The following is a 144,179-nucleotide window of genomic DNA, read 5'->3' as shown; positions in this document are numbered from 1 at the left end:
CCTTTCCTTCATTTTCATCTGTAAATACCGAACAAAAATATTAATTGAGGCAGTCAGCTAGACCATTATCCTCTTCTACATATCTTCCTTCTTTTGTTTTTAATCTAACTAATCCTTGTTTTACTTTTCTTTTCTCATTTATGTATCTAAGAAAGGTTTTGTTCCCCTTTTTTACTGACTGTGCTAATTTCTCTTGTGTGTGTGATTTGGAACCTCTTATAACTTGCTTAGCCTCTTTTTGCCTAATCTTATAGATCATTCTGTCTTCCTCACTTATCAATAAATTGCAATCATAAGTTTGGATTCCAATATTGTTGAATGGGTAAGGCAAAAAACAAACAATGTTTATGTTTGCAAAATATAGTTGCTATTATTTCAAAGATGAGGGGTACAATTTATGGAAATGAGCATGATCTAGGACAGTGATGGCGAACCTTTTTGAGCCCGAGTGCCCAAACTGCAATACATGCCAACTTTTTTTCCCTCAAAGTGCCAACACGACAATTAAACCTGAATACTGAGGTTTACGTTTAGAAAAAACTACTCGTACAGTTAACAACTTTTGTTTTAAAAGAAGAACACAACGTAGAGTTAAATTATACAAATTTTAAATAATGATATAAATGAAGCTTATATTAGTATCTCCAACAAATGCAATACATACACACAGACTGCTGAACACATTCACACACCGAGACATAGACAGACTGCTAAATACACACACAGTCCGCTAAATACACGCAGACTGCTGAGTACGCAGTCTGCTGAATACACGCACGCAGTCTGCTGAATACACACACACACACTGCTGAATACATAAAGACTGCTGAACACACACATATACTGCATTGAGGGGTGCAGTGTATGTGTCTGTGTGTAATGTGTGTGGGGTGCTGTGTGTGGGGGGTTGGGGTGCTGTGTGTGGGGGGGGGAAAGGGTGCTGTGTGTGTGGGGGGGGAAGGGTGCTGTGTGTGGGGGGGAAAGGGTGCTGTGTGTGTGGGGGGGAAAGGGTGCTGTGTGTGTGGGGGGGAAAGGGTGCTGTGTGTGTGGGGGGGAAAGGGTGCTGTGTGTGTGGGGGGGAAAGGGTGCTGTGTGTGGGGGGGGAAAGGGTGCTGTGTGTGGGGGGGGGAAAGGGTGCTGTGTGTGGGGGGGGAAGCGTGCTGTGTGTGGGGGGGAAAGGGTGCTGTCTGTGGGGGGGAAAGGGTGCTGTGTGTGGGGGGGAAAGGGTGCTTGTGTGTGTGGGGGGGAAAGGGTGCTGTGTGTGTGGGGGGGGGAAAGGGTGCTGTGTGGGGGAGGTGAAAGGGTGCTGTGTGGGGCAGGGGAAAGGGTGCTGTGTGTGGGAGGGGAAAGGGTGCTGTGTGTGGGAGGGGAAAGGGTGCTGTGTGTGGGAGGGGAAAGGGTGCTGTGTGTGGGGGGGAAAGGGTGCTGTGTGTGGGGGGAAAGGGTGCTGTGTGTGGGGGGGAAAGGGTGCTGTGTGTGGGGGGGAAAGGGTGCTGTGTGTGGGGGGGAAAGGGTGCTGTGTGTGGGGGGGCGGAAAGGGTGCTGTGTGTGGGGGGGCGGAAAGGGTGCTGTGTGGGGGGGGCGGAAAGGGTGCTGTGTGTGGGGGGGCGGAAAGGGTGCTGTGTGTGGGGGGGCGGAAAGGGTGCTGTGTGTGGGGGGGCGGAAAGGGTGCTGTGTGTGGGGGGGGAAGGGTGCTGTGTGTGGGGGGGAAGGGTGCTGTGTGTGTGGGGGGGAAGGGTGCTGTGTGTGTGGGGGGAAGGGTGCGCTGTGTGTGGGGGGGAAGGGTGCGCTGTGTGTGGGGGGAGGAAAGGGTGCTGTGTGTGGGGGGAGGAAAGGGTGCTGTGTGTGGGGGGAGGAAAGGGTGCTGTGTGTGGGGGGAGGAAAGGGTGCTGTGTGTGGGGGGAGGAAAGGGTGCTGTGTGTGGGGGGAGGAAAGGGTGCTGTGTTTGTGGGGCGGTAGGGGTGCTGTGTGTGGGACTGCTGTGGGTAGGGGTGCTGTGTGTGGGGCTGCTGTGGGTAGGGGTGCTGTGTGTAGGGGGTGGGGGTGCTGTGGATAGGGGTGCTGTGGGTGCGGGGGTGGGGGTGCTGTGGATAGGGGTGCTGTGGGTGCGGGGGTAGGGGTGCTGTGGGTAGGGGTGCTGGGGTAGGGGGGGGTAGGGGTGCTGGGGTAGGGGTGCTGGGGTAGGGGTGCTGGGGGTAGGGGTGCTGGGGGTAAGTGGGGTAGGGGTGCTGGGGGTAAGTGGGAGTAGGGGTGCTGGGGGTAGTGGTGCTGTGGGTAAGGGGGTAGGGGTGCTGGGGGTAGTGGTGCTGTGGGTAAGGGGGGTAGGGGTGCTGTGGGTAAGGGGGTAGGGGTGCTGGGGGTAGGGGTGCTGTGTGTAGGGGGAGTAGGGGTGCTGGGGGTAGGGATGCTGTGGGTAAGGGGGGTATGGGTGCTGTGGGTAGTGGGAGTAGGGGTGCTGGGGGTAGGGGTGCTGGGGGTAGTGGGAGTAGGGGTGCTGGGGGTAGGGGTGCTGAGTAGGGGTGCTGTGGGTAGTGGAAGTAGGGGTGCTGGGGGTAGGGATGCTGTGGGTAAGGGGGTATGGGTGCTGTGGGTAGTGGAAGTAGGGGTGCTGTGAGTAGTGGAAGTAAGGGTGCTGTGGGTAGTGGAAGTAGGGGTGCTGGGGATAAGGGGGTAGGGGTGCTGGGGGTAAGGGGGTAGGGGTGCTGGGGGTAAGGGGGTAGGGGTGCTGGGGGTAAGGGAGGTAGGGGTGCTGTGGGTAGTGGGAGTAGGGGTGCTGGGGGTAGGGATGCTGTGGGTAAGGGGGGTATGGTGCTGTGGGTAGTGGGAGTAGGGGTGCTGGGGTAGGGGTGCTGTGGGTAGTGGGAGTAGGGGTGCTGGGGGTAGGGATGCTGTGGGTAAGGGGGGTATGGGTGCTGTGGGTAGTGGGAGTAGGGGTGCTGGGGTAGGGGTGCTGTGGGTAGTGGGAGTAGGGGTGCTGGGAGTAGGGGTGCTGGGAGTAAGGGTGCTGTGGGTAAGGGTGCTGTGGGTAAGGGTGCTGTGGGTAAGGGTGCTGTGGGTAGTGGGAGTAGGGGTGCTGGGGGTAGGGATGCTGTGGGTAAGGGGGGTATGGGTGCTGTGGGTAGTGGAAGTAGGGGTGCTGGGGGTAGGGGTGCTGTGGGTAGTGGGAGTAGGGGTGCTTGGGGTAGGGGTGCTGGGAGTAGTGGGAGTAGGGGTGCTGGGGGTAGGGGTGCTATGGTAGGGGTCTGTTGGTAAGGGGAGTAGGGGGTGCTGTAGGTAAGGGGGGTAGGTAATTAAATCAGTATCCCCCCTTCCCTTCTTGTTACCTTTGGTGAAGGGGAGGGGGGGAACACAGCCATCCCTGGTGGTCCGGTGGTGTTATGCAGGGCAGGACAGGACAGGTCCTGCAGCTCTCCTGTCCTCCCGCGCGATGCTGTGTGGAGCGTTGCCATGGTAACGCGCGGCAACGCTCCACACAGCTCGAGGGAGGACAGGAGAGCTGCTTCCTCGATCCCTCCCCCCCTGCTTCCGGTCCTGCCGACATGGAAGCAGAGTAGGCGCCTGCCGTTTCGGGTAGGCAGGCGCCTACTCTGCAGTGATGGCAAACCTATGGCCGCGTGCCCACAGAGAGGGCCCGGCGTGCCACCTGTGGCACGCGTGCCATAGGTTCGCCATCACTGATCTAGGAGGATCAGCCCATTTACTCATAGACTGGAAGGTACTGGAGCATCTGTGGCATCACTCACTACAGCCTTCCTAACTGCCACTGGAAGCACCATCGGCACAAGACATAGGGTTACCATGGTAGAGCAGCTGTATACAAGACTCACATTGACATGCACAATGCCAAGCATCTCTACAGCAGTCTGGAGCAGTGAAATCATGGTCTCAGGTGTGAATCAATCAGCAGGCTGATGGAATAGGGGATGCCAGGAAAACGTGTAAATATATATCAAATTCCTTTTATTATGAAGCTTGGAGTCTCTGATTGATGCTGATGGAATTATGGTGGGGTTTTTGTGTATAGTGTATGTGCACCTTGTGTCACCTATGATTAAAGGACCACTATAGGCACCCAGACCACTTCAGCTTAATGAAGTGGTCTGGGTGCCAGGTCCATCTAGGATTAACCTTTTTTCTGTAACCAGGGAGTCCGGCGCTGGAAAAAAGGTAAGTGATTAACCCCTTCCGTGCCACAGGAGTGGGACCCCGAGGGCACTATAGTGGTCCTTTAACATTTTTTCATATATATATATATATATATATATATACATATACACACACACTTCAACTGTATACAAAGTTACAGTTGTAGCAGGTTAGCTTAAAAATAAAAAACACTAAAAAAACAGCCCTAAATAAGGTGCCAACCACCACTTTTGTCTTCCCTAAAATGCAGAGGCTACAATAATAAAAATACACAAAGCCCTAGCAGGCTATAGCTTCAAATATGGTATTTAACACACCCACTGCAGAAAGCACCAGTCTTATTAGCGAAGTGACTAATGGAGAACGGTGGAGCCCTTCAAGACTAGATGGGATGTGGTTTCCCGTGAAAGAATTCCACCTCCAGCCTCATCATCCCTTTATAGCCATTTTCTACTCTTTCCCAGGGCTCTAGCTTCCACTAGGAGACACTGCATCACTCACAGGAAGGGCCAGACACAGGCTAGACTTTCCTAGGAGAAACCCACTGAGCTCGAATGGCTGTCAGCTGTCACTCAGGACCACCCTTCACCTCTAGGGCCCAGTGACGAGGCAAAATAATGGCAGTTATAAGACAAAAATGAAAGACGCACACAGCAGCACCGGGGCACAGCGTTTACTTCCCTAAAGTGCTACTGGCAAAAGATGAATTTATTATGTCCATAAAAAGTTAAAAAGGAACATACGCAGCAAGAAGATAAGTATAAAAATAATTTCATATTAACATATTCCTAATAACAACATCCACTCTACTTGCACTGAGTGGGAGGTACTTGGCAGTGATGTCACCTCCCTCCTTTTAATCCACCACTGGATTGGCGCACCTCAGGGTAGACAGAGTGAGAGGAATGGCAGCTCTCTCCCGCCTTTGCTTGTACAGAGTCCCTAATGTCTCACAACCCAAAGGAACTCCGGCTCCATAGATCAAGGTGCATCTCTGCTCTTAGTTCTGATAAACAGGAATCCAAAAATAGACACATTTCTTCATCAATAACCCAAAATGTCCATATTCACAAAAAGGCACAAGGCCAAGTTCGAAGATCAGAGGTTGATTGGGACGTCAAAGAGGTCACAAACTCCTTCACTGTCATCCAAGTTGTATACGTAATCATGATCCCCAGGTGGAGGGGACAGTCTGAGTAGAGGAGCAAACACTAAGTAAAGGGAGAGAAATGGTTAAAAGAGGAGCAGGGTAATAGAAAGAAACCAACAGAGGAGGAAAAATAAACTCACCTTCTGAAGACATAAGCTCTTCCAACAGGTCAGATGTTATGCATTCTATGAAGAAAGACAGCAATTAGTGCAGCTATTGCCTATACAGGCCAGGAAGGACAGATATTAAATTCCAATAGTACAAGAAAGTAGGATGTTAGAACACTGACACAAACACCCCCCCCCCCCCCCCCTCACAGATCACAGATCACCAAACTTCTACCACTTATAAAAAGGGGTGATGGGGGACACCACATATACCATCCCGCTTGGCAACATTTAAAACCCAGCTGTAAGCATCATATATGCTATTATTTCTTGCTTTTTAGATGGATAACTCAATAACAGAGGCGTTAATTCATTGAACGAGCCAGTGTATAGAATTGAAAAGTGAGAATATTACCATAGACACACTGTGTCCTGTGCAATTAACTTAATAACCCCAATGCTTAGCTGTCAAACAATAGGACTAGCCACAGGAACAGCACTGGGTGAAACATACCTTTAGACGGATCAAAGAATTCAGACAGTTCTGTGGGAAATTCCAATACTAAAAAAAAAAAAAAAAAAAAAACATTACATTAATCCTCAACATTGCTTCAAGTAACCAGAAGTAGCTAGCACAGTATTACTGCTCACCATCTGCCGGGTCAGATTTTATTGGCTGGAATGAGGTAGAAGAATTTGGCAGGTCAGCACTGTTATCCAGTGAGGCAGAGGACTGCAGAGGGCAGGTATCGACATTTACAAGACGACTTGGTGGAGCATTGTCCAGGCTGTTTTGGTTTGCAGGGCAGTCTCTGGATTCTGGTATAAAGACACAAACAGATCTTCTAAACCAGAGCTCTCAAACTAACACCCAGACGTTCTTAAATAAAAAAAAAATGACCAGAGAATGAAGGGAGTTGTAGTTTAGCAGGACAGCTAAACATACTGTGAGCGAACACACCTGTGATGGCCTCAGTAGATACATCATGCTGCTGTGTCAGCGCTGGTCTTACTGCAGAAGGTGGCTGGATTAAATCTTCTGGGGGTGGAACAGGGACAACTACAGGTGGAGAGCTGGAAGTATCTTTATTAACAAGAAGCACCTCAATTGGTCCAGTGGAACTTTTCAGATGTATCTGAAATTTCTTCTGCCCATTCACACCCTGAAACAGATAATATATGCTCTGAGACACCAATACTAAAAAAAATAAATCAAAAAGAAAATGTAAAAGTGGGAAGCACAAACCTCAGGAATTGGGACCTCCAGGCATGTCCCCGATGGGGCCCGTATGGCAAGTAAGGTGTCGCCTGGAGGAAAAGAGGGGTAAAAGCCAAGTTAACCACAGAAAAGCATAAACATAAATAAAAAAATGGAGCAATGCAAAGTCAAGACATGATCTTATCCGAACCATTACACGGACACTATAAGCATCCAAACCACTTTGTCTCATTGAAGGGGTCAGAATGCACAGTCCCTGTTCCCCCTGGTTTTAGAGAAAACCCAAGGCAATGCTTTTCTGTGGGGAAGGCCTAATATCCGTGCAGTGGATGAATATGCATGAGATGAATCCACAGCATGGTGGTGGCCAGGGGTGCCACCGTCTTCCTTTATTTAAGTTCTGTGATTGCAGGCTTCATGATCAATACAGGGGCTCTATGATTGTAGGATCCTTGGGCAAAGCGTTACTATATAAACAATGCATGGCAAGGTAGCTGGGTCAGTGTGCCATGTTACTACATGCCTTGTCTAACGTTTACCTTTTAATTGAAATTCTGTAATAAGATAAGGCAAATTCACTCCATCAAAAACTGAAAATGGACAATTCTGCTGTATTAAACATTGCTTTTTTTACTCACTGTAAATTATTTTTTCTTAATATGGTGGCAGTATACAAATGGGTTGTACTTCCATATGTTGGGGACAAGCATGTAAAATATTAAAATGATTTAACTTTGCTCCTCCCACTCTCCCCCTTATTTCCCACGGTACACTACTAACCAGTTAATATAAAGATAAATATGGACTCCATATAATGTAAATTAGAATATATATATATATATATATATATATATTATATATATATATATATAAAAAAAAAAAGGAAAAAAAAAAGCAGGGGGGATATTGTACTGCCACCATATTGAGGGGAAACAATTACAGTAAGTAGAAATTCTGTTTTTCCTAGCATATGGTGGCAGTACACAGATTGGATATAGCAAGATCCCAAAACAAAAATATATGGGTGGAAAATCAGGATACAACGGCTTGGCGCACCTTACGCCCAAAAGCACCTGCGAGGAAGAGAAGAGGTCTATCCTATGGTGCTATATAAATGTGTGAAAAGTAGATCTGGAGAGGTGATGGCACCTCCTGCCCATAAAGTGACCATAGCTTTAATAGATGTAGGAGATTGAAGACCACTATGTATATATGATCACCTGATGGTCTCCATAAGCAACCTAGCAATGGTGGTTCTAGTGACCACTTTGCCCGTAGATTTTCCCTGAAGTCCAAAATATATCAGAGACACACCTTCTCATAGAACAAACATAGATAGGTGGTGCCAGTGAGGAAGGGCATCCTCCCACAAGGCCTTTGACAACTTACAATTTCATAAGGTGAGGTTTGCCACGAGCTCCTAGAGGAGCCTGCTTGTCAGCCTCCTGCCCACCGACTATGGGCCAGGTCAGCGACTGTAAAGACCCATATTTTATTCCCCCTAGTTCAGCACTTTCCATTAGTGCGCTTAGAACAGAACGCTAGCTCCATGGCTGGCGTTTGCATGGACCAAAACCGCGAATAGACTTCAGGGGGGCTTAGCCGTGAAAACAATGTAACCATTTCCATCATGAAGACTTTGTGGTTCCCGGGCAGTCCCAAGCGGCACTTAGCGATTCTATGGAACTATTTTCGGCTAGGGAACTATGCGTGCGGTCGGTCAAATTATGACTTACATGACATTCCTGAACCCATGAACCAATCTGGGTGATTTTGGGATATGTTGGTCACCCAGATCAGAGGTATCATGGGATGTAACTCGTAGGGGGTTTTATGTATTTTTAAGGTATTTTTGGGGAGTTTTGGAAATGTGTTTTTTGTGCTTGGAGATAATTAAGTTTAATACAGTGCTTGACTCAATTATCTCCCAGGAACAGGGAGGGATTATCTTGTTTTGTATGGAGTGTCCTGGAACTGAGAACCAATGTAATCGTGTGTATGTTTTTACTGTAGTCTACTCTCAGGTCCAGGGAGAGGGCCCCTTGCATGGGGACCTGCATACAAGGCCAGTTGTGGCTGCCATTAAACTCATTCCAGCTTGTACTCCCAGAACTACTTGTCTGGTTATTGGGAGGGGAAAGGGCTATTCTTTAATCACTGTTCCAGTATGGAGGATTCAACAGGAAGAGTCCTTGTAAGGACTAGAGTTCCCAGGACTGAGTGTCGTCCAGTGCCTGGGGGTTGCTAGAGCGAGTACCCCATTCGGCTCCAGGAGGGAGCGGTTCCAGGGTCGCAGTCAAGTCATGGCAACTGAGGGCAAAAGTGCTGAGGTTTGTCCCTTGTGCCAGCTAGGAAGCGGTCCTTTGGCGGAGGTACCCAGGGAGCTCCATTACAGGAAGCTTGATCCCCCCCCCCAAAACACAAGTTGACTTCCGACCTCGGGAAGAAAGAACAATTTCCAAATCTAGATAGTCTTCCCTTTTTGACCACTTCAGAAGATCTTAAACCCAACCGTTATGTTCAAAGAAATTGATAGTAGTCCGGACGTAAAATTTAGTTCTTTTGACTTTGCCTTTAGAAACCAATCATCCAGATAGGGTATGATGGCAATACCCATTTTCCTTGAGGCTGCAGTAATGGGAATTGAAAATGGTTAAATTTTCGTCCTACTTTTATGACTAATCTTAAAGGAGCACTATAGGGTCAAGAACACAAACATGTATTCCTGACCCAATTGTGTTAAACCACTATCTAGCCCCCTTGGCCTCCATAAAGATAGTAAAATCTTACTTGTACTCAAGTCTGAAGCTGCTGCCTCTGCCTGTTAACTACCTCTGACATCAGAAGTGGTAGCCTGACGCAATCACAATGATTCCCCATAGGATTGGCCGAGACTGACAAGGAGGCAGATCAGGGGCAGAGCAAACACAATTCAAACAGCCACGGCCAAATCAGCATCTCCTCATAGAGATGAATTGAATCAATGAATCTCTATGAGGAAAGTTCAGTGTCTGCATGCAGAGGGAGGAGATACTGAATGTTTGTATGCATTTTAGGCAGCCATGACCCAGGAAGGATCTCTAACAGCCATCTGAGGAGTGGCCAGTGAAGTTATCACTGGGCTGTAATGTAAACACTGCATTTTCTCTGAAAAGACAGTGTTTACAGCAAAAAGCCTGAAGGTAATGATTCTACTCACCAGAACAAATTCAATAAGCTGTAGTAGGTGACTATAGTGTCCCTTTAAGAATCTTCTTGATGCTTTGGAACTAGGAAAAGACGAGAATGCAATGAAATTCTTGGTTTTTGGTACTCTATCACCCCTTAGAGGCTCTTTTTTGGCAGAAGCGGTATCTCTTCTGTGTTTTCTTCTTTTGATTGGTAGAAAGAAATTACCAGACTGTGCCTTGGCTTTTCTGTGAAACTGATTTTGTAGCCCTCTGCAATGATGCTCTGTACCGAAGAATTATTTGGTCTGCTCCCATGCCTGATAAAAAATATTGCAGCCTGCTGCCCACTCTCCTGCCGTCAAAACCTCTCTTCTCTACCGGATTTATCCTCAAATCTGGGATCCTTCTGGGATCTCTGAAACGTCCTAATTGGTCTCGATATCCAGAATTCGTGCAAAACTGTAAATTCTTTTAACAAGGCTTCCAAGAGAATTTTTTATCCTGTGAAAGTTTTTTAGTTTTTAGTCTTTTAGTTTTCACATGTGCTTGATTATCTCTTCCAGAGGTGACCCATAAAGTTTTTATTTTTCTAAAGGCAATTCACAAAGGGCTGATTTAGAGGCCACATCGGCAGACCAATACTATAGCCATAAAGCTCTTCTGGCTACAGAGGAAAGTCCCATGATGCAAGCTGCCAATTTCAGGAAATAATGTCTGGAAATAAAAGCTCTCCTTTCTGGATTTTTCCCATTCTCTGTACATGAAGCTACCGTATATACTCTAGCATAAGCCAACCCGAATATAAGCAGAGGCCCCTAATTTTACCACAAACAAAAAAACTGAAAATGTATTGACTCGAGTATAAGCCTAGGGGGTGGGGAATGCAGCAGCTACTGGTAAATTTCTAAATAAAATTAGATCCCAATAAAATTACATTAATTGAATGTTTATAGTGTGTGAAGTGTGATATAGACTTCTTCTAGAGACTCAAAAAGCGGATCCATAAGATACTACAAAACAAGGGGAGTATTCCAAGTTCATTCAATGAGGTTTCATTCTCATGGCATCTTTGGAAAAAATGTAATACATCAGTGTGACAGGCCCACTTATGATCTGACAGGCCTGTACATTATGAGAACTGCTTGCCAGCCTATAAAAACTGAAGCATTTCTCAGCTTGAGATGGGCAAGTATAAAATAAAGTACGGGATCTTGAAAAGAAGGTCTGCTTTCATTGGTATTTCCCTTTGAGGTTTCCACTGCCATTGGGTGGGAGGATGGCATTTTTTTATTAGATTTTATTTTTGTCCCCCCTCCCTGCTTGTTACCTGGCCAGGGAGGGGAGCTCTCTTAATCCCTGGTGGTCCAGTGGCATTGGCTGTGCAGTAGGGGAGCCGGCAGCAAGCTGTTACTTACCTTTGTAGCAGCTCCCCTGTTCAGCTCCCAGTGTAAGTCTTGCGGTCTGCGTGCCGCGTGGAGCGTTGCCAAGGCTCTGACGGCCGCGGGACTCACACTGTTTGCTGAACAGGGGAGCTGCACGGAGGTAAGTAACAGCTTTCTGCCGGCCCCCAACAGGACCGCCGGGCTTGTAATGAGCCCGGCGGTCCTGGTCTGTATTATGGCAATGTAAGTTGCCATAATACAGACACTGACTAGAGTATAATCCGAGGGGGGATTTTTCAGCACAAGAAATGTGCCGAAAAACTCTGCTTATACTCGAGTATACACGGTAATCAGTTTTTTCTGAACAGGAAAAACTTTTCCCCTTATATTTTAAAGGTAAATCTTCACTCAAAATCAATTACACTTCTTTCTTAAACTTTCTTAGTTCGTCTGGTGGGAAACCCATCTCCACACTAGACGTACCAGACGTTTCTAAGAAAACTGATGCTGAGCATTCTCCCGAGGAGAATTCCTAAATAGATGAAGATCTTCTCCTTTAAGGTTTCTTACTAGCTGCTAAGTGCCTAGATGCTGGAATATTTGATCTGGCCGCTTCCTTAAAAGACTGAAAAGTTTGAGCCAAATTATCTTGGAACCAAGATAGAAAAATAAAACTGCATGTCTTTCTCCTTGTATTTTTCCAGACGCTCAGCCGAACATGAATTACAGACTTTCCTCTTAGATCCATCCGGAAGAGGAGTAGAACATTCACTGCATGCTTTGCCTTAGCAGTCGCTTTCTTGGGTGCAGGAGTTCTGTCTTTTTCCCATTTTATCAGGAGAAACAGGAACAGACATTCTAAAATTGAAAATTCTCACTTTAAAGGACCACTATAGCACCCAGACCACTCAATGAAGTGGTCTGGGTGCCAGCCCATCTAGGGTTAACCCTGCAGCTGTAAACATAGCAGTTTCAGAGAAACTGCTATGTTTACATTAGGGTTAATCCAGCCTCTAGTGGCTGTCTCATTGACAGCCGCTAGAGGCGCTTCTCACTGATTTTCACAGTGAGAAGACACCAACGTCCATAGGAAAGCATTGAGAAATGCTTTCCTATGGACTGACTGAATGCGCGCGGCTCTTGCTGTGCATGTGCATGTGCATTCGGCCGATGCCGTCGGAAGGGCGCCCTCCCTCCCTCTAGAGCCCGGCGGGAGTGGGACCCAGAGGGTGAAGGGAACCCAAAGATCCTATAGAGCCAGGAAAACAAGTTTATTTTCCCTGGCACTATAGCGGTCCTTTAAAATCCAAAATTGAAATAAGGATTTTTAAAGACACAAAATATCTCACCTCAAAAACCTAAATAGTGCTAGAAATTTAAATTTAGCGGCAGAACGTAAAGTACCGACGCGCGCATGCGTAGTAGAATGGCAGTAACTTCGGTGGAACACAACTCCTGCCGTGCGAGCGTGCAATGTGATAGGCGCACCACTTTGACCGCCAAAACAGGATTGCCAGGACCATCCTCGGCATAAAGGAGACGGGTCTCTCAGCATACCACCCGGGCAGCTATTGAACCATTCCCTCCTGACCACATGCAGTGTGACTCAACATTCCTTGACAGACTACATGTCCGTCCCGTGCTGGGACAAGAACAACTGGTTAGTAGTGTACCGTGGGGAATATAAGGGGATAGTGGGAGTAGAAAAGTGAAATCATTTTAATAATTTACAGGCTACTTGTCCCAGCATATGGAAGTATAACCCATCTGTATACTGCCATCATATACTAGGAAAAAAATAAGTGAACATTCCCTTTAAGATTGCTGCAATATCCGCAGCCTACAAACTTTTCAAGAACTTGTACTTTCAATCCACTTTTGCAATTAAAAACTACACATCGCACACAAGCTAGGAAACGGTCAATAACCTGGACACCACTTCAATATTAAATCCTTCCCAGCCTATCCTGAGAGTGATCTATAAATTAATACAAACAATACTCAAATTTGAGGGCGGAGCCTGGCTGCTGAACGGTCTAGACGTGTGTTGCATGGGCTCCCACATCTAGCACCTTACAAATCGACGATATTTTAAGCCAAAAACTTACCTGGACGCAGAGTTCGACTAAGTCTGTTCCTGAAACGCCGGTGGTGCAGGGGACACCTCTCGCGGGCCTCTCTCCGCCACTGAAAACCCTAACTCGAGGCTTTGCGTCCTACCAGCGACCGATGGGCAGAGCATCCCAGAAAGCATTTGAGAAACCTGCCTCAGACACAGCAGGACAGAGGGCTGCTCCAACTACAAACGCACAGAAAAGACAGACGGCGGAAACTCAGCACCCGTGTCAAGCGGCGGACCACTTGAAGCCTCCACAGTCTCCTGGCGGGGAGGGACTTGATAGCTCACAGAATCAGGGACCATGGATCCCAGAAGCAAACCGCTCTCAAGCCTGGAGAAGCCAAGCCGATACAATGGCATACCTCCCTCATACAGCAAAGCTTAGAGGCTCACTCACTATACCGAGCCGAGGCATTGGCTGACATGGACATGCCACTCCAAACATCACCCACATGCCTCAAGGACACAGTTCTCTATGTCACAACTGGCACCAGGGTGCTATACTAGGCCCTTCCACACGCATGCACAAATTTCATTTTCTAAGTTATCTTTGATTCTTTAGTCGCCTACCTACTGCTGTGTACACTTTATACTACATTGAGGCACTCCAGGGGTTAACCTCATTAGCAACAATTATACAGATATATATGCCTGTACCGAGCCTGACTTAAATAATATTATTCTGCACCACAAGCATACTCCACATACTTACTAGTCTTCACTGCAGAGACCCATCAGCTATGTTTTGCTTGTTTATATATGTGCAAAAACTCATGACAATATCGAGCCTGTATACATACACACACATATACACACACTGTGGTGGCGTTTCGACAAAGCTATGTACCTACCTGCACAACAAAACAAAAAAAATTCAAAAAGAAATAGATCAACCCCCCCCAATCTCTATTAGTAGTCCTAATACTGGCAAGAGGATGAGACTAATCTCAAAAGTCCCAACTCTGTACAGAAAGAAAACATACAAAAAGGTGCACATTTATATATTATTAGATATATATTTTTCACACCACATTTATAAACAGAGTCAATCTACTCCAGATCATAGCACACAGTCTCCATGGGCCACTAGGATTCCCAGGTGAGGGCCAGTTGGGCAACAGCGACTAGACCTGCGCAAAATATATTTAGGGCAGCTCATCCAAATCATTATTGTAAGAGAAAAGCAAGTTTAACATCACACATCAATGTCACCAAAGACTACAAGATACATTTCTCAAATATAAAGGTTCCAAAATGGCAAGATGAGAAACATGTTGGGGGTGGGAGGACTGGACTACAAGGGAGCAGTCTTGAGTGTACCACTGTGATGAAACCACTACATTATAGGTAAATGACCTTAAACCAAGATGCAGAGGTAATCCCACCATGGGCTCCATACTTTATAAAAGGAGGGAAAAACGTATTACACAATGGTGGTCAATTAATGCATTGACTGTTTTTTGGCAGTTTAGGCACTGACCTCCAGAGAGAAGAGGACACGTCATGATGCCCCCATTGTCTTCCAAGCATCCAGAGCTATTTTGTTAAGTAGTTTCTGGGTCTTGTAGATAAACCTTCCAAGGGCTGAGGCAGAAGGACTCCCTCAATGCAGCATGGTGGGCAAAGTCGTGTAACTGCACATAATCTAAAAAAGATCTTTGCTGAGTAAATTGTAACTTCTCTGTAGGTCATTCAATTTTATTATGGAGGCATCTTTCCATAAGGGTAAATAGCGCTGAACGCCTGACTCTTCCAGGTTTTTAAAATCCCTTGGGCGTATACCCTGAGGAAAATCTATTTCTGAGGACCGTAAAAGGGGAGAAAGGATAGAGGCCAACCAAAACCTTCACCCAACATGATCCCATTTGGACAAGGAGGTAAAGATAGCAGGGCATGTGGTGCAAAGGAGAGCCCTCTTAAGTTTATCCAGCCACATGGAAAACGGCAATTAGATGGGATTCTCTTCCCTGACAGGCATTCCAAATCACTTATCAGTACGGAGCATATTAATTCATCAGAAAGCTAGGTAGTTACAAACCATCCTGTTTTAAGTCCATAAAGCGTATGAATAGCAAACCAGTCGCTTATTACACATAAATAGCCCCAAACAAATCAATCTGTCCATGACTTACCTCATTTACGTTCCTTTATTATATCCCAATTTACTATTATCTCCAGTTCTGTTAATTGCTTGTAACAGCCAAATGTGTGTCTTGCCTGTGAAATGGAGGGTATATAGTTCTACATATGGAATAGTACCGTATATACTCGAGTATAAGACGAGTTTTTCAGCACATTTTTTGTGCTGAAAAATTCCCACTCGTCTTATACTCGAGTGAGTGTCTGTATTATGGGCAATTTTCATTGCCATAATACAGACTGGGGGGAGAGGGGGGCTGGCAGGAAGCTGTAACTTACCTTCACCGCAGCTCCTGTCAGCTCCCTTCTCTCTCCTCCGTCCGTGCAGCTCCCAGGTCAGCTTCCCTGTCTCTCGCGAGAGCCGCGGGGTCAGAGCGTTGCCACGGGTTACCGTGGCAACGCTCCGCGCGGCCGCGAGAGTTGCAGAGGAAGCTGACCTGGGAGCTGCACGGACGGAGGAGAGAGAAGGGAGCTGACAGGAGCTGCGGTGAAGGTAAGTTACAGCTTCCTGCCAGCCCCCCTCCTACAGCCCATCCACTGGACCACCAGGGAGTGAGAGCCCCCCTCCCTGGCCAGCTAACAAGCAGGGAGGGGGGACGGAAAAAGAAAAATATTAATAAAACAAATAATAATAAAAAAAAATATTAAAATAATAATAACAAAAAAAATAATACAATCAATAATAAAATAAAAAAATAATTACCTAAAAAAAAACTAAAAAAAAATATTAAGATAATAATTAAATAATAATTAATAAAATGCCCAACCCCCACCAATGCTCTGCACACATACACACACACACACACACACTGCACTCACACATACACACACTGCACTGCATTCATACACACTGCACTCACACATACACACACTGCACTGCATTCATTATATACACACTGCATTCATACACACGCACTGCATTCATTATACACACACTGCATACACACTGCACTCATACACACACACTGCACTCATCATTCATTATATACACACTGCACTCATATACACACTGCACTCATATACACACACTGCACTCATATACACACACTGCACTCATACACACACTGCACTCATATACACACACTGCACTCATACACACACTGCACTCATACACACACTGCACTCATACACACTGCACTCATACACACTGCACTCATACACACTGCACTCATACACACTGCGCTCATACACACTGCGCTCATACACACACTGCGCTCATACACACTGCGCTCATACACACACTGCGCTCATACACACACTGCGCTCATACACACTGCGCTCATACACACTGCGCTCATACACACTGCGCTCATACACACTGCGCTCATACACACTGCGCTCATACACACTGCGCTCATACACACTGCGCTCATACACACTGCGCTCATACACACTGCGCTCATACACACTGCGCTCATACACACTGCGCTCATACACACTGCGCTCATACACACTGCGCTCATACACACACACTGCATTCATACACACACACACACACACACTGCATTCATACACACACACTGCATTCATACACACACACACACACTGCATTCATACACACACACTGCATTCATACACACACACTGCATTCATATACACACACTGCACTCATACACACACACTGCACTCATACATACACACTGCACTCATACATACACACTGCACTCATACACACACTGCACTCATACACACACTGCACTGCATTCATTATACACACACTGCACTCATATACACACACTGCACTCCATTCATTATATACACACTGCACTCATACACACTGCATTCATTATATACACACGCTGTAAATAAATATTCAGTTAATATAATTTTTTTAGGATCTAATTTTATTTAGAAATTTACCAGTAGCTGCTTCATTTCCCACCCTAGTCTCATACTCGAGTCAATACGTTTTCCCAATTTTTGGGGGTAAAATTAGGGGCCTCGGCTTATATTCGGGTCGGCTTATACTCGAGTATATACGGTAATTCCTGAACTGGTTTGAGTAAAGACCTAAAACAACTTTAGCATCATGTATGGTTTTGGTGTAAAGATCATGCCTCTAATTCAAGGCTTTTTAGTTATGCAGCCCTAACCACACCACCAGGCTTGTGATTCACAGTCTTCCTACACACTTCCTGTAAAGAAGGATCTCGTTTTTAAACTTCCTTTATTGCAGTGTGTTTTAACCAGTTTTTTTTTTTTATATACATATCTCCTGCTTTGTTTATTAAACTTTAATCACATACAGGAGGCTGTTGCAGACTTAAATGGCAATTAACAGAACTGGGGAAAGGAAATTCTAATTTGACATTATTTTTATGTGATTATTGAATAGTCACTGATATAGCAGGAACACCACAATCATCTTTGTAATATTTGTACTAAAAACAAAAGATAAAACACTAAGTTAGGGGATAAAAAGGAAGCTAGAATCTTTACACTTCTCAGGAAGTGTGTAGATAAGCTGTATGAGTCACATGCAGGAGAGGTGGGGCAAGGGCTGCATAAACAAAGTAATTAAACTCTTGAATGGCAGAGAGGAAAGGTGTTTTGTGCTTAGAGTGTTCCTTTCGAAAACCTTCAAAACCAGTAGCATGAAACATCTGGTCTTTTCAAACTCTGCTGAGAAAGTAGAGGGGTGTAAGAAGCGGTCTCAGATTTACACTAGGATGTATGTCCTTACACCCAGACCAATAGAGCATGATTGTTGGCATGTGAAAATGTGACGCGCGCTAGCATCCCAATGCTCCCTGATATAGGGCAGCATTAGGCTAGCGGAGACCATCAAGATCCAGCCAAGGAGGCAAGACCGGCAGCGGGGAGAGCAGCATTTGCATTCATAAAGCTACAGCGTTCTTTTTAATACATGGGAAATTGGTATTTCACAAACCTCTGAAACAGCAGCAGATATCCTCGTGCGTAAGATAAGCTAGCGTTAGAAGGTTAAGGCAAAACACACATTTGTTTATCGAGGCACATCCTACAATTCCATTATTAAAAAAAAAAAAGTCTTAAAACATTACAGCCGGTTTCATTCTAGATTCACTTGTACATTTTCCCCCATTGTACACGTTTACCATGCTGACGTCAACATCTACCAGTGTCCAATGCCCCCTCCTTCCCTCTACTACTCAGAGAAAAATATTTTACGCCTGAATTTAATATTTTTGGATAATCTTTTAAAGTTATATTTTTCAAAATACAAAAAACAAAAACTGTATAGAAAAATTTCAATATATCAAGATATGACAGCATTTAAAGTTTATCCAAAATTATTAAATTCAAGGCATTACTCACCAGGCACAAAAGTCTGGCCACAAGCAAATATTCACCCCAAAACGCTTTGCACAGGCCGGCACTCTACCTCTTCCCATCCCCCAAACAGGTTACCCACACAACTTCATTTCCCCTCTGGGCTGGTAGAAAAAGGATATCCAGTATTCTGTACATCGTCCGTCACATTTCGAATGCTCTGCTGGACCCACACTCGCTGCTGGTCCAATTCTTGTTCTCGTTGTTCCAGGTCTGCAAGCTCAGCTTTCAGATCAATCAGTTTATCTGCAATTTCCCTCGTGTTGCACCCTGGCCCAACCCCTCTGCAGACACAGAATGACAAATAAGGCAATGAGGGTTCCGAAATTTCAAATACTGCATTAAAAAAAGGCTCTCTCATGGAGTACATGCTAAAGAAAGGCCTTTCTTCTCCCCCTCCTATACAAGAAGCAATTTTAGTGTCAAACTTCAATGTGGCCAAGTAAAACACGTAGAGGGAGTGCAGAATTATTAGGCAAATGAGTATTTTGACCACATCATCCTCTTTATGCATGTTGTCTTACTCCAAGCTGTATAGGCTCGAAAGCCTACTACCAATTAAGCATATTAGGTGATGTGCATCTCTGTAATGAGAAGGGGTGTGGTCTAATGACATCAACACCCTATATCAGGTGTGCATAATTATTAGGCAACTTCCTTTCCTTTGGCAAAATGGGTCAAAAGAAGGACTTGACAGGCTCAGAAAAGTCAAAAATAGTGAGATATCTTGCAGAGGGATGCAGCACTCTAAAAATTGCAAAGCTTCTGAAGCGTGATCATCGAACAATCAAGCGTTTCATTCAAAATAGTCAACAGGGTCGCAAGAAGCGCGTGGAGAAACCAAGGCGCAAAATAACTGCCCATGAACTGAGAAAAGTCAAGCGTGCAGCTGCCAAGATGCCACTTGCCACCAGTTTGGCCATATTTCAGAGCTGCAACATCACTGGAGTGCCCAAAAGCACAAGGTGTGCAATACTCAGAGACATGGCCAAGGTAAGAAAGGCTGAAAGACGACCACCACTGAACAAGACACACAAGCTGAAACGTCAAGACTGGGCCAAGAAATATCTCAAGACTGATTTTTCTAAGGTTTTATGGACTGATGAAATGAGAGTGAGTCTTGATGGGCCAGATGGATGGATTGGTAAAGAGCAGAGAGCTCCAGTCCGACTCAGATGCCAGCAAGGTGGAGGTGGAGTACTGGTTTGGGCTGGTATCATCAAAGATGAGCTTGTGGGGCCTTTTCGGGTTGAGGATGGAGTCAAGCTCAACTCCCATTCCTAATGCCAGTTTCTGGAAGACACCTTCTTCAAGCAGTGGTACAGGAAGAAGTCTGCATCCTTCAAGAAAAACATGATTTTCATGCAGGACAATGCTCCATCACACGCGTCCAAGTACTCCACAGCGTGGCTGGCAAGAAAGGGTATAAAAGAAGAAAATCTAATGACATGGCCTCCTTGTTCACCTGATCTGAACCCCATTGAGAACCTGTGGTCCATCATCAAATGTGAGATTTACAAGGAGGGAAAACAGTACACCTCTCTGAACAGTGTCTGGGAGGCTGTGGTTGCTTCTGCACGCAATGTTGATGGTGAACAGATCAAAACACTGACAGAATCCATGGATGGCAGGCTTTTGAGTGTCCTTGCAAAGAAAGGTGGCTATATTGGTCACTGATTTGTTTTTGAATGTCAGAAATGTATATTTGAGAATGTTGAGATGTTATATTGGTTTCACTGGTAAAAATAAATAATTGAAATGGGTATATATTTGTTTTTTGTTAAGTTGCCTAATAATTATGCACAGTAATAGTCACCTGCACACACAGATATCCCCCTAAAATAGCTAAAACTAAAAACTACTTCCAAAAATATTCAGCTTTGATATTAATGAGTTTTTGGGTTCATTGAGAACATGGTTGTTGTTCAATAATAAAATTAATCCTCAAAAATACAACTTGCCTAATAATTCTGCACTCCCTGTATTTATAAGCACTTCAGAAAGATAAAATCTCAATGAAATGCTCATAGTGACCAAGTTGTGATATGGTAAATTCTTAATGTGACAAAAGGTGGAACATCCAACATAAAGTATGTTCTAAGGAGGCTCACGCAGGATCCTGCACAGACACCGTGTTTAAGAGTATAGCACTAACATCGCTTATGGTGAATGAAAAAAGGAAGGGGGGTTGGAGAAATGGCATAACTACAGTAGACTGCTTCAGGTAGGTAGAAATGTCTTCTGCTGCTCCACTGGACTATTACAACTCAAGCAGGATGTCACCATCAACAGTCTACAAAATCTATAAAGACCCCTGAAGGTGGCAATGACACTTTAATAAATAAGGGATTTAAACAGCAGTGCATTACACCAGCTCAAGAATTAGCAGGCAGGATTTTGGTTATTCTGCTTATTTACACCAAGTGTCAGTATATATATGCTGTGAAGACATACTTCCATTGAATACTGTTCTTGGATTTCTTCTCAATGAGTCCAATCCCTTCTAGGACATTGGTGATGTCATAAATGCGTCGTTTCTGTCGTACAGCGAGTGTGTCAGCAGCCTATGGAAACACAAACAAATGAGGGGGTTCTTCCTTACCGCCTTGAGGTCGAGCACCCCGGTTATAGCGGTATATTGAGGGGGTAGCGGTATAGTGGGGGGGGGGGGTAGCGGTATATTGGGGGGGGGCTGGGTTGGGGGGTGTCTTACCGCCTTGAGGTCGAGCACCCGGTTATAGCGGTATGGGGGGGGGTAGCGGTATATTGGGGGGGGTAGCGGTATATTGGGGGGGGGTAGCGATATATTGGGGGGGGGGTAGCGATATATTGGGGGGGGGTAGCGGTATATTGGGGGGGTAGCGGTATATTGGGGGGGGTAGCGGTATATTGGGGGGGGGGTAGCGATATATTGGGGGGGGGGTAGCGGTATATTGGGGGGGGGTAGCGGTATATTGAGGGGGAGGAGGGGGGGTAGCGGTATAGTGGGGGGGAGAGGGGTAGCGGTATATTGGGGGGGGGGGGTAGCGGTATATTGGGGGGGGGGGGGGGTAGCGGTATAGTGGGGGGGAGGAGGGGGGGGTAGCGGTATATTGGGGGTGTCTTACCGCCTTGAGGTCGAGCACCCCGTCCTCCGCCTCCTGCAGGAGGGACACGAACTTGCTGGTGAGGAGCCCCAGACTCTTCTCGTGCCGGCTCGGGGTGACCGGGAGCTGCGCGGGATCCGCCATGTTAGCACCGCGAGGGGGGCGGGGCCTCATGGCCGTTACTGCCGCACGGCATGCCGGGATAACCCCGCCCCCCGGAAACATGGCCGGCGCCTGCGTAGCAAGGCCTCACGGCAAGGGCTAACCCCGCCCCCCCCACTCAGGGTTAACCCCGCCCCATCCTCGGGGTTAACCCCGCCCACTCACATGACATCTCTTCACGAGCCCACACTTTCTGTTCAGTACTTTTATTTCTATATATTAAATCTATAAATTATTATATAACTGTATTTTAATAAATATATAATTACAGCATACAATAATCCCGGTAAAATAAATACAGCATACAATAATCCCGGTAAATAAATACAGCATACAATAATCCCGGTAAAATAAATACAGCATACAATAATCCCGGTAAATAAATACAGCATACAATAATCCCGGTAAAATAATTACAGCATACAATAATCCCGGTAAAATAAATACAGCATACAATAATCCCGGTAAAATAAATACAGCATACAATAATCCCGGTAAATAAATACAGCATACAATAATCCCGGTAAAATAATTACAGCATACAATAATCCCGGTAAAATAAATACAGCATACAATAATCCCGGTAAATAAATACAGCATACAATAATCCCGGTAAAATAAATACAGCATACAATAATCCCGGTAAAATAAAAACAGCATACAATAATCCCGGTAAATAAATACAGCATACAATAATCCCGGTAAAATAAATACAGCATACAATAATCCCGGTAAAATAATTACAGCATACAATAATCCCGGTAAATAAATACAGCATACAATAATCCCGGTAAAATAATTACAGCATACAATAATCCCGGTAAAATAATTACAGCATACAATAATCCCGGTAAATAAATACAGCATACAATAATCCCGGTAAATAAATACAGCATACAATAATCCCAGTAAAATAATTACAGCATACAATAATCCCGGTAAATAAATACAGCATACAATAATCCCAGTAAAATAATTACAGCATACAATAATCCCGGTAAAATAATTACAGCATACAATAATCCCGGTAAAATAAATACAGCATACAATAATCCCGGTAAAATAATTACAGCATACAATAATCCCAGTAAAATAAATACAGCATACAATAATCCCGGTAAAATAAATACAGCATACAATAATCCCGGTAAATAAATACAGCATACAATAATCCCGGTAAAATAAATACAGCATACAATAATCCCGGTAAAATAATTACAGCATACAATAATCCCGGTAAATAAATACAGCATACAATAATCCCAGTAAAATAATTACAGCATACAATAATCCCGGTAAAATAATTACAGCATACAATAATCCCGGTAAATAAATACAGCATACAATAATCCCGGTAAATAAATACAGCATACAATAATCCCAGTAAAATAATTACAGCATACAATAATCCCGGTAAATAAATACAGCATACAATAATCCCAGTAAAATAATTACAGCATACAATAATCCCGGTAAAATAATTACAGCATACAATAATCCCGGTAAAATAAATACAGCATACAATAATCCCGGTAAAATAATTACAGCATACAATAATCCCAGTAAAATAAATACAGCATACAATAATCCCGGTAAAATAAATACAGCATACAATAATCCCGGTAAATAAATACAGCATACAATAATCCCGGTAAAATAAATACAGCATACAATAATCCCAGTAAAATAAATACAGCATACAATAATCCAGGTAAATAAATACAGCATACAATAATCCCGGTAAAATAAATACAGCATACAATAATCCCGGTAAAATAATTACAGCATACAATAATCCCGGTAAAATAAATACAGCATACAATAATCCCAGTAAAATAAATACAGCATACAATAATCCAGGTAAATAAATACAGCATACAATAATCCCGGTAAAATAAATACAGCATACAATAATCCCGGTAAAATAAATACAGCATACAATAATCCTGGTAAAATAATTACAGCATACAATAATCCCGGTAAAATAATTACAGCATACAATAATCCCGGTAAAATATTTACAGCATACAATAATCCCAGTAAAATAAATACAGCATACAATAATCCCGGTAAAATAATTACAGCATACAATAATCCCGGTAAAATAAATACAGCATACAATAATCCCGGTAAAATAAATACAGCATACAATAATCCCGGTAGCGTTGTAAGAATCCTTCCTTCCCAAGAACTAGACGACACATAGGCTGGGAGTTTTTAATCACAGGTCACCGTATTTATGGGATTCCCCATGCAAGGGGTTTCCCTACTGACATTACAGGGGTTGTACAGTAGGTGACTACATGGGGAACTGAACAAGCTGGACATTTCTCCCATCATGCACTGCTGTACGAGAGGGATACTCCCTAGAATATCCAGTTAAGTGGATTATCCCTCTGTGCAGCAGAACTGACTTTATACATAAAAATCTATAACTTTAACATTATTCGTGCTATTATACCGAATGACCGTTCGCAGATAGCTGGGGTCTGAGCGCATACTTCGTGAAAGTACCGTTCAGATCCCAGCAAATCACCCGAGCGCTGCACGAAATACACTTGAACTCACATTCTTCCCAACGTCCCGAAAACACATACAGGGATAAAATGCCGAAAGACCGGGGCTCCCGAACGGCCTGAAAGTCCAGCGGTATATGTGCCGTCCAGGCACTCGACGACAAAATACCGCTGGGCTAACAAAGGATCCAAGATGGCCACCACCGCGTCGTCGGTATCCGAACGGCGGCTACCCTAAACACCTATTTGTCACGAACGCACCCTACTCCAAGAGTGTGCGTGACGTAGTTGTGGTGGTGAAAGGGTTAAAGTACACTATTTGTCTTCACTAGACCGGAAATAATGACAAAATCCCCCTTTTTAACACCACCCACACTTAAACATAATAATATAACTATTACTATTTTAACGCTGCCACCACCAAGACAATTTATAAATGGGGTGTCTTGGTCCCCCAGGTAAATCAACAATAAAACCCACCAAATATTACTTAGCACAATATTTAAGGAATTACAAAAATACTAACTAGTCTCTTCAGGTAACATGATTCTTAACCAGACAAAGGCAGAACTTAATAAATGAATGTTTATTATGAGCAAAAAATAGTCACAGTGCATATAACAATATATGATAAACAAGTTATTTACACCAACAACAGATAAAAACAAAAAGGATACAATGCAGAAGTCCTAATTACTCACTGTAGCGGAGTAGCAGTATAATCACGGTATCTCCGCTGGTAGTCAGGATAACGCAGGTAAAACACAGGCAGCGTAATAATAATCCCTCTTCCCCAAGGACTAGACGACACACAGTCTGGGAGCCAACTGTCACCTGTCCTCTGTGGGGGTCCCAGCTTCAAAAAATGTAACCCCTGTTGACCTCAGCAATAACATCTCTGTAAGTTGTGCCATTTACTACACAAATTACATTAAAGGATAATATTCCAAGGGTGCAACAATAAATTATACACCCTTGCCGTGACACCTCCCCCAAATAAGAGAAGCAATGGGAGGAGGCTCCTATGCCTCAACCTTGCGCATTAGGTGGAGTCTTCCCCCTGGCGGGACAAACCATCAGCATTGCCATGTGTACTTCCCTTCTTGTGCTGAATGGTAAACTCATATTGCTGGAGAACCAGACTCCACCTGAGGAGTTTCCCATTTGTCCCAGCCACCCTATGTAACCAATGTAGGGGGTTGTGATCGGTAATCACAGTAAACTGGCGCCCGTACAGGTATGGTTGCAGTTTTTGCAAGGCCCAAACTATGGCCAAACACTCTTTTTCTACAGTGGCATAGGCCACTTCCCTAGGTAGCAGCTTCCGGCTGAGATACACAATAGGATGCTCATCCCCCTTCTCATCCAATTGACTCAGCACCGCTCCCAGGCCATAATTAGAGGCATCGGTCTGTACTAAGAACCGTCTGTGGAAATTAGGGGCCTGTAGTATGGGAGAATCAGTAAGGGCCTGTTTTAAGGAGTTGAAGGCCACTTTACACTCAGATGTCCACTTAATCACTCGTGGGAGTGCTTTCTTAGTGAGATCGGTTAGGGGTTTGGCCAGGGTACTATAATGTGGTACAAACTTCCTATAGTACCCTGCAGTACCCAGGAATGACATCACCTGCTTTTTGGTCTGGGGGGCAGGCCAGGCCATTATAGCCTCTACGTTACTGGGCTCAGGGCGAAGCGTCCCCCCTCCCACTCTATGCCCCAGGTACTGAACCTCTGTCATGCCCAGTTGGTACTTATCTGGTTTTATGGTGAGCCCAGCTGCTGCTATGCGGTCCACAACTTGTGTTAAATGGAGCAGGTGTTCCTCCCAAGTATCACTGAACACCACAATATCATCCAGATATGCTACCGCATGCCCATCCTGTCCCTCTAGCAGGTGATTAACTAGACGTTGGAAGGTGGCAGGGGCATTTTCCATCCCAAAGGGCATCACCTGGAACTCATATAGCCCAAAGGGAGTGATAAAGGCCGATCTCTCTTGCGCTTCAGGGGTCATGGGGATCTGCCAGTACCCTCGGTTGAGATCCATAATGCTAAGGAACTTAGCTCCAGCTAGTTGGTCTAGCAATGCATCAATGCGTGGCATAGGATATGCATCAAATGCAGTTACCAGGTTCAACCGCCGGTAGTCCACACAGAATCTAGTGGTCTTGTCCTTCTAAGGGACCAGCACCACTGGGGAGGCCCAGGGGCTGTGAGACTTCCGGATTACACCCAGCTCCAGCATTTCCTCTATTTCCCTCCTAATGTCTGCCTTCACTTCTAAGGATACTCTATAGGCAGCCTGCCTGAGGGGATGGTGATCCCCAGTGTCCACGTTATGGGTTACTAGGCGTGTCCTGCCAGGCTTCCCTGTGAAGAAACTATGGTAAGGTCTAAGGGCCTCAAATAGCTGACTCCTCTGTCCCCCTGTTAGGTGGATATTAACCTGGGCTACCTCAATGCCCTCTAGATCCCGGGTTGCAGCCAGTAGATCCACAAGGGGATCAGGTTCTTGCTCGTCCCCAGGCAGACTACATACGGTTAATACCGTAGTCTCCCTGTCATAATAGGCTTTAATCATATTTTTACGTGATACACCTTTTTCCTCCTTCCCCCCTCATCCAGGGATACCACATAGTTTACATCATTGATCTGCTGCAGAATAGTAAATGGACCCTCCCATGCTGCCCGCAATTTGTTCTGCTTTGTGGGTATCAGCACAAGAACCTTTTGACCCACTCCATACACTCTTTCTCGGGCATCACAATCATACCACCCCTTCTGCTTGGTTTGGGCAGCCCTCAGATTCTCACACACCTCCCCCATGAAAGTCTGCATTTTGTCCCTAAACCGGAGTACATAATCTACAATAGAGGTCTTTGGGGCCCCCAACTCTCCTTCCCACCCCTCTCGGATCAGAGCTAGGGGGCCGTGCACTATACGTCCATAGAGGAGCTCAAATGGGGTAAAGCCTGTGGATTCCTTTGGCACCTCCCTGTAAGCGAAGAGAAGGTGTGGCAGACATCGCTCCCAATCCTTCCCCTGTGACTCTACAAAGGTCCTCAGCATCTGCTTGAGGGTCCCATTAAACCTCTCACACAAGCCATTTGTTTGGGGTGGTAGGGGCTGGTCACTAGATGTTCTACCTGCACAATTTTGCAGAGGGACTGCATCAGATCAGAGGTGAACTGGGGGCCTTGATCGGTTAGCATTTCTCTGGGAAATCCCACACGGGAGAATATGCTTAACAGAGCATCAGCCACCTTGTCTGCCCTGATGGATGATAGGGCTACTGCCTCTGGGTAGCGAGTGGTGTAATCTACCACGGTTAATATATATCGCTTGCCCGAACTACTGGGAATGGCAAGGGGACCGACAATATCCACAGCTATTCTCTCAAATGGTTCCCCAACTATAGGAAGGGGTATTAGGGGGGCCTTACCCACTTCCCCAGGCTTTCCCACCCTCTGACACTCGGGCAGGAACGGCAATAATTTGCCACATCTGTGCCCATACCAGGCCAATAAAAATGGTGGGACAAGCGAGACTTAGTCCGCGCCACCCCTAGGTACCCAGCCATGGGGATGGCATGAGCTACATTCAGCAGCTGGTCCCGGTACCTCTGAGGTACCACCAGCTGCCTTTCTGTTACCCAAGGCTCTTGCCCCATAGTAGGAATGGTTTCTCTGTATAACCTCTCATTATCCCAGTACACTCTCTCCCTATCCCTGTCTGTGAGTGGCTGCCTAGCACGTTCCCTCAATACCTCTAACGTGGGATCTGTCCGTTGGGCCTGCTGGAATTCAGGACACCGCGCCTCGGTCTCAGAGTCAATAGGGGGCTCGGACACAGATTCCTGCCCCTGGACTACAGGAGGGGATGGTAACAAGGTGTGAGATTCCCTGGTTCCCCCATCTGGGTGCTCTCCTGTTGACATACGCTCTGAGTCTGCAGGCTGCGGCAGGCCCTGCTCCCTACTCGGGTAAGACCGCTGCCGGGTTACCACAGCTACAGTGGAAACCTCTGTCTCCCCCTCCACGTGATTTGCACTTGGCACATCCTCACAGAGTACCACAGACAAGTTTGGTTCTGGCACAGACTGATACACACACACTCACTCTGCCCTCCCGCCCAGTGACTCTGTCTTGGCACACTCTCACATCATATTGCAGACATATCTGGGTCTGCACAGACTGGCACACATGCTCGCTCTGCCCTCCCTCCCAGCACAATTGTCTACATACCTTGTTACACGATTCCACAGACACCCTGGGCTCTGGCACAGACTGACATACAATGTGAATAGAGTAAGGAGCACAACCATAAATCTTTATATATATGAAAAATCTTTATTAAATGGGTATATACTATAGGAATGTCTCTTTACATTTTATCAACAAAGATACAAAGTCATACTATTGTAAACCATTTACCAGAAAAAAATTCTGGACATATATAAATGCGCAGTGCGTGATATATAAATGAAAGAAGTATCATGCAAACAGACCACTGTAATGCTAGTATAATCAAAAACCCAAACATATAAAAAAAATGCAAAAAACCATACCAAGTTCAGTGAGAAGCAGGGACAGAGTCAATCAAAAAAACCCCAACGTATCGGCTAGAAGCCTTTATCAAGGGAGCATCTCTGACCTCCCTCCAAGCACAGTAATTTACATAAACATTTGCACCCTGTCCTTTCCACAGCAGGCCCCCTACAGGGCTTTGGTTGGTAACACATATCACTCGCAGGCACATACTGGGATAACAACCTACCAAGTCGGTACCAAGCAATACATTTGTAGGAATATTATTATGACAGTTCAGGTAGTCTTAAAGCCATAGTATCACACAAGCTTAAATATAGTCTGAAGTGGCTAGATTTGCCACATCTATAAATTATTATATAACTGTATATTTATCTATAAATTATATAACGGTATTTATTGTATCTATAAATTATTATATAACTGTATAATTATCTATAAATTATATAACTGTATTTATTATATCTATAAATTATTATATAACTGTATAATTATCTATAAATTATATAACTGTATTTATTATATCTATAAATTATTATATAACTGTATATTTATCTATAAATTATATAACTGTATTTATTGTATCTATAAATTATTATATAACTGTATAATTATCTATAAATTATATAACTGTATTTATTATATCTATAAATTATTATATAACTGTATATTTATCTATAAATTATATAACGGTATTTATTGTATCTATAAATTATTATATAACTGTATAATTATCTATAAATTATATAACTGTATTTATTATATCTATAAATTATTATATAACTGTATATTTATCTATAAATTATATAACTGTATTTATTGTATCTATAAATTATTATATAACTGTATAATTATCTATAAATTATATAACTATATTTATTATATCTATAAATTATTATATAACTGTATATTTATCTATAAATTATATAACGGTATTTATTGTATCTATAAATTATTATATAACTGTATAATTATCTATAAATTATATAACTGTATTTATTATATCTATAAATTATTATATAACTGTATATTTATCTATAAATTATATAACTGTATATTTATCTATAAATTATATAACGGTATTTATTGTATCTATAAATTATTATATAACTGTATAATTATCTATAAATTATTATATAACTGTATATTTATCTATAAATTATATAACAGTATTTATTATATCTATAAATTATATAACGGTATTTATTGTATCTATAAATTATTATATAACTGTATAATTATCTATAAATTATATAACTGTATTTATTATATCTATAAATTATTATATAACTGTATATTTATCTATAAATTATATAACTGTATTTATTGTATCTATAAATTATTATATAACTGTATAATTATCTATAAATTATATAACTGTATTTATTATATCTATAAATTATTATATAACTGTATATTTATCTATAAATTATATAACGGTATTTATTGTATCTATAAATTATTATATAACTGTATAATTATCTATAAATTATATAACTGTATTTATTATATCTATAAATTATTATATAACTGTATATTTATCTATAAATTATATAACTGTATTTATTGTATCTATAAATTATTATATAACTGTATAATTATCTATAAATTATATAACTGTATTTATTATATCTATAAATTATTATATAACTGTATATTTATCTATAAATTATATAACGGTATTTATTATATCTATAAATTATTATATAACTGTATAATTATCTATAAATTATATAACTGTATTTATTATATCTATAAATTATTATATAACTGTATATTTATCTATAAATTATATAACGGTATTTATTGTATCTATAAATTATTATATAACTGTATATTTATCTATAAATTATATAACTGTATTTATTATATCTATAAATTATTATATAACTGTATATTTATCTATAAATTATATAACTGTATTTATTGTATCTATAAATTATTATATAACTGTATAATTATCTATAAATTATATAACTATTTATTATATCTATAAATTATTATATAACTGTATATTTATCTATAAATTATATAACTGTATTTATTGTATCTATAAATTATTATATAACTGTATAATTATCTATAAATTATATAACTGTATTTATTATATCTATAAATTATTATATAACTGTATATTTATCTATAAATTATATAACGGTATTTATTGTATCTATAAATTATTATATAACTGTATAATTATCTATAAATTATATAACTGTATTTATTATATCTATAAATTATTATATAACTGTATATTTATCTATAAATTATATAACTGTATTTATTGTATCTATAAATTATTATATAACTGTATAATTATCTATAAATTATATAACTGTATTTATTATATCTATAAATTATTATATAACTGTATATTTATCTATAAATTATATAACTGTATTTATTGTATCTATAAATTATTATATAACTGTATAATTATCTATAAATTATATAACTGTATTTATTATATCTATAAATTATTATATAACTGTATATTTATCTATAAATTATATAACGGTATTTATTATATCTATAAATTATTATATAACTGTATAATTATCTATAAATTATATAACTGTATTTATTATATCTATAAATTATTATATAACTGTATATTTATCTATAAATTATATAACGGTATTTATTGTATCTATAAATTATTATATAACTGTATATTTATCTATAAATTATATAACTGTATTTATTATATCTATAAATTATTATATAACTGTATATTTATCTATAAATTATATAACTGTATTTATTGTATCTATAAATTATTATATAACTGTATATTTATCTATAAATTATATAACGGTATTTATTATATCTATAAATTATTATATAACTGTATATTTATCTATAAATTATATAACTGTATTTATTGTATCTATAAATTATTATATAACTGTATAATTATCTATAAATTATATAACTGTATTTATTATATCTATAAATTATTATATAACTGTATAATTATCTATAAATTATATAACTGTATTTATTATATCTATAAATTATTATATAACTGTATATTTATCTATAAATTATATAACGGTATTTATTGTATCTATAAATTATTATATAACTGTATAATTATCTATAAATTATATAACTGTATTTATTATATCTATAAATTATTATATAACTGTATATTTATCTATAAATTATATAACTGTATTTATTGTATCTATAAATTATTATATAACTGTATAATTATCTATAAATTATATAACTGTATAATTATCTATAAATTATATAACTGTATTTATTATATCTATAAATTATTATATAACTGTATATTTATCTATAAATTATATAACTGTATTTATTGTATCTATAAATTATTATATAACTGTATAATTATCTATAAATTATATAACTGTATTTTTTGTATCTATAAATTATTATATAACTGTATATTTATCTATAAATTATATAACGGTATTTATTATATCTATAAATTATTATATAACTGTATATTTATCTATAAATTATATAACTGTATTTATTGTATCTATAAATTATTATATAACTGTATAATTATCTATAAATTATATAACTGTATTTATTGTATCTATAAATTATTATATAACTGTATAATTATCTATAAATTATATAACGGTATTTTTTGTATCTATAAATTATTATATAACTGTATATTTATCTATAAATTATATAACTATTATATCTATCAATTATTATAAAACTGTATATTTATCTATAAATTATATAACGGTATTTATTGTATCTATAAATTATTATATAACTATTTACTGATCTTGTTTTCAAGTCTCCTGAAGTTGTACTCCATATTGACCCTGGCTTCTGTCTTTGTTTATTCTGACCTCTGGCATCCTTTGACTTCGGCTATCCCTTCGACAATCCCGCTGTTTGTGTCCTTGTCGGTAGTGCGTTGGAATCACATTTCCTGCACAGCCCCTGTGCACAGATTCACAGTCAGTCCAGGTGGATTATTATCTGGTCACCTTGGACTGTCTGCAAGGGTGAGCAAACATCTCTGCGCTACAGACTCCCAACTCAGGTAAGATCCTAACACATAGATTCATTAATACACAGTCTACCCACACATGCATATACACACACAGATACACACAGTCTGCCCACACACACACATACAAAGACACTCAAAGATAAACAAAAACACAGTATGCCCACACAAACAGACATACACTGTCAGACTTGCTGCCCGCTTACCTGCTTCCTCCGGTGTACTGTCCCACACAGCACCCTTGCACGTAGTGTGCTTTTCTATGCAAACGCGGAATTCGGTGAAGCGAATTTGGCACACAGAAATTACGTCAGAGGTCAGAAAGAGGGGTAAAATATCCTCCACAAATAATATGTAATTCCAAGATGACATGGGTCATTGAGAAGTAAGACCTACCTATATATACTTATCTCTACCATTCCTTGTTGCCCTGTTGTGGTTCTTGTTAGTCCAATAGCAAGTTTCTTCTTGTATCTTCTTTAGTATTTATTCTGGTTCTTGTTTATCGCTGTTCCTGTCTCCTGTAATCCTTTGAACTCGGCCTATTTAACGTTTATCCACATTTCTCTTTGACCTTGCTATTCTTACTGACTGTTTGTCCATTCAGTCTGTGCGTTCTGCCAACACATGCAAAGACACATATAGATACACAGTCTGCCAACACATGTGCAGCCACACACAGTCTGCCCACACATGCAAAGACACATACACAGTCTGCCAACACATGTGCAGCCACACACTGATACACTCACAGTCTGCCCACATATGCAAAGACACATACAGATACACACACAGTCTGCCAACACATGCAAAGACACATACAGATACACACACAGTCTGCCAACACATGCAAAGACACATACAGATACACACACAGTCTGCCAACACATGCAAAGACACACACAGTCTGCTAACACACACACACACATTCTGCTCACACATGCCGATGCACACTGATACACACACAGTCTGCCCACACATGCACAGAAAAACACCAATACACACACAGTCTGCCCACACATGCACAGAAAAACACCAATACACACACAGTCTGCCCACACATGCACATAAAAACACCAATACACACACAGTCTGCCCACACATGCACAGAAACACACTGATACACACAGTCTGCCTACACATGCACATAAAACACCAATACACACACAGTCTGCCCACACATGCACAGACACACAAATACACATACAGATACACACACAGTCTGCCAACATATGCACAGAAACACACCAATAAACACACACAGTCTGCCCACACATGCACAGGCACATATGCACATACACACACAGTCTACCCACACATGCACAGGCACAGATACACACAGTCTACACAAACAGATACACAAACACATGTTTTGTGAGAAAATTTCACTGGTTTATTGTTTCCTAACATTGAATTTGATGGTTTTGACCTCACAGGTTCTTTATCAATAAATTTTCAAAGTCAGAACATGGGTTTTCAACTAAAAAAAACAATTCCTTGCTTGATTTTATGTTATGACATATTTTAATGACCATATGGTTTCACTTTTTCCCAAGAGCTCGCTATTCAACATAGAACAATTTCAGTGTAATTCAGCAATTCAGGAGCAACAATCAACTTAGTTATCAGACATTGTCTTATTAAGAAACTACGAGCCAATAGCTCCAGGAAAATACTAAGAATAGGACAGGCAATCATTAGCCAGACCTGTTTTCCTATGTCTGTCTGTAATCTTCCTGTAGTGATTCCCTGAGGAACAGGAAGAGAAAGCGATTCTACAATCCCATGACAGACTGACTTACACTTTATATTGAAAACATTGTGTGAATATTTTATTACGAAGACCAAACTTTATTGTTTCTTTCTCCTTCCTTTTCTGACACTATAAGAGAGGTAATTCATTTACATATAAAAAAAGATACAAATAAGGTAAAGGAATCAGCCTAACATAGGTAAAAACCCTCCTTACTGAAATTACCGTATATACTCGAGTATAAGCCGAGGCCCCTAATTTTACCCCAAAAAACTGGGAAAACGTATTGACTCGAGTATAAGACTAGGGTGGGAAATGCAGCAGCTACTGGTAAATTTCTAAATAAAATTAGATCCTAAAAAAATTATATTAATTGAATATTTATTTACAGTGTGTGTATATAATGAGTGCACTGTGTGTGTATGAGTGCAGTGTGTGTATGAGTGCAGTGTGTGTGTATGAGTGCAGTGTGCGTATGAGTGCAGTGTGTGTATGAGAATGCAGTGTGTATGAATGAATGCAGTGTGTGTGTATAAATGCAGTGTGTGTGTATGAATGCAGTGTGTGTATGAATGCAGTGTGTGTGTATGAGTGCAGTGTGTGTATGAGAATGCAATGTGTATGAATGCAGTGTGTGTGTATGAATGCAGTGTGTGTGTGTATGAATGCAGTGTGTATGAGTGCAGTGTGTGTGTATGAGTGTAGTGTGTGTGTATGAGTGCAGTGTGTGATGCAGAGCCTTGGTGTGGGGTGGGCAATTTTAATATTTTTTTATTATTATTTTAATATTAATTGTTTTTTTGTTTTATTAATATTTTTTTTATTATTAGTTTTTTTTATTATTATTATTTTATTAATTATTTTATTATTATTTATATATATATATTTTTTTTTTTTCGTCCCCCCTCCCTGCTTGATACATGGCAGGGAGGGGGGCTCTCACTCCCTGGTGGTCCAGTGGCATTGGCAGTTCAGTTGAGGGGGCTGGCAGAGCGTTTACTTACCTCTCCTGCAGCTCCTGTCAGCTCCCTCCTCCTCCGCGCCGGTCCGGTCTGCTCCCACTGCAAGTTCCAGTGTAAGTCTCGCAGCCGCGCTATGACCCCGCGGCTCTCGCGAAACTTACACTGGGAGCTGACCGGACCGGCGCGGAGGAGAAGGGAGCTGACAGGAGCTGCAGGAGAGGTAAGTAAGAGCTTCCAGCCAGCCCCCCTCCTACACAGCCCCCTGTCTGTATTATGGCGATGTAAGTTGCCATAATACAGACATTGACTCGAGTATAAGTTGAGTTGGGGTTTTTCAGCACAAAAAATGTGCAGAAAAACTCGACTTATACTTGAGTATATACGGTACCTCCTAAGTAGAGTCATTCTAAGGTAATGGCAAAGCAACAAAAAATAACCCTAAACTTTATTTAATCAAGATCCTAAAGTTAAAATACGAGAGTGAAGTGGAGAAAGGAGAGCAGGAGAAAGTGCCTTGTAATAATCAACAAGTATAATAAATCGTATTGCTGAGCACCTGGGACGTTGTGTCCTTCTCAGGCTATACTATACACATTGTTTTGTGCAAAAGGTTTTATAGAGGGATTTTTTATACCCTTTATACTTGTTGATTATTACAAGGCACTTTCTCCTGCTCTCCTTCCTTCACTTTACTCTATCGTATTTTAACTTTAGGATCTTGATTTAATAAAGTTTAATATTATTTTTTGTTGCTTTGCCATTACCTTAGAATGACTCTACTTAGGAGGTAATTTCAGTAAGGAGGGTTGCTACCTCTGTTGGGCTGATTCCTTTACCTTATTTGTATCTTTTTTCTAATTAACTTGGGTCATGCCCACATTACCTCTCTGACCATATTTAAGACCACGTATTAGGTTTTTCCTGATATCGTTGTCTTCCTCTTTTTCTTAATTTACACATAACTCTATCTGACCCTGTTATAGTATAATTTAGAAATAAACAAAGATGTTTAAATGTCTATCTGTTCCTGTCGAAAATTATATTGCGTATACGCAGAAGTAATTCAGACTGACACACGGAGTTCAGGTTAAAATAACTTCGAGGAAATTTATTGGCAAGTGAGGAAAAAGCGGGCTCGCAGGCCCTTTTAAGGGGAATTTTGCATCATCATTGATTATCAAGATATCAGTAAATAAACATCGTTAATTGGATTAATTGTTAAGTGGCTGTGTCAGTGTCCACCCATCAATATGATTAATTGGCTCAAAAACTAAGTGGTTAGCTAAGTGTCCTCCCACCGAGAGGTGGTATTGTTCTGGACACGGGTGGGGACAGGGGGCTCAAGCGCCATCTTTCCCAGCATGAGGTTTACTCGGTGGAAAGGGGGGCTTGGGCGTCATTTTACGTAGTTAGTGATGTCAGTCTTGTGATCAGGTGCAAGGTTCTCTTATGAATAGAACATTTCATTAGTACAGTGTTCTCATCAGGGCCGGACTGGGGATACAAAGCAGCCCTGGATAAAACAATTTATGCCAGCCCCATAAGTCACTGCGCCATATATTGTCGCGTGTAACATGTAAGGCTATGTCTTGCCATGACAGATGATTGAGTAATCCATACAGGCTTTTCAACGTAAATGTCCCTACAGGCTTTTCAACGTAAACACTGACTTTTCAGAGAAAAAGCAGTGTTTACATTGCTTCAAAGTGACACCGCTAGTGACAGTCACTCAGACGGTCACTAGAGGTGCTTCCAGTGCACCTACATTCAGGGCCTCCACACTCTGTAGGTGCTGAACGTTCCCCATAGAGATACATTGATTCAATGCATCTCTATGAGGAGAGGCTGATTGGTGTAACGTTTTGCAGCCAATCCAATGGCAAAGCATTGGATTGGCTGAGATCATCAAGCTTGATGATCTCAGCCATAGAGGCAGGGCCAGTCGAGGGGAGACCAGCTCGCTGCGTGGGGGGAAAAAAATGTGAGCAAAAACACTATTTTTAAACACACATATACACCATGACAGACACAGAAACACACATGACAGACCATGACACAGACAGACCCACACACACACCATGACACAGACAGACACACACACATATACCATGACACACACACCATGACACAGACAGACACACACCCCATGACACAGACACACACACCATGACACAGACACACACACACACACACACCATGACAGAGACAGACAGACACACACACACACCATGACAGACAGACACACACACCATACAGACAGACACCATGACACAGACAGACACACACCCCATGACACAGACACACACACCATGACGGACAGACACACCATGACACAGACAGACACACACACACCATGACACAGACAGACACACACACACACCATGACACAGACAGACACACACACACCATTCAGACAGACACCATGACACAGACAGACACACACACCATGACACAGACAGACACACACCCCATGACACAGACAGACACACACCCCATGACACAGACAGACACATCATGACGGACAGACACACCTTGACACAGACAGACAGACAGACACACACAAGTCAAGTCTACTCATATGTAAGTTTCATCACACTTCAACCTACTTGGGTATGTGTGAAGGATTCTCAGTCTAGATCTCTGTACAAACACAAGAAGGCTGGTATCCTTTAGTAGCACCATAGACTAAGACTCAACATATTTTCTTAGTCATCAATCTACCTCCCTTTTACTTGTATTTTTTTTTCTCTAGGTAGACTATGTTTTCTTTCACACTTACTCGCACATACGTTCTGGCACATTGAAACCATTTTAGGAATATGCAAATATCATACTGGGTCCTGGCCCCAAACACAAATAGAAACATGTTAACGTACTGTGTAGTAAACTCATCAATAGAAAGATATTGTGAAAAACATACTGTATATGCTACAGCTTTTTCTAAATAACATCTTACCAGCATTTACTCTTCTACCAGTACGCATCCAGGGGGTCGTGTAGTGCAGGAGGCTGCTGGGGCAGGGGCACCTGTGCTGGCGGAGGTCTGCTGGCGGCCGCTGGGGGACTTGTACTGGCGGCCGCTGGGGGAGCTGCGCTGGCTCTGCTCTCCCGCCCTCGCGCGCTGCTGAATGAGACCGGGGCCGGAATATGACGTCATATTCCGGCCCCGGTCTCATTCAGCTGCCCGCTGGGGAGCAGAGCCAGCGCAGCTCCCCCAGCGGCCGCCAGTACAAGTCCCCCAGCGGCCGCCAGCAGACCTCCGCCAGCGGCCGCCAGCAGACCCAGGTGTCTGCCCGGCCCCAGGTGCCGACGGCCCACCGGGAAATTTCCCGGTATCCCGGTGGGCCAGTCCGGCCCTGGTTCTCATGGCCTTCAGATTATACTATGTTGCAAATTACAGGAGATTCAGCAATTCTGGGGTTAGTCATGTCCTTATAGAAAATACAGTCTCTGTTCATTGTATTAAGTGTTGCTGGGAAATTCTGTCATTTAATGTAGTTTAAAATGGAGGATCTGTCAGGTAATGTGGACAAAATGGAGGGTCTGTCACAGTGTGAGGTTAAAATGGAGTTAGTACAATAATTCAATACAGGTTCAATAAAGATTTTTAATAATTCTACATCAACCCGTTCCACATCATTTAATTATCTCACACGTCTCCTGAGAACAAGTCAAAACATCTTTATCATCCAAATACACAGAATTCCACTTAAATCACCTTATCACTTTGGCACAACCTATCTTCAACTTGTGTCAGCCTGTGTGACAATGAACCCTTCCATACCAGCATCACTGTAATAACTGTGTCGTGTCCTGCAGGTGAATGATTATTTGAAATACATTTTAAATGACCTTGCCAGGGTTCATTATATTTTGGGGATCCAATGTGGCTTTGATCTGCTTCATTGTGGCAATACCAACTTCACCAATCTCCTCCACTAACAGTGAACGTTTTCCAAGCCCGATCCCATGCTCCCCTGTGCACGTTCCGTTCAATGCCAGTGCTCTCCTGAGAGATGAGACAATGGAAATGCGTTTAACACACATTTAAAAAACATAGCAAATATATTTCCTTTTCTGTCTAAAATATGCACTGATACAAGCAATAAAATGCACACCGTGACAATAGTTCCCAATATTAGAGGATGCAATAAACAAGTATTGCTACCTGGAGATAGTAACTGCCTCAAAACCAAAAATACTCTAAATAAACAGACAAAATTAAATACAAGTAAAATAATATAATAGTGAAAATAAGGCTAACAACCCCCTATTTTCCTCTCAATAAAATCAAATCAAAACTTCTATCCTGGAATGATAGTGTAATACCCAAAATAAAGCACTGCCTTTTCTCTGAAATGGCAGGGTTTACATGAAAATGCCTGAAGGGAGCTAGTATACTCACCAGAACAAATACATTAAGCTGTATATTATACATTAAGCTGTATGCCGTACATTAAGCTGTATGCCGAACATTAAGCTGTATGCCGAACATTAAGCTGTATGCCGAACATTAAGCTGTATATTATACATTAAGCTGTATGCCGTACATTACGTTGTATGCCGAACATTAAGCTGTATGCCGAACATTAAGCTGTATATTATACATTAAGCTGTATGCCGTACATTACGCTGTATGCCGAACATTAAGCTGTATATTATACATTAAGCTGTATTTTATACATTAAGCTGTATGCCGTACATTACGCTGTATATTATACATTAAGCTGTATGCCGTACATTAAGCTGTATGCTGTACATTAAGCTGTATATTATACATTAAGCTGTATGCCGTACATTAAGCTGTATGCCGTACATTAAGCTGTATGCCGTACATTAAGCTGTTTGCCGTACATTAAGCTGTATGCCGTACATTAAGCTGTATGCCGTACATTAAGCTGTATGCCGTACATTAAGCTGTATGCCGTACATTAAGCTGTATATTATACATTAAGCTGTATGCCGTACATTAAGCTGTATATTATACATTAAGCTGTATGCCGTACATTAAGCTGTATGCCGTACATTAAGCTGTATGCCGTACATTAAGCTGTATATTATACATTAAGCTGTATGCCGTACATTAAGCTGTATATTATACATTAAGCTGTATGCCGTACATTACGCTGTATATTATACATTAAGCTGTATGCCGTACATTAAGCTTTATATTATACATTAAGCTGTATGCCGTACATTAAGCTGTATATTATACATTAAGCTGTATACGTACATTAAGCTGTATATTATACATTAAGCTGTATGCCGTACATTACGCTGTATATTATACATTAAGCTGTATGCCGTACATTAAGCTTTATATTATACATTAAGCTGTATGCCGTACATTACGCTGTATATTATACATTAAGCTGTATGCGTACATTAAGCTGTATATTATACATTAAGCTGTATGCCGTACATTAAGCTGTATGCCGTACATTAAGCTGTATGCCGTACATTAAGCTGTATATTATACATTAAGCTGTATGCCGTACATTAAGCTGTATATTATACATTAAGCTGTATGCCGTACATTAAGCTGTATGCTGTACATTAAGCTGTATATTATACATTAAGCTGTATGCCGTACATTAAGCTGTATATTATACATTAAGCTGTATGCCGTACATTAAGCTGTATGCCGTACATTAAGCTGTATATTATACATTAAGCTGTATGCCGTACATTAAGCTGTATGCCGTACATTAAGCTGTATATTATACATTAAGCTGTATAACGTACATTAAGCTGTATGCCGTACATTAAGCTGTATATTATACATTTAGCTGTATGCCGTACATTAAGCTGTATGCCGTACATTAAGCTGTATGCCGTACATTAAGCTGTATATTATACATTAAGCTGTATGCCGTACATTAAGCTGTATATTATACATTAAGCTGTATGCCGTACATTAAGCTGTATATTATACATTAAGCTGTATGCTGTACATTAAGCTGTATATTATACATTAAGCTGTATGCCGTACATTAAGCTGTATATTATACATTAAGCTGTATGCCGTACATTAAGCTGTATGCCGTACATTAAGCTGTATATTATACATTAAGCTGTATGCCGTACATTAAGCTGTATGCCGTACATTAAGCTGTATATTATACATTTAGCTGTATGCCGTACATTAAGCTGTATGCCGTACATTACGCTGTATATTATACATTAAGCTGTATACCGTACATTAAGCTGTATGCCGTACATTAAGCTGTATATTATACATTAAGCTGTATGCCATACATTAAGCTGTATGCCGTACATTAAGCTGTATATTATACATTAAGCTGTATGCCGTACATTAAGCTGTATGCCGAACATTAAGCTGTATATTATACATTAAGCTGTATGCCGTACATTAAGCTGTATGCCGTACATTAAGCTGTATATTATACATTAAGCTGTATGCCGTACATTAAGCTGTATATTATACATTTAGCTGTATTTGTTCTGGTGACTATAGTGTCCCTTTAATGAAAATACCAGTCCACTAAAGTGCTCTTGAATGTGAGCCTCCAGGTACTGGTACATAATACAAAAAGAAAAGTCCTGCGCTCACTCCCATCACTCCTGGGCGGCAGCAACAACCACAGTATACATCAGCTCCAATACATATAGTAAAAACCAAAGCGAAAAAAATTACCTGCGCTCTCTCCTTAATCCCTATGTATATTTAAACAAATGGAGGTCATTTAGTTACTCCAATGGCCACTGGAGGGAATGTGCTCGCCTGCCAACGTCACTTTTTGTATCACACAGCCTGGTTACAATGCTGCCGCCCATCCCATGTGTTCCCTATTAAGGGTTAACAAGTATATAGGGGTGTATATAAAAAACACCCCACTCTGTCTCATTAGAGATATCTTTGCCAGAAGCTCAAGGAAGCAAGGTGAAGGGTCAGAGTAGGATCCGTCTAGGGGGGTTTGACTTGACGTTGGCAGGTGGGCATTCCCTCCAGTGGCCATTGGAGTAACTAGATGATCTCCATTTGTTTAAATATACATAGGGGTTAAGGAGAGAGTGCAGCTGGTACATAATAACCAGAGAGATACAAATAGATACATAGTGTAGTTTAGAATAAGTATAGGGGTCTCCCTCTCCCTTCATAACGAACTAGACATATACCACCTGTAGGCTCAGATTCATTGTTAGTTTGGGGAATGTATTCATTATATAAGAATCCACACGGTGATTAAAGTGTTACTCCACCATATATATGTGTAGCTATATCCCTAAAGCACTGTTTGGACAATTAGGCCAGTTCTAATAAAGCCTGTAATTTGGTGCCATCCAGTGCTTTATTTTGGGTATTACACTATCATTCCAGGATAGTAGGTTTTGATTTGATTTTATTGAGAGGAAAATAGGGGGTTGTTAGCCTTATTTTCACTATTATATTATTTTACTTTTATTTCAGGGTACCCGCACACGGTGACAATATTACCCCATGTTACCATTCTCTATACCGCACACAGTGACAGTATTACCCCATGTTACCATTCTCTATACCACACACAGGGACAGTATTACCCCATGTTACCATTCTCTATACCGCACACAGGGACAGTATTACCCCATGTTACCATTCTCTATACCGCACACAGGGACAGTATTACCCCATGTTACCATTCTCTATACCACACACAGTGACAGTATTACCCCATGTTACCATTCTCTATACCGCACACAGTGACAGTATTACCCCATGTTACCATTCTCTATACCACACACAGTGACAGTATTACCCCATGTTACCATTCTCTATACCGCACACAGTGACAGTATTACCCCATGTTACCATTCTCTATACCGCACACAGTGACAGTATTACCCCATGTTACCATTCTCTATACCGCACACAGTGACAGTATTACCCCATGTTACCATTCTCTATACCGCACACAGGGACAGTATTACCCCATGTTACCATTCTCTATACCGCACACAGGGACAGTATTACCCCATGTTACCATTCTCTATACCGCACACAGTGACAGTATTACCCCATGTTACCCTTCTCTATACCGCACACAGTGACAGTATTACCCAATGTTACCATATTCTATACCGCACACAGTGACAGTATTACCCCATGTTACCATTCTCTATACCGCACACAGTGACAGTATTACCCCATGTTACCATTCTCTATACCGCACACAGTGACAGTATTACCCCATGTTACCATTCTCTATACCGCACACAGTGACAGTATTACCCCATGTTACCATTCTCTATACCGCACACAGTGACAGTATTACCCCATGTTACCCTTCTCTATACCGCACACAGTGACAGTATTACCCCATGTTACCCTTCTCTATACCGCACACAGTGACAGTATTACCCCATGTTACCATTCTCTATACCGCACACAGGGACAGTATTACCCCATGTTACCATTCTCTATACCGCACACAGTGACAGTATTACCCCATGTTACCATTCTCTATACCGCACACAGTGACAGTATTACCAAATGTTACCCTTCTCTATACCGCACACAGTGACAGTATTACCCCATGTTACCATTCTCTATACCGCACACAGTGACAGTATTACCCCATGTTACCCTTCTCTATACCGCACACAGTGACAGTATTACCCCATGTTACCATTCTCTATACCGCACACAGTGACAGTATTACCCCATGTTACCCTTCTCTATACCGCACACAGTGACAGTATTACCCCATGTTACCATTCTCTGTACCGCACACAGTGACAGTATTACCCAATGTTACCATTCTCTATACCGCACACAGTGACAGTATTACCCCATGTTACCATTCTCTATACCGCACACAGTGACAGTATTACCCCATGTTACCCTTCTCTATACCGCACACAGTGACAGTATTACCCCATGTTACCATTCTCTATACCGCACACAGTGACAGTATTACCCAATGTTACCATTCTCTATACCGCACACAGTGACAGTATTACCCCATGTTACCATTCTCTATACCGCACACAGTGACAGTATTACCCCATGTTACCATTCTCTATACCGCACACAGTGACAGTATTACCCCATGTTACCATTCTCTATACCGCACACAGTGACAGTATTACCCCATGTTACCATTCTCTATACCGCACACAGTGACAGTATTACCCCATGTTACCATTCTCTATACCGCACACAGTGACAGTATTACCCCATGTTACCATTCTCTATACTTCACACAGTGACAGTATTACCCCATGTTACCATTCTCTATACCGCACACAGTGACAGTATTACCCCATGTTACCATTCTCTATACCGCACACAGTGACAGTATTACCCAATGTTACCCTTCTCTATACCGCACACAGTGACAGTATTACCCCATGTTACCATTCTCTATACCGCACACAGTGACAGTATTACCCAATGTTACCATTCTCTATACCGCACACAGTGACAGTATTACCCCATGTTACCATTCTCTATACCGCACACAGTGACAGTATTACCCCATGTTACCCTTCTCTATACCGCACACAGTGACAGTATTACCCCATGTTACCATTCTCTATACCGCACACAGTGACAGTATTACCCAATGTTACCATTCTCTATACCGCACACAGTGACAGTATTACCCCATGTTACCATTCTCTATACCGCACACAGTGACAGTATTACCCCATGTTACCCTTCTCTATACCGCACACAGTGACAGTATTACCCCATGTTACCATTCTCTATACCGCACACAGTGACAGTATTACCCAATGTTACCATTCTCTATACCGCACACAGTGACAGTATTACCCCATGTTATCATTCTCTATACCGCACACAGTGACAGTATTACCCCATGTTACCATTCTCTATACCGCACACAGTGACAGTATTACCCCATGTTACCATTCTCTATACCGCACACAGTGACAGTATTACCCAATGTTACCATTCTCTATACCGCACACAGTGACAGTATTACCCCATGTTACCATTCTCTATACCGCACACAGTGACAGTATTACCCCATGTTACCATTCTCTATACCGCACACAGTGACAGTATTACCCCATGTTACCATTCTCTATACCGCACACAGTGACAGTATTACCCCATGTTACCATTCTCTATACCGCACACAGTGACAGTATTACCCCATGTTACCATTCTCTATACCGCACACAGTGACAGTATTACCCCATGTTACCATTCTCTATACCGCACACAGTGACAGTATTACCCCATGTTATCATTCTCTATACCGCACACAGTGACAGTATTACCCAATGTTACCATTCTCTATACCGCACACAGTGACAGTATTACCCCATGTTACCATTCTCTATACTTCACACAGTGACAGTATTACCCCATGTTACCATTCTCTATACCGCACACAGTGACAGTATTACCCCATGTTACCATTCTCTATACCGCACACAGTGACAGTATTACCCAATGTTACCATTCTCTATACCGCACACAGTGACAGTATTACCCCATGTTACCATTCTCTATACCGCACACAGTGACAGTATTACCCCATGTTACCATTCTCTATACCGCACACAGTGACAGTATTACCCAATGTTACCATTCTCTATACCGCACACAGTGACAGTATTACCCCATGTTACCATTCTCTATACCGCACACAGTGACAGTATTACCCCATGTTACCATTCTCTATACCGCACACAGTGACAGTATTACCCCATGTTACCATTCTCTATACCGCACACAGTGACAGTATTACCCAATGTTACCATTCTCTATACCACACATAGTGACAGTATTACCCCATGTTACCATTCTCTATACCACACACAGTAACAATATTACCCAATGTTACCCTTTTCTATAACACACACAGTGACAGTATTACCCAATGTTACCCTTTTCTATAACACACACAGTGACAGTATTACCCCATGTTACCATTCTCTATACTGCATGTAACGGCACCCCCGGGCATAAAAGGGGTTAAACGCTGTTTAGAAGATATTCCCTTCCAGATTTACAGGCAGCTACCAAAGACACCAATCCGCCGAACAGGAAACCATCTGAATGACGTAAACAGCCGAATAGGAAAAACCATACGAATAGGTTTACACTCCTAGCAGTCAAACTGGAACAGCATACAATAAATCCCCCCCAAGAACGAGACAAGGCTCTATTTTGAGGGTCAAGCAGGAACAGCCAGAGCTGTGGGTTTATTGTTCTTATTTACACATTCTTACACATTAGTACCACCCACAGGGTTTTGGAAAACAACCAATAAACACGTACAATACACTCAGGCACTCCCACACAAAATCCTCCCCTCTGCCTGTGATACAATTACCTTACACAATGGGTAATGTAATTATCACAGGCAGAGAAATACAGTTTTTCCACATTATTCATAACTTAAAAAGTATGCATCACATTCACATAAAACTTACATTTTCAGAATCAGCATACGTCAAAATCATACAAATTGGTCCAATGGTTCAAAAGATAGATCGTAGTACTTTGTGACCAAATGAAGCATGGCTTTTCTGCCCAAAACCAGTTCCACTGAGACTTCTATCCTGGAGATAATTGGGAAGTAATCCAATTCTCTCCAAGGACAGAGGCAAAACTCCATTGAACACATAGCAGCAAAAGACAATAAAATACATAAAAATATATAACTGTGCAGCCATTGCATAAAACAGGTACATTCAACATATCCCCAGATAGCTCAGATCTGAGCCCGCATTAATACTGAATGGTGCTCAGATCACACACATACAGTTCAATTGCCATGGAGCCAAAGTCTTTCCCATAGTCTTTTATTATACGAATGGGCTCCATGGCATAGCTATCTGGGGTATCACCGCTCAAACAGGGCAAGCACCGAATGAGCCGGCTTTCGTGTCTTTGCAGGGGAAAATCAAGCGTTTCAACATGGGGCCATAGTCTAAAGGCAAGAGGCGGGTAACCAGCCTCCTCCAATGCACAGTGGCGAGATTGGTCTCGTCACACCACACACAGTGACAGTATTACCCAATGTTAGCCTTCTCTATACCGCACACAGTGACAATATTACCCAATGTTACCCTTCTCTATACCACACACAGTGACAGTATTACCCAATGTTACCCTTCTCTATACCACACACAGTGACAATATTACCCAATGTTACCCTTCTCTATACCACACACAGTGACAGTATTACCCAATGTTACCATTCTCTATACCACACACGGTGACAATATTACTCAATGTTACCCTTCTCTATAACACACCCGATGACAATATTACCCATTGTTACCATTCACTATAACACACACAGTGACAGTATTACCCAATGTTACCATTCTCTATACCACACACAGTGACAGTATTACCTAATGTTACCATTCTCTATACCACATACAGTGATAGTATTACCCAATGTTACCATTCTCTATACCACATACAGTGATAGTATTACCCAATGTTACCTTCTCTATACCACACATAGTGACAATATTACCCAATGTTACCATTCTCTATACCACACACAGTGACAGTATTACCCAATGTTACTGTGACGAGACCAATCTCGCCACATTGCATTGGAGAAGCCTGGTTGCCCGCCTGCTGCCTTTGGACTATGGACCAGACTTTAAAAGACGTATTTTCCCTGCAGAAAGGCTTATTCGTGCCTTTCTGCCGGGGTGTTCGGTAGATTTTTATCTACCGAACAAACTGCCGAAGGAGCGACCACCTGGGAGCTGGAGTGTGCCGCCAATTTACCTCCCTGAAGCTGCGGTTAACCGCAGCTTAATTGACGAATGCAGGGTGGTCTTTGTTCGTTTACCGAACACATGGCGGCGGCCATTTTAAAAGTCCCGAGTGGCCAGCGGTGTTCGGCGAGGATTCTATGGAACTAGAAACGGACACTTATTGGCGCGAACACCGCTGAGCCGTCAGCCTCCCTACTTCTGCCTTCGGTCATTTAACCGACTGCCTGTTCATTCGGTAGTTTATCCGTATGAACAGCATCACCCCAGATAGCCATGCCATGGAGCCTATTCGTATAACGAAAGACTATGGGAAAGACTTTGGCTCCATGGCAATTGAACTGTATGTATATGATCTGAGCGCCATTCGGTAATAATGTGCGCTCAGATCTAAGCTATCGGGGGATAGGTAGAATGTATATGTTTTATTAATTATTTGCAACATTATGTATTTTATTGTATTTTAGTGTTTTACTGTAACCACATGGTTAATGGAGTTTTGCCTCTGTCCTTGGAGATAATTGGATTACTTCTCCAATTATCTCCAGGATAGAGGGGAGGGATTATAATGTACTGTGGGAGTGTTTTAACCCTGTATGTCTGTGATTGGTCATTTTGTCATTTGTGTCCCAGTCTTCCATCTGGTCCCCTAGGGGAGTGTCCACCAGGTGGAAGACCTGCATAAATACCGGGCAGGTAGCCCACATTAAACCAGACCACTGCTTGACCAACAACACGGAGCTCTGTCTCGTCTTTGGGGGGGATTTACTGTATGCTATTAGAGACTGATTGCCAGGAGTGTAAGCTGATTAGCTGCTAGCAGACGAACAAGAAATGCAGACATTCGTGTGGTTCCAGTTCGGGAGTTGGAGTGCTATTTTGTATCCAGTTCGGGAGTTTGGTGTTCTGCAGTAGCTGTGCCTGTATCTCTGGAAGGGGAAGATCTTCTAAACGGCGGTTTAACCCCTTTATGCCTGGGGGTGCCGTTACAGTTACCTTCTCTATACCACACACAGTGACAATATTACCCAATGTTACCATTCTCTATACCACACACAGTGACAATATTACCCAATGTTATCATTCTCTATACCACACACAGTGACAATATTATCCAATGTTACCATTCACTATACCACACACAGTGACATTACCCAATGTTACCCTTCTCTATACCACACACAGTGACAATATTACCCAATGTTACCTTCTCTATACCACACATGGTGACAATATTACCCAATGTTACCCTTCTCTATACCGCACACAGTGACAATATTACCCAATGTTACCCTTCTCTATACCGCACACAGTGACAATATTACCCAATGTTACCATTCTCTATACCGCACACAGTGACAGTATTACCCAATGTAACCCTTCTCTATACCGCACACAGTGACAATATTACCCAATGTTACCATTCTCTATACCGCACACAGTGACAGTATTACCCAATGTTACCCTTTTCTATACCACACACAGTGACAGTATTACCCCATGTTACCCTTCTCTATACCACACACAGTGACAGTATTTCCAAATGTTACCATTCTCTATACCACACACAGTGACAGTATTTACAAATGTTACCATTCTCTATAACACACAGTGACAATATTACCCATTGTTACCCTTCTCTATACCACACACAGTGACAGTATTACCCCATGTTACCCTTCTCTATACCGCACACAGTGACAGTATTACCCCATGTTACCATTCTCTATACCGCACACAGTGACAGTATTACCCCATGTTACCATTCTCTATAACACACAGTGATAATCTTACCCAATGTTACCCTTCTCTATACCACACACAGTGATAATCTTACCCAATGTTACCCTTCTCTATACCGCACACAGTGACAGTATTACCCAATGTTACCATTCTCTATACCGCACACAGTGACAATATTACCCATTGTTACCCTTCTCTATACCACACACAGTGATAATCTTACCCAATGTTACCCTTCTCTATACCACACACAGTGATAATCTTACCCAATGTTACCCTTCTCTATACCGCACACAGTGACAGTATTACCCAATGTTACCATTCTCTATACCGCACACAGTGACAATATTACCCATTGTTACCCTTCTCTATACCACACACAGTGATAATCTTACCCAATGTTACCATTCTCTATACCACACATTACTAAACATGACGAGCGAAGTGAAAACAGAATTGACTATCTCGGCCTAACATTGTAAATTCACCTTGAATGCATGTTGTATTCCCAGCAATTCTCACATTAGTAAATAACCTAGTTATAACCTATGCTTTACCTGGCCAGTCTGTCCGTAAATGCCTTTACCCTGGACACCTCGTCCTTGTCATCCACGTTTAGCACCATAATGCAATGAAAGTTCCCATCTCCAACATGTCCGGCAATTGGACCTGCAAAGTGGCCGCATGTTTGTGATTAGATAGTTACAGATCAATTGATCGTTATAGATCAGTAGAATGACACCCACCGGTAAGTTCTGATTCTAACAGATCTTTCTTTGTTTTCATTACGATTTCAGGGAGCTTAGAAATGGGAACACACACATCCGTGGCATAGCCCTGAAATAAGAAAAGAAGAGTGAAATACTCTGGCAAAACCCATAACATGGGACAGTCTCTATCTCTCACTGCGAGCATGGACCTTCTTTCAATAATTTCACTAAATTTCAACACGTTAGGCATAATCTCAGTAAACTAATGTGCAATAAAACACCCTAAACAAGTCGGACTTTGCTACATTTGGGAAGCGCTGTGGATGAAGGTGCACCATAACAATGGTCAAGAATGTAAAGAATTTACCCAGAAATGTTACAATTTGTATTAGGCTAGTTTCTATGTATTCCCTACGGTCTCAATGTAATTCTTATCCAATCTAGTGGCATTTATTAGCGACCCTGGAGTCCAGTGGAGGCTCAGAGTTCCCCTCCCCTCTTCCTCCCAGCTGTGATATCACCAAAGGGGGCCCGGTCGCGCTGTTAAAGGTTAGCCATCACTGCCCTACCCCATGCTCCCTCTGTAGCCCCTAACCTCCTGCTCCCTCTGTAACCCCAACCCCCCCTGCATTCCCTACGTAACCCCAACCCCCCCTGCATTCCCTACCTCCCCTCTACCTCTGCAGCCCCTACTCCCCCTGCTCCCTCTGCAGTCCCTACCCCCCTGCTCCCTCTGCAGCCTCTACACCCCCTGCTCCCTCTGCAGCCCCTACTCCTCTGCTCCCTCTGCATCCCCTACCTCCCTGCTCCCTCTGCATCCCCTACCTCCCTGCTCCCTCTGCATCCCCTACCTCCCCTCTCCCTCTGCAGCCCCTACCCCCCGCTCCCTCTGCAGCCCCTACCCCCCCGCTTCCTCTGCAGCCCCTACCTCCCTGCTCCCTCTGCAGCCCCTACCTCCCTGCTCCCTCTGCAGCCCCTACCTCCCTGCTCCCTCTGCAGCCCCTACCTCCCCTCTCCCTCGGTAGCCCCTAGCCCCCATTGGGCATGTTTTAGTTTATATTGCTGCTGCTGGCCCTTTTAGAATCATCCGTGGACATATTGGGACGTTTGGGAATAATGTCCCTTTAAGACTTTGTAACATATCACAGTAATACTGTCTTAAATATTATGTAGGTATTTATGTGTTCGGTTAAACTGGGGATATGTAGAAATGTGTGTTTTATGTGTTAAATGTATCAGTATCAGTATGTAATTTTATGTCTTTTACTGTCTTTTTGTCTGCCATGTGGGTAATGGAGTTTTGCCTCAGTCCTTGGAGATAATTAGATTCCTTCCCCAATTATCTCCAGGCCAGAGGGGAGGGATTGTGAGGCATTGTGGGAGGTAACCGGTCTGAGCTGGAAAGTCATGCTGACAGGGGTTTTAAAAGATACTATTACTAACTTTTGAACCCCCATTTTTTATATGTTGTTCCCCTGAATGGATTGATTGTGGATATGTATTTTTATGTGAATGTGATGTATGGTTTTAGAGTTATGAAAGTTGGGTAGAAAGTATGTTTTAACTGTATGTGTAATTGGGTTAAGTGTTAATCTAAGGGGAGGAGATGTGTGGGAGGTAACATCTATGCTATTGGATATTTTACACCTCCCCTGTGGGCAGGCTTAAATGTGTAAGATGGAAATAAAAGCCAGGCTGGATGTGCCAGTCCAGAGTTCCTGTTTTACCCTCAAAGTGAAGTGTCGTCTCATTATTGGGGGAAGGATTTATTGCATGCTGTTCCAGTTGACTGCTAGGAGTGTAAGCCTATTCGTATGGTTCCTATTCAACGGTCTACAGTATTCCTATGCTTGAGAAGATTCATATGCTGAATCGGTTCGGTGATTGTGGTGTCTGCCAGAGTGCTTGGAGTCCTCAGGAAGCGCTAGGAGCATCCATTAACGGAGGTACCCAGTCGGGGTGCCAGGCGATCCGTTACATAATGTAGCAGACTGGACCCTGCACCAGAGTCTGCCCCAGTTTCCTGGAGGGGACTGCTTGCTCGCCTCCTGCCCTGTGATTATGGTCCCTGGGAGATATGGCCCTTCAAGTACAATATTTGGGCATAATGGATTATGTATGACCTTACTGGCCCTTTAAGAACCATCTGGGGACATACTGTGGAGTTACTGTGTGACCACCATTTCATGTATCAGAGGCACATGGTGAGAACAATGGATGAAGCACATGGTGAGAACAATGGATGGCGGCCATTTTAACTCACAGACATTGTTGTGACTTTTCTACACGGTGCCATCTCGCCGGTATTTGGCACACAAAGACATCGTGCAGTAGTTTTAAACTATACAACAGGGGACACATTATACAGTAATTATTTTTCATATAATCTGTATATGTTCTGCGGAATCTGCATTAAACTGTATCTTCCAAACTACTGAATGGATATGGTTGAATTGTGGATATGTGGTTCACCCAGATCCCCTGGTTCTGAGGATATACTTTATATGGGGTTATTGCATGTTTTGGGGTCCCTGTGATATTTTTTATAAAACTGTATTCCTCTGCCTGTGATAATGAGATTAACCATTGTGTTCAGTAATCCTATTACAGGCAGAGGGGAGGATTTTGTGTGGGAGTGTCTGTGTGTATTGTACTGATTGATTGGTTGTTTTGTCCCTCCCTGTGGGCGGACCTGTATTCTCAACAACTGTAATAAAAACCAGGCTGGGAGTGCCAGCCTCAGTTCCTGCTTAACCCTCAAAGTGAAGTGTCGTCTCATTATTGTGGGAGGATTTATTGCATGCTGTTCCAGTTTAACTGCTAGGAGTGCAAACCTATTCGTATGGTTGCAAACCTATTCGTATGGTTCCTATTCAACTGTCTACAGCATTCAGAGGCTTGAGAGGATTTATATGCTTCTCAGATTCAGTGATTGTGGTGTCTGCCAGAGTGCTTGGAGTCCTCAGGAAATGCTAGGAGCATCCTTTAACGGAGGTACCCAGTCGGGGTGCCAGGCGATCCGTTACAGTCCCAGCCACCCTGGTCCCTCTGCATCCCGTAACCCCTGGCCCACTACAGCCCCTACCCCCAGGCACCCACTACAGCCCTTATACCCAGGGGTGTATTTACCCTGAGGCAAACAAGGCGTTTGCCTTGGGCGGCACTTTCTGGGGGGGGTGGCAAAAAAGCCACCACCCAATCGCCCTGGCAAATGCCTTGCTAGCCTCTTGTCCTGGGGGGCCCAGGAGCTGGCAGCGGCGGAGCTTCCCGGGCAGGCGGCGAGGGAGCACTAATCCTCCTGTACTCACCGACCGGCCGGCCGCCCAGCAGCTCCACTGGACCCCAGGGAAAGTGTTAATCTACCCAAAGGTAAGGAGGCTGGGGTGGATTGCATTTTTTTTTAAAAATGTGAGTGTGTTAATGTGTTTGTGTTAGTGAGTGAGTGTCTGTTAGTGAGTGTGTGTCAGTGTGTGTGTCTGTTAGGGAGTGTGTTACTATGTGTGTGTCTGTTAGTGAGTGTGTTACTATGTGTGTGTCTGTTAGTGAGTGTGTGTCTGTTAGTGAGAGTGTATGTGTGTCTGTTAGTGAATGTGTGTGTCTGTTTGCTAGTGTATGAGTCTCTGTTAGTGAATGTGTGTGTCTGTTTGCTAGTGTATGAGTCTCTGTTAGTGAATGTGTGTGTCTGTCAGTGAGTGTGTATGTGTATTTGGAAGGCGGGAGGGGGGGTGTCTGAGTTTTGTCATGCCTAGGGCAGCACAAAACCAGGATACACCACTGCCTATACCCTATGCAACCACTACAGCCCCTATACAACCACTACAGCCCCTATACCCTAAGCACCCACTACAGCCCCTACCCTCCCTGCACTTACTACAGCTCCTATTTCCCCCTGCAAAGACAACAGTCCCTATTACCATTTGCACCCATTACAGCCTGTCCCTGCTCTGCACCCACTACAGCCTCTATTCCCCCCGTACCCTCTACAGTTCCTCCCCCCTGTACCATCTGCAGCCCCTTCCACGCACACCCTCTACAGCCCTTTCCTCCCGGCACCCTCTGCAGTCCCTACCCCTTTTGCACGCACAAACATAAAGGGACACTATAGTTACCAGAACAACTACAGCTTAATTTATATTATACAGCTTAATGTAGTTGTTCTGGTGAGTAAAGTCTGTCCTTGCAGGGTTTTTGCTGCAAAGAATGCGTTTACATTGCTGCCTAGGAACACCTAGCACCTAGATGCTTCCTGTGTCAGTGTTGTAAAGTGTGCACCACTGACATTCAGCATCTCCATGCTCTGCACGGAGACGCTTAACGCTTGTCATAGAGAAACACTGATTCAATGCATCTCTGTGAGGAGATGGTGAGTGGCACAGTGTGGCGTTTTGCCACACATGCACAATAGCCTTCCAGTGCTTTCCTATGGTAGAGCATTGGGTTGGCTGATATCATCTAAATTGATTAACTCTGCCAAGGAATTTGGTCAGTGCTGGAAAAAAGGTGAGTAAATCACGTTTTTAATGGGGGAATACACGTTTGTATTCCTGACACTACAGTGTTCCTTTAAGGTGGCTCGTAACATTTAACACTTGGTTTGTAATTAAGACTCAAGATTTGGAGGCCTGCATACCTCATACAAACACATTGCCAAAATTCACAAATACCCCCTTATACATACTGCCATGCTACACACACAAAAAAAAAATACTACCAACGATGTTTGTTTCGCTCGACGCTGAAAAAGCGTTTGACAGAGTGAAGTGGCCTTACCTATTCTCGCTCCTGACCCACCTAGGGTTCCCTGAACAGTTCACGACCTTATTAAGAACGATGTATACTAACGTCAGAGCGCAGGTGAAAATCTCAGGAGCCCCGCTTCGCCCTTTTCACCTTTTCAATGGTACTCAACAGGGGTGCCCCCTATCCCCCCCTTCTATTTGTACTGTTGTTAGAACCCCTATTACAGGCATTACGGCGCCACCCGGGCGTGAAGGGTGTCGAAGTGGGAGGCATGGAATTTCTGGTTTCAGCCTATGCGGATGATGTGCTCCTAGCGCTCACCGACCCGGTGAACTCAATAGGAGCCTTGCATGGGGTGCTAAGGGACTTTGGGACTATTTCGGGGTACAAAGCAAACATGGTGAAGTCTAGCGCCCTCCCAATAGGAGTACCAGTGACAGCAACAACCCTAATACACGACACACACCAATTACGAATGGAACAACAGACACTTAAATATCTAGGTATTCGCCTGACAGCAAATCCAGAAAAATTATAAGACCAAAATTATACACCATTGATGAAACAGCTGATACGGGAGATGGAGATGTGGGTGGACAGACCTATTTCGTGGATAGGAAGAATTCACGCTGTTAAAATGAACATTTTGCCTAGAATTCTATTTTTGTTTCAAGCGCTGCCCATCCGCATCCTCAGATCGTCCTTGCAGCCCCTGCAGAGGGTTATAGGGTCCTTTGTATGGCAGAACAAAAGACATAGAATTTCCAGATACATTTTATATAGGCTACAGACGAGAGGGGGCCTGGGTCTCCCAAACGTATATGACTATTACACAGCGACTCAATTGACTCAAGTGGCGATGTGGCACTCTACCCCAGGAGACAGAAAATGGGCAGACATAGAATCTCTCATGACGGGCGCGGACATTCCACAGCTCCTCACATGGGTCCCTAAAGAACACAGACCCGAGATAAGGGTCACCTGCCTGACTATAATCAACTCCTTGCGGATGTGGGACTCCCTTAAACATAAGTTTCACTTAGCATCTCTAACTCTTACCTAGGAAGTTAATATGAACATTACCCGTATGATAAACTACCTCCTCCATTCATGGAAAGTCCCCCCCCCCCTCCCCACCCTTTCAGATCTTTACCCTTTTCTCTCTTTCTTTCTACTCTTTTATGTTTCATGAAAATCTAAAATATTGACTACCATAAGGTATTCCGTGAGACAGACATATATCGCAAACATGGAACGTAAGAATTGAGTGCGATGTTTCCTACCCATACACCATCGTGTTAGGCGATTCCCGATGACGGAGCAAAATAGTGCTTATCACAAGATAAATAAAAGGAAAGTCCAGAACCACTTATAACAACACACAAATTAGATATGACAATTGCTGATCATTTGATTACACTAAGCTTTATATGTCAAAGAGTTGTATATGCGACCTGATAACAAACTGTTTATGTTCTTTACCATATGTATCTGCTAATAAATATCTCCTCTATTGTATGTCAATACAAAAATAAAGAATAAATAAAATAAAAATGCTACCATGTTTACAAAACCAAAAACATGTATACTATACTATGAATCCACATATCCTGACACTACACACAAAGACATACATATATTCACTTACACTAGCGCTCACAGTGAATATACACACAGAAAGATACTTTCACTTTACATGTACATACAATCAAATACACGGTACACCTACACCAGCATAAATATTGGTCTGCTGGGAGCCCAGGTGCTAATTTTGCCTGGGGGCCCAGGCCACTGTCAGTCCGTCCCTGCACTAGCATATACACACACTGTGACGAAAGTAACCTCGCCACTGGCTTTTGGAGGAGCCTGTTTGCCAGCCTCCTGCCCTGTGAATATGGCCCATATAATAAACTGTTTGTGAAGCAGCACTTCACAAACGGTCTGAAGCGGCATTCGAACATGTGGCGTTGGCCATCTTAAGCCGCAAGCCTAATGAGTGGTGTTTGGTTGTCGAGTACATTAAACTCAAATCGGACACTCGACGGCACGAACACCGCTCACTACTTACCTTCAACAGATGTTCGGCTATTCGAACGGCGTTCGGTAAGAATAAGCTCCCAAAGGCGAGACATAGACTAAGTGCCATACGAACGCTCTACATTCGGTATTTTATATTGCACTTCGAATCCCCGAAGTAGACCGACCGCACAGCCCAATTCTCTGGAACTGTTTCCAGTCGGTCGGTCAAAATAAGACTTCCAGGAAATTCCTGAACCCCTGAACTGATCTGGGTGATTTTTGGATATTTTGGTCACCTAGATCCGGGCTATCAGGGGATGTAACATTTGTGAGGGTTTTCTGTGTTTTGGGGGGTTTGTAAAATATGTGTTGTTTCTGCCTGTTTTTTCAGACACTGTATTAACTCAATTATCTGCCAGGCAGAGGGGAGGGATTGTATCCTATGTGTGGTAGTGTCATGCATTGTAACACTGTTATTATTGGTCTATGACTTTGTACCGTAGTTCCCCACAAGGTCCATTTGGGGTTCACCCACTGGAAGCTGGATCCTGGTCTTGGTTCCAGTGTGGGTGGAGGATGGCAAGACCCCAGCCAAGCTGCGGCGGCTAAGGGGCTACAGTGCTTTTGGTGCCTGGTGGAGTACTTTGAGTGCTTGGAGTCCTCGGTGAGCACTAGGAGCATTGATTGGAGGAGGCACCCGGTCGAGGTGCCAGGCGGTCCGTCACACACACAGATACACACACTGACACAAACATTGACACACACACCTTGACACACAGATACACAAACTGGCATATACACACAATGATACACACACGTTGGCAGATACACACAGATTCACACACATTGGCAGATACACACACACTGACACAGGTACACACAGACATAGACACATACACACACACATATGTTTACATTTGCTGTTCAGTTACCTTTTTTCTGCAGGATGATCTTCAATGCTGCTGACTGAGGTTGGTGTTCTGCTCAATCCCCACTGCTCCATCTCCCTCGCCAGGCGGCCGTGCACTGTCTGGTAGGAAGTGCTGTCACTTTCTCCCAGCATCCAATACTACAGGTGTCTGGTCGCGGTTGTAGATGACCGCGGCACCTGACCGGACCCATGTTTAGCGATACCAATCGGGTGGCCCTAAATACTGGCAAATCGCAGCGGAACCCAAATTTTGTTCTTGCGGAACATCAATTGGGAAACACTGCTGTAAGGGATATCACCGTTCTGGAGACTAGTGTTGGGGCTTGGAGGCTAGTCTCCTCTTCACAGATTTTGAACTTTGTCCCAGTGCCCTCTGAAAATAACCAGGTATAGGTGGCCCCAGGTGCTTATTATACTCGCTGGAGCTGGTTGATCTCCTGGATCCATTCTCGCATCTAGTGCCTGACCGGGAGAAACCCTTAATCGCCATGGAACTTGTAGCGGACCACGGGTAACCTGACCGGTTACCTCCACTAATACCTTCCTTCAGCCGCTCATGAACCACTTAGAATAACAAGAGACCCATTTCCCCCCAGTAACTGGACGAGACACAATTTTGGGAGTACAGAATGATTTTATTGAGCCACACACAGCTTTTATGCATAGCCCTAAGTAAAGGATTTTCAACACAGACAAACAGGGGTTGTATCCCAGGATCCTCTTTACTTGGGATCCCAAGCGTGGGAAAGGGGAGTCGCTGTCCCTTTGTCTCTTAAGTATAGAAAGCCCGCCACTCAGGCGAGGGGTCTCCTACACAAAACGACAGTGGATCTTCACCCTAGGAGCCTCTGTGCCTGGGAGCCAAGGCACGGGAAAATAGATTGTCTCTTTGTCCCCCATGCTCAGAAAAGGCTGCCATACTAGCCAGTGCCCCAAAAGTGTCCCCACCAACCTTAGGAACCAATGGTGCATTCCCCGACCAGCCTCGGTTTGCGAGGTTCCTGTGCTGAAACCATGCAAGGCAAGCGTCTCCTTTCTGGACACGAATGCTCCCCCTGGTTGGTAATCGTCTATATGAAATGGCGCCACCCAGGGGAGCACTCATTAATTACTTCCCTTGCCGTTTCACACTTATGTTGCAGGCACGAACGTTCTAATTAGTTGGTGTAAACGTTCTAACGGGGCACTGGGATGGTCCCCGTTTGGCAGACAAATAGATTCCGTTCGTATGGCCACTCTCGAATGGGGAATAAGGTACAGTACACAAAAACCCAAGGGGAAACCACACAAGACTATGGGGAAAACATACAAATAAGCAGTGGTTCTGCCACAGAACTGTTCACCAAATCAGAATGGTACCATGATCCAGTAAAACTTTGATTGAATGTTGCTCTGACTCCCAACTACCAGTCACAGTGCTATTTGGGTAGGTGATGGGGCATCTAGGGATACCCATGGCCCAGTATTAACAAAAGTAGAACTCCAGGAATCCCTTTTGTGAGACTGGGACCAAAGGAACTGCATGTATACAATTTACCCAGGCCTTCAGTATGCTTCTTACTCGAACAGCGCATCTGCAACCTGCGGCTTCTCCGACTGTGTCACCTCCACCTATAGTACATAAGGCACCTACTATCTCCCTATCTCCTCCCCTGCATTTTGATGGTAGTATTCAAGAATGTCGGGTATTCCCAAATCAAATTGAGTATCATTTTGAGGCCTCACCAGGATCTTTTCCCACTGGCAGAGCTAAAATTGCTTACCTGATGAACCAACTTAAAGGTAAAGCCTTAACTTGGGTCAATCCGTTATGGGAGAGTAATAGGAGCATTGCACACAATTACCAGGAATTCCTGGCGGAATTTGAATTAACATTTGAACCATTGGGCAGGAAGGATGACGCCTCCACTGCCCTAATGCATATCAAACAAGGGAACCGATCTATCTCGGAGTATGCCATAGAATGTCACACCTTGGCTTCCGAGGTAGACTGGACAAACAGCGGATCAATCTCTGCATTTAAGAAAGGATTATCTGAGACTATTTTGGATGAGATTTCCGCCAAAGACTTACTAAAAAAAAAAAATGAGTTTTTCATATTTGTCATGCAAATTGATAATATATTGAGAACCAGAGAAGCTATTAGAAACAAGTCCAGACATATAACTATGTCATGGGCACCTCATTTTTCCAGACCTGTTGTTCCTGACCTCCCTACAAAGTCCAGAACCCGAACCCATGCAGTTGGGGGTCTCTAGACTAACAGAGGCAGAAAGACAATATGGGAGAAAAGAGGGCCTATGCCTGTACTGCGGTAGAAGAGGACATATGAGGAGTGCTTGTCCCATACGTCCGGAAAACCTCCGCACCTAAGAACCTTAAGGGGACAGGTCTTCGATTTAATGGATACGTCCTCTGGAAATAACAAAAATAGGTTTCTCCTCGATATTGCGATCAAATGTAACAAGCAGGACTTTTCATGCAAGGGTTAAGGAGGTATTCAGTAAGAGTCAAACCGATATTCTACCTCCTCACAGACCATATGACTGTTCAATCCTGTCTCTTATTCTCTGGCACTTCCTGCCTCTTTGCGTATTCCCAACACCTTTCATGTCTCCTTGCTCAAACCACTTGTTTGAAATAGATAAACTGTCCCCAGTGTTCCCCCTCCTCCATTGGTTGTTTCTGGACAGGAGGAGTATGAGGTCTCCTCCATAATTGATTTCAAGTTTTCTCGTGGCACCTTACAGTATTTGGTTGATTGGAGGGGGTATGGGCCTGCTGAACGTTCTTGAGTTCAGGCCTCTGACATCCATGCTGGCCGCAAAATTTGTTCCTTTCATGCCAAATTTCCTCTCAAGCCTGGTCCGGTCCAAGCCTGGTCTTCAGGTGGGGGGTAATGTAACCTATTCCTCCTCACCTTGCGGTATTTGTGCCCAGCGGCCGTGCGCCTGTACAAATGACTCTTGCGAAATGTCAATGGACGCCGGCCGCTGCGGATCCACTCTAAATTATACCTCCACGCCCACCCACGTTAATGACGACTACGGCATGCGCGTGACGTCTCGCGGGAGATGCGCGCGCACGTTTTGGGGTAAAAGGCCGTTCTCGGCCAATCAGAAATGAGCGCTTATTTAAGCTCAAAATTACTTTTCCTCATTGCCCTGCCATGGTTTCTATAGTGGTTGCCCGAGAGTGTGTTCCTGAGCATTTATATTCTGTTTTTTGACTTTGGCTTCGTTTGACTTCCCTGTATTCTGGTATCCCTGACTTCTGGCTTTCCCTTATCGTTGTCTCTCCGGCCATTGTAAGGCCTGGTTGTACGTTATCTATTGATCCTAAGTGTGACACAATCCTACATGTTGGATCATTTAGTAATCCTGTCAATTGGCCGCTGCTTGGTTTAGGCGCGAAACCAGGTGATCTTATATAACTATTTTCGGGTATGAACAGAGCCTCGAGTGCAGACTTTACATGACGATTTCTCGGGGTCTGTACATCCGATTGCCCTGAAATTTGCAGGGATCCTAGCTGGGACCACAAGCTATTTAGGGATGTATGACATGCGGGGATGCATTATTGTATTATATGTATTTTGTGGATTTTTGTGTGTCGGCTTCCTGTGTCTGGGAGATACAATTATCTCCCAGACACAGCGATGCCGGGGCGGGCTTATGTTTTACATTACTGTGGATGGAGACACCCAGTGGGCGTCTGTGCATCTGGCCTTTAATAAAGAGATCCTGTTGTACCCTTCATCAAGTCTTGGCTGATGTTTAGGTAACCAAGAGCTTTAATCACTGCTTCGCTTGGGATTTGGGAGACTTCTAACAGATATACTCAGTCAGAATTTAGGGGATCCGTTACAGCATTCCAAAACTAAAAGTGGCAATGTGTGATTAAAGGTGGCATTCCATTACTAAAAGTGCCAATGCTTTATTAAAGGTGGCATTCCATTACTAAAAGTGCCAATGCTTTATTAAAGGTGGCATTTCATTACTAAAAGTGCCAATTCTTTTTTAAAGGTGGCATCATCATCACCAGCCAGCCCATAGGGAAAGCCACAGGTCCAATGGAATCAGCTCAGAATACTTTAAAACACAGTGAACAGCGGGACACCTCTTGGACCCCTTCACCACTCTATGTAATGACATATACCTCAATGAGTGCTCCCTGAAGGGACTAGCTGAGGCTAGGACCATTTTGACCTTTAAGCCTCCTGATTAAACTTTTATCAATAATAATTGCAAGTCAAATGTTGCAAATCTTACCTCATATTCTATACCCCCGACAACTGGGATTTACCCAATCAAGGCAATATATACAGGGAACCCAACATGTTCCTACAACAACCCTCTTCCGTTAAGGGTGTTGTTCAACCTAGATCTATGAGAAATTGGACAATGTGTGGACGCCTCTACGAAAAAAATACTCAAACATACTCAATTAAAGGATAATTTCCCTGCCATTAACATTCCTCTTTTTAGTTGCTTTCAAATTCATAGTTTTCTACACTCCATCACATCACATATGAATCCCATGGACTGGATACACAACGTAGATCTCTATTCTACTCAAAAGCTTACTTACAGATTGGACCCATACTCTCTTTTCTTACAACTACACCACTGTGACGGACTGCCTGGCACCCCGACCGGGTGCCTCCACCATTCGATGCTCCTAGTGCTCACCGAGGACTCCAAGCACTCCACCAGACACCATCAGCACCATAGACTCCCACAAACCGACGCAGCTTGGTTGGGGATCTTGCCGTCCTCGACCCACCCTGGACCCAAGACCAGGGTCCAGCTTCCAGTGGGTGAACCCAGGGTCGGCCTTAGGCATTTGGGCGCCCTGTGCGAAAAATCTTCACACCGTCCCCCCTTCCCGTCCCCCACTCCTTCCCCCTTCCCACACACCCTGTCACACACACAGACAGCCATACATACACACACACAAACACACGCAGGCAGTCATACACAGACAGCCACACACAAACACACACAGACATAGAATGTGACGGCAAATAAGAACCATTCGGCCCATCTAGTCTGCCCAGACAGTCACACATAGGCAGTCACACACACACACAGGCAGACAGCCACACACAAACAACACACAAACACACACACACAGACAGCCACACACAAACACACAGGCAGACAGTCACACACTGGCAGACAGCCACACACACACAGGCAGACAGCCACACACACAGGCAGACAGACACATACATTGGCAGACAGCCACACACACACACATAGGCAAGCAGTCACACACACACAGGCAGACAGCCACACACACACAGGCAGACAGCCACACACACACAGGCAGACAGCCACACACACACAGGCAGACAGCCACACACACACAGGCAGACAGCCACACACACACAGGCAGACAGTCTCACACACACACACACACACACACGCAGACAGCCACACACACACACACACACGCAGACAGCCACACACACACACGCAGACAGCCACACACAGTCACACACACAGACATTCACACACACAGTCACACACAGGCAGACAGTCACACACACAGACAGTCAAATACACACACAGTCTAACACACACAGGCAGACAGTCAAATACACACACAGTCTCACACACACAGGCAGACAGTCAAATACACACACAGTCACACACACAGGTAGACAGCCACACACACAGACAGTCACACACACACGCAGGCAGACAGCCACACACAGACAGTCACACACACACACACACAGGCAGACAGTCACACACACACACACAGGCAGACAGTCACACACACACACAGAGTCAAATACACAGCCACACACACACACACAGTCACACACACAGTCAAATACAAACACAGTCACACACACAGGCAGGCAGTCAAATACACACACAGCCACACACACAGTCACACACACACACACACACATGCAGACAGTCACACACACACACACACATGCAGACAGTCACACACACAGAGTCAAACACACAGCCATACACACAGTCACACACACAGCCACACACACAGTCACACACACAGACACACAGACACACACACACAGGCAGACAGTCACACACACAGACAATCACACACACAGACAGTCAAATACAAACACAGTCACACACACAGGCAGATAGTCAAATACACACACAGTCACACACACACGCACAGCCACACACACAGTCACACACACAAGCAGACAATCACATAGTTACTAAATGGTAAGAAAAGGATACAACTAGCTGATACATTTTCTTCAGAATATTGCTACTTTGTATAATATATTCAAGTACCAAATACCTTTCCACAGAGTCCTGCATTTACTATTGTTGTTTCAATAGGCACGTAACAATCACATAGTTACCTCTGTTCCTTGTGGAGGCAGTGCAGGTCCTGGATTCTGGGGGAAGCAGGGACTCCTTCCTGCTTCCCCTGCAGCAGTTACACAGCATTTTAGCTCCGCCCCCGCCGCACAGTAAGCCCCGCCCCTGCCGCACGATAAGCCCCGCCCCGCCTCAATTTTTTTTTTTTCGGCCGGCCCATGTGAGCTGTGCAGCCGCAGGGCGCCCCCTGCTCCATGGCGCCCTGTGCGGCCGCACAGCTCGCACACCCCTAAGGCCGGCCCTGGGTGAACCTCTCCTGCTCCAGAGAGTATAGCAGGAACAGGTCTTAGAGCTAGTGATTAGAACCCAGGGGAGTATATGGAGTATAGCAATCCCCAGAGTGAATATAGCTGTTCCCTCCATACATGAGACGAGGCTCTATGTTGAGTGTGAAGAGGAACTTATTTTAATGGTGCCACACTTGGCCTTTTATGACAATCCCCATGCAAGGGGCACTCCCACATGGACCTTGTGGGGAACTCCGTTACAAAGTCACAGACCAATAATACCAGTGTTACAATGCATGACACTTCCAAATACAATACAATAAGCCTTCCCCTTTACTTAGGAGATAATGGAGTCAAGCACTGTTACAAAACTGTTATTTACCCTGGATTATATTGATTATGTTATGATACTTTGGCTTCGGTACGTGAACACTACATCTTTTTCCCGAATGGACTATAAATACCCTGGTTCGTCAAACGAACAACCAACCACCCAGCTCCTGGCGTGTGCCGCCACTTAACCCCGGTCACCTACCGAATGGTCGACCACCCGGCTGAGAACGTGTGCTATCAATTGCTCACCCAGGGAGTTGCGGTTTGCGGTTAACCGCAGGCTAATTGACGGCCCCAGTATATATCCGTTTGTGCCTTATCTACCGATGGTTAAACTACCGAAAGAGGCACGAACGGGGACCACCTTCAATCTGGCGTGTGGCAGCAATTAGAACATAGAATGTTGCGGTTAACCGCAGACTAAGTGGCCCTTCACGGAGGGCTAATTTCGGATACCGAACAGCGACCACATCCAGGCAGAGAGCGGGGATTCGGGCACAACTCTGGCCGGTAGTAGTTCCACGAGTTGGCGCCGAGGTCCCGCTGCCTATTGTTGCACATAAAAACATGGCCGCCATTTTCAGCCTGCGACCCAAATACACGAACTGACTTTCTTTCGACGGAATAAAGCTACGGGTTCGTGGACCAGAGCTATAAAATGAGTGGTGAAAGTGCCGAAATATCTATGAAACTCTTAGAGTTATGTATTTTTAATGTGTTTTCTGTGTGGAAAATAAACGTGGGTTTTTGGGCGCTTGGAGATAATTGTATTACTGTAACCATTGGATTCATTATCTCCAAGCTGGGCGGTATCAAATTCAAATGATACATTGTATTCTCATTGGTTGATGCCTTGTGTTATCCCTGTATCCCATCAGGTCCAGAGGGGGCTGTCCCTGGACCTGAGATTTTGCATAAATACGGATCCCTGTGTGCCATTAAAATCAGTTCTTGTTTGACCTTCAAATCGCAGCCTCGACTCGTTTTGTGGGGAAAGAGTATCCTAGCTGTAAAATAGCTAGTGGGATTGTTCTACACTTACAGGATCCTTCTGGATATCGAGACAAAGCGGCTTCTCTCTCTCTCTAAACTGGGATCCAGACTTTCCAAGCGGTCCAGCTTCCAGCTAGCCTGGGAGTAACCGTAACAAGCACTATACTAAACTTAATTATCTCCAAACACACATTTTTACAAACCCCCAAAAATACCTTAAAACACATAATATCCCCTAATAGCCCTGATCTGGGTGACCATCATATCCAAAAATCACCCAGATTAGTTCAGGGTTTCAGGAATTTCCTGGAAGTCATAGGTTTTACCGACCGCACACATGGTCCCATGCCCAAAACGGTTGTTAAGTGCAGCTTGCTACCGACCAGGAAGCGCAAAGTCTTCATGCTGAAAATAGTTCCAGGGCATTCGTGGCTAAGTCCCTCTGAAGTCTATTCGCGTTTTTTGTCCATGCGAACGGCCGCCAGGGAGCTAGCGTTCGGTTCTATGGAAAGTACCGAACCAGGGGAACCAGAAAAAAATAAAATATGTTGACTTGGCCCATAGTCTTTTGGCAAGAGGCTGGCCAGCAGGCCCCTCCAAGCACCCGTGACGAGGTTCAGTTCATCACAACCACCAATGGACTGACAAAAAGGAATAAACATTTTCTTACTTTATAATCCACTTTCCTCAAACTCTATAAACTAATACCTACATCCAGATACCAAGAGATGCATGTGAAAACATTTGGGCATTTTGAAGAAATTAATTTTGTAAAAATTAGGTTCTTTAACTTGTTTCATGCTCATTCTCAGCTGATGATGAACCATGGCTTGTCATTGATATCACAATTTTCAGTCTCCATAAAAAAATGTCTGAAACTAAAAGTTTAATTGTACTATTAATAGGCAATAGATGATCCCTCACAATATAGCCCTTTATATTCAGACCATAAGGATGATTAACGTGGAAGTGTACTTTAATATTATTAACAGATATCTCACCCTGCATCCTGGACGCAGTGCCAGGGCGGCATACCACGCGTTGTGCCGGGCAGTCCACAGCTTGCTTCTCTCCTCCTGATCCCTCGCCCAAGTGAAGTCTGAGCCGCCATTTAGTTGAGTTATCTCTTCTGGGAAATTGGAACAGATGGCATAGCTTTAGAAATGGTCGCAGTTGTTTTATATAAATTAAAGCCCATGGTTTCCTTTCCTATTCCATGTTGGATAATAGCCTTAGCTCAACCTGTGCCACTGCCAGGACCATCAGGCTTATTGGTGGCAGCGCGTTTCATGCACACTCAGTACCTGTCTGCTGTACTTGCTCTCGCACTCCACTCTCTGTGCCGTGAAATTCCAAGAAGAGGGTCGGCAAAGTGTGGTAACTGAGCCCGTTATATTTATTACACGCATCAACCATGACATCATCCAAAAACTCTAAAAAAAAAAAGCAACAAATCAATTATATTGATTATTTTCTCCCATCCATCAATATTTATATCATTACAGTTCTGTCCATTTCACAGAATATAAATCTGTTTGAATGCAAAGAAACTGAATACTGATCGGATAATGGGGTCACACAACATGGGGAAGGGGTATATACCAATCAGATAATGGGGGTCACACAACAAGGGGGAGGGGAGAATACTGATCAGATAATGGGGTCACACAACAAGGGGGAGAATACTGATCAGATAATGGGGTCACACAACATGGGGGACGGGTGAATAATGATCAGATAATGGGGTCACACAACATGGGGAAGGGATATATACCAATCAGATAACGGGGTAACACAGCATGGGGGAGGGGTGAATACTAATCAGACAATGGGGTCACACAGCATGTGGGATGGGTGAATACTGCTCAGTTAATGGGAGTCACACAGCATGGGGGAGGGGTGAATACTGATCAGATAATGAGGGTCACACAGCATAAGGAAGGGGTGAATACTGATGAGATAATGGGGGTCAAACAGCATGGGTAGGGGTGAACCATGTCTGTCTCCCTTCAACTCAACAACGCTACCGTCAGCTCTACCTCGCAAGTTCACTACCTAGGTGTTCTCTTTGACTTTGACCTCTCCTTCAACCCAGTCAATCGCCAAATCTTGCCACTTCCATCTCAAAAACATAGCGCGTATATGCCCCTATTTAACGCCGAAAGCGGCTAATGTGCTGGTATATGACATTGTCTTCTCTCGCCTTGACTACTGTAATCCGCTTCTCAGTGGTCCTACATGTTCCCAGTTTGCCCTGTTACAGTCTATAATGAATGCAGTGGCGAGGCTCATCTTCCTGTCCGCCTGCACCTTCCACACCTCAACCCTCTGTCCTTCCTTTCATTTGCTTCCCATAAGATACAGGGCTCAATTTAAGATCCTGGTACTTGTTTACAAGTCTCTACACAATGCTGCTCCAACCTTCTGAACCAACGGGGGTCATCCCGGTACTCTCTCACAAGATCAGCCGGACAAGCCATACCCAAGCAACAGGACCACAGAGTCCAGAGGCCTCTAGCGGAGTACACAATATGGCGGTCGGCCCACACACCACCACCATGTGCGAGTTCAGGAGGGAAACGGAGCTCCGATACGACCGCTTATTCAGGGCAATCTGGGAGAAGCTGGAGGCCCTACTGCAGCCCTCAAGACCGGAATGCTCACCCGGCGGTATGCTACAGGGCCCGATGCGCAAAGGCAAAGAGAGAGATTGGTCAAATACCACTCTCACAACGAGTACACACCAAAACAGGCGCAGCCCAACAGCACTGAAACTGAGCCGCACTGCGACCAGACACAGCCTGCACAAAACAGATCAAGCTAAGGAGATTCCTGGGACACAGCCACACAGACAGCCCAGCCGAAAGGCAGCGACCCAGCGCAGACACAAGAGGGGCAATAAACATCCAGGCAGCCCAAGCAGAAGGCGGAAAGTAAAGCCTAACCCGGCCGAGATCGCTACACCACCACCACGAACCGGCAGCAGCCAGCGTCTACTCCTACCCACACAAATCTCAACCGGGAAGCCACGCAGCCCAACAGGTGAACCTGCACTTAGAACTGAAGCCTCCCTGCCGCACCGAGATGCCGCAAAGACCCCTCATGGCATCGGCTGAGGACCTCGATGGCGGGACGGACAAGCAGAAATTAGGACAGTAACCCCATTAGGGGAGATGTACCACACGCAAAATGTCTGACCCATCACACACACTCCTGTTACCCTCCAGCTGTAGCGAGCCTCACGCACTCACACCTAACAAACCAACAACTGCACATAGATACACACCAGTCAGGGAAATCTTGAGGGACACATACATAGACACGGCTGACCACACATTCAAGCGCGACCACACACACTCACATACTAAACACTGAGAACGAATAGCCAGATCACTGAGTAACTCAGCTATATATTGTTTGAATTTATCCCTATGATTGTGTCTAACTCAAATGCCAGCTAACTTAGCATGCTTACACTTGCACTTAATGTTGTAGTTACTTATGATAGGTACCTCTCGATCTATTATTTTATCACTGTCTACCCTAGCTAGACTAATCTGGGTGTATACAGCCCTTAAAATGCTTGTCTCAAAGTTTACCTTACTCAGCGCTTTAATTTAAACATTTTACTATTCTTTTAAAAATGTGCTGATGTATCGAGATGCTTAGTTTTCCCTGGCATGTACCTCGCTGTAATGGTTCAGTAACATGTTCTGAGGAAAGCTACTAGTGGTCTCATTACTTAGCAGAACAACACTCAGGGCCGTCTTTAAGGAGGGGCAAACGGGGCAGCTGCCCTGGGCCCAGTTACTCATGGGGGGCCCAAAGCAGCTGCCCCGTGGGCCCCGCCACCTGCAATAAATTTTTGTGGGCCCGCACACTAAGGGGTTCACCGGGTGGCCCATACCCTTAGGGCCACCCAGTGAGCATGTTCCAGCAGGGGTCCGGTCGGCACTGTGGCCCTTTAATAGAGCGACTGGGCCCTTGCTTAACGGCTGCATGGGAGGAAGTGACGTCCGCGAATCACTTCCTCCCACCTCAAAGACATCGGGCCGCGCGGGAGGCTGCTGAGCCAGCATCCAGTGAGGGGGGGAAGAAGGAGAGCCAGACCCCCAACTCCCAACTACCCCAGTCAGCACACTGGACCCCAGGGAAGGAAGCCTCTTTCAAAGGTAGGAAACTGAAGAGTGTCTGTCTGTGTGTGTCAGTATGTATGTGTGTGTCAGTATGTCTGTCTGTGTGTCAGTATGTCTGTGTGTGTGTGCGTGTCAGTATGTATGTCTGTGTGTGTGTGTGTCAGTATGTATGTGTCAGTCAGTATATGTCTGTGTGTCAGTATGTATGTCTGTGTGTATGTCAGTATGTCTTTGTGTGTCAGTTTGTGTGTGTGTCTGTATGTATGTATGTTGGTGTGCCAGTCAGTATGTCTGTGTATGTGTCAGTATGTATGTCTGTCACAGTGTCAGTTTGTCTGTCACAGTGTCAGTATGTCTGTCACAGTGTCTGTGTGTGTCAGTGTGAATCTGTATGTTGTCAGTATGTATGTATCTGTGTGTGTGCCAGTGTGTATACCTGTGCATGTATCTGTATGTAGCCAATCTGTGTATCTGCATGTGTGTCAGTGTTTGTATCTGCATTTGTCAGGTTATGTATCTGTGTGTCTGTATGTTGTCATTGTGTGTGTCTGTGTATCTGTATGTTGTCAGTGTATCTGTGTGTGTGTGCATCTGTGTGTCTGCATGTGTGCCAGGTTGTGTGTGTGTCAGTGTGTGTAAATGTGTCTGTATAGCTGCATCTGTATGATTGTGTATATATGCAAGTGTTTCTGTGTGTGTTTGTGTATCACAGTGTGTGTGTGTGTGTGTGTGTGTGTGTTTGTGACAGTGTATGTGTATTTGTACATACATCTCAGCATTCAACACTACACGCAAATACACACCTGCATTCAAACTTCAACACTACATATAAACACACCTCTTTTTTTAAACAACACAATTATATATAAACACACCAGTGTATTCATAAACCAACACTACACATAAATGCATACTTGCATTTAAATGCCATCTCCACATACAAACATACCCCTACATTCACACAAACATACTCCATACAAAAACAAGCTTACACTCAAACACACAAATACTGCTCAGTGCTAAATACAACCCTGCATGCATGGGAAAATGGTAGCGCCCCAGCTGTCAAAGCATTGTTGCAGTTGCATGACAGATGGGGGATCTACCTTTTGCCCCCTCTTGCCCAAAATAATTCATGCACCAGAGCCCTCTCTACTTTACGTCCGCCTCTGCGTTGGGGTGAGGGGCATGATTGCATGCCAGGGAGGGGATGACAAGATATTGTGGCGGTTGCTATCTTCAAACGGTCGTATTTTAAAAAACTATAAATCCTACAGTGAAGAGCTTTATATTGTGAGAATCACAAGACCCAGACCTACATTTTGATGTATAGTATGTCTCTGAGATATTAACAATGAAGGCACAGTCGCAGTTTAGAAATTGCCCTTCAAATGTGAGCTTTGCAGAGTGGAGTTTCAATGAATGTCAATGGACGGCGTGAGTTGCAAACAAATTGTCATATTGTGACAACTATCAGGACTATGGCTTAGCCGTGGACATTTTTGTGGCAGCAGGGATAGCTGAACGTTTTGATATAAGATTTGTGTAGGTGGGCCGGAAAATGAGGGAGTGGTGGCAGTTTAGAAATCATGTCCTGATTTTTCAGCTTTTGCCAGCTCCCACTCTAGTTTTGAAGATTTTGCCATTCATTCCTATGGGACCAATTTCGCCACAAGAACAACGATATTCCGTGTACCATTTGGCGAAACGTAATAGCAATCCGATCGGGAACAATCCGCACGTTTTGGTATATTTCGGTCTATGTAGTGTAAAAACTGTGGGAGGAGTTAGGGTGGTAAATTTGGCTATAATAATAATATATATGTGAGATAACATTAAGTGGTCTTGCTATGCAAGAACACTTAAAAATGAACAAATACCCTCACAGGGTTAAACATTACATCACTATCTCTTAGCCAATGGGAACAGTCCACATATCATATAGTCCCATGTAACCCCCATCTCTTCCTCTTTCTAGTTGATGCCTGTTACGGTACAACCCGGTGTAGTGAGGGTTAATACCGATTAAGGGATTCACCTTTACAAGGGAACAGCAGCTCACGAACACTCAAACCCACCGCATGGGAAGCATATACGAAATCCTTCTCTCCTAGAACAGACAAAAGAATACTCCACAGTAGCAATCCCCCCCAATCACGAGACAGGATTCTGATTTATTGAGGGCTACCTGCCCAGTATTTATGCAGGTCTCCCACCTGGTGAACACTCCCCTAGGGGACCGCTTGGGAGACTGTGACAAGGGACAGACACGTATCAAGGACAGACATACAAGGGGTAAAACATTCCCAGGATACACTGCGTTCCCGCCTCTCTGTCCTGGGGATAATCGTGTCATTACCCACGAGGTGACAACAGGAGAGAGAAATGCAATAAAATACACAATGGCTAGAAGCAGGGAAGGCTGGCGGCTCAGCGGTGTTCGCGAGTAAAAGTGTCCGTTTTTAGTTCACTGAGGCTGGGCTGAATACCGCTGGCTGTCCGGGAGCTGTAGGATGCCGCCACCGTTCGGCCGCCATGTGTAACCGCGACCACCCAGTAACAGTCAATTAAGCTGCGGTTAACCGCAGCTACTGGGTGGTCAACTGACAGCACACGCTAGCTACGGGGAGGTCAATTGGCGGCACACGCCAGCTTCCAGGTGGTCGCGCCTTCGTGCGTCTTTCGGGAAATAACAAGGGAACACACTGGGACTGTCTGTCAAGCAGAATCTGAGGTGCTGGCACACCCAGCCTGGTTTTTATTACAGTTGTTGCAAATACAGGTCCGCCCACAGGGAGGTATAAAACAACCAATCACATCACAGTTACATCCCACATATTCCCTCCCCTTATCCTGAGAGGAAACTCAATTACACATATAGTTAAAACATACTTTCTACCCAACTTTCATAACTCTAAAACCATACATCACATTCACATAAAAATACATATCCACAATCAATCCATTCAGGGGAACAACATATTACAAAATGGCATGAATCAGACCAGGGGTTCAAAAGTTAGTAAAGTATCTTTTAAAAACCCCTGCCAGCATGGCTTTCCGGCTCAGACCGGTTTTACAGAGCCCTCTCTCCTGGAGACAATGGAGAAGTAATCCAATTACCTCCCAGGACAGAGACCAAACTCCATTATGCACATGGGGACACAAAGACAGTAAAACACTTTAAAATACATAAAGTCACCTTTTACACATAACACACAGACATTTCACATATCCCCAGATAGCTGGGATCTGAGCGCACAAAACTACCGAATAGCGCTCAGATCCTATTCACACAGTTCAATTGCCATGGAGCTAAAGTCTTTCCCATAGTCTTTCATTATATGAATAGGCTCCATGGCATAGCTATCTGGGGTATCACCGCTCACACAGGGTAAGTACCGAATGACCCCACTGTATTTAAAGGGCCAGAATGAGTGACATGCACTCTGTTAGGGCTGAATACGTTTTTTAAAGGGCCCAATCTCCCAGGGCCATAGTCCAAAGGCAGCAGGCAGGCAACCAGGCGTCTCCAGTTCATAGTGGCGAGGTTGGTTTCGCCACAAGGACCAATGATGTCCGAGCTCGTCTGAGATGTACTAGCGTCCGTGCCATGAGGGCGAAAGGCGGAAATGCATATAAACGATCCCTCGGCCAGTACTGGAGAAAAGCATCCGTTGCTAAGGCATCTGGGTCTGGTCTCCAGCTGAAAAACGTTGTTAATTGGGAGTTCAGGCAAGATGCAAACAGGTCGATGGATGTCGGACCCAAGAGCGTTTGCAGTTGTAGGAATGTGTTGTGGTCCAATCGCCAATCACTGGCGTCTCGCAGATGTCTGGAGTTCCAATCCGCTACTATATTGGATAGGCCAGGAATTTATTCCGCCTGGACCGAAATATTGCAATCCCGGCAGTATTGCCAAAACTCATTGGCAAGGTCCGTCAGGATCCGTGATCTCGTGCCACCGAGGTGGTTGATGTAGCGGACTGCCGATATGTTGTCAATTCGTAGTACAATCAAGCAGTTGGTCGTGGCCCCGAGGAGGCTCTTCATGGCAAAAGGAACCTGCCATGAGTTCCAGGCCGTTGATGTGCAGTTCTTTTTCTGAGTATGACCATATTCCTCCGGTGGAGATAGGCCCACAGCGCGCTCCCCAACCGTGTGTACTCGCATCGGACTCTATGATGAAGTCCTGGGCAGCTCCAAAGATTGCTCTGGCGTTCCATGCTTCCATGTGTTGAAGCCACCAGGTGAGATCCTGTTTGTCTTCGTGGTCGAGTGGAACAGAGTCTGAGTATGAGTGCCCCAAGTGTAAATGCGTGTCCTGTAATGGAGGAGTCCTGGGAAGATCGCCTGGATGGAGGCTGAGAGGAGGCCGATTATCCTGGCCAGTTGCCGTAAGGTTAATATTGAGCGTGCCAAAGTCCTGCAGATTTCTTTCTTGATGCTTTTGACCTTCATGGTCGGTAGACTGAGCGTTCCTTTTGTCGCGTCTATGTTGAATCCCAGAAATTCCATGGTTTGGGATGGGGTTAAGATGGACTTTTTCCAATTGATTCAAAATCCCAAATTTTGTAGGAGGGACAGTGCCCAGGAGAGGTATTGTCGAAGCAGTTGGGTGTTGTGTGCCATGATCAGCATATCGTCCAGATATATGATCATCCGTACACCTCTGCTGCGTAGGAGAGCCACCATGGGCTTCAGCAGTTTGGTAAAGCACCACGGAGCCGAAGAGAGTCCAAAGGGGAGGCATTGGAATCTCCACGTCGTCCCTTCCCATTGGAATTGGAGAAGGTGTTGACAATCTTTGGCGATGGGGATTGTGAGGTAGGCGTCTTGCAGGTCGGATTTGACCATCCAATCCTCCAATTTGAGGAGGTCCTGAAGGCAATGTATTCCTTCCATTTTGAAATGGTGGTATCGCACAAATGCGTTCAGGGGGCGCTGATTGATGACTGGTCGCACCCCTCCGTCTTTCTTGGGCACTAGAAAGAGGTTGCTTTCGAAACCGTGGGAGTATGGCGGGACCTGATGCATCGCGCCCTTCTCCTGCAACGTGAGGATTTCCTCGTTCACGGGGGTCCTGTTGTGTGTGGAGAAAGCTATCCGGTGTGGTCCAGAGGTTTGGACAGGATTATTTATAAATTCGATTTGGTAACATAGGATAGTGTGTAGGACCCAAACATCTGTCGTTAGTGTGCGCCAAGCCTCTACAAAGTGAGACAGTCTGCCCCCAACTATAGACATACACGGAGGGGGGGGATGGTAAGACACTTACCATAAGGCCGTCGGCCATACGAGGTGCCCCTGGTCCCTCGCGACTGCCACGATCTACCCCTGACCGGGAAGAAGGGCGAAGGGGACTTGTTCTCCGGAGGCTGAAATCTAGGTGTGGCAGGGCCTCGATATCCCCGGTATGAACCTCGGGAAGAACAGCCGGACAGACGGCCCCGGTGTCTGCCGGCCCCACCAATAATTTTGGGAGAGAACACTCTCTTTAAGTTTGTTTGTGCCTTGTTTAATGCCGTAAAGGTATTGACGTAGTTGCCCAATTCCTTAACGAAGTTATCTCCAAAGAGAAAACCTTTTGCCTATGGCCCAGGCTCAGATATGGCCGTATTAACCAGTTCCGGCTCAATTTTTAGGATGGCCTTCCTTTGTTCAGTAGCTAAAGCTGCATTAGCATTGCCGATAAGGCATATAGAACATTGTACCCAACCCCTAATGGCCAGGAGGTCAATTGGGGTCCCATCTGTTAAGGCCGCTTCGACCATTTCAAAGATTTTTGCACTGGGGCCTAAAATCGTGCCACCTTGGGGTCTATGTCCGGGGTCTATGATCGGTGTGGCGCAAGCCATTTCGGGGACCGTAGGGCGCGGACATTCTGCCCTAAGCTTGTTCCTCATGGCCTTATCTAGGGGTTTCCTGATCCTGGCCGCTATATAACGTGCCACGTGTTCGGTCGGGAACCATTCTGCCGACCTCGGGTTTTGCAAAGCATCAGGGTCAAATAAGGGTTCACCTTGTGGGTCTAGGATAGCGGATGTATCCGCGTGGTCAATAGTGGTCATGGTCGCTTTGCGTGTAGGGCTATGGCCTGGGGTGGAGACCTTGGATTCAGTGGAGCCGGTCTCATCGGACTCATTCAAAATCTCCTCAAAATCCGAATCAGAGCCGGAAGAGTCTGTTAGGGTTTTTGCCCTTTTCCATGTCTGCACCGTGTTTGCCCAGTGGGTGGCTCTTTTTCGTGGGGGCCCCACGACCTTAATGTTGACAGGACGCAACCAGTCCGTATATTCAGTTTTGGAGGCATGTGCACCCACGTGGTGGGTCTTTGTAGTGGCTTTAAAGGGTGTCTGGAGACACTCTCAGACAGAGTGGGGGTAGTGCTTGGGTAGTCTTTAGGGGTCTGCATGGTACTAGCAAGAGGTAACTAAACAGGCTACACAGTAAAGTAATGAGAAATAACAGTGGAAGCAGTTATTTGCCTGTTAAACCAACAGTGTCTAATCACACACTGCAGTGACAGGCAGAATAATTGCAGGCAAAGCACAGAAACAAAACTGAGCTGTTAGCTTACCGAGTGTTCCCTCAGGAATAGCCGGTGGGGTGCACTGGCAAGCTGAGCCGCGCGAGCTGGGAAAAGATTTTGCCACACACAATATGGCGACTGCGCATGCACGAGCGGCACTCGACCGCGGACCGGGCCCAGATGGAACGGGCGGTTCCAAAGAGGATGCCCCACGTCTAATTAGCCGGCCGCCGCGAGATTAGGGTAATAAACTACCCGGAATGCAAGGGAAGAACGGGTTAACTGCCCTGGCGGGCGGGAAAAATGGAAGGGGGCGGCAGGCTGAAGCAGCTCACCCCTAGGTGGCTCCCACGAAGGGGCCAGCACCAAGCAATTAACAGTAAGACGTTAAACAGTTGTAAATTAAAACATTGTACTCAATAAACAGTACAGTATTACATCAAAATATACAGATATAAACACAGGCAGTAAAACCTGTCAGATTGAAATTAAAATGGTGGTACTTAGCTGAGGCAGCAGCAAAGAAAGAGGAAGAGATGGGGGTCACATGGGACTATATTATATGTGGACTGTTCCCATTGGCTAGGAGATAGTGATGTAATGGTTAACCCTGTGAGGGTATTTGTTTATTTTTTTTCTATACTACGAATACCTTAGCTTTCTTTGCTGCTGAGGAATACAAGAAAGAGATAAGCCTAATAAGAGCCTCCGTGTCCTTAATAAAATTACCAGATGTTTCTTATGGAATTTAAACTTACGTTTGAACCATTAGGCAGGGAGGACGATGCCTCCACTGCCCTGATGCACATCAGACAAGGGAACCGGTCTATCTCGGATTACGCCATAGAATTTCGTACCCTGGCTTCCGAGGTAGACTGGACTAACAGTGGGCTAATCTCTGCATTTAAAAAGGGACTATCTGACACTATGCTAGATGAGATTGCTGCCAAAGATCTACCCAAGAAGCTTAACGAGTTTATCACATTTGTTATGCAAATTGATAATAGACTAAGAACCAGAGAGAATACTAGAAATAAGACCAGACGTATGACTATGCCTTTAACACCCAGTCTCTGTTTGAACCTGTTGTCTCTGACCTTCCTATACAGTCCGAACCTGAACCCATGCAGTTGGGGGTCACTAGACTGTCAGAGGCCGAGAAACAATATAGGAGAAATGAAGGTTTATGTTTATACTGCGGTAGTAATGGACATATGAGAGACAATTGTCCCATTCGTCTGAAGAAACTACCCCACCTAAGCACCTTAAGGAGACTTATAATGGAGACGTCCTCTGAAAAGAATAAATATAGACTTCTAATTGATATTTCGATTTTTCTTGACAAAAATAACTTTTCATGCAAAGCCCTGATGGAGCTATTGATGGGAGACCACTCTCACAACCATTGATAACGCATGAAACCTTACCCATAAATATTTCCATTGGTGCCTTACATAAGGAAGAGATTACATTTCAGGTAATTGCATCCCCTTCCTGTCCGATCATATTAGGAGTCCCATGGCTTAGCAAGCATAACCCTCACATTGACTGGGCTAATGGGGAAATATTAGAATGTGGTAAGGACTGCTACGAAAGGTGTATATTAAATGTCGCCAAAAGAGTGGGAACTATCGAATTACCCACGAGTACACCTAAAAATCCTGAGATTCCCCCATCCCCCGTATTATCCCACCCCATAGTCAGGCGCACTGCAACAGCCCGCACGAGTAACCCCCTAGCAATAACGCCCCCAGGGAGAACACCTAGACACTATGACTACCAAGCTCACCTGTATTTCAATTAACTGCAAAGGCCTTAACAACCCAGCAAAGAGACACCGGCTCATAAGATGGGCGAACCGCAAGGGAGCGGACATAATACTTTATAAAAAAAAAACATTTCACCCAGACCAAACCGTTCCCCCTCCTAAGCCGGCACTACAGAGATTGCTACACCACTAACTCCCCCAATACCAAACAGAATGGAGTGGCCATACTGATGCGCAAGACATGTAGCCCCATGTAGCTAGAGCGCAGCTAAGCGGAAAAAGGCCTTGACAGGGGTTAGGAGGCGGGCTTAGGAGGAAGTAAGCAAGGGTTGGAATTATGGGTAAGTAGGATTGGCTATTTAAATGAGCAGCCATTTTAGGTGAGTCATTCTAACTTTCTACCTGGTTGAGTTTGTGTTCACCTCGGTGTGCGCGGACTTGCTTGGTCGGATTTCTTTTGTCTCCTCTGCAGGGCCAATGGACGACGTGGAGCGTTTGCTGGAGGGGATCAGGTCGGCAGCACGGCATCAGGGTGTGGACTGGCTACGGGCACAGCTAGGCCCTGCCCTGGCGGAGGCGGCGGATCGGGACGGTGATGGCGGGAGACCGGTCAGGGCCCGGAGGCCCCCGAGGAGGCTAAGCCCGGGCACGGGGCCCGGTGAAGTTGTCCCCGGAAGCAGTGGAGTTTCGGTTGCGACCGGCAGCAGGCCCGGGAGCCGCGTGGTCGAGGCCTTGCCTCCCCGCGTGCGGACGGAGCCTCGGATGAGCACTCGGCGGCAGAAGGATGTCGCGGACGGGGGCGCTGCTGCTTTCGGGTCGGAGGTGGCCGGGCGGCCCCCTGGTGGTGCGGGACCCACGGAGGGGAGGTCTGGGAGGGCTTCCCCCCCATCGGAGAGTGACGATGATGATGAGGCTGGATCCGGGAGACCGCATGGCCGGCCTAGGAGGCAACAGGCAAGTGCAGAGGGCTCCGGCCGGGGCCCTCTTGGCAGGAAGGTCGCTAGGGGGAGCCACGGAGGGCACGGAGGGGGGCGGGAGTAGGCCGGTGGGGGGCGCCCAGGCTACAGTCGTAAGGGGGGAGGGTCCTGGGGCCCCTAAGCGCAAATGCGGTTCGAAAGGAGTGAGTTCCAAGGGCGGGGGGGGTTCTCGGGATGCGGCCAGGTCAGAGAGCGGGTCCCCCGAAGGGGTGGTGGGTAGGTCTGGGCCTAGGGGGTCTGGTAAGCATGGGGGAGAAGGTAAGGGGGCAGTGGCGGTAGGTGCGGGAAAGAGGGTTCCGGAGGCAGTTAGGCAGAGGAATAGGGGAGGCCGGGGACTGGGATCCTCCGTAGTGGTTGGGCGGCGGGGGGGCCCGGGTTCTGGGAGTAGTAGCGGCAGTCCCTCACCCGTTAGATCTCTGGGGTCCCGGGATGCGCGGGGGAGGTCGGGTCGGCACTGCTCCCCCTCGGACAGCTTGGCAGGGGAAGGTGCAGCAGCCCCTAGGTATGGTCGGCAGGGGCGGCCTGCTGGTAGAGACGGGAGGAGTCGTAGCCCCAGGGGTTCCCGGGTGCCACGTGGTGGTAGAGGTCAGCGGGAGGCTTCGGTGCAGAGCAGGCGCTCCCGGGGTCGTGACGGGAGGGGTATTGATGTCCGTTACACCCTACCCAGGACTTCTTCTCCTTGTCCTAGATCTCGGAGCCGTTCTGCCTCCTCGCAGGCTGGTCACCGGGTGGGCTCCCCGGTCGGCGAGACAGCAGCGGAAGTTCCTCTTCCTGGACGTCGGGCGATCTGCACTGCAGCCCCCACCGTTCCGGTGTCGGGGGGCTTGGCCGGTGAGTCCAGTGGGTCACTACACTCTAGCGCTTTAGTTACCACACTTCAGGCACTACTCCACTCATTGGGGGCGGGGGGTGACACTAGCGGCATTGGTCAGGTGTGGGCTCCGGGTGCTGTGGCTACGGGCTCTCGGGTTGGGAATTCCACAGGGCCTAGTTCGGGCGGGGACATGGTGGTGCCGCAGGAAGTAGGGGAGACTGGGAGTGAGTGGGCTGAGTTGACTGGGGGTATCCCCGACGCGGCTAGACAGCACGCGTATGTATCTTTTGCGGGCCCGCTGGGGGTTCATTTGAAACAGGACGTAAAGGATAAGATATGGAAGGGTGAGTTCTGTGAGATCTTCTCCCTCCTCCCATTAGAGGACTTTATAGACCTCAAAGAGGAGGATAAGAAGGACGAGAAGAAGGAGGAGGAGGAGAAGAGGAAGCGGTATCGCAAGATTCCGAAGTCCTTTGGTAATTGGTTGAGGGCCTTTTGTGTGCTGGCTAGCGTGCTCGGCGAGAAATCGCCGGGGTTATGCTCCTCTCTGTTTTGCTATTTGGATGGCATTTGGGAAGCGTACCGGACTTACGGGGGGTTGGCGTGGTGGCGGTATGACGAGCAGTTTAGGCAGCGGCTGGCGGCTAACCCGGGTATGCGGTGGGACCAAATGGACCTGCCGCTCTGGATGAAGCTGATGATGGCGCAAAAGGCGCAGCCCTTTCAGAACTCGGCCGGCGCTAGGGGGCAGTCCGCCTCGTCGGCCACCTTACCAAAGGGCTTATGTTGGCTCTATAATGAGGGCCAATGCAAATGGGGGGCCACCTGTCGTTTCAAGCACGAGTGCTCCGGCTGCGGAGGCGCTCATGGGCTCAACCGCTGCTTCAAGAAGGGTAAGTCCGGTGGCGCCGGTGCGGCTGTCGCGGCCCGTGGAGGGGGTGCATCCGCTTCCCCTGGGCTTCACCCCAGTGAGGCTAAGCGCGATGGAGCCGTGGCTAAGCCGCTACGTTAACAGGGCGGACGCCGCTGTGCTCCTGGCGGGTTTTGCGACGGGGTTTTTTATTCCGTTTCAGGAGCGGGAAGGGGGATCGGGGAGGCTGCGCAACCTGAAGTCTGTGGCCGACTTCCCGGACGTGGTTAGGGAGAAGCTGGGCAAAGAAGTCGGGCTGGGCCGCATGGCGGGCCCGTTCGCAGTGCCTCCGCTGGAAGGCCTGCGGATTTCCCCACTTGGGGTGGTTCCCAAGAAGGAGCCGGGTAAATTTAGACTCATTCACCATCTCTCGTACCCGAAAGGGGAGTCGGTGAATGACGGTATTCATAAGGACTTGTGCTCGGTGTCATATGCATCTTTCGACCGGGCGGTCGATCTGGTCCGGTGGGCCGGGCGTGGGGCTCTGATGGCGAAGGTGGACATTGAGGCCGCGTTTCGGCTGCTGCCGGTCCACCGGGACTGTCATCACCTACTGGGGTGTTTCTTCGAAGGGGCCTACTTCGTGGACTTGTGCCTGCCCATGGGTTGTTCCATTTCGTGCTCCTATTTTGAGAAATTTAGCACTTTTCTCGAATGGGTGGTACGGGTGGAAGCGGGGAATCGTTTTATTGTGCATTATCTGGATGATTTTCTGTGTGTGGGGCCGGCTGATTCCTTGGATTGCCTGCGCCTGCTGCGGACGGTTGAGTGGGTGGCGGGCCACTTCGGGGTTCCGCTGGCGGCGGATAAAACTGAAGGCCCGACCACGTGTCTGAGTTTCCTGGGTCTGGAGATTGACTCTGGGTTGGGCGAATGTCGGCTGCCCCGGGATAAGCTGGACAGGGTTCGAGGGGCGGTGGCTGCTGTGGCTGGGGCGCGCAAGGTTACTCTGCGGCAGCTCCAGTCTTTGATTGGGCTGCTCAATTTTGCGTGTCGGGTCATTCCAATGGGAAGGGTCTTCAGTCGCAGCTTGTTGGCCGCTACTGCGGGGGTTCGGTCCCCGCACCATTTCATCCGGGTGTCGGCGGCCATGAGAGCGGACTTGGGCATTTGGGATGCCTTCTTGCGGGACTTTAATGGGACGGTGTTGTTCCGACAGGAGGGCCAGTCGTCGGCCGAGCTTGAGCTTTTCACGGATGCATCGGGCAGCGTGGGCTTTGGGGCATATTTTGGTGGCTGCTGGTGTGCGGAGAGGTGGCCGGACTCTTGGGGTTCGAGCCCTCTTATGCGCAACTTGGCTTTCCTTGAGTTGTTCCCGTTGGTCGTTGCGATGGCACTGTGGGGCGACAGGCTGCGCGATCGGAAAGTGGTCTTTTTCTCGGATAACATGGCAGTGGATTTGGTGGGTTTATTGCCTGAAATCTGTTTCGATGGGTTCGAGGCTTCGCTGTTCAAGGTGGCGTTTATTTTGGCGTTTTTTGGGGCATTCCGAATTGGGGAATTGGTGAGCGCTAATAAGATGGTGCAGGGGGGCCTGCAATTTTCGGGGGTTCGTGTCTTGGATGGGAAGGTGGTGGTGCACCTTGGCAGATCCAAAACGGACGTCCGCGGCGTGGGCCGGGACGTGGCACTGGGGGCCTTGCCGGGCTCGGCTTTGTGCCCGTTGGCTGCTACGGCAGAGTACCTGGCGCGGAGGCCAGCGATGGGGGGTTCCTTGTTGGTGCATGCCGACGGATCGTCCCTCTCTCGGTTCCAGTTCACGAAAGTTTTTCGGTTGGGCTTGGGCAAGTTAGGGCTTCGTGCTGAACGATTTGGAACGCACTCGTTCCGTATTGGGGCGGCCACGGAGGCGGCTCGGTTGGGATTGGGGGACGAGGTTGTGAAACGGATCGGGAGGTGGGAATCGGTAAGATTCCGTTCCTATGTCCGGTTGGGTCTGTTGGAGTAATGGACTTGGGGACCGTTTTATGCAAAAAAAAAAAAAATGGGAATAATAGACTTGTAACTGGCTGTACTGAAATGGTTCACTGTGTTGTTTGGGCTGGGGTGGGGGTCTCTGTCGGACTTCCCTCATCATTTGTTTTTTCCCCCCCAGGGCGTGAGGCATGGATCGTGGGCCATTCGTTTGTCTTCTGGGCCGAGAGGAGGGCCGCAGCTCGAGCGCAAGGCCAGCAGCTGGGTTTTCCGAGAGGCCAGTTGGCAGTTCGCTGGTTTGGGTATCGGGGTTTTTGCTGGGGGGATGTTTGTGGAAAACTGTTTGGGATGCTGGCGGCGGGATGCACGCCAGACTTACTGGTCCTACATATTGGGGGTAATGACCTGGGCCTTACGCCGCAACGCCGGCTGGTGAAGTGGATGAAGCAGGACATCAATAAGTTGAGGGGCCTGCTTCCGGGGGTCATGTTGGTTTGGTCGAAGATTGTCCCGAGGCGCCGGTGGCGGCACGCTCGGGATCCGGTGGCTATGGATAGGTGCAGAAAGAAAGTGAATAGCTTGATGGCAAGCTTTGTGCGGAAGGTAGGGGGTGTGGTGGTAAGGCACCTTGAGCTGGAGGAAGGGTTGCCAGGACTACCGCTCGGATGGTGTTCACCTCTCGGAGGTGGGTTTGGACCTGCTCAACTTGGGTTGGCAGGATGGTATACGGATGGCTCTGTTTCTTCGGGGTGGCGGAGCTCAGACAGCTTAAGGGGTCAAGGTCTGAGCTTGTGGCGGGACGGGGAGCTGAAGGAGAGGAAATAGGCTCCCCTGGATGAACGTGAGGTGGAATAAACAGATTGTGGTCATCGGTGGTTGAGAGGTTTCGAGTCCTGGAGGTGGCTCAGAACCTGGTGGGGCAGGGGTATCCGGGTATACCCCTGCCGTGGTTAATGGATGGTTGGCACTTTGGAATGTTGGTGTATGTTATAAATATGTTATAAATATGTATATGTGTTATTATATGGGGGTCATTGCCTTTTGTATGGTAGCTGAAGGAACAGGATGCGAGGGGGCGGAGTATGGGGGGCAATGACCCATGTTTATCTGTTAATTTATTATTGTTATTATTATTATTATTAATTATTGGTTAATAAAGCTGTGGACAAATTTCCCCATATTACTTAGTGTCTGTGTGTTATTGGGTTAGGATATGGGGGTGGTTTGTCCTGGATTCCGACTGCCCAAATGGCGACTATACACCTGTCATGTAGCCCCATGTAGCTAGAGCGCAGCTAAGCGGAAAAAGGCCTTGACAGGGGTTAGGAGGCGGGCTTAGGAGGAAGTAAGCAAGGGTTGGAATTATGGGTAAGTAGGATTGGCTATTTAAATGAGCAGCCATTTTAGGTGAGTCATTCTAACTTTCTACCTGGTTGAGTTTGTCCCACCCACCCTCCCTTTGTTTGTTATGTGTTTTATTTAACCCGTTTCTTTCACAGCGGCGGGACGGGGAGCTGAAGGAGAGGAAATAGGCTCCCCTGGATGAACGTGAGGTGGAATAAACAGATTGTGGTCATCGGTGGTTGAGAGGTTTCGAGTCCTGGAGGTGGCTCAGAACCTGGTGGGGCAGGGGTATCCGGGTATACCCCTGCCGTGGTTAATGGATGGTTGGCACTTTGGAATGTTGGTGTATGTTATAAATATGTTATAAATATGTATATGTGTTATTATATGGGGGTCATTGCCTTTTGTATGGTAGCCGAAGGAACAGGATGCGAGGGGGCGGAGTATGGCGGGCAATGACCCATGTTTATCTGTTAATTTATTATTGTTATTATTATTATTATTATTATTATTATTAATTATTGGTTAATAAAGCTGTGGACACATTTCCCCATATTACTTAGTGTCTGTGTGTTATTGGGTTAGGATATGGGGGTGGTTTGTCCTGGATTCCGACTGCCCAAATGGCGACTATACACCTGTCATGTCCTCTAAATGTAAAACAAGTTATAAAAGACGCCCAGGGCCGGTTCCTGACACTCACAGGTCAGGCAGGCCCCAACAAATATGCCATCACAACACTATATGCCCCGAACACCCCTGATGAATCATTCTGGGACACACTACAGGCCCACCTGGCCCTGACCCCGGGCCACCATAAAATTATTGGTGGAGATTGCAATGCCACAATGTCGCCGGTGGCAGATAGGCACCGCACATACCGGCGCAGTCAAAACTCAACCCCCACAAACAAATTAGACAAGATGCTACAATCATTCGCCCTCCGATTACAATTGGTGGATATATGGCGAACAATACACCCGGCTGCACGTGACTACACTTTTTTTTCACACCCACACAACTCTTACTCGCACATAGACCTCTTTTTGGTCTCCCCCTCCCTCCTACACACGGTACACACAGCCACCATAGGTAACATATCCTGGTCGGATCACGCAGAAATTGCTCTAACAATAAAAGTCCCAAACGTGGCACGCCCAGGGTCCTGGAGACTGAATCCGACTCTGCTTCATAACCCCCTCCTGAGAGACACCATTCACAAGAACCTGTCAGAATATTTCACCATTAACGCACCCTCGGCACACTCCCCGGGCATACTATGGGCTGCTCACAAAGCTGTCCTCAGGGGGAAATTAATTAGCCTTGCATCGGCACATAAGAAGACCCAGCTGGCAGAATTAGCGAACTCCTTTGAAACCCTCAGGAACCTAGAAACCCACCATAAACAAAATCCCACCTCCGACATCCTCGCAAAACTGACAGACTGTCGCACTAAAATTAAAGATTTCATGGCCAGAGACTCGGCCAAAGCACTACAATGGTCGAAACTTATTACGAAAAATCTAACAAAGCAGACACCTTACTAGCTCGAAAACGTAAACGTAGGTCCGATCCAAAATTAATAGACAAAATACAGACACCTGACGGAACCACACACTCTCTCCCATCGAAAATAGGAGAGGTCTTCCAAAAATATTTCATCACACTATACGACCACAGCCCCGCCACAAGACAACATCCGGACATAACGCTAGGGTCCATAATTACATACCTGCAAAAGGTACCACTACCGGCCTTGAAACCAGAAGCGATAGCCAAACTAAATGAACCCATCACCATAGAAGAAGTAGCCAAAGCCATCAAAAACACAAAGCCTAATAAAAGCCCCGGACCCGACGGTTTCACAGGACTATATTACAAAACCTTCCCTGCCACACTCCTCCCACACCTATGCTCTCTCCATAATGCAGGGGAACCCACTACCGCCAGATATGGTTCGAGCGAACGTGTGCCTACTCCCTAAACCAGACAAAACTCACTTGGACCCAAGCCATTACAGACCGATCTCCCTACTGAACGTAGACATCAAACTACTCACAAAACTGCTCGCAGACAGGATAAATCCATATATACATAAACTTATTCATCCTGATCAGGTCGGCTTCATACCCCACAAACAAGCATACGATAACACAAGACGGACTTTCGATCTCCTCTGGACTGCGACACACCAACACATCCCCGCTCTCTTTCTCTCTCTAGACGCCGAAAAGGCCTTTGACCGACTCCTATGGCCTTTTCTGTTCGCTACCCTCTGCAAATTTCAGGTACCTCACACGATCCTCAATGCGCTCCAAACTTTGTATTCCGCCCCGGAAGCAAACCTTCTCATCCCCAACGCACAGCCCCCCTCCTTTCGCATTTTCAACGGAACAAGACAGGGATGCCCCCTTCCCCCGCTATTGTTCGCCCTCTCACTGGAACCCCTCCTCCAAGAGCTCAGGCTCGACCCCACAATCACGGGCATACGTATAAGAGGGGAGGAATACAAAGTGGCAGGGTACGCCGGCGACCTCCTCCTAACTCTTACCGACCCAACACAATCTCTCCCACCACTACTCCACACCCTATACGAATACTCTAAGGTCTCAGGCTACCGCCTCACCCTAGACAAGACGGAGGCCCTACCGGTCCAGATCCCAGCTGACGAGTTGTCTCACTTACAGGCCAGCTACCCTTTCCACTTCAACCCATCACATATACACTACCTAGGCGTTAACCTCCCAGCTGATGTCACTCAAACCTACTGACTAAACTACGCCCCCCTACTACAAAAAGCGACTGCAGACTTTAAGACATGGGAGACCTACTCCATTTCCTGGCTAGGGAGAGTGGCCTGCATAAAAATGAATCTCCTACCGAGATTCCTGTACCTATACCAAACGCTACCAGTCCAGGTATCGGTCAAATACTTAAAAAGCCTACAAACGCAGATCGACTGCTTCATATGGGCGAACAAACACGCCAGAATTAGACGAGACATACTTTACCTCCCAACCAGGGTGGGGGGAATGGGTCTGCCTCATTTCCTACACTACTTCCACGCGGCCCAACTAGCCCAGATTCAGGCATTACACGCCCCCATAGGACTCAAACGGTGGGTAGATCTGGAACATGACCTATTCGGTAGGGATTTCCCCTCACTATACATATGGCTGCCACGGCAAGCACGTCCAAAGGTCCCGCAGACCACACCAGCGCTGACCACCTCCATAGCCATATGGAATAAACTCTCCCTACAACACGCACTCACATCGGACCCATCACCCCTGGCACCAATACTGAGGAATGAACAATTTGTACCGGGCATGACCCCGTGAGACTTCGCTCATTATGAGGACAACAACCTCCACAGAGTCTACCGGTTCTTTAGGAACCAACAACTAATCCCTTTTGCGATTACTTCCAATACATCCAGATAAAAAACTTCCTAGAGACAACCACATACAAACAAGCAGGACGAACCCCCCTCACCCCCTTTGAAAAATCCTGCATTCACACCCCTATACAGAAAAGCCAAATTTCCACCACATATTCATGGCTACTCACGGCGACACAAAATCAGCCACTCAACTACGTCACGGCATGGGAGCGGGACATGGGCCCCCCACCGATCCCTCAGACTGGGTGGCCATCTGGGAGGCCACAGCAACAATAACAATATGCGTCACGCATAAAGAACAGGCCTATAAGACCCTCATGCGATGCTACATCACACTACTGAAACTCAAACAGATGGGACTATCCACCTCAGATAGATGCTGGAAGGGCTGTGGCCAAAAGGGGACATACTACCACCTCTGGTGGGAATGCCCACTTGTCACACAAATCTGGAGAGACATAGCGACACTCGCATCACAAGTTCTACACGACTCCATCCGCACGGACCCCTGGCTGCGGCTGTTATCCAAACCTCTGCCTGACACACCCCGTGCCCACAATAAACTCCTGGTCAAACTAGCCCTAGCAACCAGAAGAGCCATAGCTACCCACTGGGGAGCAGCCAAGGACCCCAACACTAACAGACGTCAAACGCAAAATGACTGAAGCTAGGACGATGGATAGAATGTCGGCCCTCATCCATTGCGACAAAATATAGGACCTGTGGCTCGCAGAACCCTCAACCCATATCTAACACACAACGGCGGTGCACCATCCCCTCTCCCATAACCTAACACCCCATCCGTATCTCCCTTTTCCCATATTAGCAACCACCACCAAAAGATCCCCGACACTGCAGACGGCGAACATAAAAACACACCACAATCACACACTTATACTGCCCCCAACGCAGTTCAGCAGTGAAACAAATAAAGTCTGATAACCGCTAGATTACAAAATGTAAAAACGAAACAGACGATTCCAGGACTAACCACCCCCTCTTCCTTTCTGTAACCCCACCCTAATAAAATGAAGGCATAACTAGCAACAATATGCAAAGATGCCTCCACAACACAAGGGCACAAATGCGACAATAAACTATACCCATAACACAACAGAGATAGGCCAGCGGCCATGAAATAGGCATGGTAACAAAGCCCCCGCCACCTAGCCTGTCACATCCACACATCACCACCTACCGAAGCCTAAAATACATCAAGTTAATAGCAAGGGAACAAGGTGACTTCCACTAAAATGAATATAACCCAGACGACAACACAAAGCCTAACAGGTCATGTATCTAAGTTCCAGAGTTACCCTTTACTTTTTCAGGAACACACCCAATACGGTGTCTCCTGACTTAGAATTCCATGTTTATATAAAAATGATGAAGGAAAAACAAAAACCATTGACAGACTGCAGCCCTAAGAAAAATAACAAAGAACGAAAAGACAAGCCTTTTGAATACCAACTGTAACCAAATCATTGTCTTCTTTCTGTACCATTGCACCTCATGAAACTCGGCTTTTGCACAAGCCAAAGTTCTGTTTACAAGCTGTATTGTATGTCAACGCAAAAATAAAGAATTATAAAAATAAAAAAAATCCTGAGATTCCTATACATTACCGTGACATTTAAGAGGTATTCAGCAAAACTATGCCACCTAAGGGTGCAGTCTATGCTCTATCTCCTCAGGAGAGTAGTGTAATGGAGGAATATATTAAAGATTCATTGAATAAAGGCCATATACAAAAATCATCCTCGCCTGCTGGTGCAGGATTCTTTTTTGTATCTAAAAAGGATGGTGAGTTGCACCCAGGTATCGATTACAGAGCATTGAACAAAATCACCATTAAGAACGCCTACCCCATTCCTCTTATTGCTGAATTATTTGACAGACTCCAGGGTGCTAAAGTGTTTACTAAGCTTGACCTAAGAAGCGTGTACAATTTAGTGAGAATCAAGGAAAACCACGAGTGGAAGACTGCATTTAATATCAGAAGTGGGCACTACGAATATCTAGTGATGCCATTCGGTTTATGCAACGCTCCAGCAGTTTTCCAAATTAAGTTGTTCAGCTGACTATAGTTTCCCTTTAAAAAAAAAACTTTTTTGTAAATTGGAAAAATGTATCTTTGACCAGTCTGAAGTACAGATTTTAGGATATAATATTTCTGCCTCGGGGGTTTAAGATGGATCCTAAAAAACTAGAGTCTGTTCTACAGTGGCCTTTACCCACTGGGTTGAAAGCCATTCAAAGATTCATTGGTTTCGCCAATTATTACAGAAGATTTATAAAGGGATTTTCTTCAGTAATAGCCCCCATCACCAATATGACACGCAAGGGGGTTAGTAGTACAAAATGGTCTAAGGAGGCTATTAAAGGCTTTGAAACTACCAAACAGCGGTTTGCCTCTGCCGACATTTTGATACATCCTGACACCAGTAAGCCTTTCATAATAGAGGTTGATGCTTCAGAGACAGGGGTAGGGGCAGTTCTCTCCCAAAGGGAGATTCAGGAAACTCCGTTACATCCTTGTGGTTGCTTTTCTAGAAAGTTGTCTCCTGCTGAGCGCAATTAAGATATTGGCAATAGAGAATTGTTGGCCATTATTCTAGCTCTCAAGGAGTGGCGACATCTTTTAGAGGGTTCCAAGGACCCCCTTTTGATCATTACTGATCACAAAAACCTGGCTTACATAGGAGATGACAAGCGATTATCTTCTAGACAAACTAGGTGGTCTCTATTTCTTTCTCGCTTTAATTTTATTATCATTTATAGATCTGGTTCTAAAAATGTCAAGGCAGACGCCTTGTCCAGGCAGTTCGATACTGAGGCTACATTAGAGCAAGAAATGTCCCATATCATTCCCCCGGAATGTATTATTGCGTCCACTGTCCTTTCATTGTTCTCTCCACTGCTTGGCTCCATCATGAAGGCTCAGTCTCAGGCGGCCTGCGGTAAACCGCAGGACAAATTGTTCGTTCCATTAGGGGAAAGGGTTAATATCATGAAGGTGTTTCACGACAATGTGTCTGCTGGTCACCCAGGTATTAATAAATCCACTTCTGCTATCATGAGATCTTTCTGGTGGGATTCCCTCAGGAAGGATGTTAAGGAATATGTACAGGCTTGTTCTGTTTGTGCGGTTTCCAAAGTACCTCATAAACTCCCTTGTGGCTTGTTGCAACCTCTTCCTATTCCTGAGGTCCCATGGTCCCACTTGTCCATGGACTTCATTGTTGAACTTCCTAGTTCTAATGGTTATACCACTATTCTCATGGTTGTGGACCGTTTTTCTAAAATGGCTCATTTTATTCCATTCAAGAAATTGGCATCTTCTCAAGACCTGGTACTTATCTTTATACGAGAAATTGTTTGTCTGCATGGCATTCCTCACAATATAGTATCTGACAGAGGTTCTGAGTTTGTGTCCTGGTTTTGGAGGGCCTCCAATAAAAAATTAGGGATTGAATTGTCTTTTTCATCCTCTTACCACCCCCAGACCTATGGTACAGCTGAGAGGGCTAACCAGTCCTTGGAATTATATTTGCGTTGTATCGTTAATAGCACTCAAGACAATTGGTCCGAATTACTACCATGGGCCAAGTTTGCTAGGAACAATGCTGACCATGACTCCTCTGGGCATAGTCCATTTTTTGTTAATAATGGTCGACATCCTACTGTACTACTGGCTGTTTTTTCTGATACAGCTATTCATTCTTTGGATGACCGTCTGGCTTCCTTCCGTGATACCTGGGTTAAAGTTCAATCTGCTCTGGGTACTGCTGCTGACCGTTTCAAGCATTATGCTGATACACGTCGAGGTGCCAACCCTGTTTACCAAGTGGGTGAGAGGGTTTGGTTATCTTCTCGTAACATCAGGCTCAAAGTCCATAGCATGAAATTTGCTCCTTGGTTCCTTGGTCCCTTTCGTGTCCTTCGTAGGATCAATCCTGTTGCGTACTTTCTGGCCCCTCCAGCCTTCTTGAAAATTCCTAATACCTTTCATGTATCATTGCTCAAACCTCTTATTTGTAATAAATATACTGTCCCGAGTGTCCCTCCTCCTCCCTTAGTGGTTTCTGGACAGGAAGAGTATGAGGTCTCCTCCATAATTGATTCCAGGTTTTCTCGGGGCACTTTACAGTACTTGGTGGATTGGAAAGGTTATGGACTGCATCTGATATACATGCTGGCCGCAAGATTCGCTATTTTCACGCCAAGTTCCCTCTCAAGCCTGGTCCTGCCCGCCCGGTGGGTGTTCTTCAGGTGGGGGGTAATGTCACGTATTCATCTGCACATAAAAATGTGATTAATGGCATTTACTGTTCTGACAGGAAAAGTTGTGCCGAGCAGCAATCAATCCACAGGAGGGTTTGTGCTGAGCAGCAATCATGCAAATAGGAACCTGGTAACTGCCTTTGGGGTCAAAGGCCGGCTGCAACCAATCAGATCCACAGGCGGGGTATTTAGGCCCAGTTCTCCTCTTGCTCTGTGCCCTATCGTAGTTTCCCTTGTGGTTGTCCGAGAGTGCGTTATTGATTCTGGTAATTCTGGTATTTTGACTGTGGCATTGATTTTGACTTCCCTGTTTTCCGGCATCCCTGACCCCTGGCTTTTCCTTATCGCTGTGTCTCTTTCTGTGTCCCTTGACCTCGGCTATTCCTGTCTATTCTTTGGTATGTTAGTCAGGCCATTCTAAGGTCCGGTATACGTTACCTATCAGTCCTCTGTGTTACAAAATTCTATGTGCTGGATCATACTGTACTCCTGACACGCTCCAAGCTAAGAAATTTTGCACCTACCTGCTTTCACTGCTGCCGACCACCTTCTGTAGACATCAGGCGTCAGAGTAAGAAATACAATGCTAACAGACCCCCTACAACCACCGAGACCAGAGACCTGTAATACCGTCCCCGTCAGATGGGCCCCTACAAGTATCAAGCGAGGGATCCTTGGCGGATGGAAGAGAATCTGAGTGACCAGCAGTCGGCCGGCCTACGTACTCACCCCCTGATCCTTCCGGGAAGTCTCCGGTTACAGAGGAAACGATGAGAGGCCTGTGACGAGAGCAATCTCGCCACATTGCATTGGAGAAGCCTGGCTGCCCGCCTGCTGTCTTTGGACTATGGCCCTGGGAGATTGGGCCCTTTAAAAACAGTATTCGGCCATACCAGAGTGTATGTCACTCATTCTGGCCCTTTAAATACAGTGGGGTCATTTGGTACTTGCCCTGTGTGAGCTGTGGTAACCCAGATAGCTATGCCATGGAGCCTATTCGTGTGATTAAAGACTTTGGCTCCATGGCGATTAAACTGTATTCGGTTGGTCTGAGTGCCATTCACCTAATAATGTGCACTCAGACCTGAGCTATCTGGGGATATGTGAAATGTCTGTGTGTTATGTGTAAAATGTGACTTTATGTATTTTAAAGTGTTTTATGTCGTTTTGCAACCATGTGGTTAATGGAGTCTGCCTCTAGTCCTGGATAATTGGATTACTTCCCCCCATTGTCTCCAGGATAGAGGGCCCTGTAAAACCATGCTTCCAGAAGGTCAAATGCACATTTGTACTAACTTTTGAACCCCTGGTCCAATTCGTATGATTTTTGAGTATGTTGTTCCCCTGAATGGATTGATTGTGAATATGTATTTTTATGCGAATATGATGTATATTTTGGGAGTTATGAATGTTGTGTAAAAACTGTATTTTCCCTACCTATGATAATTGTATTTTCCTGTGTGTACAGATAATTAGTTTACAGGTAGAGGGGAGGGCTATGTGTGGGATGTAACTATTGTGTGATTGGTTAATGTACGTTACTGTGTGTGTCCCTCCCCTTCATGGGAGCACCTAATAAAAAGGGCTGCAAGCTAGCAGCCAGAGAGTTCTATTTTTACCCTCAACTTGAGTCCTGTCTCTTATTGGGGGAATCTGCTACAAGGGATTGCTATGCTAGGCATATTCCCTTGCTATAATCACTGAGCTCTTGTAAGAGCTTGTTCCTGCTTTGTTCTGAAGGGAGATAGCTGCAGCCTGCGGTGCTTATGGTGTCTGGTGGAGTGCTTGGAGTCCTCTGGAAGCGCTAGGAGCATCTTTCAACGGAGGTACCCAGTCGGGGTGCCAGTGGATCCGTTACATTGGTGGCAGCGGTGGGATGGCGTCCTAGTGCGAGGAGAAGCAGCTCAGAGACACCGGTAACGTGTGGAGTTGTGCAGCGTCCCTATCTTCAGCAACATAATGGAACCAGCAGTGGCTACAGCAAGCATGGCGTATAGCTACTCCGTACTAGAGTTTGGCACGATGGTAGGGTTGCACCTGAAGTTTTACGGACCCAATCCAGAGGAGAAATACGTGCGGTTCGTGTGGGACATGGTGACCCGGAACCTACAACACAGGGCGTTGAAGGAAGGCCAGTGGGCACGTTGGGAGAAACTCCAGCCACAGGTAGAGTGGGACGAGGAAGAAACCGAGGTGGCCGGTGGAGATGGGACCGAGGTCTCTCTACCGGCCCTACAGGGATGCTGGGCACCCGGCCCAGATCCCCAGCGGCAGTATGTTTTACAGGGAGGGGAGACAGTCGGTCTCACTCCCCAGCGGCAGAATGGGTTATTGGAGGAAGAGACAACCGGTCTCCCTCCCCAACAGCAACCAGAGGTACCCGAGGTAGAGGACCTCATAGACTGGTCCTGGGAGGACCCCCTGCAGGCAGGTGGAGATGGGACCAAGATCTCTCCACCGGCCCTACAGGGATGCTGGGCAACCGGCCCAGATCCCCAACTAGAGCTGGAGTTACAGAAAGTGGAGAGCATCGACCTCCCCCCCCAGCAGCAGGACACTGTATTGGGAGGAGAGACTCAGGAGAGACTGTATTGGGAGGTCTCCCTCCACAAAGGCGGAAAGTATGTATGGGAGAGGAGCTTGCTACCACCTCTCCCCAGCAGCGGATCATTGATGTGCAGGGAACAGGGAGCCCAGTCTCCTTTCCCCAACAGCAGGGCACTGTATTGGGAGGAGAGACAGTCGGTCTCCCTCCACAAAGGCGGAAAGTATGTATGGGAGAGGAGCTTGCTACCACCTCTCCCCAGCGGCGGATCTGTAATGTGCAGGGAATAGAGAGCCCAGTCTCCTTTCCCCAGCGGCAGAGTGTTCTATTGGGAGAGGAGCCTGTTACCCCCTCTCCCCAGCGGCAGCTTAATGTACCAGGGGGAGACTGTAAGCCCCCCACCGGTGCAGATGGGACCGTGGTCTCTGCACTTACCACACAGGGGGTAGGGATGGTCGGTCCTGCCCCCCCACGACAGGGCTGTTTAGCCAAAGGGGAGACAGTCGGTCTCCAGCAGCAGAGCTGTGTAACTAAAGGGGAGACATTCGGTCTCCAGCAGCAGAGCAGTGCAGCTAAAGGGGAGACAGTCGGTCTCCAGCAACCAGGCTTCAACCAGACTACTCCCGTGGTAGTGCTGGCATCAGGGCAGAGTACCGCTGGTCTCTGCCCACTCAGCAACCCACCAAGGCAGCCTACCAGTCCCCCACACAGCCATGGTGAGGTACCTGGACATGGACAAATTTCTCCTCTACCCAGGTGTAGTAACCAGTTATTGTGGGTGGGCTGTATTGCTGTTTCTGTTTTGTGGGTGGGCTGCTGGACTAACAAGGGCACTGACCGGCAGGAGGTCAGTTACCCTGTTAGTCTGTTTGGAAAAGGGGAGAGATGTGACGAGAGCAATCTCGCCACATTGCATTGGAGAAGCCTGGCTGCCCGCCTGCTGCCTTTGGACTATGGCCCTGGGAGATTGGGCCCTTTAAAAACAGTATTCGGCCATACCAGAGTGTATGTCACTCATTCTGGCCCTTTAAATACAGTGGGGTCATTTGGTACTTGCCCTGTGTGAGCTGTGGTAACCCAGATAGCTATGCCATGGAGCCTATTCGTGTGATTAAAGACTTTGGCTCCATGGCGATTAAACTGTATTCGGTTGGTCTGAGTGCCATTCACCTAATAATGTGCACTCAGACCTGAGTCCTCTGGAAGCGCTAGGAGCATCTTTCAACGGAGGTACCCAGTCGGGGTGCCAGTGGATCCGTTACAAGGCCTTCTGGGTGAGGTGCGCTACAATATCTCAGCTGACATCGGGCAGGTCAAGTAGGACATTGGTAGAGTGCCAGCCCGTCCACATAATACAGAACTCAACACTACAGCCAATGAGAACCGTATTACAAACCTGGAGCTGCAGCTTTTAGCCCTACAACATGCTCAGGTATAAACCCAGGACCGCATAGAGGCTATGGAAGACAAAAAGAGCTGGGAAAACATTAAAGTGCGTGGTCTGCCTGATACTATAGAGGCTGCTGAGGTTCCACACCTAGTCTGCAAGCTACTAACCGCAGTTTTCTCTGCTAAACAAGCTAAACTGATGCAGCTGGACAGATAGCAAGGGATCCCCAGACCAGCCACTAGTCCTCCAGGGACAGGCAGGGACATTATTCTCCACTTCCAGCAGAGCTAAGATCGCTTGTCCTTCACGGTGGCTGTACGCAATAAGACATAATTTCAATTTAAGGAGCATGCATTAACTTTCTTCCCTAATTTGTCAAGGGCCAAAATAGACTAGCAACGTTCCCTGAAACAGTTTTAGTGATGCTGTAGGGGGGATTCGTCCTCTCCAGCTTAGGCTTTCAACCTTCCGATATTGTTCATTGTTTTTAGGAGACATCATGTGCTTACTGCCCTTCAGAGCCAAATGTCATATTTGTCATATTTTTTTTACAAACCCGGAGGTGCAGGAAACATAATTATTTATTCTACACACTACTTATTATTAAAAACACACAATCCCATGACTCACATATAGAAATTTGCTTGTATACGATATTGTACTGTTGCTATGTTTTACCACAGTTTTTATTGCTCACGTATTGTATATATTCAATGTGGATTGTGAATAAAGAAAGATTTACAAAATGTGTCTTGTCTCCACTGAACTACCGCCCACTTATACATGTATCCGCCTGTAGTGGTAGTATCTGGATCTTGTAATTACCAATTCTAGCGATGGGAATTCCACATTGCAGAATTTGTACCGTACTGTCCACTGCCGCCTGGACACTGGGAAAGGCACACACAGCAGACATCATAGCTTCTGGGACACCGTAGAGACGGAGTGATGTTTTGGTAATTATACCCAGTGTCCCTTCGGAGCCTACAAACAGGCTTGTCAGGTTATAACCTGCAGATGTCTTCCTATAAAGTCAAATAACACACAGACTGTCATTGAAATCGTCATGTCCTTTTACCTGCAGCACTGGGAGATAAATCATGTTAATAAATTGACTTATGTGTGAAACCTGGATAAGGTGGATTTGTGTGCTTGATATCATAAAAGGACTGTGAATCTATAAATGGTTAGAATTACTATCCAGATTGCTACCGCCTGCTTTGCATTTCCACGTAACTTGAAGAAATGATTCCTGGGGAGGACTGTGCCAAACCACCGCTTACTCTTCACCATTTATTAATAAATAAGGAAGAGAGCAATACATGTGGGGAAAAAGGCAAAGCAGACATTCAGTGAATGGTGTGAGTTCCTGCTCTCAGGGTTAAAGGGCTAAAGGATCCTCAGCAAGGTGAGAGGCAACAAACTAACAAAGGCGAAGACAGAAGGATAGGAAGAGGCGTATTACCAGAACTAAGAAATAACAAGACGAGAGAAGACTACAGCCCAGAAACAAAATAGAAAGCACACAATACAGACACAGGCAGAAACAGGAACATAGGAACCAATGCATAGTCGAGAAAGATAAGGGTTAGGAGCACGGAGAAAAGTAATGTCAGGACCAAGCTAGGGACTGAAACACACAATGGGAAGTCAGACAAGCCAGGGACTGGAACTCAGCATGGGAAGTCAGACAAGCCAGGGACTGGAACTCAGCATGGGAAGTCGGACAAGCCAGGGACTGGAACACGCGATTGGAAGTCAGGACAAGACAGGGACTGGGACACGGGATGGAAAGCCAGACAACCCAGGGACTGGAACACAGGATGGAAAGCCAGACAACCCAGGGACTGGAACACAGGATGGAAAGTCAGACAAGCCAGGGACTGAAACACGGGATGGGAAGTCAAACAAGGCAGGGACTGGAACACACAATGGGAAGTCAGACAAGCCAGGGACTGGAACTCAGCATGGGAAGTCGGACAAGCCAGGGACTGGAACACGCGATTGGAAGTCAGGACAAGACAGGGACTGGGACACGGGATGGAAAGCCAGACAACCCAGGGACTGGAACACAGGATGGGAAGTCAAACAAGGCAGGGACTGGAAAACGCAATTGGAAGTCAGGACAAGACAGGGTCTGGAACAAGGGATGGGAAGTCAGGACAAGACAGGGACTGGAACAAGGGATGGGAAGTAAGAAAAGCCAGGGACTGGAACACGGGATGTGAAGTCAGGACAATACAGGGATTGGAACACGGGATGGGAAGTCAGACAAGACAGGGACTGGAACACGCAATGGGAAGTCAGATAGGCCAGGGACTGGAACATGGGATGGGAAATCAGACAAGCCAGGGACTGGAACACGGGATGGGAAGTAGGACAAGACAGGGACTGGAACAAGGGATGGGAAGTAAGAAAAGCCAGGGACTGGAACACGGGATGTGAAGTCAGGACAATACAGGGATTGGAACACGGGATGGGAAGTCAGACAAGACAGGGACTGGAACACGCAATGGGAAGTCAGATAGGCCAGGGACTGGAACATGGGATGGGAAATCAGACAAGCCAGGGACTGGAACACGGGATGGGAAGTAGGACAAGACAGGGAGTGGAACACGGGATGGGAAGTCAAGACAAGAAAGGGACTGGAACACGCAATGGGAAGTCAGATAAGCCAGGGACTGGAACATGGGATGGGAAATCAGACAAGCCAGGGACTGGAACATGGGATGGGAAGTAGGACAAGACAGGGAGTGGAACACGGGATGGGAAGTCAAGACAAGACAGGGTCTGGAACACAGGACAGTAAGTCAGACAGGCCAGGGAATGGTACCCGAGACAGGAAGTCAGGACAAGACAGGGACTGGAACACAGGACGGGAAGTAAAACAAGCCAGGGACAAGCCAGACAGAAGTCAGACAAGCCACACACATCTCCCTACCTAATCTGTTGGAATCCTTTAGGCGGTTCGATTGAATCTCTAACCTGAAACTTAATATGGACAAATCGGAGGCACTCCATCTCGCGTTCACCCCTGAATCCTCTGCCCATCTCCACGCGCAATTCCCCTTCTCATGGTGCGAAAGTAAACTTAAATACCTAGGCATTTGACGACCACGTGATCTCATTAAACTATATCAACTTAATTTCCTCTGGTTGCTTTCCACATTGCAAACGGGCATGCAACGCTGGACACCTCACTATATCTCCTGGTTTAGCCGCATCAACGCAGTCAAAATGAACATCATGCCGTGCATATTATACTTGCAAAGTAGTACACATCTAAATTAAATTATCTCCCTCGTTTGTCTTGGTCTATCTGGATGATATCCTTATTTTTTCTCCTGACCTCCAGTCTCACCACGATCACGTTAAACAAGTTCTGCAAGCCTTGTTAAAAAAACAACTTTATTGTAAATTGGAAAAATGTATCTTTGACCAGTCTGAAGTACAGTTTTTAGGATATAATATTTCTGCCTTGGGGTTTCAGATGGTTCTACAGTGGCCTTTACCCACTGGGTTGAAAGCCATTCAAAAGTTCATTGGTTTTGCCAATTATTACAGAAGATTTATAAAGGGATTTTCTTCAGTAATAGCCCCCATCACCAATAAGGGGCTAGTAGTACAATATGGTCTAAGGAGGCTATTGAAGCCTTTGAAACTCTCAAACAGCTGTTTGCCTCCGCTGACATATTGATACATCCTGACACCAGTAAGCCTTTCATACTGGAGGTTGATGCTTCAGAGACAGGGGTAGGGGCAGTTCTATCCCAGAGGGAGAGCCAGGAAACTCCATTACATCCTTGTGGTTGCTTTTCTAAAAAGTTGTTTCCTGCTGAGCGCAATTACGATATTGGCAATAGAGAATTGTTGCCCACTATTCTAGCTCTCAAGGAGTGGCGACATCTTTTAGAGGGTTCCAAGGACCCCCTTTCAATCATTACTGATCACAAAAACCTGGCTTACATAGGAGATGCCAAGCAATTATCTTCTAGACAAGCTAGGTGGTCTCTATTTCTTTCTCGCTTTAATTTGTCCAGGCTCAGTCTCAGGCACCCTGCGGTAAACCTCAGGACAAACTGTTCGTTCCATTGGGGGAAAGGGTTAATATCATGAAGGTGTTTCACGACAATGTGTCTGCTGGTCACCCAGGTATTAATAAATCCCCTTCTGCTATCATGAGGTCTTTCTGGTGGGATTCCCTCAGGAAGGATGTTAAGGAGTATGTGCAGGCTTGTTCTGTTCTGTGCGGTTTCTAAAGTGCCTCATAAACTCCCTTGTGGCTTGTTGCAACCTCTTCCTATTCCTGAGGAACAATGCTGACCATGACTCCTCTGGGCACAGTCCATTTTTTGTTAATAATGGCCAGCATCCTACTGTCCTACTGGCTGTTACTGTCTGATACGGCTATTCCTGCTTTGGATGACCGTCTGGCTTCCATCCGTGATACCTGGGCAAAAGTTCAATCTGCTCTGGGTACTGATGCTGACCAAGCATTATGCTGATACACGTCGAGGTGCCAACCCTGTTTACCAAGTGGGTGAGAGGGTTTGGTTATCTTCTCGTAACATCAGGCTCAAAGTCCATAGCATGAAATTTGCTCCTAGGTTCCTTGGATCTTTTCGTGTCCTTCGTAGGCTCAATCGTGTTGCGTACTCTCTGGCCCTTCCAGCCTCCTTGAAAATTCCTAATACCTTTCATGTGTCTTTACTCAAACCTCTTGTTTGCAATAAATATACTGTCTCAAGTGTCCTTCCACCTCCCTTAGTTGTTTCTGGACAGGAAGAGTATGAGGTATCCTCCATAATAGATTCCAGTACTTGGTGGATTGGAAAGGTTATGGACCAGCAGATCGTTCCTGGGTTCCGGCGTCTGATATACATGCTGTCCGCAAGATTCTCTATTTTCACGCCAAGTTTCCTCTCAAGCCTGGTCCTGCCCGCCCGGTGAGCGTTCTTCAGGTGGGGGGTAATGTCACATATTCATCTGCACATAAAAATGTGATTAGTGGCATTTACTGTCCTGACAGGAAATGTTGTGCCGAGCAGCACTCAATCCACAGGAGGGTTTGTGCTAAACCGCAATCAATCCACAGGAGGGTTTGTGCTGAGCAGCAATCATGCAAATAGGAACCTGCTAGCTGCCTTTGGGGTCAAAGGCCGGTTACAACCAATCAGATCCACAGGCAGGGTATTTAGGCCCAGTTCTCCTCTTGCTCTGTGCCCTGTCGTGGTTTCCCTTGTGGTTGTCCGAGAGCATGTTATTGATTCTGGTTATTTGACTTGGCATTGATATTGACTTCCCTGTTTTCTGGTATCCATGACCCCTGGCTTTTCCCTATCGTTGTGTCTCTTTCTGTATCCCTTGACCTTGGCTATTTCTGACTATTCTTTGGTACGTTAGTCCGGCCATTCTAAGGTCCGGTATACGTTACCTATCAGTCCTCTGTGTTACACAATTCTACGTGCTGGATCATACTGTAATCCTGACAGCAATATAACAATACCTCAAAAGTACTCCCAAATATAACAATACCTCAAAAGTACTCCCAAAACACATGAAAACCCCACAAAAGTCACATGCTCTGATAGCCCCGATCTGGGTGACCAACATATCCAAAAATCAATCAGATCGGTTTAGGGGTTTGGGATTTTCATGGAAGTCAATTATTTGACCGACCGTGCACATGGTCCAATGCCCAAAACAGCTCCATGAAATCATGGCTAGCGGTCGGTCTAGTTCGGTAGTTTCAAAATGAACAAACTACCAAACATAGTCAATAGTGTTACCCTGGAGCTTGTTCACCTTGTTCGTGGGAACGTTTCCACCGCACAGTGCCCTTCTAAGTGGTGTAGAACCGAACGCAGGCAATGCTGGAAGTCCAGCGGTGTTCGGGAGTTTCTGTGTCCAATTGCAGTTCCATGAGATTCATTCCCAAACACAGCTGCCTGCGTTTGCGGGAACAAGATGGCCACCACCTCGCGGTCATTCATGCACACAGCGGCCACACAGAAGAACAATTAGAACACTGCGGTGGAACGTGTTAAATTAATTAGGCTTAACACACTCCCGGGTGGTCCATGATTCATGCGCCTGTTCGGTTCCCAAACAGGATAGAGAAAGTGTACGAACAAAGTCTTTTATGAGCCTTTTCGCGTAGCCCATAGTCTTGAGACAGGAGGCTGGCAAGCAGGCCCCTCCAAGAACAAGTGGCAGAGGCATTTCTCCCACAATGATACACTCCAAAATCCAAGAAATCACAGACACCTCCCTACCATTTCAACCTTTGACTATGCTCCTACATCACACCTCACTATCACTACAAGAATACAAAAAAAAATCACTGACACTTCATCTGCTAACAGCCGCTAAGTCCCTGATCTTAACACTATGGAAACAGGCTGGGGTACCCACCCTCCGGCAATTGATTGCAAAAGTTGAGGAGATTTACTCTATAGAATCTCTGACAGAATCCCTATGGGGACGCTCAGTAAAATGTACCCAAACTTGGACACCCTGGCTAACTTACATCACTTGGGTGACTGCAAATACATGAGGGCTTTCACACCCTAACAACGGTTAGACAAGATCGTACCTAGACTACTGCCACTGGGGACTGGTAGAACCTTATTACCAAAGTTTGCTTGTTATTTTTTCTCACCCTTCCCAGTACCTCTTCTCCTTACCCTTTACACATACATTTACACATTGAAGATAACCCAGTGCTCAACATATTGTCTCATCACGGTTACTACACCCCTGCTTCGGTAAGGATTACAACACACTGACCACTGGCATACATACCGGGGTCGCAGTTTGCCAGCCTCTTCTCCTGAGGGGCCCAGGAGCTGGCCACCTCAGGGCCCCCCAAGGCTTGCAGTGCTGTCAGCAGGCGGGCATGCGAGGGAGCAATCTCCCCTGAGCGCTCTCTGCCCAGCTCCCACGCGCGCACCACAGTGATGCCGGAGCCGGAATATGACGTAATTCCGGCTCCAGCATCAGTAAGCAGCGCGCGAGGGAGCTGAACAGGAGAATCAGTGCTCCCTTACCACCTGCAGGACCGGCCGCCCAGCAGCCCCACTGGACCCCAGGGAAAGGTGGAATCTCCTCAGCATTCCCAAAGGTAGGGAGGTTGTGGGATTACATTTTTAAAAAAAATGTGTGTATGTGTGTTAGTGTGTGTGCGTTATTGTGTGTCAGTTACTGAGTGTGTTAGTTGTGTTATTTTGTGTGTGTCTGTTATTGAGTGTGTGTCTGCTAGTGAGTGTCAGTGTGTGTGTGTTAGTTTGTGTGTTTGTGTGTGTCAGTGAGTGTGTTACTGTGTGTGTCTGTTACTGAGTGTTTTAGTTTGTGTGTGTCTGTTAGTGAGTGTGCGTTTGTCAGTGAGAGTGTATGTTTTGTAAGTGAGTGTGTATGTATGTCTGTCACTGAGTGTGTGTCTGTCAGTAAATGTGTGTGTCTGTTAGCTAGTGTGTATGCGTCTGTTTGGGAGAGTGTGTGTGGTTAAAACCCCTTCAGCATTTACCTTTCTCCAGTGCCGGGCTCCCTTGGCGCTAGGGATCTCTCCGCCCCGATCCGCCTCTTAGCTCCGAATGCGCATGCGCGGCAAGAGCCGCGCGCGCATTCAAACCGCCCATAGGAAAGCATTACTCAATGCTTTCCTATGGACGTCCAGCGTCTTCTCACTGCGATTTTCACAGTGAGAATCACGGAAGCATCTCTAGCGGCTGTCAGTGAAACAGCCACTAGAGGCTGGATTAACCCTCAGTGAAACATAGCAGTACCCAAACTGCCTCCATTTGTTGCAGTCCCGGCCCATGGAGAGTAAGCGCCGGGGGGGTGCCCACGAATCAATTTTCGCACCGGGGCCTCATGGATCGCGTGTACGCTACTGACACTTATAGAACTAACATATCCAGTTTCCTAACGCTTACCACTGTATCTCCACCTCAAGACGTAACCCCACTTTACATGACTATCCATTTATAAAGGTTCATACTAAACAAAAGGTTGGGCCTCCTAAACTGTGTGTAACATAAGCTTTGTGTGCTTTCTTCTATGCTCACTATACCACTGTACACTCCATTCCAGAGTTTTTCCTTTCTGTACATATAGTAAGACAATTAACTGAAACAAAGTGAAAAATGGCAAACTAAAAACATAAATAAAGATTGTAAAAATGTACTTGGCCGGCTGAAAACCTTAACTTGTGATGTTGTCAAATACTCTAAAGGCACAATTTTTTACTGCTTAAAAGACAGAAAGCATTATTGATTGGTTACTGACACCGGATTATAATTGACCCCAGAATGTGTGTGTACTATGAGCTAGGACAAATGAAAACATCGGCACGTTGGCCTTTTGCGTACCTGAAATTTCGGTCTTTTCCTGCTGTGTTTAATATCCTTCCATCAGATAAAACCACTTCAAGGTTAATCACATTATCACGCATTGTCCCATATCGTACCGCATTGGTGCCGGAAGCACTGGTTGCTGCCATGCCACAAAGCGAGGCATCCGCTCCTGGATCTAAGATAAAATATAATTAGAGAATAACAGAGAATGTTACAGTGTGCAGAGAGGAAAATGCCAGAGAATAACCCCACGTGCTAACCAACAGGAAACCAGAGTCCGCTGTCTCTCAGATAGCTGTTCAAGGACTTGCGGGTAACGCCTGGTTCAACAGTAACATAAAAATCATCCGTGTTCAAATTCAAGATTTTGTCCATCCGTGTCATGTTGAAGCAGACTCCACCCTGCAGCAAAAAGAGAATCTGTTATAGACATCCAATCTAGTGTCTGTGACATTCGCTATCCATCTACAGAAAAACATCCCATCTCTTGACATTAACCAGGGATGTCTCTCGCTCAGCTTCATATCACGTCCTCTCATTCCCTCTTATCGCAGTATATATTGTTTGTCATACTGCCTCATATTGCGTCCGATCATTCCCTCTTATCGCAGTATATATTGTTTGTCATACTGCGTCATATCGCGTCCTATCATTCCCTCTTATCGCAGTATATATTGTTTGTCAAACTGCGTCATATCACGTCCTCTCATTCCCTCTTATCGCAGTATATATTGTTTGTCATACTGCGTCATATCACGTCCGATCATTCCCTCTTATCGCAGTATATATTGTTTGTCATACTGCGTCATATCACGTCCGATCATTCCCTCTTATCGCAGTATATATTGTTTGTCATACTGCGTCATATCGCGTCCGATCATTCCCTCTTATCGCAGTATATATTGTTTGCCATACTGCGTCATATCACGTCCGATCATTCCTTCTTATCGCAGTATATATTGTTTGTCATACTGCGTCATATCACGTCCTCTCATTCCCTCTTATCACAGTATATATTGTTTGTCATACTGCGTCATATCACGTCCGATCATTCCCTCTTATCGCAGTATATATTGTTTGTCAAACTGCGTCATATCGCGTCCTATCATTCCCTCTTATCGCAGTATATTGTTTGCCATACTGCGTCATATCACGTCCTCTCATTCCCTCTTATCGCAGTATATATTGTTTGTCATACTGCGTCATATCGCGTCCGATCATTCCCTCTTATCGCAGTATATATTGTTTGCCATACTGCGTCATATCACGTCCTCTCATTCCCTCTTATCGCAGTATATATTGTTTGTCATACTGCGTCATATCACGTCCTATCATTCCCTCTTATCGCAGTATATATTGTTTGTCATACTGCGTCATATCGCGTCCGATCATTCCCTCTTATCGCAGTATATATTGTTTGTCATACTGCGTCATATCGCGTCCGATCATTCCCTCTTATCGCAGTATATATTGTTTGCCATACTGCGTCATATCACGTCCGATCATTCCTTCTTATCGCAGTATATATTGTTTGTCAAACTACGTCATATCATGTCCGATCATTCCCTCTTATCGCAGTATATTGTTTGTCATACTGCGTCATATCGCGTCCTATCATTCCCTCTCATCACAGTATATATTGTTTGTCATACTGCGTCATATCGCGTCCGATCATTCCCTCTTATCGCAGTATATATTGTTTGTCATACTGCGTCATATCGCGTCCGATCATTCCCTCTTATCGCAGTATATATTGTTTGCCATACTGCGTCATATCACGTCCTATCATTCCTTCTTATCGCAGTATATATTGTTTGTCATACTGCGTCATATCGCGTCCGATCATTCCCTCTTATCGCAGTATATATTTTTTGACATACTGCGTCATATCGCGTCCGATCATTCCCTCTTATCGCAGTATATATTGTTTGCCATACTGCGTCATATCGCGTCCTATCATTCCTTCTTATCGCAGTATATATTGTTTGTCATACTGCGTCATATCGCGTCCGATCATTCCCTCTTATCGCAGTATATATTGTTTGTCATACTGCGTCATATCGCGTCCGATCATTCCCTCTTATCGCAGTATATATTGTTTGCCATACTGCGTCATCTCACGTCCTATCATTCCTTCTTATCACAGTATATATTGTTTGTCATACTGCGTCATATCGCGTCCGATCATTCCCTCTTATCGCAGTATATATTGTTTGTCATACTGCGTCATATCACGTCCGATCATTCCCTCTTATCGCAGTATATATTGTTTGTCATACTGCGTCATATCGCGTCCGATCATTCCCTCTTATCGCAGTATATATTGTTTGTCATACTGCGTCATATCGCGTCCGATCATTCCCTCTTATCGCAGTATATATTGTTTGTCATACTGCGTCATATCGCATCCGATCATTCCCTCTTATCGCAGTATATATTGTTTGTCATACTGCCTCATATCGCGTCCGATCATTCCCTCTTATCGCAGTATATTTTGTTTGTCATACTGCGTCATATCGCGTCCGATCATTCCCTCTTATCGCAGTATATATTGTTTGCCATACTGCGTCATATCGCGTCCTATCATTCCTTCTTATCGCAGTATATATTGCTTGTCATACTGCGTCATATCGCGTCCGATCATTCCCTCTTATCGCAGTATATATGGTTTGTCATACTGCGTCATATCGCGTCCGATCATTCCCTCTTATTGCAGTATATATTGTTTGCCATACTGCGTCATATCACATCCTATCATTCCTTCTTATCACAGTATATATTGTTTGTCATACTGCGTCATATCACGTCCGATCATTCCCTCTTATCGCAGTATATATTGTTTGTCATACTGCGTCATATCGCGTCCTATCATTCCTTCTTATCGCAGTATATATTGTTTGTCATACTGCGTTATATCGCGTCCTATCATTCCCTCTTATCGCAGTATATATTGTTTGTCATACTGCGTCATATCACGTCCGATCATTCCCTCTTATCGCAGTATATATTGTGTCATACTGCGTCATATCACGTCCTCTCATTCCCTCTTATCACAGTATATATTGTTTGTCATACTGCGTCATATCACGTCCGATCATTCCCTCTTATCGCAGTATATATTGTTTGTCAAACTGCGTCATATCACGTCCTCTCATTCCCTCTTATCGCAGTATATATTGTTTGCCATACTGCGTCATATCACGTCCGATCATTCCCTCTTATCGCAGTATATATTGTTTGTCAAACTGCGTCATATCACGTCCTCTCATTCCCTCTTATCACAGTATATATTGTTTGTCATACTGCGTCATATCGCGTCCGATCATTCCCTCTTATCACAGTATATATTGTTTGTCATACTGCGTCATATCGCGTCCGATCATTCCCTCTTATCGCAGTATATATTGTTTGTCATACTGCGTCATATCGCGTCCGATCATTCCCTCTTATCGCAGTATATATTGTTTGTCATACTGCGTCATATCGCGTCCGATCATTACCTCTTATCGCAGTATATATTGTTTGCCATACTGCATCATATCACGTCCTCTCATTCCCTCTTATCGCAGTATATATTGTTTGTCATACTGCGTCATATCACGTCCTCTCATTCCCTCTTATCACAGTATTTATTGTTTGTCATACTGCGTCATATCGCGTCCGATCATTCCCTCTCATCACAGTATATATTGTTTGTCATACTGCGTCATATCACGTCCTCTCATTCCCTCTTATCGCAGTATTTATTGTTTGTCATACTGCGTCATATCACGTCCTCTCATTCCCTCTTATCGCAGTATATATTGTTTGTCATACTGCGTCATATCGAGTCCGATCATTCCCTCTTATCGCAGTATTTATTGTTTGTCATACTGCGTCATATCACGTCCTCTCATTCCCTCTTATCGCAGTATATATTGTTTGTCATACTGCGTCATATCACGTCCTCTCATTCCCTCTCATCACAGTATATATTGTTTGCCATACTGCGTCATATCGCGTCCTATCATTCCCTCTTATCGCAGTATATATTGTTTGTCATACTGCGTCATATCGCGTCCGATCATTCCCTCTTATCGCAGTATATATTGTTTGCCATACTGCGTCATATTGCGTCTGATCATTCCCTCTTATCGCAGTATATATTGTTTGTCAAACTGCGTCATATCACGTCCTATCATTCCCTCTTATCGCAGTATATATTGTTTGTCATACTGCGTCATATCACGTCCTCTCATTCCCTCTCATCACAGTATATATTGTTTGCCATACTGCGTCATATCGCGTCCGATCATTCCCTCTTATCGCAGTATATATAGTTTGTCATACTGCGTCATATCGCGTCCGATCATTCCCTCTTATCGCAGTATATATTGTTTGCCATACTGCATCATATCACGTCCTCTCATTCCCTCTTATCGCAGTATATTGTTTGTCATACTGCGTCATATCACGTCCTCTCATTCCTTCTTATCGCAGTATATATTGTTTGCCATACTGCGTCATATCGCGTCCGATCATTCCCTCTTATCGCAGTATATATTGTTTTCCATACTGCGTCATATCGCGTCCGATCATTCCCTCTTATCGCAGTATATATTGTTTGTCATACTGCGTCATATCGCGTCCTATCATTCCCTCTTATCGCAGTATATATTGTTTGTCATACTGCGTCATATCACGTCCTCTCATTCCCTCTCATCACAGTATATATTGTTTGTCATACTGCGTCATATCGCGTCCGATCATTCCCTCTTATCGCAGTATATATTGTTTGCCATACTGCGTCATATCACGTCCTCTCATTCCCTCTTATCGCAGTATATATTGTTTGCCATACTGCGTCATATCATGTCCTCTCATTCCCTCTCATCACAGTATATATTGTTTGCCATACTGCGTCATATCGCGTCCGATCATTCCCTCTTATCGCAGTATATATTGTTTTCCATACTGCGTCATATCGCGTCCGATCATTCCCTCTTATCGCAGTATATATTGTTTGTCATACTGCGTCATATCGCGTCCTATCATTCCTTCTTATCGCAGTATATATTGTTTGTCATACTGCGTCATATCGCGTCCTATCATTCCCTCTTATCGCAGTATATATTGTTTGTCATACTGCGTCATATCGCGTCCGATCATTCCCTCTTATCGCAGTATATATTGTTTGTCATACTGCGTCATATCGCGTCCGATCATTCCCTCTTATCGCAGTATATATTGTTTGTCATACTGCGTCATATCGCGTCCGATCATTCCCTCTTATCGCAGTATATATTGTTTGCCATACTGCGTCATATCACGTCCTCTCATTCCCTCTTATCGCAGTATATATTGTTTGCCATACTGCGTCATATCATGTCCTCTCATTCCCTCTCATCACAGTATATATTGTTTGTCATACTGCGTCATATCGCGTCCGATCATTCCCTCTTATCGCAGTATATATTGTTTGCCATACTGCGTCATATCGCGTCCGATCCTTCCCTCTTATCGCAGTATATATTGTTTGTCATACTGCGTCATATCACGTCCTCTCATTCCCTCTTATCGAAGTATATATTGTTTGCCATACTGCGTCATATCATGTCCTCTCATTCCCTCTCATCACAGTATATATTGTTTGTCATACTGCGTCATATCGCGTCCGATCATTCCCTCTTATCGCAGTATATATTGTTTGCCATACTGCGTCATATCGCGTCCGATCATTCCCTCTTATCGCAGTATATATTGTTTGTCATACTGCGTCATATCGCGTCCGATCATTCCCTCTTATCGCAGTATATATTGTTTGTCAAACTGCGTCATATCACGTCCTATCATTCCTTTCCTTTGGAACAGCCTGTCTACCCCTATCAGACTCTCCCCAAGTCTTCAATCATTTAAGAAGTCACATAAAACTCAACATTTCAAGAAAAGTTCATGGACTCTCAGAGTTGCTTCTATTTTACAAACCTGTCTCTTGCTGCCTCTTCAAGGGCCACACTCCACTCTTACCTCCAGTTCTGCTACCTTCCCACATTGTTAATTTGCTGTCCCCCTTGATGTGTCTTATTGTGTTTTTATATCCCACAACCTCTGAGCAGGGTCGTCATTAACCAATTGTTCCTGTAATTTTGTAATTGTCTATTTAATTGTTACATTTCCCCCTTTTATAATATTGTACAGCACGGTGGAATAAATTGGCGCTATATGAATACCAGTGATGATAATAATAATATAATAATATATTGTTTCTGTCACATGCAAACAGGCCTACTAACCATGCTCCTTGTCATCTCCCTGTTTTACATGGCATGTAGTAGGTAGTTGTCAAAGTGTTCATTACAGGATTGCCATGATAATCATTTAATGTTCCAAGGAATTTATTAAACATGCAGACAGAATCCATTTAACAAGGGGACACATAGAAAATGGGATTAATTAAATATTAGTCTCTAAGTGTGCCCAATCTGGTCCATTTCACAGCTAAAATTGTCTTGGCTAAGCCAACAAAACCCAATCTAAAAGTATGGACAGCACCTTGGACCCTGTACTTGGCTATAACTCTCTGGCATATCTCATCAGGATAGTAAGTGAAATGCCAATTGAGGCAATAGGCACCATGAACTACAGCCGAGCAGTGATTATATATATTAATCATACATATAGACAATAAAACATCCGATACTGCCAGTTTGGAAGATGTGATTTATACCCCTTTCAAACCTATAATTGTTATAAATTAACCACCAATTGAATAAGGTGCTTACCTGTACTGCAGTTACACCACCTTCCAGGCCTGTGCCAGTACCAAAGGGAATGATAGGCACCTTGTGATTATAGCACAATTCAGCCATCTTGCTGACATGTTCAACTGTTTCTGGCCAAACAACCACTTCAGGGGGCCGGCACCTTAAATATTTACAGAAAAGATAATGCAGACTAAATATGAATAGCAGTATGGCAGATTTGCGTATCATTGCCATGTATACGAATGGCCCAAATTCCCTCTCGGAGAAACAGCTTGGAATTACTAACTCCCACTAAACAAGTATCAGAATCAAATATTGTTCTATCATGGACTCAGCTACATCCAAACATACACCTTTTGCAGATGCAGGATACTGAGCATGAGAATTGCAAGCTTAGATGAATGGAATAATAAAAAGCATCATCTGGGGTAACTAGCAGGTCTCCTGTAGTGGACTACCACAAACCGCTCTTCTCAAAGAAAAGGGGGTTGCCAACCTTGTCTCTACTATGTTTTTATCTCATTAAGGCATATCTTCATTAAAAAAAAGTCTTAACATCATGGTCAGGCCACCCCACCTGTGCATAGACTCATCTTTTCCATGGTGCTCGCATACTGCAATAGCTGTGGAGATGTTGCTGTTTCCCACCACTGACTTCAAGGCATCTATAAGCTGTAAAGAGATACACAGTGTTACAATTGGAACTGTTGAGATCAAATGGGGCATGACGAGTACCCTGACATTAACCATTCCTATCGTTCTGCATGAAATTAATTAACCAAGGCACATATATTATTAATTATCCAAGGCACATATCCAAAAAAGTATAGAGGTCACTTCTGGATCATAACCTCTGCAGCAGCAAAACTACCACCCGTTGCACCAGGGCCCAAATGCTGAGGGGGTCCATGGGTGGCCCATGTACTTAGGGAAACCAATGTGATTTTGTCATCAGGGGCCCAGTGTTCTGTTTCCTAATAGAATCTGCAATCATCGGAACTCCTCTTTACTTAGCCGTCATCGGAACGCCTCCTCCATTAGCCATCACTAGAACTCCTCCTTCCTCAGCAATCATCAGAACTCCTCCTCCATCAGCAATCATCAGAACTCCTCTTCCATCAGCAATCATCAGAACTCCTCCTCCATCAGCAATCATCGGAACTCCTCCTCCATCAGCAATCATCGGAACTCCTCCTCCATCAGCAATCATTGGAACTCCTCCTCCATCAGCAATCATTGGAACTCCTCCTCCATCAGAAATCATTGGAACTCCTCCTCCATCAGCAATCATCAGAACTCCTCCTCCATCAGCAATGATCAGAGCTTCATCCCCCTTAGCTATCATCAGAACTCCTTCTCCCTCAGCAGTCATAGGAACTCCTCTATTAACAATCGGAACTCCTCCTCCTCTCCGCAATCATCAGAATTCCTCCTCCCTCGACAATCATCAGAATCTCTTCCTCCCTCAGTCATCATCTGAACTCCTCCTCCCTCAACAAATATCAGAACTCCTCCTCCATCAGCAATAATCAGAACTCCTCTTCGCTCAGAAATTATGGTAACTACTCTTCCTTCAGCCATCATCGGAAATCTTCCGTCGACAATATTTGGAACTCCTCCTCCCTTAGCCATCATCTGAACTCCTCCTCCCTCAAAAATCATCGGAATTCCTCCTCCCTCAGCCGTCATCAATATTTCTACCTTCCTTATCAATCATCAGAACTCCTCCCTCAGCAATCATCAGAACTCCTCCTCCTGGGATCACAGTGTCTGACCATGGCAAGATCCTGCAAGGTAGGTAAACTTACTGTAGCGGAACCCTATTGTGGCTGTCCTCCCTGTATTATGGATTGCCCTCATCTACCCTGTTAGTCTGGGGGGCAAAGGGGAGAAGTGTGGCGAAACCGACCTCGCCACGTGTCCTTGGAGGGGGCTGCTTGCCCGCCTCTTGCCTTTGGACTATGGCCCTGCAGGTTAAACTGTTTATTTTCCCTGCAGAAAGGCTTATTCGTGTGATCTGAGTGCCATTCATCTAATAATGTGCAGTCAGATCAAAGCTATCTGGGGATATGTAGAAATGTGTGTTTTATGTACTAAATGTATCAGTATGTAATTTTATGTCTTTTACTGTCTTTTTGTCTGCCATGTGGGTAATGGAGTTTGGCTCTGTCTTTGGAGATAATTAGATTCCTTCTCCAATTATCTCCAGGGCAGAAGGGAGGAAGCCAGGATGCATTGTGGGGATGGTTTTACTTTTACTGTTTGAGCCAGATTAAAATACAATCAGCCAGGGGGAACAAAAGATACTTTTACTAACTTTTGAACCCCTGGTCTGATTCATGCCATTTTTTTATATGTTATTCCCCTGAATGGATTGATTGTGAATATGTATTTTTATGCGAATGTGATGAATATTATAGAAATTATGAATATGGTGTAAAAGTTATGTTTGAAACTGTACAATAATGGGATTATGTGTCACACTAAGGGGAGGGGATGTGTGGGTTGTACCCAAGATACCATTGGTTGTTTTATGCCTCCCCCTGGGTGTGGCTTGTCTGTGTACAGTTGTAATAAAAGGCAGGCTGGATGTACCAGCCAGCAGTTCTGTTCCTGAAACTGTGTGTCGTCCAGTTATTGGGATTGCTCTGGGGATATCGCTGTGTTACTTTGCCTGCTGGAAACTCTGCCTATGGATCTACTATTGCCTTGTTCCTGAGCCTTCCTGGGATCGTCAGTGGAGAATAGCTGTGGGATATCAGCTCTCCGCTACACTTACTGTTACACTGATCTTACAGTTAGGGCTTCACTGCAGCACTGGGGTGTAAGCCATTAAAAGTTCAGGTGAGGGTTAAAATTACAATTAGATTTAAGGAGTAATAATTTTAGATTTACAGATTACTGACAACTAGAAAAAAATATAAATTTACAATAATGTGTAGAGTTAGTTTTAGTCTTGTCTGTAGGGTAAGTTAGAATGAGAATTGAGTGAGGCTAAATTAGTTCCTAACCCTAATCTTAACCCTCATCTTAACCCTAAATGTCCTATGTTCTTCAGTGAAGCCCCTAATTGTAAGCTCCGAGGTTACTGTAACGGCACCCCCAGGCATAAAAAGGGGTTAAAAGCCGTTTAGTAGATCTTCCCCTTCCAGAGACACAGGCACAGCTACTGCAGAACCACAAACTCCCGAACTGGAACCTCACGAATAGCTGCTAGCAGCTGAACAGGAAAAGCACCCATACGGCTTACACTCCTGGCAATCAGTCTCTAACAGCATACAGTAAATCCCCCCAAGCACGAGACAAGGCTCCGTGTTGAGGGTCAAGCAGTGAACAGACAGAGCTGTGGGTTTATTGTTCTTATAAACACATACTTACACATTAGTACCACCCACAGGGTTTTGGAAAACAACCAATCAATACGTACAATACACTCAGGCACTCCCACACAAAATCCTCCCCTCTGCCTGTGATACAATTACCTTACACAATGGGTAATGTAATTATCACAGGCAGAGAAATACAGTTTTTTCACATTATTCATAACTTTAAAAGTATGCATCACATTCACATAACTTACATTTTCAGAATCAGCATACTCCAAATGCAAACATATGTCAAAATCATCCAAATTGGTCCATTGGTTCAAAAGATAGATCGAAGTCCTTTGTGACCAAATGAAGCATGGTTTTTCTGCCCAAATCCAGTTCCACAGAGTCTTCTATCCTGGAGATAATTGGGAAGTAATCCAATTATCTCCAAGGACAGAGGCAAAACTCCATTGAACACATAGCAGCAAAAGACAATAAAATACATAAAAATATATAACTGTGCAGCCATTGCATAAAACAGGTACATTCAACATATCCCCAGATGGCTTAGAACCACGCTCAGATCACATACATACAGTTCAATTGCCATGGAGCCAAAGTCTTTCACATAGTCTTTCATTATATGAATGTGCTCCATGGCGTAGCTATTTGGGGTAACACTGCTCACATAGGGAAAGTACCGAATGACCCGGCTTTCGGGCCATTGGAGGGGAAAATAAAGCATTTCAACAGGGGGCCATAGTCACAGGGCAGGAGGCTGGCAATCAGGCCCCTTCAAAAACCAGTGGCGAGGTCACTTTCGCCACATATCTCCCCTTTGGGTGGTAGACTAACCAGGTACCTGACCTTCTGTCAGTCGGTGCCTGAGTTAGTCTGACAACCAACCCACAACAGCAAAGTACAAGAGCAGCCCACCCACAACAAACCATTACTGCATCTGGGTATTCCTCTGAGGTCACTGGGCAACACACTGTGGGGGATTGGGGGGCAGAGGCCAGCTACGCTCTGCCCCGATACCAGCGCTTCTGCTGGGTCAGCTGGGTTAGGCCTTGGCTGGGGAGGGGAAATAGTACTTACCCCCTCCTCCTGGTGTCCCTGCGAGGGTAGTTGCGGATCTGGACAGGCTGTCCAGCATACCTGTAGGTCAGGTGCAGAGACCACGGTCCCATCTGTACCGTCTGGGAGATTAGTGTCCCCCCTTTGTGGGGTAAGCTGCCGCTGGGGCGGAAGACCGGTTGTCTTCTCTCCCTGGAACTCACTCTGCCGATGGGGACAGAGACCGGTTGTATCCTCTCCCTGGAACTTACTCTGCCGCTGGGGAGGAAGGACGACACCTTCGGCTCCCTGAAACTCACACTGCCACTGGGGAGGAAGGACAACACCTTCGGCTCCCTGGAACTCACACTGCCGCTGGGGAGGAAAGACGACACCTTCGGCTCCCTGGAACTCACACTGCGGCTGGGGAGGAAGGACGACACCTTCGGCTCCCTGGAACTCACACTGCCGCTGGGGAAGAAGGACGACACCTTCGGCTCCCTGGAACTCACACTGCCACTGGGGAGGAAGGACGGCACCTTCGGCTCCCTGGAACTCACACTGCCTCTGGGGAGGAAGGACAGAGGCAAAACTCCATTAAACACATGGCAGCAAAAGACAATTAAATACATAAAAATATATAACTGTGCAACCATTGCATAAAACAGGTACATTCAACATATCCCCAGATAGCTCAGATCTGAGCGCACATTATTACTGAATGGCGCACAGATCACACACATACAGTTCAATTGCCATGGAGCCAAAGTCTTTCCCATAGTCTTTCATTATACGAATGGGCTCCATGGCATAGCTATCTGGGGTATCACCGCTCAAACAGGGCAAGCACCGAATGACCCGGCTTTCATGTCTTTGCAGGGGAAAATCAAGCGTTTTAACATGGGGCCATAGTCCAGAGGCAACAGGCGGGCAACCAGGCTTCTCCAATGCAATGTGGCGAGATTGGTCTTGTCACAGTTACTTACATTGGAGGACCTTGCCGAGCAGCCTTTCAGAAACTGTGATCCCAGGAGGAGTTGTTCCAGTGATTGCCGAGGGAGGAGGAGTTCCGATGATTGCCGAGGGAGGAGGAATCCTAATGATGGCAGAGGGAGGAGGAGTTCCGATGATTGCCATGGGGGGATGAGTTCTGATGATGGCCGAGGGAAGAGGAGTTCTGATGATTGCTGAGGGAGCAGGGGAAATAGATTCTGATAGGAATTTGAATGTTACAGAACATCGGCATTGCGCTGTGGCCCTTTAACAGCATGACCGGGCCCCTTTCATACCAGTAGTGCTGGGAGGAAGTGAGCAAATGCCACTTCCTCACAGCTACAGACAGTGAGCTGCATAGAAGGGGAAGAGAGAAGGGGCGTTGTAACGGATCACCTGTACTCCGACCGAGTACCTTCCGTTGATGGACGCTTCCTAGCTTGCGCCAAGGACCACAAGCACCGCACCGGACACCACAGCCACCGCAGACTCCACAACCGCCGTAGCTTAACTGGAGTCTCGTCGTCTTCCTTCCACCCTGGATCAGCTTCTGTCCTCCAGGACCGTGTGGAAAAGACCTTTTCTCCAGGAACAGCTCTTAAAAGAGCTAAGTGATTAGAGCTCAAGGGAGTATACAAAGTATAGCAATACCCAGTGTGATTATAGCAGTTCCCCTCCAATCACGAGACAATGTAAGTGTCAGGGTACCTGTTGTCTCTACCTCAGAGGAGGTGAGACACTTAGAATTCCACCCTCTCAGAGGGGCTGACTCACTCGTTCCTCGCAGTCCTCTCGGCCGTTTACACGCCGGACGCCTCTGATCCGCCTCCTTTTATGACGCGGCTCTAGTAGCCGACGTCATGACGACTATCCGTTCCGACCTGTCAATCAAGTCCTGAGCACCAATCAGGACTCATCGGGGGCGTGATCATCTATTTAGAACCAGGGTATAAAATAAGGTTTTGTGTATTGGTTCATTGCCCTGTCGTGGTTCTAGCTAGTCTAGTCACTCAGCGCTCTTATTTCTATTTGTCTCTTTGGTTCTGACCCGGCTCGTATTATTTCTACCCTGCTTACCTCTATTACCTTTTTGACCCGGCTTGTCTCTCGTTTACCTGCTCTCTCGTTCCCTCGACCTCGGCTTGTCTCTAGACCATTCTTTGCTTACTCCTTACGTTAGTCCGGCCATTCTAAGGTCCGGTATACGTAACTTCTCCTGTTTGTACTCTGCGTGTTGGATCCCTGTCCCGATCCTGACATTACGACAGGGCCAATGGATCCTGCAGGTACAAACACTCAGGTCGGTTCTCCTGACTCTAGATTTGAGGCCATGGATCATAGAATGGACCAGATGGCTCTAGCGTTGCAAGCCTTACTATCTCGTTCTAGTAACCAATCAGAAGAGATGCGTACTGCATCCATCTCTCCTGTAAGTTCAGGCCTAGAGGTAGCCACAGTAGGTGCTTCATCCCGTATAACTCCCCCTGTACGTTATGGTGGCTCTCCGGATACGTGTCGAGGTTTTTTAAACCAGATAGGTATTCATTTCGAATTACAACCCCGCTCCTACCCTACAGATAGGGCGAAGGTTGGATTCATAATCACACTACTCATTGATAAAGCTTTGAGATGGGCTAATCCTTTGTGGGAGAATGATAATCCGTTAGTCTATAATTATAATGCCTTTGTCACCGCTTTTAGAAGGACTTTTGACCCTCCAGGTAGAAAGGTTAATGCTGCTAGACTACTGTTACGTCTTAGACTGTGGCGAAACCGACCTCGCCACGTGTCCTTGGAGGGGGCTGATTGCCCGCCTCTTGCCTTTGGACTATGGACCAGACTTTATGGGAATGTGATACCCCAGATAGCCATACCATGGAGCCTATTCATATAATGAAAGACTATGGGAAAGACTTTAGCTCCATGGCAATTGTACTGTGTGAGTAGGATCTGCGCGCTATTCGGTGGTCTTGTGCGTGCAGATCCCAGCTATCTGGGGATAGGTGAAATGTCTGTGTGTTATGTGTAAATGTGACTTTATGTATTTTAAAGTGTTTTATGTTGTTTTGCAACCATGTGGTTAATGGAGTCTGCCTTTAGTCCTGGGTAATTGGATTACTTCTCCAATTAACTCCAGGGCAGAAGGGAGGAAACCAGGGTGCATTGTGGGGATGTTTTTCTGCCAGCCAGAAAGGAACAAAAGATACTTTTAGTAACTTTTGAACCCCTGGTCGGATTCATGCCATTTTTTAATATGTTGTTCCCCTGAATGGATTGATTGTGGATATGTATTTTTATGTGAATGTGATGTATGGTTTTAAAGTTATGAAAGTTGTGTAAAAGTATATTTTACACTGTATGCATAATGGGATTATGTGTCACACTAAGGGGAGGGGATGTGTGGGAGGTAACATCTATGTCATTGGTTCTTTTATGCCTCCCCCTGGGTGTGGCCTGTATGTGTGAGTTGGAAATAAAAGCCAGGCTGGATGAGCCAGTCCAGAGTTCCTGTTTTACCCTCAAAGTGATGTGTCGTCTCATTATTGGGGGGAAGGATTTATTGCATGCTGTTCCAGTTGACTGCTAGGAGTACAAGCCTATTCGTATGGTTCCTATTCAATGGTCTACAGCATTCATATGCTTGGGAGAATTTAAAAGGTTTCTCGGATTCGGTGATTGTGGTGTCTGCCAGAGTGCTTGGAGTCCTCAGGAAGCACTAGGAGCATCCATTAACGGAGGTACTCAGTCAGGGTGCCAGGCGATCCGTTACATAGACAACATAACCGAACCCTTGTTGATTATGCCTTAGAGTTCAGATCCTTGGCAGCAGAAGTCAAGTGGAATGAACAGGCTTATATGGACGTATTTCTAAACGGACTATCAGACGAAATTCTAGATGAGGTTGCCACAAGAGAGCTTCCTGAAAGTTTGGAGGATTTAATTTCTTTTATTTCTCGAATTGATGAACGTTTAAGACAGAGACAGAACACTCGAGATAGAACCCGTAGACCTTCCTTTAGACTAGCTCCCTCATTCCAAAGTCCTGAATCTACAACTTTAGCGCTTCCAGAACCTATGCAGAAAGGCAATACTCGTCTCTCAGAAGAGGAGAGACAGTACAGGAGAGGGGAGGGGTTGTGCATGTATTGTGGAGCAAGAGGTCACCTACGCCTAAACTGTCCTAACCGCCCGGGAAACGCTCGCACCTAAGTTCCTCTAGAGGACAGGCCTTGGGTGTTTCTATCTTGTCCTCTATACATGACTATAAAGATCATAGGCTTCTACTACCTGTTTCTTTAGCTTGGGAGAAGGGAGTATTAAATACTATGGCGTTGATAGATTCCGGAGCTGCTGAAAGCTTTATTGACCAAGTCTTCGTCACTAAACACTCTATCCCATCCCAGCTAAGGGATACACCCTTGGCCGTTGAGGCCATAGATGGTAGACCATTATCTGAACCTGTTATTTTTCATGAGACCATACCTGTTAACTTAACTGTTGGTATCTTACACGAGGAAGGTATATCTTTTATGCTTATTTCATCTCCTTCTGTTCCAATAGTCTTGGGGTATCCTTGGCTTAAGAAACATAACCCCATTATCGATTGGGAATTGGGTGAAATAGTCTCTTGGGGTCAAGGTTGCCAAAGCAGGTGCTTACAGAAGGTCTCACCGGTTTGCGTAGCTGACACACTGGTTAATTCTACCCAATCTACAGACTTACAAATACCACCCCTATACCTGGATTTAAAGGCAGTCTTTGACAAGAAGAATGCTGACACTCTACCTTCACACAGGTCCTTTGACTGCAAGATCAGACTCTTGCCCGGTACCATGCCTCCGAGGGGCACGGTATATCCTTTATCTACTAAGGAGAACCTAGTCTTAGAGGAGTATATTCGTGAGAACATGGACAAGGGATTCATTAGGAGATCCTCCTCCCCTGCCGGGGCCGGGTTCTTTTTTGTGAATAAGAAAGATGGTACATTAAGGCCTTGTATTGATTATCGGGGATTGAATAAAATAACTATTAGAAATGCCTACCCGATTCCTTTGATTACTGAGCTCTTTGATCGTTTAAAAGGCTCCAACATTTTCACCAAGTTAGATCTCAGAGGGGCATATAACTTGGTGAGAATTCAACAGGGAGACGAATGGAAAACAGCTTTCAATACCCGTTACGGGCACTATGAGTACACGGTAATGCCTTTTGGTCTCTGTAATGCACCAGCAGTATTTCAGGACCTGATTAATGAAGTTCTTAGGGAATTTCAACATGATTGCGTTATTGTATATCTGGATGATATCCTTATACACTCTAGTGAGATTGAGACTTATCACAGACAAGTCAGAAGGGTATTGCGCAAACTTCTACAACATGGATTGTACTGTAAATTGGAGAAATGTAGTTTTGACCAGTCTCAGATAAACTTTCTTGGGTACGTTATTTCTGGGGACGGGTTTAAGATGGATCCGGTTAAACTCCAATCTATTTTAGATTGGCCATTGCCCAGGGGACTCAAGGCCATTCAGAGGTTTATTGGATTCTCCAATTATTATAGGCGCTTCATTAAAGGATACTCGTCTATTATTGCGCCTATTACCAATATGACTAGACAGGGGGCTGACACTAAGACTTGGTCTACTGAAGCTCTCGTTGCTTTCAAAACACTCAAGGATCTTTTTGCTTCAGCACCGATTTTAGTTCATCCTGATACGTCTTTGCCTTTTCTACTCGAGGTAGACGCCTCGGAGACAGGTATAGGTGCTATCTTGTCTCAAAGATTAGGTGTGGATAAACCGTTACATCCATGTGGTTTTTGTTCCAAGAAATTGTCTGGGCCTGAAAGCAGATATGACATTGGTGACAGGGAACTATTAGCGGTTATTATGGCTTTAAAGGAGTGGAGACATTTATTGGAAGGGACCTTGCACCCTGTTACTATTTTGACAGATCACAAGAACTTGTCCTATATTGGGGAAGCCAAGCGCTTGTCCGCCAGGCAAGCTCGTTGGTCCTTATTCCTCACTCATTTCAATTATGTGCTCACTTATAGACCTGGTTCTAAGAACTCTAAGGCCGATGCTTTGTCTCGCCAACATGAACCCTCTACTATATCTGATGCGGTTTTGTCCTCTGTAGTTCCCAAGTGCAATATTATCGCCAACACGAATCTCAGGATACACTCCCCGTTGCTTGCCGAGATCATGAAGGTACAGCATCTGGCTCCCAGGGCACGGCACTTCGTTCCTCCTGAACTCCAACTTGAACTGTTGCAGTGCTTTCACAACAGCAAGGTGGCTGGGCATCCTGGCATACGCAAGACGTGTTCCTTGATTTCTAAAGATTTCTGGTGGCCTTCATTACGTAAGGATATTAAGGATTTCGTCGGGGCATGTGAGGTCTGTATGAAGACTAAGCAACCTCATACGCTTCCTTGTGGGCTCTTGCACCCCTTGGAAATTCCCGAGAGACCATGGTCCTGTTTGGCTATGGATTTCATTGTCGATTTGCCTATTTCTAAAAGACAGACTGTTATTCTCACGGTGGTTGACAGGTTTACTAAGATGGCTCATTTCGTGCCCTTACCTAAACTTCCGTCTTCTCCCGAATTGGCTGAGATATTCGCGAGAGAGATTTTTCGTTTACATGGTATACCCTCCGAAATTGTCTCTGATAGAGGTCCCCAATTTGTTTCCCGTTTTTGGAAATCCTTTTGTTCTCAATTGGGTATCAAATTGAATTTCTCTTCTGCATATCATCCCCAGTCTAACGGAGCTGCTGAACGCACCAACCAAAAGATTGAACAATATTTGCGTTGTTTTGTTTCCGAACACCAGGACGATTGGGTCGGTCTGATTCCTTGGGCGGAGTTTGCACACAACAATCTCGTTTGCGATTCGACTCGTTCTAGCCCCTTTTTCATGAATTATGGCTTTCATCCTCCTATTCTTCCCTCGGTTTCCCCTTCCCAAGGGGTACCGTCGGTTGATGTCCATGTTGCCAATTTGAGGAAGTTGTGGGATCAGACTCGACAAATTCTCCTTCATAATTCCACGTTGTTCAAACAACACGCAGACAAGCGTAGAAGGGCGGCTCCAGTTTTTGTTCCAGGGGATAGGGTATGGTTGAGTACCAGAAACATTCACTTGAAGGTTCCCTCTATGAAATTTGCGCCTCGTTACATTGGTCCTTACAAGGTTCTGACTCGAATTAATCCTGTTGCGTATCGCCTTGCCCTTCCACCTGGCTTGCGCATTCCTAACTCCTTTCATGTTTCCCTGTTGAAGCCTCTAGTTTGTAACAGGTTTTCCTCCGCTGCACTCTCCCCTCGCTCTGTTCAGGTTGAGGGCCAGGAGGAGTATGAGATCAACTCCATCCTCGATTCTCGAATTTCTCGGGGGAGGTTACAATATCTTGTGGACTGGAAAGGATATGGTCCTGAGGAGAGGTCTTGGGTGGTCCAGGAGGAGGTGCATGCTCCTCGCCTCCGCAGGGCTTTTCATTCCCGGTTTCCGTCTCGTCCCGGTTCCTTCCGCCCGGTGGGCGTTTCTGAGCGGGGGGGTACTGTCAGGGTACCTGTTGTCTCTACCTCAGAGGAGGTGAGACACTTAGAATTCCGCCCTCTCAGAGGGGCTGACTCACTCGTTCCTCGCAGTCCTCTCGGCCGTTTACACGCCGGACGCCTCTGATCCGCCTCCTTTTATGACGCGGCTCTAGTAGCCGACGTCATGACGACTATCCGTTCCGACCTGTCAATCAAGTCCTGAGCACCAATCAGGACTCGTCGGGGGCGTGATCATCTATTTAGAACCAGGGTATAAAATAAGGTTTTGTGTATTGGTTCATTGCCCTGTTGTGGTTCTAGCTAGTCTAGTCACTCAGCGCTCTTATTTCTATTTGTCTCTTTGGTTCTGACCCGGCTCGTATTATTTCTACCCTGCTTACCTCTATTACCCTTTTGACCCGGCTTGTCTCTCGTTTACCTGCTCTCTCGTTCCCTCGACCTCGGCTTGTCTCTAGACCATTCTTTGCTTACTCCTTACGTTAGTCCGGCCATTCTAAGGTCCGGTATACGTAACTTCTCCTGTTTGTACTCTATTTATTTTATTTATTTATTTATTAAAATTCTTAAGAAACGCAGTCTTATTACCCATAGGGTCTCGATGCGCATACCAGCAATCAAAAACAAGCAAAACAATATCCAGCACACAACAGCATTATAATCACATGCATTTGAACCAGGTTAAAAATTTCATGTAATCCCGTATACTCTGCGTGTTGGATCCCTGTCCCGATCCTGACAGTAAGATAATGTACACAAACCCTCCCCTCCTGTGATAATATTACCAAACACAATAAACTAACTCAATTACCCACAGGCAGAAAACACACATTTTTCACAAAACACAGAAAACACCCCAAAACACCACATATCCCCACAAATATACATCCCTGTATATGGTTAGCCCTGATCTGGGTGAACAACATATCCAAAAATCACCCAGATCAGAGCAGGGGTTCAAACGTTTTATGGAAGTCACATTTGACCGTCTGCAAGCAATGCTTTCATGCCCAAAACAGTTCCACAGATTTAGGCTGTGCGGCCAGTCTATCTTCTCCTCTATCCTGGAGATAATTGGCTTAAGTGGCTGTGGTAAGCCAATTATCTCCAGTAACAGGAAATATCTCTAAGTCCAAAAACTGTTACAAAAACCACATAAAAATACATAATTCCTATAATACAATGTTGAACCTATATGTCCATCAAATCCGCAGATAGCTTGGATCTGAGCGCTCAATCTGCCCGAAAAGGGCTCAGATCTCACGAATACAGTTGGATCGCCATGGGGTTAAACAATAGCAAGGGCTGATGAGAGATTGAGGAGGGACAAAGCAGCCAGTTTCAACTGGTCTGGCAGTGTCCCTGGGACATCGCCCTGCTGGAGAACAATGGACAGGAAATGTGTATCTGTGTCTTTGCATGTATGTCAGTGTAATTATCTGTGTGTTTGTGTATCTGCATGTGTGTCTGTGTGTGCATATGTATCAGTGTGTGTGTGTGTGTGTGTGTGTGTGTGTGTGTGGCAGTGTACATGTATATGAGCATACATATCGGAATTCAAATGCCAACATTACGCACAAATACACCCTTACATGCACACACATTTTCCATTCAAAAACATGTTTAACTCAAACACACAGAGACTGCTCAGTGCTAAATACAACCCTGCAAGATGGACAAATGTGATAGTTGTGTGACAGACAGGGACCAACGTTTTGGCTACTCTTCCAGTAGGGAAGGCCCAACATAATTCTTGCAAATGTGTATTCCTGACCCTATTGTGTTAAAACCATCATTATTTATGTGGATTGCCCCCTTTTAAATGGTAATCTGAGAAGTGGCCACTGGAGGTGTTCATAGACAGTGTCTACAGTAAAAATGTTGGAGGAAATGATTATACTCACTACATAGTTACATAACTGAAAAGAGACTTGCATCCATCAAGTTCAGTCTTCCTCACATATGTTTTTGCTGTTGATCCAAAAGAAGGCTGAAAAGCTTCCAATTTTGCAACAGGCTAGGGAAAAATTCCTTCTTGACCCCAAAATGGCAATCACATATCTCCTTGGATCAAGCAGCTATTACCCCACTAATTAGAACCCTGTATGTTATGTTTTTGGAAGTATTTATCAAATTGCTGTTAAACATCTGTATGGACTCTGATAAAACCACCTCTTCAGGCAGAGAATTCCATATCCTTATTGCTCTTACTGTAAAAAAACTTTTTGTTGCCTTAGATGAAATCTCCTTTCTTCCAGCCTAAATGTGTGACTTTGTGTCCTATGTATAACCCTGTTCATGAATAGATTTCCAGATAATGGTTTGTACTAGCCCCGAATATATTTGTATAATGTTATCATATCCCCTCTGAGGTGCCGTTTTTCCAAACTAAAGAGATTTAACATTTGTAACCTTTCTTCGTAACTAAAATGCTCCATTCCTTTTATCAATTTTGTAGCTCGTCTCTGCACTTTTTCTAGTGCCATGATATCCTTCTTTAGAACAGGTGCCCAAAATTGCACAGCATATTCAAGGTGTGGTCTTACCAGCAATTTATAAAGAGGCAAAATTATATTTTAATCCCGAGAATTTATGCCCTTATTTATACATGACAAAACCTTACTGGCCTTAGCAACTGCAGATTGACATTGCACTTTGTTTTCTAGTTTGTTGTCTATAACAATTCCCAAATCCTTCTCGTGTGTGGTTATCCCTAATTCACTACCATTTAGTGTGTAAATTGCCCTAAGAAGGACACCACTTACCACTTTTGCCCAGCTTGAAAAGTTAACATTAATGACAACTCGCTGTACTCTATCCTTAAGCCAATGTTCTACCCAAGAACAAGAATATTAATCTAGACCAATTTATTTTAGTTTGAAGACTAACCTATTACTGAGGAACCGTATCAAATGCCTTGGCACTAGAATAACTACAATTACACTAAACAAAATTATAAACGCAACACGTTTGTTTTTGCCCCATTTTTCATGAGCTAAACTCCAAGATCTAAGACTTTTTCTATGTACACAAAAGGCCTATTTCTCTCAAATATTGTTCACAAAGCTGTCTAAATCTGTGTCAGTGAGCACTTCTCCTTTTCCAAGGTAATCCATCCACCTCACAGGTATGGCATATCAAGATGCTGATTAGACAGCATGAATATTGAACAGGTGTGCCTTAGGCTGGCCTCAATAAAAGGCCACTCTAAAATGTGCAGTTTTACTATATTGGGTGGGTACGGGGGTGTCTGGGGGGGGGGGGGGGGGGTCCGAAAAACAGCCAGTATCTGGTGTGACCACCATTTGCCTCACGCAGTGCAATACATCTCCTTTGCATAGAGTTGATCAGGTTGTTGATTGTGGCCTGTGGAATGTTGGTCCACTCCTCTTCAATGGCTGCGCGAAGTTGCTGGATATTGTCAGGACCCGGAACACACTGTCGTATATGCCGATCCAGAGCATCCCAAACATGCTCAATGGGTGACATGTCCGGTGAGTATGCTGGTCAAGCAAGAACTGGGACATTTTCAGCTTCCAGGTATTTTGTACAGATCCTTGGGGCCGTGCATTATCATGCTGCAACATGAGGTGATGGTCGTGGATGAATGGCACAACAATGGGCCTCAGGATCTTGTCATGGTATCTCTGTGCATTCGAAATGCCATCAATAAAATGCACCTGTGTTCGTTGTCCAACATACGCCTGTCCTTACCATAACCCCACCGCCACCATGATCCACTCGATCCACAACGTTGACATCAGCAAACCGCTAACCCACGATGCCATACCGCTGTCTGCCATTTGCCCTGTACAGTGAAAAATGGGATTCGTCTATGAAGAGAACACCTCTCCAAAGTGCCAAACGCCAGTGAATGTGAGCATTTGCTCACTCAAGTCGGTTACGACGATGAACTGCAGTCAGTTTGAGATCCCGATGAGGACGACAAGCATGTAGATAAGCTTCCCTGACAGTTTATGAAGAAATTCTTTGGTTATGGAAACCGATAGTTGCAGCAGCTGTCCGGGTGGCTGGTCTCAGACGATCTTGGAGGTGAAGATGCTGGATGTGGAGGTCCTGGTCTGGTGTGGTTACATGTGGTCTGTGGTTGTGAGGCCGGTTGGATGTACTGCAAAATTCTCTGAGACCCCTTTGGAGACACCTTATGGTAGAGAAATAAACATTCAATTCATGGGCAACAGCTCTGGTGGACATTCCTGCAGTCAGCATGCCAATTGCACGCTCCCTCAAAACTTGCGACATCTGTGGCATTGTGCTGTGTGATAAAACTGCATATTTTAGAGTGGATTTTTATTGTGGCCAGCCTAAGGCACACCTGTGCAATGATTATGCTGTCTAATAAGCATTTTGATATGCCACACCTGTGAGGTGGATGGATTATCTCGGCAAAGGAGAAGTGCCCACTAACACAGATTTATGAACAATATTTAAGAGCAATAGGCCTTTTTAGAACATAGAAAAAGTCTTAGATCTTTGAGTTCAGCTCATGAAAAATAGGGTCAAAAACAAAAGTGCTGCGTTTATAATTTAGTTCAGTGTATTAAACTAACCTTTAATAATTGATATCACATAACATGGTATATAACCTTATGTATTTGTGACGGTTACCCCTATGGAGTGGGGGTATCTACCGTCTGGGCGTCCTCCTTTCCAGTACTGGAGACCACGGCAGAGCTCCAACTCAAAGTCCTGCAGAGTGGGTAGAGCGGGGCTCACTACTCCAGGAGGGTATAGCTGGGGCTCTCCTTCCAGAGAGTGTAGGAGTGTAGCTGAAGAGAGCTCTTATAAGAGCTAGTAGTGATGTAGCTGGTATAGCTGTTCCCTACAACAAGAGACAAGGCTCAAAGTTGAGGATAAGAAGATCTGGTTTATTGAGTGCAAGGGACATTTCTTTAATACATTTTTTTCCCACAAGGTTACCACCCACGTGGACCTTCTTGGGCACTGAAAACACAAACGTAACAACCAATCATTTACAGACACACAGTAAAACACTCCTATTCATTACAGTAAATTCCTCCCCTCTGCTTGGGAGATAATTTAGTTACTGTATCAAGCTTTAAAAAAAAAAAAAAAAAAAATTTAAACATAACTTTCAAATTATACATTCAATCCTAATAAAAGTTATATTTTCAGAACCAGCATACTTCGGGGACAAACATCCAAAATTCGTGAGAATTGGTCCAGTGGTTCGGGAGATAGCTGGAAGTCATATTTGACCGACTGCACACACATTTTCATGCCAAAAACAGTTCCAGAGATTTGAGTTGTGCGGCCGGTTTATTCCCCATAGTTCAAATACTGTTAAAATACACGAACGGGTGCCGTTCGTGCAAATAGCAATGTTAATGTGGCGTTCGTATTGCCGAACACCATTCGACTCTAATCGAAGTGTCGAAGCTCCAAAGAAGGTAGAAGTTCAGCAGTGTTCGTGCCGTCGCATATCCGATTTTAGTTCCATGAGTTCGATGACCAAACACAGCTGAATGCGTTCAAATGAATTAAAATGTTCGTTTGTCGAATGGCGGCCACTTCGACTACTTCGGCATTTCGTCTGTATCCGAAGTGCCAGTTTTAAAAGTACAGATTCTTTCCCAACAGAGTTAAAGGGTCAGACATAGTGTTTTAACATTCAAGTTGCAGAAATTGAGTTTTTAACAGGTAATGCACTCCAGAGGCCATAGTCCCAGTGTAACCAGAGTCTAGGAGCGTGTTCTTGGTTCGAATACAATGCTAGTACCGGGATCCACACCATAACCACTGTGAGAAGGAACAAAACCACCATAACTACTTCAAGCGAAGAGGGGTTTTGTTACAGTATTAAACTGGTACTATTTAAAAACTGGTTATAACCTTATATTATGACTCATATCTTTGATATATTTGTGCTCGGAATCTCTATTATGTAAATGGAAAGTAGAAGAGAAGCAAAGTTGGTTGAGGTGTGCCGAAACCAACGTACGAGTAGACCTGTAAAAAGAGGGCCTACAAAGTGAAATGTGTAAAGGAGGGTGTAGGTGGGTGGGGTCAAAACAGCTTGAACGGCAAAGGTAAGTAGGGTTTATGGCCTTCCAACTTGTGCTGTAGAGGAGAAGCAAAGTTGGTTGAGGTGTGCCGAAACCAACGTACGAGTAGGCCTGTAAAAAGAGGGCAAAAAGGATTTCAAAGTAAACACACTTTATTGCAACTTTAAACAGCAAGATTTCTGAAAGCTTGCCTATGCTCCCTTTCTGGTTGAGGGATGTAGGAGTTGTATACTGAGGATTTCCAGCGTCCTAGTCTCTTAATGATGTGTACCGGAGTGTTAGTGCTTGAAGCCGATGATGCTGCGCCAATGCGAAACGAGTGACCAGAGAAGGAAGCTGGGTTGTAGCCTAACCTTAACAGTAGAGTTCTGATGTGTGAAATAAATGTAGCTGTGGTGAGTGGGTGTACTTGGAGTAGAAGTAGTGGAGTGTCTGGTGAGTGCGTGAGGTGAGAAACCAGGAGCATATCCAGAACATATACCGGACACCAAAGATTCTCAGTAGAGAAGAGGGAAATAATAGTGGGATAGGAAGAATGATTAGTTTTTGTAGAAGGCAAAGAGAGTACATAATGGTCGTCTACTTTCTTTAAGTGAGAAAGTTTGAGGCATCGTACTGTGTCTCCTAGATGTATCATGGTGAACTCTCTAGGTCAGAGGAAACCGTAGAAAGCCAAAAAGATGGCAGAATTCATGACTAAATTAGTATTATGGTCAAACAGGGATTTGTCCAATAGGTCGCTAAGGAGCCAGAATATTGGACCGTCTGTTGGTAGCCTAGTCGTGCTAGGAGGGACTGTGACCTTGAAAATACCTTTAAGGGGTTTCTTAATGGGGTAGGAAGAAAGAAAAGGAGCGTGGTTAGGGAAGTTAGTGAGGATGTGGTGTTGTACTCTGGTAAGGTAGAGTTTGATGGTATTATGTGAAAGTTTTAAGTGTAAATGGCAAAAGGAGGCAAAAGCCACCATGGTTTTGATGGAAAGGTCACCTTGTAAGCAAAACTCGGCCGTGAATTTGTTAAAGAGTCAGCGCCCTAGCGTAAGAGATAGTGGTGTTGGGAGACAGAGCGTGGTGCGTGAGTGTTTGTGCGTGGAGTAAAAGTTTGTTTAAACCAGGGTTAGCCAGTGGCACGATGGTGTCCCGGCTGATTGGAGGTGGGCCGGAGGGGGAGCCTGGCTGGAGACCTGAAATTTAAGAGCATGAAAGAGTGTTAGCAGCTAAGTAGAGGAGGTGTAGTAATTGAGGTGTAAGATATATCTATCTTGTTTAACCGTGTATCCCTACATGCTGGAATAGTAGAATGTAGGCAAATTACAACAAAATTATACATTGGGTATGAGAGAAACTACTCCAGGATCTGGAGGGAAAGGAAAAAAGATACGAAATGTCAATAACAAATTTTATTACTTGGAGTGCAAGTAAGCAGCCCCCCGTGCCGGGTTAGGATGCGACTGGGATGGGACATGGTCTGGACGTGGTGTCGTCGTATGATTTGAGGACAATCGGTGGCCCACCGTACGTGATGCCGTAGATGCGGGTAGCACCTGTTGTAGGTCGAGTGATTTGAAGAGTGAGGGGAAGGTCGTGAGACCCGTGTGAGCCTTTGGGTAGCACCCTGGACCAGCTAATTCTGTGGCGCCCAGTTGATGGGGGGGTGGAGGAGGGGTGCGTGATGAACCAGCTTATTTGTTAGGTGTCAGACGGGTCAGGCACATGGTCTTGGTGTGGGCTCTAAAGCATTTGGAGCAGATGTGCAACAACCTGCATGCGCTGTAGCTGCATACGCCTGTGTTAAAGTTATTGCACACCTGCGCCTTACCCAAGAATGTGATGTGTCTACCCAGCTTGTCTCTCTGGACACCTTCCCATCTTGGGAGTGGGGTGAGGGGGTGGTGGGGTGAGAAAGTGGAAGTGGAAGGGTCTGCGTCGCCAGGGCATAGATCGGTGGAGTGTGAAGTGGAACCACAAGAGGCACAAGACTGGGGCCTCAAACCAGCAAAATGACGGCAGAATAACTCAGTATCTATCTGACACCAATCAATTCTAATATTGAATTGTGTCAGATGAGTAGCTGCCTTGGCCGAAACGGATTTGTGGTAATCGCAAAATGAGGACCCTCCGTACTTGATTCCCAAATCAACCACTTTGTGCATATATAAATCAAGCTCTTCTCTCCTATGTGGGTATACCGTGCAGATAACGTCGCAATAAGTGCCAAACGCAATAAACTGTGGGATGGTGAGTTTTTTATTCAAACGTGGGTCTCTAGCTCTTAAGACAACCAAAATGTCCCCGAAGTTATATGCTCTATTTTCTAGGACGTCTTGGGAGGCTATGAGGAGGGATATTAAATTGACGTCCTTTCCATCAAGAATCTTTCTTAATGGAAGTCAGACAGAGTGGGCTGGTGAGGCGTGGGCAGTGGCAGTGGTAGTGGCTGGTGGTGTAGGGGGAGGGGACATGAGGGGTATGGCAGTCAGAGCGGTTGAGGTCACCGGTGTAGGGACTGCTGGGGCTATTAAGTCACCTGGAGGCTATGGCCGATTCCACCTTCAGCAACCTGCTGTTAATGGATTGCAGATTGGCCAGTATAGCCGCCAGAGTTTCCTGGGTGTAATCAGAGTAGCCAACTGGAGGCCCTTGTAAACTTGTGCCGGGCCTTGGGTCGTTGGCCTGAGTCGTCAGCAGTTTATAAAGTTCTGCCTTTCTGGCGGTGGCTGGAAAGGGGATCCCCCTGAGCCTGAGCTCAGCAGATATTTTTTGAATGGTCCAATATCTTAGGGATCTGGGAGTAGAAGGAGTTAGGGATTCCTCCAGAGACCCAGGCCTGGCTGGCGTGCTGGGTACATCGTCTGATGGGGGATCGATGATTGGTTCTCGAGACATTATGAAAGGAATAATGATATGGATAAGTAGGGTATAGTGGAGGTGGGATGAGACCTCTGGAGAACTGGCCTGCTAGCTAATGCCAAAGCGAATAATTATAATTAGAACCAAGTGACAGGTGAGGCCCTGCTATTGCCAAGCAGCGGTGAGAGGCTTTACCTATAATTTGGGCTGAGGGGGTTTTGTGGCCACCAGAACGAGGTGGCAGGATGTCGGGCTCTCGGTGACTGTAAGAGATTCAAAAACGTGTGGCCGTGACATGGGAAGCCCTACCTGTAGCCCTAAAGAAGAGCGAGTGAGGTGGCTAGCTATGATTTGGTCGTGGGGCTGAACCTCCGTGTATGAGGTAGGGGTGTAGACCTCGCGGACCGCAGTATTATTAGGGGAAGCTAGGGCCAGCACCTGACCCTGAAAGCCAGTTCTCTACCCTGACGGGGGCTTGCCTCTTGAAGGAAGTATATAACGTATGTAGATACTGACCTTGAGTGTTTCTCCTGTAAATTTAGACAATGCTCAGGGCGACTTCAATATATATGACTATATATACTGTGAAGAACAGGTCCAGTCCAGGAACCTAGGGGTAAGAAAGATGCTAGTAGGCCTGAGGCGTGCCATTGGTATGCCAAGTGTAAAAATGTAGAACGTATGGAATGTTGTGCCCATTCACAAGAAAGGTAATAGGGAGGAGTCGGGCAACTATAGGCCAGTAAGCCTTACTTCAGTAGTGGGGAAAGTGATGGAAACCATGTTAAAGGATAGGATTGTTGAACATCTAAAAACACAGGGATTTCAAGATCAGAGACAACATGGATTTACTTCATGCCAAACTAATCTTATTGACTTTTTTGATTGGGTAACTAAACTTATAGATCAGGGTGGTGCAGTAGACATTGCTTACCTAGATTTCAGTAAGGCTTTTGACACTGTTGCACATAGAAGGCTTATCAATAAACTGCAATCTTTAAGTTTGGATTCCAATATTGTTGAATGGGTGAGGCAGTGGCTGAGTGACAGGCAACAGAGGGTTGTAGTCAATGGAGTATATTCAAAGCTTGGGCTTGTCACCAGTGGGGTACCTCAGGGATCTGCACTTGGACCCATTCTCTTTCATATTTTTATTAGTGATATTGCAGAAGGCCTTGATGGTAAGGTATGTCTTTTTGCTGATGATACTAAGATATGTAACAGGGTTGATGTTCCAGGAGGGATAAGCCAAATGGCTAATGATTTAGGTAAACTAGAAAAATGGTCAGAGTTGTGGCAACTGACATTTAATGTGGATAAGTGCAAGATAATGCATCTTGGACGTAAAAACCCAAGGCCAGAGTACAGAATATTTGATAGAGTCCTAACCTCAACATCTGAGGAAAGGGATTTAGGGGTGATTATTTCTGATGACTTAAAGGTAGGCAGACAATGTAATAGAGCAGCAGGAAATGCTAGCAGAATGCTTGGTTATATAGGGAGAGGTATTAGCAGTAGAAAGAGGGAAGTGGTCATGCCATTGTACAGAACACTGGTGAGACCTCACTTGGAGTATTGTACGCAGTACTGGAGAACGTATCTTCAGAAGGATATAGATACCTTGGAGAGAGTTCAGAGAAGGGCTACTAAACTGGTTCATGGATTGCAGGATAAAACTTACCAGGAAAGGTTAAAGGATCTTAACATGTATAGCTTGGAGGAAAGACGAGACAGGGGGGATATGATAGAAACATTTAAATACATAAAGGGAATCAACACAGTAAAGGAGGAGACTATATTTAAAAGATGAAAAACTACCACAACAAGAGGACATAGTCTTAAATTAGAGGGGCAAAGGTTTAAAAATAATATCAGGAAGTATTACTTTACTGAAAGGGTAGTGGATGCATGGAATAGCCTTCCAGCTGAAGTGGTAGAGGTTAACACAGTAAAGGAGTTTAAGAATGCGTGGGATAGGCATAAGGCTATCCTAACTATAAGATAAGACCAGGGACTAATGAAAGTATTTAGAAAACTGGGCAGACTAGATGGGCCGAATGGTTCTTATCTGCCGTCACATTGTATGTTTCTATGTTTCTATGTTAACAGTGAAACTGTATCGTAAACACCTGTGTAATCAGAGGGACCTGAACGTTGGTCCAAATTTTTTTGAGACAAGCCCCTGGGTTCCCACAACTGAGCAGTATTTGTGACAGATATGAAGGCGAAGTGAGGCCTTAGAAGGATGTAATTGTAGTGAGTAAGATTTAAGGATACCTGATACTGAAATGTCGGGAACCAGGTAGCCTGATGGTCGTTGAAGGCGTAGTGAATCTGCGCAATGGTGCAGGTCTAAGTAATGATATGTAGAAATTAAAACAGAATTAACACTTACTATAATGGTAACATGGAGAGTGAGACATCTTTAAACCTGGTGTGTTTAAAGATTTGTAAAAAAAGACCGTGAAGGCTGAAATGAGACCTCAGGAGAAATGTAAAATTTTTACCTTTTTTTACCTGATACCGTAAAAACGGGATACTGGAACCACCTCCTGGAGCCTTCTTGAAGAACGAGTAGTACAACCTAAAACATTGTATTTAGTAAGAATAAGGAACCTGAGTATAGTGCTTCAATATAAACAGAGATTAAGAAATAAGAGCTACTGAAAAATTTGAGCATGTAGCTTGATAAATTTAAGAGGTTTGATGGGGCTCAGCCCATTGAGGAAAAACAAACCGTAAAGGGGTTAACTGTTTCTTTAAGAGAATACCCCTGGGAATATATGCCTAATTAATTGTGATAATGAGTGGCGAATAGTGCCATATAGATTAAGGGAAAACGTAGGGAGAACCGTGAACATATGTTATAAAAGAATACATAGAGGAACATACTTAAATATTAAAATTAAAATGCTTAGAACCTCATGCGTTCGGCTACCGAAGGTGTAAGAGGAATATAATAGGACCGCACGTGATAGATTTTATATTTAAACAAAATGCTAGTAACAAAGCCGTTCGTACGTGTTTTGTTTAAACGAAAGTGAGAAACAAGCGAACGTAAGGTGAGTATAAGCGTTCGGTAAAATATTTTAACAAAAGAAGCACGAAAGTGTGTGTACTCCTCGGTCGGCTAAAAGCCGCACGAATGCATTAGTACACGAAAGGCGGAATTACACAAACAGGTAAGTAATATATAAATAAATAGGGAGCCTATCTCCGCGTTTTTAGGCCCAAACGTGGGAAATAGCCAAACGCTATTTCCCACGTTGATGCTTATGTGAGCGTGCCGGTCTTGTGCCCGGAAGCCCAATAGCCGGGTAACGAGTAGGGAAAACTGCGGGGCAGCCGGTGGACGAGTCTGGAGGTCGACGGCTGGAGCTGCTGAAGCCTGACTGCTTGTTTGAGGAAAAAACTGGTGGGAAAAATGGACCGGAAAGGCAGGCAAGTATGGAAGTCAAAACAGCTTGAACGGCAAAGGTAAGTAGGGGGGTAGGGTTTATTTAGGATCATAACTCCTCCCACAAATTTAGGCCAAATGGCCTTCCAACATATATATATCCGCTTATGATAGTGTCTCAGGGTTAAAAGTTTTAGCAGAAGCTTAAATAAAATCCTTATTCATTGTAACTCGATGTTTTCTCTTCATTGAGGCAAGAATGTTTCACTAATTTCCCATAAATTTTTAATTAAACAAAGGACATCTGTTCATTAATTAAGAAAGTTTTAACATATGCTATAGCATCTATAGGTGACAGAATTTCTCCTCTTTTATTTGGTGGTGACATACATTAATGAGCCACAACAGTAAAATATCCTGCCTAATATTGTATAAGTCCCCATCGTGCTGCCAAAACAGCTCTGATGGATCAAGGCATGGACTCCACAAGACTTCTGAACATCCGCATAAATGCCAGGAACCAAGGTTTCCCATTAGAACATTGCCCAGAACATAACCCTGCCTCCACCAGCCTGCCTTCTTCACATAGCCTACTCAGCTGCCATCTCTTCCTAGGGAAATTATGCAAATGCACCCGGACATCCACCGGATCTAAAAGAAAACACGATTTATCACACCAGGTAACCTTCCATTGCTCCGTGGTTCAGTTCTGATGCTCATGTTACCACTGAAGCTGCTTTCAGCAGTAGACAGGGATCATCATGGGCACTCTGACCGGTCTGCGGCAGCGCAGCTACATACACAGTAAACAGTGAAGCACTCTGTATTTTGACACCTTTGTATCATGGTCAGCATTAAAGGAGCACTTTAGGGTCATTAGGTCCCCCCCCCCACCCTCAGGGACCCTCTCCCACTTAGCTTAAGGGGTTAAAACCCCTTCAGCTACTTACCTTTCTCCAGCGCTGGGCTCCCTCTGTGCTGGGGAACTCTCCACCCCATGCCGACGTCAGATCTGAATAAAAGAGCCGTGCGCGTGGTCAAACCTCCCATAGGAAAGCATTACTCAATGCTTTCCTATAGACGTCCAGCGTCTTCTCGCTGTGATTTTCACAGTGAGCATCGTGGAAGCGCCTCTAGCAGCTGTCAGTCAAACAGCCACTAGAGGCTGGATTAAAGGGACTCTCCAGGGAGGTGATTTTACTCACCTCGTTCCAGCGCCGGGAGCCTCGTGAAGCCGCGCCCCCTATTTCGTCAAAATGACGAAATAGGCGGGCGCGAGCAGGGAGCAATCAGACGCTTCCATTTGGAAGCGTCATTGCTCCCTTGTGCGCATGCGCGGCTTCGCCGCACATGCGCACATACTTCAGAGGGCGGCATTCATGCCACCCTCTGAAGTGCTGAGCGCACTACCGCGCATGCGCCCGGTGTGCGCGCCCGCGAGCTGAGCTGAGTGACAGCTCAGCTCGCGGTCTTTGCCCGCCCCCCTCCTCTGCTGACAGGCAGGAGAGAGAAGGCGCGAACACAGTGCCTTCTCTCTCCTGAACACGCCAGACATATTTTAATACGTCTGACGTGTACAGGGCCTTTTTAGGGCCCTGCGTGATAGGAAGTCCCTCTAGTGGCCGACTGAGTGACGGCCACTGGAGGTATTCCTATCAATCAATGTAAACACTGTATTTTCTCTGAAAATACAGTGTTTACATTAGATTGCCTGCAGGGAGCTATAGATAATACCTGAACAACTACATTAAGCTGTAGTTGTTCAGGTGACTATAGTGCAGTTTCGCTATGTTTACAGCTGTAGGGTTAAAACTAGAGGGACCTGGCACCCAGACCACTGCATTGAGCTGAAGTGATCTGGGTGCCTATAGTGGTCCTTTAAGTATTTAGCAATTTGAGCAACAGTAGCTCTTCATTGGAAGCAATGAGCCTTGGGCGCCCGTAACCTTATTGCCAGTTCACTTACTGTAATTACTAACCACTGCATACCGGCAACACCCCACAAGACTTGCTGTTTTGTGGATCCAGTCACTCAGTTGCCTAGCCATCATTATTAATCCCTTATAAAAGTCACTTAGATCTTTTCACTCGAGGTGGCGTTAACTCATTTATGTAATTATCTCACTTTCTCCTCCTGCAGGATTAAGGAAACAGCAACACTGCACCGAGACCACTTCAATGAGCGGAAGTGGTCTGGGTATCTATAGGGTCCCTTTAAAAAATCATCAGGAAAAATCCAAAATAGGAAAGTGTGGCAAAAAGGCAGAATATTTTGGAGCATTACAGAAAAGTTGCCAGAAAGGTGCAAATGTATAAAGGTTGTAAAGTAGTGATTTTAAAATGGAGCATTTGGAAATAAAGAGTCCAACCATGTTTTACAACGGCAACAATTTGGGAGAATCCCAACGTCCCATCATAACAAGCAGTTATTGCAATGTGCTTGAATACACAACCAGGAGAAAGATAAAAGATTGGAAGCTTGAGGCGGAGCCTGACAGCCGCAGCGACTGGCCGCACCTTTCTAGAGCTCCCCGCCGAGATAGCTAAAAACGGGTAAAAGAATCGCCCTACCTGCACCCACGGTGTTCCGGGAGACTGTCCCTGCCGACTACAACAAGATGGGTCGGAAAACGAAAAAGCCCAGACCCGACAAGGCCAGTCCTGGGCTCACAATCGGTGATCTCTGGCGGCAGGCGCATGGCACTATCGGGCCCAAGATGGCCGCGATCACAGGAGGATGCTCAGATTTCTCGGACGAGGACTCACTGGGAGCCGACATAGATTATCCACAGGCACCGGAGAGGCCCATACAAAGACCACAAGGCCCAGAGGCGTCCCCGGTCACCAAATCAGACCTGAAGGAGATGCTGGCCGCACTCCAAGACCACATTTCGGCGGACATTGCCACGATCCGCGGGGACCTACAGGGCCTCACAGGCCGCATTGGTAAAATCGAGCACACCACCACAGAGCACTCCCAGCAGTTAACCGCGCTCCAGCACACAGTACAAGAACTGCAGCATCTAAACCAGCTGCATGAACGCTGACTTGCTGCGCAGGAGGACTCCCGGCGCCAAAATAACATAAAGGTGAGAGGGGACTCGGAGGAGATACCGGACGCTGAACTCCCACACTTTGTGAGACGCCTGATAGGGGCCTTATTACAACCCAGACAGGCTAAAGCAGTGACAGTCTAAGGCCAATTCCGTATCCCCAAACCCGCCAGAGCCCCGAAAACCGCCTCCAGGGACCTGGTGGTCCGTTTTAATAGCGGGTCAGACAAGAATGCACTCCTTACAGCCCTGAGGGGACAAACACCGTATCGCTTTGAAAACATGCAGCTTACAATGTTGGCCGACCTTTCGGGGCGACCTTTCTCCTTGCATGGAGAAAGACACTCCGGCCTTTCACGACACTTCTCCAGCAGCATAGCATCTGCGACCGCTACCAGTGGAGACTCTCCCGCACACTGCTGGTGCACCAGGGAGAAACACCGCACACAGTGACCACCCTCCAAGAGGCTGCCGCAATACTACCAGCCCTGGGGCTCCCCGGGATGCACTCACTCGAGCTAATCAACCTGAACAGCCCTCTCACTCCTGGGACCCGGCTAACATCCCACCTTTTGTCCCCCGACGGAGTACCGCAGATACCTACGCAGCAGCAACTACCTGAATGGAGCAGCAACTGACCGTACCCCACAAGGACATTAGCCTATTTTAACTTACGTTACACCCAAAACACTTTCTTATACCACCCAAGAGACTGGCTCTACAATTTTGCCTGAATACTTTAATATGACCCCATCTACGGAAGAACCCAAGCCCTCTGACGACACCAGTGACCCAGGGTACAACGAAACCACCCTCAAGCGCAGCCAATGACAAGAATACAACCGGACGCTACCCACATCTCACATTGCCATTGAATGACTTACCACACCGAGGCATAGACTGCCAACACCGCACATCCTTGGGCACGGACTTGCAGTCATGGCCCCGCCCACTGGTACCATGCGGACACTGTTACTGTTTTGTTTTGATTTCGAATTTATTATTGTTTTAATAGCCACTAAAAGCCAGCTTTCACCTAAATGCTCCAGGAACACAGCCCAATACCAAATAGCTGACATGTTTAGACCAAGTTGCTAACCCAATTTTGCGAAACCCACACCTGCTGGCACGGCTATAAAGCCACAGGTCACCCTCTGGGGGTCATATATAGCTTGAATGTACTAGCTTTTTGCAAGCTTCCCGATCTTTCTTTTGTTTAAACTTGGTATTTCCTCATAGGCTACCGAATGCTTGTTTATTACACCCTATGCGACTAACAGCTTGTGAGGCAACTATAGTTCCACACACTAAGACAGGCATACAAACGCGATGTAACCACTATACTAACAACACAATGCGGCGGCAAATACAGATGCCCTGAGAGGGGCTGCTCCACTATACCATACAAGCCTATCTCTTACCGACCAACCTACTGTATATAGTTTAAAGCCACTTAAAGACCAGCCGCACTTAACTTTAGGTTCAGAAGACACACAAGGTGCATTGTATCAGGACAACACCTAGAGCAAATTTAGATATGTTCTCATATGCTGTTTCATATGAACCACGTTTACTTATTGTTATTTTCGTAATTAGACTTCAATAGGTTGCCCTTCCTACGCTACCTTCTATATCTACTTTTCACTATGTTGAAATAACTCTTTAGTCTAACATACCAACACTACAAAAATGTGCGAAACATCAAGCCATTGTTTACTCTGTGTACAAACTGTGACACGCTGTTGTGGCGTATGTTGATATGTCTGTAACCCCCCGCACAACAAAAATAAAGAATTAAAAAAAAAAAAAAAGATTGGAAGCTTGGCAACATTACCGCCATAACGATACATAAAGTTATTGTTTTATTCTTAATATTATTTTATTCTGTTACCCTTGTTTTTATTGACATATACTGTTTACCCAAATGTGTCCTTTCTATCCCTCTTCTCACTATAATAAGTGAGAGCTGAGCGCTAAACAACCTGAGAAATATAGGGCCCCAAACCAATCAGCATGAAGGAATGGGGCGACTCATCATACTCCCCCAGAATAAAGGAGGGGAGGCAGGGGGTCCCACTGCATATTGAGCACTACACAGTAAAACTACCCAAAGAAACATTCTGGGAAACACGTGGGTCTTCAGCCCAAAGGAAATCTCAATGACCATATATATATATATATACACACACACACACACACACATACACAATACACACACACACAATACACACACACACACACACACACACACACACAATACACACAATATACACACACACACAATACACACATACACAATACACACATACACACACATACACAATACACACATACACACACAAGACATATTTATCTACTATGTACCCTTATACTACTGACCTTTCTTTTCTTACCAAGAATCTGCTTTGAATAAGCTGATTTATGTAAAATAAATGTACAACCCATAATATGTCCACTGATTGTCCCCCATTAAGGGGCTTCAGCCCCTAGCTGCCCCCCACCAATGCCTACTGAGATTGTAATTGCACAGTTAATAGAGTTTGGTAGACAGGGTTAATATCCTGCAGCATACCCGGCTGTCTGTGGTGTAGGTTCTCCTGCTGAGAGTTTGGCTCAGGATTCTGGTTGGCCAGGACACAGTTCTCAGCAGCATGATGTCTGCCAGCTCCTTCCTGGTTCTCAGTTATGTAACAGTATCCCAGTGACATTCACACAACCTCCTCTGGCAGTGATCCCACCTACTCAGACAGGGATTTAAAGACACAGTATCAGCTCACAAACAGACTGCAATCACATGTAACAACAGTCATCACACAATAAACTGACAGGAAATACAATAATGATGGCAGTCAGTGGATTCATATAGGGGCACTTATTAACCTCACTATTAATATATTAATAACTTATAAACCTCACTATTAATATATTAATAACTTATTAACCTCACTATTAATATATTAATAACTTATTAACCTCACTATTAATATATTAATAACTTATTAACCTCACTATTAATATATTAATAACTTATTAACCTCACTATTAATATATTAATAACTTATAAACCTCACTATTAATATATTAATAACTTATTAACCTCACTATTAATATATTAATAACTTATTAACCTCACTATTAATATATTAATAACTTATTAACCTCACTATTAATATATTAATAACTTATTAACCTCACTATTAATATATTAATAACTTATTAACCTCACTATTAATATATTAATAACTTATAAACCTCACTATTAATATATTAATAACTTATTAACCTCACTATTAATATATTAATAACTTATTAACCTCACTATTAATATATTAATAACTTATAAACCTCACTATTAATATATTAACTTATTAACCTCACTATTAATATATTAATAACTTATTAACCTCACTATTAATGTATTAATAACTTATAAACCTCACTATTAATATATTAATAACTTATTAACCTCACTATTAATATATTAATAACTTATAAACCTCACTATTAATATATTAATAACTTATAAACCTCACTATTAATATATTAATAACTTATTAACCTCACTATTAATATATTAATAACTTATTAACCTCACTATTAATATATTAATAACTTATAAACCTCACTATTAATATATTAATAACTTATTAACCTCACTATTAATATATTAATAACTTATTAACCTCACTATTAATATATTAACTTATTAACCTCACTATTAATATATTAATAACTTATTAACCTCACTATTAATGTATTAATAACTTATAAACCTCACTATTAATATATTAATAACTTATTAACCTCACTATTAATATATTAATAACTTATTAACCTCACTATTAATATATTAATAACGTATTAACCTCACTATTAATATATTAATAACTTATTAACCTCACTATTAATATATTAATAACTTATAAACCTCACTATTAATATATTAATAACTTATAAACCTCACTATTAATATATTAATAACTTATTAACCTCACTATTAATATATTAATAACTTATTAACCTCACTATTAATATATTAATAACTTATAAACCTCACTATTAATGTATTAATAACTTATTAACCTCACTATTAATATATTAATAACTTATTAACCTCACTATTAATATATTAATAACTTATAAACCTCACTATTAATATATTAATAACTTATAAACCTCACTATTAATATATTAATAACTTATTAACCTCACTAATAATATATTAATAACTTATAAACCTCACTATTAATATATTAATAACTTATAAACCTCACTATTAATATATTAATAACTTATTAACCTCACTATTAATATATTAATAACTTATTAACCTCACTATTAATATATTAATAACTTATTAACCTCACTAATAATATATTAATAACTTATAAACCTCACTATTAATATATTAATAACTTATTAACCTCACTATTAATATATTAATAACTTATTAACCTCACTATTAATATATTAATAACTTATACACCTCACTATTAATATATTAATAACTTATACACCTCACTATTAATATATTAATAACTTATTAACCTCACTATTAATATATTAATAACTTATAAACCTCACTATTAATATATTAACTTATTAACCTCACTATTAATATATTAATAACTTATTAACCTCACTATTAATATATTAATAACTTATTAACCTCACTATTAATATATTTATAACTTATAAACCTCACTATTAATATATTAATAACTTATAAACCTCACTATTAATATATTAATAACTTATTAACCTCACTATTAATATATTAATAACTTATTAACCTCACTATTAATGTATTAATAACTTATTAACCTCACTATTAATATATTAATAACTTATTAACCTCACTATTAATATATTAATAACTTATTAACCTCACTATTAATATATTATTAACTTATTAACCTCACTATTAATATATTAATAACTTATTAACCTCACTATTAATATATTAATAACTTATTAACCTCACTATTAATATATTAATAACTTATAAACCTCACTATTAATATATTAATAACTTATTAACCTCACTATTAATATATTAATAACTTATTAACCTCACTATTAATATATTAATAACTTATAAACCTCACTATTAATATATTAATAACTTATTAACCTCAATTGGGAATCCTCTCCATATTCATTTTCTATTTCCCCTCACTAATTGCTCACTAATTGCTATCTGACTCTCTGGG

The 144,179-nt window shown here is 44.6% G+C and overlaps 2 protein-coding genes across 3 annotated transcripts; both read right to left on the bottom strand.

Annotated features, from left to right (window-relative positions):
* Nucleotides 1–4,786: 4,786 nt before the first annotated feature.
* On the bottom strand, nucleotides 4,787–22,043 carry E2F4 (E2F transcription factor 4). Its single transcript, XM_063437591.1, has 10 exons — nucleotides 21,852–22,043; nucleotides 21,199–21,308; nucleotides 18,867–19,028; nucleotides 18,323–18,366; nucleotides 6,650–6,711; nucleotides 6,365–6,566; nucleotides 6,055–6,222; nucleotides 5,918–5,965; nucleotides 5,437–5,481; nucleotides 4,787–5,357 (listed from the first exon to the last, which is right to left on the bottom strand). The coding sequence occupies exons 1-10, from the start codon at nucleotides 22,002–22,004 to the stop codon at nucleotides 5,245–5,247; spliced, it is 1,107 nt and encodes a 368-aa protein (XP_063293661.1). The 5' UTR covers nucleotides 22,005–22,043; the 3' UTR covers nucleotides 4,787–5,244.
* Nucleotides 22,044–39,147: 17,104 nt separating this feature from the next.
* LDHD (lactate dehydrogenase D) lies at nucleotides 39,148–141,671 on the bottom strand. Of its 2 annotated transcripts, none has more exons than XM_063437580.1 (11): nucleotides 141,539–141,671; nucleotides 112,273–112,367; nucleotides 111,714–111,855; nucleotides 105,213–105,354; nucleotides 104,968–105,127; nucleotides 97,424–97,623; nucleotides 67,886–68,014; nucleotides 67,583–67,710; nucleotides 50,995–51,085; nucleotides 50,806–50,917; nucleotides 39,148–39,791 (listed from the first exon to the last, which is right to left on the bottom strand). In XM_063437580.1, the coding sequence occupies exons 1-11, from the start codon at nucleotides 141,617–141,619 to the stop codon at nucleotides 39,626–39,628; spliced, it is 1,446 nt and encodes a 481-aa protein (XP_063293650.1). In that variant the 5' UTR covers nucleotides 141,620–141,671; the 3' UTR covers nucleotides 39,148–39,625. The 2 variants fall into 2 exon arrangements, with proteins under 2 accessions (XP_063293650.1, XP_063293651.1); XM_063437581.1 differs by lacking the exon at nucleotides 141,539–141,671 and adding an exon at nucleotides 128,228–128,446.
* Between the last annotated feature and the right edge of the window lie 2,508 nt (nucleotides 141,672–144,179).

This window comes from Pelobates fuscus, chromosome 12 (assembly GCF_036172605.1).
Source record: "Pelobates fuscus isolate aPelFus1 chromosome 12, aPelFus1.pri, whole genome shotgun sequence".
Taxonomy (NCBI): Eukaryota; Metazoa; Chordata; class Amphibia; order Anura; family Pelobatidae; genus Pelobates; species Pelobates fuscus.
This window is presented reverse-complemented; position numbering and strand designations above follow the sequence as displayed.

What these genes read in the sequence shown, in the direction of transcription:
- E2F4 (XM_063437591.1), bottom strand. Translation starts at nt 22,004, where the DNA reads ATGAGGCCCCGCCCCCCTCGCGGTGCTAACATGGCGGATCCCGCGCAG. An exon ending in GGGTGCTCGACCTCAAGGCG is followed by an intron (nt 21,309 to 21,851) that starts GTAAGACACCCC and finishes GTGTTTCCATAG; the next exon opens with GCTGCTGACACACTCGCTGT. An exon ending in ATCTACTGAGGCCATCACAG is followed by an intron (nt 6,223 to 6,364) that starts GTGTGTTCGCTC and finishes TCTTTATACCAG; the next exon opens with AATCCAGAGACTGCCCTGCA.
- LDHD (XM_063437580.1), bottom strand. Translation starts at nt 141,619, where the DNA reads ATGCTGCTGAGAACTGTGTCCTGGCCAACCAGAATCCTGAGCCAAACT. An exon ending in CCTACACCACAGACAGCCGG is followed by an intron (nt 112,368 to 141,538) that starts GTATGCTGCAGG and finishes ATCTCTTTACAG; the next exon opens with CTTATAGATGCCTTGAAGTC. An exon ending in TTTACGGACAGACTGGCCAG is followed by an intron (nt 39,792 to 50,805) that starts GTAAAGCATAGG and finishes CTCATCTCTCAG; the next exon opens with GAGAGCACTGGCATTGAACG.